The 144,179-nt window shown below is 33.4% G+C and overlaps 5 protein-coding genes, 1 long non-coding RNA gene and 4 pseudogenes across 8 annotated transcripts; 3 read left to right on the top strand and 7 right to left on the bottom strand.

Moving 5' to 3' along the window:
* The first annotated feature begins 6,302 nt into the window (after window positions 1-6,302).
* LOC140670426 (uncharacterized) lies at window positions 6,303-7,588 on the top strand. Of its 3 annotated transcripts, XM_072901014.1 has the most exons (6): window positions 6,304-6,553; window positions 6,642-6,730; window positions 6,793-6,907; window positions 6,989-7,072; window positions 7,203-7,278; window positions 7,364-7,588. In XM_072901014.1, the coding sequence occupies exons 1-5, from the start codon at window positions 6,359-6,361 to the stop codon at window positions 7,254-7,256; spliced, it is 537 nt and encodes a 178-aa protein (XP_072757115.1). In that variant the 5' UTR covers window positions 6,304-6,358; the 3' UTR covers window positions 7,257-7,278; window positions 7,364-7,588. The 3 variants fall into 3 exon arrangements, with proteins under 3 accessions (XP_072757116.1, XP_072757114.1, XP_072757115.1); XM_072901015.1 differs by having other exon boundaries at window positions 6,303-6,553; window positions 7,203-7,588; XM_072901013.1 differs by having other exon boundaries at window positions 6,303-6,553; window positions 6,989-7,278.
* Window positions 7,589-7,594: 6 nt separating this feature from the next.
* Window positions 7,595-9,069, top strand: LOC140670427 (uncharacterized). The gene is made up of 3 exons (XR_012047554.1): window positions 7,595-7,680; window positions 7,835-8,156; window positions 8,235-9,069. It is a non-coding gene; the product is annotated as an uncharacterized lncRNA (long non-coding RNA).
* Window positions 9,070-47,020: 37,951 nt separating this feature from the next.
* On the bottom strand, window positions 47,021-97,968 carry LOC140670709 (cytochrome c oxidase subunit 1-like; annotated as a pseudogene).
* Window positions 97,969-98,043: 75 nt separating this feature from the next.
* Window positions 98,044-98,394, bottom strand: LOC140670708 (uncharacterized). Its single transcript, XM_072901421.1, has one exon. It carries the CDS (start codon window positions 98,392-98,394, stop codon window positions 98,044-98,046), a length of 351 nt encoding a protein of 116 aa, XP_072757522.1.
* A 74-nt stretch (window positions 98,395-98,468) lies between these two features.
* On the bottom strand, window positions 98,469-100,014 carry LOC140670707 (uncharacterized). Its single transcript, XM_072901420.1, has 3 exons — window positions 99,632-100,014; window positions 98,993-99,329; window positions 98,469-98,918 (listed from the first exon to the last, which is right to left on the bottom strand). The coding sequence occupies exons 1-3, from the start codon at window positions 100,012-100,014 to the stop codon at window positions 98,469-98,471; spliced, it is 1,170 nt and encodes a 389-aa protein (XP_072757521.1).
* Window positions 100,015-117,106: 17,092 nt separating this feature from the next.
* LOC140670435 (NADH-ubiquinone oxidoreductase chain 5-like) lies at window positions 117,107-118,423 on the top strand (annotated as a pseudogene).
* Window positions 118,424-119,656: 1,233 nt separating this feature from the next.
* Window positions 119,657-120,457, bottom strand: LOC140670706 (cytochrome c oxidase subunit 3-like; annotated as a pseudogene).
* A 2,585-nt stretch (window positions 120,458-123,042) lies between these two features.
* LOC140670705 (cytochrome c oxidase subunit 1-like) lies at window positions 123,043-123,833 on the bottom strand (annotated as a pseudogene).
* A 3,958-nt stretch (window positions 123,834-127,791) lies between these two features.
* LOC140670704 (uncharacterized) lies at window positions 127,792-128,142 on the bottom strand. Its single transcript, XM_072901418.1, has one exon. The coding sequence runs from the start codon at window positions 128,140-128,142 to the stop codon at window positions 127,792-127,794; it is 351 nt and encodes a 116-aa protein (XP_072757519.1).
* A 74-nt stretch (window positions 128,143-128,216) lies between these two features.
* LOC140670703 (uncharacterized) lies at window positions 128,217-129,762 on the bottom strand. Its single transcript, XM_072901417.1, has 3 exons — window positions 129,380-129,762; window positions 128,741-129,077; window positions 128,217-128,666 (listed from the first exon to the last, which is right to left on the bottom strand). Exons 1-3 carry the CDS (start codon window positions 129,760-129,762, stop codon window positions 128,217-128,219), a joined length of 1,170 nt encoding a protein of 389 aa, XP_072757518.1.
* Between the last annotated feature and the right edge of the window lie 14,417 nt (window positions 129,763-144,179).

The raw sequence follows: 144,179 nt of genomic DNA, 5'->3' as shown, positions 1-144,179 counted from the left end.
TAACCTAACCTAACCTAACCTAACCTAACCTAACCTAACCTAACCTAACCTAACCTAACCTAACCTAACCTAACCTAACCTAACCTAACCTAACCTAACCTAACCTAACCTAACCTAACCTAACCTAACCTAACCTAACCTAACCTAACCTAACCTAACCTAACCTAACCTAACCTAACCTAACCTAACCTAACCTAACCTAACCTAACCTAACCTAACCTAACCTAACCTAACCTAACCTAACCTAACCTAACCTAACCTAACCTAACCTAACCTAACCTAACCTAACCTAACCTAACCTAACCTAACCTAACCTAACCTAACCTAACCTAACCTAACCTAACCTAACCTAACCTAACCTAACCTAACCTAACCTAACCTAACCTAACCTAACCTAACCTAACCTAACCTAACCTAACCTAACCTAACCTAACCTAACCTAACCTAACCTAACCTAACCTAACCTAACCTAACCTAACCTAACCTAACCTAACCTAACCTAACCTAACCTAACCTAACCTAACCTAACCTAACCTAACCTAACCTAACCTAACCTAACCTAACCTAACCTAACCTAACCTAACCTAACCTAACCTAACCTAACCTAACCTAACCTAACCTAACCTAACCTAACCTAACCTAACCTAACCTAACCTAACCTAACCTAACCTAACCTAACCTAACCTAACCTAACCTAACCTAACCTAACCTAACCTAACCTAACCTAACCTAACCTAACCTAACCTAACCTAACCTAACCTAACCTAACCTAACCTAACCTAACCTAACCTAACCTAACCTAACCTAACCTAACCTAACCTAACCTAACCTAACCTAACCTAACCTAACCTAACCTAACCTAACCTAACCTAACCTAACCTAACCTAACCTAACCTAACCTAACCTAACCTAACCTAACCTAACCTAACCTAACCTAACCTAACCTAACCTAACCTAACCTAACCTAACCTAACCTAACCTAACCTAACCTAACCTAACCTAACCTAACCTAACCTAACCTAACCTAACCTAACCTAACCTAACCTAACCTAACCTAACCTAACCTAACCTAACCTAACCTAACCTAACCTAACCTAACCTAACCTAACCTAACCTAACCTAACCTAACCTAACCTAACCTAACCTAACCTAACCTAACCTAACCTAACCTAACCTAACCTAACCTAACCTAACCTAACCTAACCTAACCTAACCTAACCTAACCTAACCTAACCTAACCTAACCTAACCTAACCTAACCTAACCTAACCTAACCTAACCTAACCTAACCTAACCTAACCTAACCTAACCTAACCTAACCTAACCTAACCTAACCTAACCTAACCTAACCTAACCTAACCTAACCTAACCTAACCTAACCTAACCTAACCTAACCTAACCTAACCTAACCTAACCTAACCTAACCTAACCTAACCTAACCTAACCTAACCTAACCTAACCTAACCTAACCTAACCTAACCTAACCTAACCTAACCTAACCTAACCTAACCTAACCTAACCTAACCTAACCTAACCTAACCTAACCTAACCTAACCTAACCTAACCTAACCTAACCTAACCTAACCTAACCTAACCTAACCTAACCTAACCTAACCTAACCTAACCTAACCTAACCTAACCTAACCTAACCTAACCTAACCTAACCTAACCTAACCTAACCTAACCTAACCTAACCTAACCTAACCTAACCTAACCTAACCTAACCTAACCTAACCTAACCTAACCTAACCTAACCTAACCTAACCTAACCTAACCTAACCTAACCTAACCTAACCTAACCTAACCTAACCTAACCTAACCTAACCTAACCTAACCTAACCTAACCTAACCTAACCTAACCTAACCTAACCTAACCTAACCTAACCTAGCCTGGCCTGACCTAGCCTGGCCTGACCTAGCCTGGCCTGACCTAGCCTGGCCTGACCTAGCCTGGCCTGACCTAGCCTGGCCTGACCTAGCCTGGCCTGACCTAGCCTGGCCTGACCTAGCCTGGCCTGACCTAGCCTGGCCTGACCTAGCCTGGCCTGACCTAGCCTGGCCTGACCTAGCCTGGCCTGACCTAGCCTGGCCTGACCTAGCCTGGCCTGACCTAGCCTGGCCTGACCTAGCCTGGCCTGACCTAGCCTGGCCTGACCTAGCCTGGCCTGACCTAGCCTGGCCTGACCTAGCCTGGCCTGACCTAGCCTGGCCTGACCTAGCCTGGCCTGACCTAGCCTGGCCTGACCTAGCCTGGCCTGACCTAGCCTGGCCTGACCTAGCCTGGCCTGACCTAGCCTGGCCTGACCTAGCCTGGCCTGACCTAGCCTGGCCTGACCTAGCCTGGCCTGACCTAGCCTGGCCTGACCTAGCCTGGCCTGACCTAGCCTGGCCTGACCTAGCCTGGCCTGACCTAGCCTGGCCTGACCTAGCCTGGCCTGACCTAGCCTGGCCTGACCTAGCCTGGCCTGACCTAGCCTGGCCTGACCTAGCCTGGCCTGACCTAGCCTGGCCTGACCTAGCCTGGCCTGACCTAGCCTGGCCTGACCTAGCCTGGCCTGACCTAGCCTGGCCTGACCTAGCCTGGCCTGACCTAGCCTGGCCTGACCTAGCCTGGCCTGACCTAGCCTGGCCTGACCTAGCCTGGCCTGACCTAGCCTGGCCTGACCTAGCCTGGCCTGACCTAGCCTGGCCTGACCTAGCCTGGCCTGACCTAGCCTGGCCTGACCTAGCCTGGCCTGACCTAGCCTGGCCTGACCTAGCCTGGCCTGACCTAGCCTGGCCTGACCTAGCCTGGCCTGACCTAGCCTGGCCTGACCTAGCCTGGCCTGACCTAGCCTGGCCTGACCTAGCCTGGCCTGACCTAGCCTGGCCTGACCTAGCCTGGCCTGACCTAGCCTGGCCTGACCTAGCCTGGCCTGACCTAGCCTGGCCTGACCTAGCCTGGCCTGACCTAGCCTGGCCTGACCTAGCCTGGCCTGACCTAGCCTGGCCTGACCTAGCCTGGCCTGACCTAGCCTGGCCTGACCTAGCCTGGCCTGACCTAGCCTGGCCTGACCTAGCCTGGCCTGACCTAGCCTGGCCTGACCTAGCCTGGCCTGACCTAGCCTGGCCTGACCTAGCCTGGCCTGACCTAGCCTGGCCTGACCTAGCCTGGCCTGACCTAGCCTGGCCTGACCTAGCCTGGCCTGACCTAGCCTGGCCTGACCTAGCCTGGCCTGACCTAGCCTGGCCTGACCTAGCCTGGCCTGACCTAGCCTGGCCTGACCTAGCCTGGCCTGACCTAGCCTGGCCTGACCTAGCCTGGCCTGACCTAGCCTGGCCTGACCTAGCCTGGCCTTTTTTTTTTTTTTTTTTTTTTTTACCAAGCGGAGGGAGGAGAGAATGCATTTAGGCACACCCCCGGGTCCTCCCGGGGGTAGTGTTGGACTCACCCGGCCTGTCGGCGCAAGCGCCCGGCCAGTCCTACCAACTAAACTCTCCCCCCCGTGGGCGGGTGTTGAGACCCGCCCACTGCAGGTAAGTCCTGCTGTTTTCTCCATGTGTCCGGGTTACGGGTACGCGTGAGCACTCTTCCGCGACCCGGACGGAGGCTAGGCTTGTGCAGCCGTCACGATGTTAGTGATTCTCGGTTGTAGTTTTCGGCATCGGCGTCCTGATCGGAAGGCACTCCCTCGGGGGTCGGGGAAGTGACGAGAAGGGGACCTGGGTTGGCATGGAGATCTTTTTCATCCGATCCATCCGTGTTTGGACTCATATGAGCGATAATGTAGATCATCGAGTCCTCTGGTTGTAGGTAAGGGCATAGATCCAAGAGGGTCCAAAAGATCCCAGCCTGGTCCCACCATTTCTCTAGGTTATTTTTTAAGTCACACTAGTTACACTACGTTACTCTTTGTAGAGCATAACTACTGTTTGTACTTAGCTAATTAACAACTACTACTACTATTTGCGGAGCTATTAGGGGTAGCTGCCTCCTTGTACAACTGTCTTACGGTGCAATTAAAACCTCCCATCCTGTGTTTGCTAGGTAGACCTTTTTCTTTACACAGCGTACAACTGATTTCTTTGTCGCACATTTTAGCTACATGGTTGGCTTCACCACATTTGTAGCAACAACCTGTCCGATCAATCGATGCCTTGCACCCGCTACCTATATGGCCAAATTGCCAGCATCTGTAACACTGTATAGGTCGCTCGACGAGTTCAACGTTCGCAAAGGACCACCCTATCTTAATTTTGCCTATCCTAACTAATCTATCTCCTATATCGTACGGGCAATTTGCGTGTGCCGCAAATTTGCCACCTCTCGCTTGCCATACACCACTGACTCTTAGGTCATCCTTTGAGCATCCACCACTATTTGCCAATGCCGATGCAACGTCAACAGCACTAGTGGCTATGTCGAGGCCCGAAATCAGCAGTTCCGCACCAATCTGTGGTCTAGTGACCACCGCAGCTTCTCCAAGAACGCGCTTTATCTCCTCCTTGAGGCAGTCCGCCTTGTTCTTGTTATCCGTGCCAAGAATCTCGATAATAAATGCTCCACTAGCTGTATTCCTGGCGTTGGTCTTTTCTAGTCCAAGTTCCTGGATCTTTGGATCTTTACGTGCGCTACGCATTGCCTCGGCATATGACATCTTATTCGTGTCGACCCTAATAAGTACTGCAGCCTTATTGGCTAAGCGTACCTTCCTCTTGCGTTGTGACGATTTTTCGTGTTCGAACTTTTCCTGAGGATCATTTCCTTGAGGGCTGGCCAAAGTTTCCCTTCTTCCTAGAGGTTCTTTCCTTTCCAGAACTTTTTTCGGCGTCACCTTGGTAGTCCTCTTAGGTGTCATCCATTTCTCTTCCATCCTTTCCTTGCCTTCCTCTAGGGTAATTTCATTACCGTCTTCCTTGTTTCCGAGGGGCTGCTGCGTCAAATCCAGTACAATACCAGAATCCAGCTCCTGTTTCTTTTTTACAGGGACCTCCTCGTTAGCAGGAGTCGCTACTCTCTTCGGGGGTTCTCGTTGAAGACTCGAAACAACGTCCTTCAGGCCTTCAATTTCATTCTTCAGAGATTTAATCTCTTCCTCATGCTTATTTCTTGCATATTTCTGTTCTTCCATTATAGTCCCAATATACCCGGTAAGCTCAGCCACTTCGCTCTTAATGCCCAATACAACATCTTTGTTATTGCATCCGGCGGCGTTGGCTGTCTTAAATTCTTCTAGATTACGTAACTTTTCATTTAGGTCCTTATTTTCCTTGAGAAGAATCTCTCTCTCCTGGGATATCTTCTCGAGTTGGGCTCTGCGCTTCTTTTCTCTGATGGTAAGACTTTTCCCTTCCTCTTCGTACATATTTCCAAGTGTACTAAACATATCGATTGCTCCGTAACACCTGGCAAATATCTTCTTTTGGTCTTGAACGCCTATGTCCTTGCGCCTCTCCAAAAAGTCGTAAACCTCCTCTATCCATTTCTTACCTGCGAGTATCAGGACATCATAATGATAATCACCGAGATCCTCAAATGTCACAGTCTTAAGTTTCTTGCTGTTTCTGTCGAATTTGAGACCAATAAACTCGCCTTTTTCGGTCTCATCCTCACACAACACTTCAGTTTCTTCATCATCTGAAGGGATGTCCTCTACATAGTAGGAGAGAACTTCCTTGTAGGTTACCTTCGCCATTATGTCTTACAAATAAGTCAACTGGTCGATACAACTCAAACTCGTTCAAAGCCTTAAACCATACTAATAATTTAGGCACCTATCTAATTAATTATACTACATGCGCAATGACCGGTAAAAGAGGGAAGAAATATAAGGCCCTTGCACCTGGTGTGCGCCCCTAATGATCGTCTATGTCAATTGCGCACCACAAATGTTCAGTTTTCGTAAAAACGCGAAACTAACCATACCATGACCCTTATTTAGAGTTCCTGATCACAAGTATGCTGACGCGCATGCAAATTCCTTACCTCAAAATTACTGCGCATAGATAGTCGGATTCTGGATCCAGGGATAACTGGGGGAGTTCCATGGGACTCCAAAAATCCGACTGCGCATCCAAGGAAAGTCCCCCAGCGTTATTGCGCAACCTCTGAATTTTACACCAATGGTATGCGGCTTCAAGGTCGCTACGCAATGGTGAACACTAACTTCTATCTAATTTCCTAATCCAAGTTCAAAGTCTCAAGATATTACGAAACATTATTTTCCCATCTAGTTACTTCTGAACGCACTCATGCTAGCTCGCCTTAACCGTTAGCGCATCGCGAACTTACTATCGCGACTGTCGAGGCGAGATATTTTGACCGCGACTATATCACTCACCCAAGATGGCCGACGGCGTTACGATCGCGTCGCTTCCACATGTCAATCGACATAATCCGTTATTTATTTCGAGTTAGAATGTTCTTGCGTATCGAGTCCATCAGGGCGACCTCCGGAAGTCATCCGCACCCGCGAGCGCCCGACAGCACCCGACAAAACACCAAGTGCCAGCTGTCTCACGAAGCTTTATTAATCATCGCGATGTCAGCGACGTGCACCGTTGCACCCGTCATGGCAAGTATCACAGTCTAAAGTAAGTATCACTGAATATCTATACAAGATACAGAGCTTATAGCGTCTATGTTATTATTCACCATATTAGTTGATTCCTTCTTCAGGAGTACCGAGGACATCAACCACCGGAGAGGATCATTTATCTATCTACTCGTCAACAGTGTCGAGTACACAATGGTAAATATATAATTGATTATTTAATATAACATATCTCTGTCTAATTTTGTATGCGTTTACAGGTGTTTGCTATCGTCCACTGTTGTGACGCAGGGAGCATGCATCAGATGCACCAGAAGGCGCATCGACAATAACGGAGAATTGTCAACAACAGTATTATCCGGTTTTATTCAATTTGTACGTAATTACAACAATTTACGCAATACAATATTTCCAATGTATCTTCATAAATAACCCACGACTAACGGTTATTTACAGATCACTACTTTTCTGCCCAGCACCGGAGAGAATGACAAGATCATCGACTCATCAACGGTGACAGATTATGGCGTTATCACTACCGTAAGTATTCGTCTGTTAATTATTATTGTATATTGTTTGTTTAATGTTGAATTTACCACACACAATACACCGCCCTATATCCAATTTGATGCTTCTGTTCATTTCATTGTCCTGTATTCAATGAATGAAGCCGAACATAACCATCTCAGCTGTCATCGAAAGGGACCTTAACCTCGGAGGCTAAGTATCTCTTGTCAACCAATATTGTATGTACTAGTACATATTATTCCTAATTGATATCATATGTATTATATTAATACTAATAGTATTCTTCTTTATTTTTATTTACAGGTATCCAGCAAAATCATTGAAGGAATATACTCATCGTCAACAATTATTTCATCTACTTTATTGCAGAGGATTATTGTGTGAGGCTGGCCATTACAAGGAACAGGCATTTGCCAGAATTATGCTCCCAACCTATGACCCGTCACAACAAGAATGTACAACCTCAAGATACGTGTTACTCCTTAATCGTATATTTAGCCTCTGCTATTCGCTGTTATAATAATTAATATTGTCTATTCTATTTCAGGAGATATAATGTACGATGGTTTTATTGTTACAAACAATCCGGCCTGCTTTTGCCACTAATTAAAGAAAGAGCGGTGAGTATTATTAATGATGTTATAGTATCTTAACTTATAATCATCTATTATTACATAACTGTTATATTAACTATAATCTAACACTGTTGTCTATAATTATTATCGTCTATTATTGTCGTGTGTTATACTAATGTCTTTTCCCACAATTTTCCAGGATATCAGCCCGTGAAGCCGGCGGAAGAGGAGGATGCACTAGAAGGAAGCCGCCGCCGCGATGAGCCAAACGTGCGATCATTGAGAAGGGCTCCGGGCGCCCGTCGGATCTACGTGCAGTTCCCTGAGAGAACGGACGAGACCGAGCACGCCCGATCATCCAGAAGGCAAGTCCCTCCGACGATTTTGATCGACGCGTCACCCACGGTCGGACGCTTTTGGCCGAGTCTGGAATCAGTCCTTCACTACATCCAGATTCTCCTCCCGCAGGGTGTTTAGCAGCTTCAGGCCGAAAATCATGCGGATGGTAGTGACAACAAAAGGTCATTAAAGACACGTAACACTACTCAATGAAAGTCAAAAGTGACAGGTTTTATAACCTCAACTCTGTGATTTTCTAGGTTACTATTGGCGTCGGAAAGAAACAACATTCAAGAATTTCAGACCGCAGCAAACGAAGAAAATATTTTATAAATAAATTTTAACTAATCTGTTTTTTATTTATATCCTCTAGTTAACAAAATGAAAGCACAAGGGCCATTGCACCGCGGCCAGGGCCATTGCATCTCGGCACACAATATACAAACTAACCACTTGTACACGTTTTCTTTATGTTACCCGTATCCTATCCCTCTCTTTTTATATTTTTACTAAGAGTTCACTATTTTATAAACAATAGTCCTATTTTTATCAAAACCTTTTAACAAATCATGCATTGTAGTTCATGTTTATTGTGGAAGGTCTGTGGTATAATAATATTGTATTCCGCCGCTATATAAATGTTTTCACCATTCACACTGCTTGTCCTCATGTATCGTTAGCCTTCATTGGCCCTCCATTTTAATAGTTCTGTTTAGCCGTCCGTATTTCGTTGGTCCTTAGTGTCACTGTATTCACTAGTATCACAAGTCTTATTGGTTCCCAAGGTAGATATTCAAAGATGGCGACGTATAAAATTGAACGCACGTCAATAACTGCCACTTCATCTTACTTCTTACATTCTCTGTCTTATGTTCAGTACATCCCATATTGTCACTAGATGTAACTGTTCTGTTCTCTGTTGCACCTTCAAGCACCCTGTCTCACATTCCCCTATGCTCACTCCTGATAAAAATCACCACACTATCTCACATACGGACCCCACGTCATTGAGAGCAGGAGATACGTCACCATGACGTCACCGTGGTGCTCGTTTATCAAATTAACACCAATTGAGCAATAAACAATTATCTTGCAGCAAAACACGCACTATTATTTATTTCTTGTGTCTATATTTCTCACTGGTGTCTATAGATTACCAAGTTAATGTCAATTAACAGCCCCTTACCGCAACGCAAGCGGTCGACGTGGACGTGACGTCATGCGTCATCCACATACGCGGCAACCACTTTTCCACGTAAAACACACAAAAGAGACACTTTCCGCGTACAACACCGCGTCACCTCGTTTTCTAATACTCTTCTGTAGTTGTAGAGTAATTTTTCTGAATGAAAGTCCATAATAGACCTCTTTTCTCTTAATTACGGCCCGCGTGGCCGCGGCGACACGTCATCATGAAGAAACAATTTTCGTTAATTTTATTTAATTAACTATCACTGCACTATTAAAAAGTATATATTTGCGAGCTATTTATTGCCGCGGACAACCTCAAACACAATTCAAAGCGCGAGATGCACTTATTATCGTCTCTAATAGGCCGTCTTGGCGGAGCGACTTCCGACACGTCTGCTCTTGACGCCAGACACCACCGAACTCCAACCTAACCTAACCTAACCTTTTTTTTTTTTTTTTTTTTTTTACCATGCGGAGGGAGGAGAGAATGCGTTTAGGCACACCCCCGGGTCCTCCCGGGGGTAGTGTTGGACTCACCCGGCCCGTCGGCACAAGCGCCCGGCCGGTCCTACCAACTAAACTCTCCCCCCCGGGGGCGGGTGTTGAGACCCGCCCACTGCAGGTAAGTCCTGCTATCTTCTCCATGTGTCCGGGCCACGGGTACGCGCGAGCATTCTTCCGCGACCCGGACGGAAGCTAGGCTTATCCAGCCATCTCTGTGTTAGATACTTCTGTTTGATAATCCTGTTCTTCGACTGGAGGCCTTCCCTCGGGGACCGGGGATAACTTATTGGGGACCTGGGATGGCATGGGAGGTTCTATGTTCCAGTCCTTGGTATTATAACCCAGCGAACATATGGTTCTGCAGGTCCTTTATTTGTGAGGCGATGGTGCGTGAAGTTGGAAGCTGAAGTTTCCGTCAAGCCTTCGTCTCTTCCTATATCATGAACCTGCTAGAATAAAAACTAAGAATCTAGGGCACCGTTAATATTATTATTTTGTTACTATACTCTTATAGGTAATATACACTCTGCTATTCATTCCATTCTAAGAATTTTTTTACTCTGTGGGCATCAGAAATGTCCTGTACTTTAAATGATTTAGAGTACTGCTGATGCCCATTGATTAACTTAACTCCAATTCTATTTTTAATTTTTTTTAATTCTAGCATTATCTTCGTTTAAATATTGGTAAGATGAATGGAAATTTTCCCATTAGTCTATTTCACTGTCCAGTTGGGCCATCTCCTCTTGAGTATCAGGCGGAAATGTGAGATACGGATCTGGCAGGATTCCCTCACGAGCACGTTCCTCCTCCTCCTTGATACACATCACGCTATTGGCGAAGGAAGAGACCGCGTTCCAGTCTCTCTCACCCCTCAGCATAGCATGCACAATCCCCCGAAGGGACAAATCAGGACCAACAATTTCCACAAGTTCTCTCCTGTTTATTTCCCAACGGGAACATATACGCCAGGTGTGATCCGCCGTGTCTAAGACTGCTCCACCACAACTGGTACACCTAGGATTATCTAACTTCCTTATCTTATACAGGAACGCGGAAAAACAGCCGTGACCAGTAAGAAGTTGCGTTAGATGGAAAGAGACCCGGCCGTGGCCTCTGTCCAACCAACAGTCGAATTCGGGTATCACCGCTTCGATGGTTATCCGCCCCCAATTTCCCCTCCGACTGAGGTGGTCCAGCCATTCTTCTCTGAGCGTGAGCATCTCCTCCGTTCTAATGGCTCTGGTTCTTTGTGCTGTTAATTGTTTTTTTCTGCGCAACCTGGAGCTTTCGTCGTATATTCTACGTCTCGCGTCCGCCAGAAGAATTAACGGGGGAAGCCTAGCCAGTAGAAGAGCCGCGTCCAATGCTACCGTTTTATAGGCCGATATTACCCGGATCGCGATGCGTTTCCACGCTCGATTTAAATTCCTCTGGTGTTCTTTCGATCTTCTAAGAGCGCTACACCATATCGGAGCACCGTACATACCCACCGAGGACAACACGTTCGCGTAGAGTTTGCGCTTATTTTCGTTTGGGCCCCTGAGGTTGGGCATCAATCTCCCCAACGCGCGCGACATTTTGGAGAGTTTTTGTTCGATGTAGGTGAAATGGGGATGAAAGTTTAGCCTACTATCGATCATTACCCCTAAATATTTCATATGTTCTTGAATGGGTATATTCTCTCTTCCTATCCTAACCGATGGTAGTTTGTTAGGTTTCCCCCCTCGGGGGTAAAAGACCACCGCCTCGGTCTTATGTATCGCCACTGTCAGGCCCAACGCACGGATCCGACCAACCGTAATTTCCAGTTGGTGATTCGCCCGATCGACTGCCTCCGGTAAGGAATCCGCTTCCGCTAGAATGTGCGTGTCGTCCGCAAAACATATGATGAGACGTCCCTCCTCATCGCTTGGCTTCAAAACAGAGTCGAACCCAATGTTCCAGAGTGTGGGCCCGAGAACCGATCCCTGGGGAACTCCCGCGGTCATTGGGACAATTTCGGTACCTCTTTCAGTCAAGAACTCAATAATTCTATCGGATAAATATCCGTCAATTATTCGCCGGATGTATCTTGAATATCGCTTTTTAATAAGAGCTCTTTTTATTACATGCCAAGGGATGGAGTTAAAAGCGTTTGTAATATCTAAACTAACGGCTATAACATAGCCGTTTCTTCCTGTTACCGATTTAATTGTCGTTTTTACCAGGTTAAGAGCGTCTGTTGTTGATCTTCCTTGCCTGAATCCGTACTGGTGTTTGGCTAATGCAGCAAATCCATTCGTCTCCTCCTCTTTCCTCATTCGGTTAATTATAAGGCGTTCGAATGCCTTTCCCAAGTCGTCAAGGAGGCAGATTGGTCGAGTTTTGGGGATGCTTCCAGGGGAGGATTCACCCTTAGGAATTAGCACTAATTTGGCTTTCTTCCAAATTCTAGGGAAGATGCCCTCTCTCAAACAATGTGTAAAGACTGATCGAATGCTTCTCACAAACTCGTCCGGACACTTTTTGAGGATTTTCGCGGGGACACCGTCGGGGCCCGGCGCAGAGCTCCTTACTGCCCTTTTTCTTAATATTTCATCTACCTCGCGGAAAGATACCTCATAGAATCTGTCCACGACCCCAGCGCTATCGTGCGTAGTGGGAGGTGTGGTTGGAGTGATGGCGCGCGGAAACAGACCGTTTACCATTTCAATCACTTCTTGATGTTTGATTAGTTCCGAAATGGAGGGTCCCACTTTTCTCAGTTTGTTCAGAACAAGCTTATAAGGAATGCCCCAAGGATCCTTGTCGATTGCATCAATCAGTTCCTGCCATGACCTTTCCTTGGCTCTTATAATCGCGTTTCGTAGTTCTCGTTTTTTCTTACGATATTCCAATTGGGCGCGCCTCAACAATCTATCGTGATCTGGGGCTTTATTTCTTCTGCGTAGTAGACGTTGCCAGGTTCTCCTAGATCTGGTGGTCCTGGTCCGTAGTTCCGCTACTTGATCGTTCCACCAGTAAACCCTGTCTCTTCCGCGTCGGCCGGTGTACCGAGGGGCACTTGCGTCGCAAGCATCCACGAGAGAGCGGGAGAGCCATTCGGCTGCTGTTTCCGGTCCATTCCCATCTTCCGGAGGTTCGTCTGCAGCGCTCCAGATCAGTGCTGCTTGAAATCTGTCGTCGTCCAATTTATCCCATTTCCATCTGTTATTTCTCTTCTCTTCAGGGTTCTGGTTGCGTACAGGTTGCTGGTGAATCGTAAAAAAGACATATTGATGATCCGAGAGTGACTCTATTTCTGAGCACACCCTCCAATTCTCTACTCGCCCCAGAAGTCCCGGTGTGACCCAAGTCAGATCTATAATGGATACACCCTGTGGGCGTACACACGTTGGTTCCGCCCCATTGTTCAGGATTCTTAGATCTAACTCAGCTGCAAGATCTTCTAATAAACCACCGCGATAGTTGGTGTAGAGAGAACCCCATAAGGGGGACTTAGCGTTGAAGTCCCCGCAGATGACCACTCTATTACCAAGTTGTCTAATGATAGCAGCGATTTCTTCCATTATCTTATTGGAGACTTCCCGATTGGAATTAGGAGATATATAACAAGATAGCAAATATAAGTCTCCCACGGAGACCACTACAAGTTGTTCCTTCCTGCTGACCAACCTACAGGAACCGAAAGATTTATCAGGCCGCCAAAGAATCGCGGAACGACCGTCCATACTCACAAACCAATTAGGTGGGTTCAGGTTTCGAGCCGGTTCAGATATGGCGCATATAGTCACGCCCATCTCAATCATGTGTTGTATTAATATATCGTAGGCCCGTCTGCTGTTGTTCAGATTGCACTGTAGCACTTTCATCAAGGTTTGGGAGCTTTGTTGCCAGTAGCAAGTTTCTTAGCGCCACACATGTAGTTCCCTGTACGGTGACAATAATCTAATCCCTTTTGTTTACAAGGGAAACAACATGCAGGGTTCGGACAGTCAGTCACTTGATGTCCCCGTTCACCACACTTGAAACAACATCCCATTCTGTCATTAGTCGATCTACAATTAACCCTGGTGTGGCCAAATTCCCAGCACCTGTAGCATTGCATGGGTTTTGCCTCCAGAAGTTCAATTCGCGCTGTCGTCCATCCGATTCGGGTCCTTGTAGTTTTGGCTATTCTAATGGCCGTGGATAGAGAGCATTGTACCCAGGTCATAAATAATCCGATCTTCATAGGCCTAATTTCTCCGATTTTAAGATCAGGGACTTTGCAGTCTCCTAGCTCCGCTAATCTCTTTAGGATATCGTCCTTGTGGAGTGACCCATCGAATCCGCTCACTCTAATATCGCCCTTCACAACTGGTCTTGTGATTTTAGCTTCCATACCTATCACCTCAATTAGCTTGGCTTTAAGGTCCTCTGCCTTGTTCTTATTGTCTGGACCCGCTATTTCTATGATCCAGTTGCCATTAATGGACTGACGAATTCTTGATTTCTCGATTCCGAGCTCTTCCATCGAAATGTTTTGCCTTGCTTTCCTTATTGCATCAGCATATGAAAAGTCAGGATTATTCCCCTGGATTACTATTGCCGAAGTCGTAGGGGCTCTCCGTTTAGGTTTTAGCTTTTCCAGCTCTTGAGTTCTCTTAGGAGGTTCAGAAGCTTCTTTCGTCTTAGGTGTTTCTTCCGAGTTCGTTCTTCTATTCCTGATAGGGTTCCTTCTATTTTTCCTTACTTTTGTCCATCCAGGCGAGTCGTTATTGGTGGGAGAAGCTCTTTCCATAAGGTGATCTTCTCGCATATCGGTACCTCTATGTGAGTCGATTATATCCTTCGGAGGTTTCAGCTGGATATTACTGATAATCCTAGGAGCCGCTGGTCTGTTTCTCGGTACCCTTTGTGGCTTGGGGGCCACGAAGTAATGTTCAGATTGCGAGGCACGTTCCTTGTTGGATACCTTTTTTTCTTCTTCCATAGCAGGAACGAGGGCTGGGAATTTCCTATTATATTCCGTTTCCTTGGGGTCCATAGGGATTGTTCTTATTTCCTTTATTGGGGAAGTACCCCTATCCGCCTGAATGACTTTTTTATAGGTCTGCTCTCTTGTGATTGTAGCCTGGAGGCTCTCCATGACTCTCTGCATGTCTGAGATGTCCTTTTTAAGACGGGCTATCTCCCTTTTATGATTTGCTACTGCAGTCGTCAACTCTAAATTTTTGCGTTTCAGGGTCGCTGGATCTCCTCTATCCTCCTCTCTTTCCGCTAACAAGGTAATTACTTCGCCAATTGTGAGCAGACGTTCTTTCATAAGTCTCTGGCAGGGACCATTCAAATTCCCGCATTCCTTCCTAATTATTTCGAGATCGTCGACCCATTTTTTCGCGTCGATTTTCAATTGCAAGGAAGAATGATCCTTGAGAACCTCCAAATCTAAGGGTACTTGTCTCATCCTCTCCTTAATGGTTTTTCCACCACCACTACCGTCACCGCGTCTGTTTTTCCTCCCTGTACTGATTCCAGGGTCAGTGCCCTCAGAGTCTGCGTAATGTGCAAGGCTAGACATAGAGTCTCGAGGACCCGTCAGGTCGATGACGTCACTTCTAGTTGTACGTTTCTTCTTTATTTCTTCCTCCTCTTCATCGTCAGATTCATCACTGATTATTGCTCGAGTCTTCCTTTTAGGTCTGCTTGGTACAGATTCTCTATTAGATGTGACATCCGTGTCACTGTCCAGGTCCTTAAAGAGATTTCTCTTAACATCATCAAAAGCAACCGGAGAGGGACCAGGTGATGGAGTTTCTTTTCCCCTCAGGAAACTCGTTCCTGGTGTAGAAAATACTTCGTCTGTTGGCGGTGGTAAGCCCTCAATCTCTTTGCAGACTAATGTGCTCATAGCTTCCTGGGTAGGTAAATCCTGCTCCTCCGTTAGTGTATCTTCCATAATTTGTTCTGTGGTTATAAAAGATATCTCCTCCTCCTCATTTTGTTTTTGTTTTGGTAATTTAATATTTAGCATACTTGTCCCACGAGTGATGTCGGAAATACGGTCGGCCTGGGCAGAGCCGCTTGCCCAGGTAAGCCTTTCTACACTGGGAGGGTCGGCCGGTACCCCCAGGAGTCGTTTGAGACTGCGCCTATTATGCTCGCCGCAGCCACGAGCCCCCGAGCACGCCCTCACACTACGGGCTACGAGCTAATCTTAACTAGGTTAAAATGCATGCAATTTAGGTAAGTATAATAACTATTAGGGTGCGAGTATCGCGATCAATAAAATATAAGGTAAGTATAATAATTCTTTAAAGTACGAGTATCGAATCAACAATATAACCAACACTTATAAAACAAATCTATCTATAAGGTATGTGTAAAACTGAATGGGGTACGAGTATCGCGATCAATAATATAAATGTATATAGAATAAGTATACTATCTATCTGTAAGGTAAGTATAATATTGTAATAACTAATATACAAAATAAGTATTGTAATTAGTAAAGTAACTATAATGTAAAATAAGTATAATATTGCAATCAGTAAGTAGCATAATTAATGTACGAATAAATGTTGTAATCAGCAATTAAATAAATAGCTATTATAAAGCTATAATAAAATCTAACTCATAGATAGTTATTCTTATTTACATTAGCGTTGATAAGGATTAATTATCTTAACGCACATCTGTTCCTGGTAGTCATAAGATACTGTACAGTATTTTTTTAGGTTGTAACCAGCTGAGGAGGTAAGGGGGAACGTCAGAAACATGGACCACCCGACGCGCATCCCCTCTTGTCAGTCAAAAGTTACTGCGCAGGGATATCCGTTTTTTATCCCCTGCAGGGGGTGGGGGACTTTCCAAGGATAACAAAACACCCGGCGCGCATCCCCCTAAATTTCTGTAAAGCTACTGCGCAGCTATTAAAAGTTGCACAGATGCTCTCTAAATTCTAGTTCTCCTCCAATTGGAGAACACCACTATTAAGTTCGTTTTGGTGTACGGCTTCTGGTTTGCTCAATAATAAGAGTGTCAGATCCTATATGCAAATCGCCATTCTATGTGTCATACTAGTGACTTCCCCTATGTGCCACGCGCCGCATGCGAACCCGCTCGTATTGTGAACGCGCCCGCTTGATTCAGCTAAGATGGCCGCCAAGACCGCGTGTAATACTTCGCGGTGTTAGTGTGCTATTCCGAGATATTTATTAAGATTTTCGTGTAATTATGTATGAGCTAGTGAGTGACCGCATATCATCGGGAACCTTCATCCGCGTGTTGTGCCTTGGTCTTCATATTGATCGTAAAATCTATTGCGTCGAACCGTATTCGCTTCGATGTGTAAGATATTCTGTCAATGTTATTCGTATCATCATCAATATTCTACGTTGTTTTTTAGATATGTCGATGAGAAGGATGCGACCGAGACGACGCCGTAGTCAGGAACAACAGGCAATCAGTAATCTTCGTGTCACTGCTACAAGGATAGTTTCTTTCCGCTAACTTTACTTAATTATTTATAAAATAATTATCATTATCATTTCATTTTCTGCACTCATTGTGATTAATAATACTTGTTCACAGGTGGACTATAGATGAGAACGTCTCATTCTTTAGGAAAATTACCACATTATATGAGACGTGTAGCGCAGGGTTGTTATTTATGCTCCCCTACCTTGTGTTGCGAGTCATGGACACTCGTTACGCCAAATCAGAATACCAGGGCTGAAAATGAACATCGTTGGGAAGAGCATGCTCTAACGCAGGTCTCACTCATTCACACCTGTCACTGGAGGGTGTCTAACCTCACAGGTAAGAACTTCCGCATCACTTATTTAACATTTTTAATTATTAATATGTATAGTTGTTGTTTTTCTCACTTAATGCTATATTAACGTCTCTATATATTATTAGTTAATTAGAGGGATTCTTTAGCGTCCTAAGTTTCACTCCATCTGTGGTTACTAATTATTTCAGGTTCGTCTATTGTTTTCTAATAAACGCCTATATTAGTTTCAGTTACAATAACCCTCAGCAGTCATTCTCATCATAACATACAGCCAGTATTTGATGTGTTTATCAGACATCGCCTAAGAAAATGGTTATGTACTTCAAAATATTGCTAATTACGTCAATACTTATCTCAGGTGAATGTTTCCTCTGAATTACAAAACCACTAAATAATACTAAGGTAATTATGTATAATTAGTTATTGCTTCCTTCGTTTTTTCCTTTTCTCTTTTATTTTGCTAACAAAAACTTAATGTATATGATTGCTTTCTAACCTACAACTGTCACTAGATAATATACTATTGCAATTACCGCTCTAAATTATCACAACCAGGCACTTAACCCCAGTTATATACATATATATATATATTAAGTTAATTAATTTAACTTAACTTAACTATGTGTAACGAATATAATTAGATGTATTCTTGTTGTAGAAAACCACTAAAGAACACTAAGTATACTAAGTATATTTGTATTTATGTTCATATTTATCTATTACTTTGTGCAATTTACTATTTAGTGCATGGACTAATGCAGTCTATTGTAACTTTTATGCAACTATATTATATATACGCGCATCCCTTATAATTTCTTATATTTTCTCGGTTTCAAGGTTGACAGGAGGAAGGAGATGTTCACAAAAGAAATAGTTGCCGCGATGACAGAGTATCCGGCCCTTGAAGAATCTTCGCGTGCTCATCGGATCATCATACAATTTCCAGGAGAAATGGAGGAGACCGGACGCAGGCGATCGCCCAAAAGGTAAGGTCTTTTGACGATTACAGGTCGTTCTGTCATACACAGTCGGCTGATGTTTGCCGATTTTAATTAAACTAGTTAGATCCTCTAATCACACCAATTCCCTCCTTCCGTAGGACAGGCAACCTCGCCGCAAAAACAGCGCTGCTATCTATCAGTCATTAAGTATCAAAGGTACAACATATAGTACTATTACAAGAAGAGTGGCAGATTCCCTAACCTAAATTCAAAATTATTTTTAGGTGGCTATTATAACTCTCCAAAGAACTCTGCTGATGCTTACATCACAAGGATATTTTCATTATTTATAAATAAAAATTATATATACGTTTGTTTTCATTAATTTTCCACGAGCTAACACAATGTATTTACATGGGTCATGGCACAGAGGCCCGATGCAATCATTTTTATTAACCACTGCACAATAACCTATGATCATCTATTCTTAACAATAAATAATATCCATTATAATATTGTCCACTGTAATATTGTTAACCTTTAGTTAATTTTAAAATCCTTAGATTACTAATCCATTTTATTTATTTGTACCATTAAGACATTCATCTTCTACCGTTGTTATGTCCGCCATTATGTGAACACGTTATAAAGGTGGTGTTATTTATTCATGATTACTCCTTGTGTCACCTCTTCCTCATTGGTTATCATCTGTTGCCAACTTAGATGGTGACGTAACGCATGATAACTAAGAGCACGCAATGCGTTACCACTACACCACACTTAATTTGAGTACTGTTCTCTAACATCACAACACTATTGTGCACTTATTGTTTAATTAACATTGTATACTAACTTAACTCAGTATATATCGTCACATTATATTTATAATATTATTATTCCTAAGCATCAATTTATATTGTTCACTATTGTCAATGTGTGTACCCTTCAATTTACATTTGCATCATATTCACATTCATATGAGATTAAATTTTTCCTGCTCATGTATACTAGAATCCATATAGAGCCATGCTCACCTAACCAGTTAGTGTATTAAAATAACACAGTCATTAATTAATTGTACCACTAAACACTGGCTATTTGCATCGGTGACTTGCACCTCATCCAGCATGTAGGAACTGGAACTACGTCACGAAGTGACGTCATCGCTTCATTCGCACGTCATTTTACACCAAATGCGCTAGCAAAATAAATGTTTTAAGCACAGGGCACCCACAATCATCTCTTCTTGCCTGATAATGTCCCCGTTATTGGCCGCGAGCACCAGCTAAACTCAAAACAACGGTACTTCACTGTTAAATGCGGTTGACGTGGACATGACGTAGGCAGTCTTCCACGTACGCGGCCGTCACTTTTCCGTGTAAAATTCACAGAACAGAACACTTTTCACGTACCAGACCGCGTCTCCTCGTTTTTAGTATTCCCCCGTGAGTTATAAAATAGTTTTTACTGTCTGGGAGCCGAGGATAAGCCATCTTTAGTCTTGATAGCAACCAGCGTGGCCGCAACGACACGTCACCATGAAGAGGCAGTTTTTCATTAATTTTAATTAATTAATTATCACCACCTTGACAAAAAATATATATTTATACACTACTCGTTGCCGCGAACAGCATCAAACACAATTCAAGGCGCGAAGTGCGCTTTTAACCGTCTATAGTAAGGTGCTTTGCCGGAGCGATGTCAGACACGTCCGTACTCAACGGCAGGCACCACCAAACTCCCAACCTAACCTAACCTAACCTAACCTAACCTAACCTCACTGGGACAACAGTACCGTCAACATCTAGTCGAGAGATGGGGGAGGCTCCCCAGGTCGAAAAAGAAGACCGCCTCGGTCTTGCTGAAGGCCACCCTCAGGCCAATCCGGCTTATGGCCCTCACGAGGCTTGCCACCTTTTTGTTAGCCCTGTTTAGGACTTCCCCCCAGTTGTTCTTCTCGGCTACCAGCAGGGTATCGTTGGCATATCCGATGACCCGGCAATCGAAGAGGAGAGCGGTATGGAGGACCCCGTTGTACCCGAGGTTCCACATCAGCGAGCCCAGCACCGAGCCTTGTGGGACCCCGCAGTACACGCGACGGGTGTGACCCTGGCCGTCTTGGTCTTTGTATTCGAGCCTACGGTGACCGAAGTAGGCCTGAATACCCCTCACGAGGTATTCGGGGACGCGGTGGGTGTTAAGCGCGTCCCCGATTGCCTTCCACGGGAGGGTGTTAAAGGCGTTGGACACGTCCAAAGCGACGGCCAACGCTACCCTCCCGCGTTCCACAGCTGACTCCGTGAGGGCCCTGACGCGCAGTACGGCGTTCACCGTGGACCTGCTTTCACGAAAGCCGTATTGTTCCTCGTGAAAGAAAGGGACCTCATCGCGCGCCAGATGCTGGACGAGTCGGCAAACGAGAATCCTCTCGTATATTTTGCCGACCTTGTCCAGCAGGCAAATTGGCCATTACGATGACGGGTCACCCTTCTTCTTACCGCCCTTGTGGAGAAGAACCAACTTGGCCCTTCCCCACGTTGGGGGGAATTCCTCCTCCGCGAAGCATCTATTGAAGATGCCTCGTAGCCACCCGGATAGGTTTGTCTCCTCCAAGACGAGCTTTCAAACGCGCCCTGGGATGCCGTCCGGGCCAGGGGCCTTGTTGTTCTTAACCCCTCGGACGGCATCCTTCAACTCCTCCTCGGTGATTTCGAGATCCCTGGACCAGGCCTCGGCAGCGCCGCTGTTCCAGTTGAGACCTCGAGGATCGGGTTTCGGCGGGAACAAGGTCCCGACTATTTGGTCCAGGGATTTCGAGAGGAGGGTTTTCGTCACGAGGGGCGCCCAATGACGAAGTTTATTTGTCACTATCTTATACGGGCGCCCCCACGGGTCGGCGTCTAGGGACGCGATCAATTCGTCCCACGATCTCGCCCTGGAAGAGCGAATAGTGACACTCAGCGCCACTCAAGCGGACCGGTAGTCGCTGAGTGCCTCGGCTTTCCAGGCTTCGTCACCACGGCGCTGGGCGCGTTTGTGGAGTCTTTTGGCCTCGACAAGGAGCGGCGAAGAGACGCGATCTCCTCCGTCCACCAGTACGCAGCCCGGCGCTAGTGGGGCCTGCTCTTGGGCATGGAGAAGTCGCACGCCTGTGTGATCGAGTCTACCAGGCGCGCGACATTTTCCACCAGGCTCCCCACTCTCTTCTCTGGCGGATGGTGTTTTTAAATGATGGCCTGGACGGCCGCCGTCAACCTATCCGGGTCTAACTTTTTTAGGTTCCATCGTGGCGGTGGCGCACCGCCGGTCGGACTCTCGGGCTAAAGGGTGGTGCAACCGAACTCGATATATCGGTGGTCCGATAGAGTCTTTTGGTCGATCACCCCCCCATGACCAATTTAGGCGTGCCGCGGAGGGGGTTATCATAGTAAAATCCACTATGAACGCCCCTTGCAGCAGCCGGTCGCACGTAGGCTCGTTGCCGGTGTTTAGTAGGCATAGCCCGAGAGCCCCCATCCAGTCCAGTAAAACCTCTCCCTTGGGGGTAGTGAGCCGGTCTCCCAGGCTTGCGCTCTGGCGTTAAAGTCACCGGCCACCACCACATCCTGGGAGAGAATGCTGCGTATGCAGTGCTCCAACTCCTCCAAGTGCAGTTCAAATTGGGAGAAGCCTTAACTAGGCGGTGCGTAACACGCCACTACCGCGATGGATCTCTATTTCACAGCCACATACCCCTTTCCTGACTTAAGTAAGGAGCAGGGGGGATTGTGGTTGTCCGTACCGCGTATGCCCGCAACCGTGCCAGAGCCGTCCACCCTCCAATTAGGATGGTTTGAAAAGGATCGGTACGGCTCCGACACGATCGCCAGTCCTATACCACGCTCGGCGATAGTCTGCAGAAGTAAATATTGCGCTCGCCAAGCGTGGTTAATATTAGCCTGTAGTAATTTACAGGCCCTCATTGACGTCGGTAGAAAGAGCCACCGTCGTTTCAGGCCCCGCACCACGTGGCCGTGGAAGGGGGGCTCCATCCTCGTTCGATGGCGCATTACCTACGGGCTCAATTGCGCCCGGGGTAAGGGTGTCTTCTTTTTCGTTACCTCGCTTAGGACCTAAGCGTGGCATCCTTTGAGGCTTGGGGGAGTCGGAGCAAAGCACTTTGCTTCCCGCACCATCCTCGTTTCCTTACCTGACCGAGTCCGTGCGCCGCTTGCGACACTCCGATGTGTCCATCGGCGCGGGCGCAGACTCGACTGGGACTGTTTGCTTTGCTTGTGGGATTTCTCCCACAACGACCTCCATCAGGGACGGACTTGGGTTCTTCTTATCGATTCCCTCCTTCACCCCTCCTGCCGACGGGGTGGGTTTTTTGGAGGAAGGAATCGATTTGGCCTTCTTCTTGTTGAGTTTTTTCGGGGGGTGGCAATTCAAGCCCCCCATCCTGTGCCCCGCGGGTGCCCCAAGGTCAGCACAGAGTGCGCAGTGCACTTTCGGCTCGGAGCAGGAGTTGGCCTTGTGGCTTTCTTTGCCGCAGCGGAAGCACAGGTTGGCACAAGATCGGTCGTTGCCGCATTGCTGCTGCACATGCCCCTCCTCCATGCACTTAAAGCATCGGAGGGGGAGCCGCGGCAACAGCTCGATGGGTAGCTTGTACCACGATATCGGTACTTTTCCCATCTGTATCAGTTTGTTTGCCGCGTCTATTGGGCACTGCACCAACACCGTATTGAGGCCGGTGCGGGGAGCCTTTACGAACGCTCCCACTTTGACGTCCGAGAACCCGCATTTACCCTCCCCGGAGATTGCAATCCATTACCCGGCAACAATCTTCGCCCGGGTAATGGAGTCCTCCAGCCCCCGAATGCGGAGGTCGGCCATTTTCTGGGGGCACGTGACTCGCACCCCTTCGTTGTCCTCCGTCACCTCTTTTACACGTTTGGCGAGTTGCCCCGCCTTGCGTGCCTTGTCCTCGCCGGAAATCTCCTGAATTAAGGCTCCTGTGAGACCTTTCTTTATCTTGAGGCTTCCTTCCTTGATTCCCAATTGATCAAGTTTTACCTCCTTCCTGATGGCGGCCATGTTCTCGCCATATTTCCCTTCTGGGCAGGTTATCATAACCGTCGAGGTTTTGGGAACCTTCCTCTTACCGGGTTTCTCTTCCCCCGCTACCTGCCCCTGCTTTCGCTTACCCTGTTCACTGGGCGGTGACCGGGCCGCAGCAACGGGTACAGTTTTGGAGGGGAGGGGAATCTGTCCTACCTTTCTTTTTCTTTTACGTCCGACCACCACGCTCCACAGAGTTTCAGTGGTCAGAGAGGGGCCATATGTCCCGGGTCTGTCGACTTCTTGTCGAAGGGCCCCGGGCCTAATGGTTCTCCGTCAGAGGGTGGAGCCCCAGAGGGTTCCGCATCTTGGCGAGATTTCCTTTCAGGTTTCTCATCGGCTGCGGGTACCGGCAGGGAGGGGGGGGAAGATATCTTGGTGTTAGCACAAACCTGGCTTACTCCTTTTTTCTTTCCCTTTTTAGCCACTTTGTTCCTCTGGCTGTTTTTGGGAACAATATCCTGCGTTTTGGGCTGAGTTGGCGAGGGGATCTCAGCCTCGGCCTTCTTCCCCATTGGCGGCTGGGTATGTGCGTTCAGGGGAGCAGCTTGGACCGCCTCTCCCTGCCCGTTCGTTGCTTCAAAGAATCGCAGCATCCTTTCCCTCAAGTCAACGCCGATTTGTAGGTGTTGATTGAGGGCTTCGTACAGAATTGCGAACTCATCCTGGCGAGTGATTGGAGGGAAAGGTCGAGAGGATCCACTCAAGAGGGGTCCCTGTGCTTCCGTTACGCTCGCAGCTTGCGGTTCTACCTCCATGCAGGGGTCACCAATTAGTCTTGGGGACACGCATGCTGGAGATAGTCTGCCCTTCCTCGAGGCGGTCTTCTTTGGGGAGACTTTTTTGGGTGTCCTTAGCCTGAGAGATTGCCCCTCTTCGCTGTCGGAATCTGACTCTTGGTCAGATTCTATGCGATTCCGTTCTCTTGTGATCTTGCACCCTTTCTTCTCACTTTTTGTGGCATTTCCCTCCTTGGTTAGGTGAGCACTGAGTTGATTCGTTAGCACTTTTACCTGATCGGCGAGTTCCGCTATCTGCTTTTTGAGCTCGCTTGTCTCCTTTTTTTTCGGCTTTGAGGAGCTCCAATTAGAAGTTCCTCCGCTTCATCGCTGTTCGGAGAGGACTGTGTAGTCCTATCGTGAAGAACTGCTGTGGCAGCCATAATGGATGCCACAGCCTTCTTCATTCTCCCTCTAGCGGACCTTTGATGTTCTTGGAGACCTGCAAGCTCTTAAAAATGGTCACGCAGTTTGCTATCGTATCCGACACCACAGTCCGTTAAAAACCATTTAAAGTTTTGTAGTCAAACTGTTCTTTCGAAATACTCCGTAATGAGGTAAATAGTAAGAAACTTTGAGCTCTGGCTGTGACTCTGGAATCCGTGTCATATGACCTAGTTGTTTATACTCTCGTAGAAATTGGTAGTAAGCTGTTGCGTATTTTGGTTCATTCGTGAACTTTTTAGATAAACTATTGATGATCCAAAGTGCCCTTGAACGAGAATCTTCTAAGTTTTCTTTCGATAGTTTAACAGAAAGTCGAACTATATATCTTCTTGATTGATCACGTGAATGAGTTGTCTTAAAATGGTGTTCATTCTTGTTCGTCAGATGATAAAGATAATGTTGAAGTTTGAGATTTTTTCAAATTGCCAGAATCGCTGTAATAAATCGTGAAGCTCTCTATCGACTACAATATGATATACCTGCTTTGATGTAGATAGATTATTAACGGATCCTGATATGATCCAACCAAACTTAGTGAGCTACGCGATTGGTAATTTTGTGTCTCCCTTTATTAACCCATTCTCGATGATCTGATGATTTCGGCTTCTAATATTATATCAATAGGTTCTAGGGTTCGATAATTGTCATCAGCTAGTTTAATTCCGCTCAGAAGTGTAGCCAAGAAGTTTGCTCGAAGTTCGTTGACTTCGGGAGAGGGGCGGTAAGTTTTGCCAGAATATGAGCTGAAAGTGAGAACTCAAAATGATCGTGTCGACACTTTAATGTAAGATGTGTTGAGCTTTTGGTCCTGTTAGACTAGTGACAACCAACTCCGAATAAAGAGATAGAGGAATGGATTCTGGGAAGAATCAAAAAACATCTGAATTAAACGTTCCGAGACGAGAGATATTTCAGAGCCTTGATCAATTAGTGCCCGGGTCTTGACACTTTCCCCATTTGAGGAGGTGACAAGTACTTGTGCATTTGCGAGAAAAATCCCTGAGCTTACATGCCTTCCTTGAGATGATGCATAATAAAGTACGTTAGTGTATGCTAAGGTAGATGGGTTTGAATGAGAATTCGCTGAAGTTGAGTTGGAGGAAGGAGTGTTCGATTTGTCTTTTGTATAAATCGTGGTATGATGTTTGTGCCCACATTTCAGGCAACGCTTGGTAATCCGGCAGGCCGCTGCTCGATGAGATCCTAGGCAATTATAACACAAATTGTGTTTTTTGATATACGTAGCGGAACGGATTTAGCGTTGTATCATGAACAGTGATGTAATGATTCGCTAAGCATAATATAAACGAGTTTGGCTTATTGATAAATGAGTCTCTTTAGCCTTTTTTTGGAAGTGAGACTTGAAAGTATTTGGCGTTGAAGTCCCAAATTTTCCAGTTCGTGATTTCTCAAAAGCTTGGAGTGATAAGAGTCCGGTTATTAGGCCCTCACTAAATTGTTTACGTGTAGGAGGCTCCTTTGATGAGCCTAAATGATGCTCCTGTTACGTCCTGAGCGTTCGAGAGTGAGGTGCGGTTACGGTGGTTGGTGTTCGCGGATCGCGGTAGCCGAGCGGTAAACTTGTCACGATCAGCGTAGCGGTGCACCGGAAACTAGAGGTCGGGACGTAATGGATAATAGGGAGGATGTGAAGTGAGTAGACAATGAGTACAGATTGTTTACGTATACTAATTTTTATGTATTTATCATTATTTTATATTAAACATATATGTACAGTTATATTATATTTTTCAAGACGATTAGACAACTAATTCATGGACGGTTATCGGGAGGCGAATTGATAGGTGCTTCAGCGGACGACAAGATGCATACTCGCCCGAAGAAAGCCTGGGAGGAAATGATCCTCGGTTGCGTAATCCCGAAGTCTATCAACGGCGGGGGCACGGGCCACGGACGGTATTCGATGGGTGGTAAGAGCCTATGTGAGGAAGCGGCGACCCCGCTACTGGATGCCGGTGGAGTGACGGCGTCGTGTAACGGGTCAGGGGTTGACGATGTCACGTGCAGTGACCCACTGTTATCGTCTACCTCGGTGTCAATAACAGGGTTGCTCTCTATTTAGTTTTTGGGTAATCTGTCTAAGTCGGCTATACCCAGGGCTTCGCCGAGAGCAGGATCAATGTGTACTAGGAACTAATAATTCGGAGGATTTTTTTACTGATCTGGGATGATGATAATAGAGGCTTGATTTAAAAACTCTTTTATGATATTGTCTAAATTGTAAATAATATTTTCTTTATTTTCTTCTATAAATTGGATTAGAGTTTCTAATATGACTTCAGGGTCAACGAAAGGATTTTGTTGAAATTCAGAATCAGTTGTCTGAGGTCTCATTTATTTTATTTTATTTGACAAGAAAAATTAAGAAAGTTGAAAATAAAAAGGTTAAATTTATGACATATGTATTTGAAAATGATTAAAACGGTAAGCAAACGCGTTGAATCTCGTTATTGTATATTTGATATAGTCTGGTGGTCAGAATGCAATTCACTCGGCACTAACGAGAGGCTGAGGAAGTTCTAGGAACTCCATGACACCATGACCATTATCGCGTATGCAATGAACGTGACGCACAATGACACTCGAGTTAATCAAAGAGAAAATAAAAATGTAAAATTATATCTGCAATAGCTTTAAATTTATTCAATTTAAAGTTGGAATGATTGGAAAATTTCAGTTTTGGAATTATAAATGGATTGTGATTAATTTGACAAATTTTCAATTATATTAAAATTGAGATAGGGATTAAGGTGGTTTGTGATAGTAATGGTGAGGGATTAAGTACTTACTGTTGTTGTATAGTAGAATTCACCGTCGGAGCAATTCCAAATATATACTGGTTTTGAAAGGTTAATTCACGACTTTTATAATGTAAGAGCAAATTTCTCAGTAATTAATGACTGCTTTAATATAAAGAACAAAGTTAAATTGAGAAATTTAAATGATTTGGATTTATATTAAATGTAGATATCTCTTTCTTTAGGAGAAAGTCAACTGTTGCACTATGATTTTATTTCTCATAAATATCGTTGATGCATCTATTCACGTAATAAGAAAGAATCATTAAAATTTTTATTGCTTTTATGTAGATATATATATATGTTACTAAAAGTATTGTTCTTTGCAGGTTCAGCACTGTGTGGTGAGGTGACATATAAAGAAATGTACAACTGGAATATGGTGGGTGGAGGCCAGCGATATAATTTATTGTTGTCAAAAATCACTGTCTCCGATGGAAAATAGGAAGAAGAGATTAAGCAAAGGATGCTCCTTTAATTTTATTATCAAGTTAAGTATAACGAGTAGTTAACTCTCTTACATTGATAGATTGATTATTTATCTCATCTAAATTTGCAAATTTCTTGGTATAGTATTTTAACTTTATAATTCTTAAGAGTGGTATCAGAGTGTGAGTCAATTTGTAATTTTAAGAGTCAATAGTCTGAGCTGTAAGTTATTCAAAAGAATGAGATATATATATATATATATATCTTGTATGTATGTCTAGTTAACTGTATAAAAGATTTTTATTTCGGAGCTTAAGGGTGGAACAGTTTATTGCATTAGTCATAAGAGCATATGTCTAGATTGTAATTAAAATTGTTTTGCAAAATTAAAGTGGTTAGAGTGATATGATGTCATATAAGTGTCAAACACGATGTGTTATAAATAGTAGTTCAATTCAGAATTCTTTTCCTTTTTATTATGTTTTGTTAGAATATGAGTGCGTTTTCTTTTTATTAAAATAGTAATATTCTTCTTCATTGATCATATGCGTATGAGTGTATGTATTTAAAATAGTGATTTACCTTTATTAATGTTTCTAGTTTCGCTGATTTTCCTGGGCCTTTTCCTCGTACTCTGGACGTCGTGGATCTCCCTCAGGGATGTCAGTGGTAGAGGTTGAGGCAGGATGCAGCTCGATTTCAACCAAAGGTCCGGGCCAGCCAATAAATTCAAAGGTTCTTCGCGAGATGGGAGCTTCTACTGAGTCAGATGCAGGAAGCTGATCGAAAAGTTCTACGACAATTCTTTGATTGTCCGGTACGTCAATTGAATTGTCTTTTCCTACTTGGCTGAGACCATTATCACTGTTCGAAATTTGTCTCTGTCGGCGTAAAGCGGCACGTAGTTGTCTATGTCGTTTACCGGCGCGACGAGAACCAGGCATTTACTATAAATTATAACCAAAATTTTATTCTAATTTAAAAAGTTATTCAATTCAGGTTGACAATCTGGATCAAGCGACATTCAAGCAGCTCATCGACTAAGTCTCAGCTCTGCTCGAACTAACACGAGGGGCACGTCACTCTGCTCTATCCCAGGCACGGGACTCGCTAACGCTCAAGATCCAGACGTACGTTAAATATTTAATCGATATTAAATTAATTATAGTAAACACTGGTTGAAGGTGAAGGAACACTGTATTAAAATAATGTACTTGAGAATATTTCGAAATAAGCAACTATGTATTTTAAAAGCTTGAAGATTTTACAAAGGTTGCAAGTAATGATTACAAATGTTCACAATTCAAATGAAAAAGGTACAACCGCACTGTACCAGAAATTGGAGATTAGTTAACAATAAAGTAATAATTCTAAATTATAATGTAGAGTGAGTCTAAGCTCTAAATTATAATATAAGACGAGTCGCGAAGACGAGAAAGTAAAGTATTATTAAAGATCTACTTTGACGACACAAAGTAGCTGACGAAAATTAAGTTAAAATTGATTTTAGGACGCAGTGAATGTATAAAGACACAGAGACTTTTCACGACTTCGGACTAACGTTTCGGAGAGATGTTGAAGTGACTTATGAAGTTAGGAAGGCGACTTTTTAAGTTGAATGTTGGCGACTGTTTTAGATGACTGGTGGTGAAAGACTGATTCCGTCCGCAAACTCGACTGACGTTCTGCGCTCCGTCCCCACTTTCGGGTCACCTCCTTCTAGGCGTCCGGTGGATCCAAGACTTCCCGGGTTGGCTTAATCATCCGGTGGAGATGGATTCTTGCTCTTGGTGAGGGAACTCTCCGCCTTCGAAGACGTCAGAAGCGGTGAGCTCTTCTTAATCTTAAGTTGATATTCAGCGGCGAATATCAAAAGGCACGTTGTTATAATATTTAGTTTCGTCGAGTCGCTGCGTCGAGAGATAGGCATAATATTCGATTTCACTGGTCTCTGCGTTGACATAATATTTAGTCAAGCTGAGTCTCTGCGTCAATAGATAAGAATAATATTCGGTTTCATCGAGTCTCTGCGTCAAGAGATAAGAATAATATTCGATTTCACTAAGTCTTTCTCGCCGTCGCCTATTGCGTCATCGTGCGAATGAAAGGCTCTTTGTATTATAATAATTTCGCACTCTTATATTATAAATTTTTTTTTTTTTTTTTACAGCAAGAGAGACTTATTAATTTAACTATAGCAAGAGTTAATGTTCATTATCGAAATTATTATGTCTCATACTAATATTTCTTTTCTTTTCACTTATTAATTTATGCTTTTATGTTTAAATTTCCTTTAATTTTCTCTCTTGTTGTATCACATATTTCATCTTAACTTATCCGCTTTTATAATAGTATCTATATGGAAGATGCATTTTAATACTGTTATTTCAATTTATAATTCCTTTCTATCGTGATTCCTTATGGTTTCACTTTAGCGTAGGAGACTAACTCTCCTTTACATATATATATATATGAATATATATATATATAGACATATATAATACGTGTCATGCGTTATTTTTGTAATATTACTTTTTCATCAATTACACCAAAAGAAAGTCTTCCATTTAGATTTACATGTTGATATACAAATGCAGCTTAATAATATTAATAAATTAATTTATTTGGCGTATATATATGGTTCTCAATGCCAGTATGCATATGCCTTCCAAAATGTACTTTACTGAATAATATTTCTTTTTCTTTATTTTTTTTCTTTTCATTATACTTATGAAATGTAGGATTTATAAAGCGATTGTTAGTATGATTTAACTCTAATATAATTGGTTTGCAAGTGTTTCTGTTACAATCGCGTAATTGAATTTCAACGATTCTGATGTTACAGTAATATTTTATTTTTATATATTCTAGCAAAGAGAATTTTAACTTTTATTTGGAAAATTAATATAGTAGTTTAATGATTACAAATATTTTTTCTTATTTTTTTCTGATAAGGTCAGTATTATTTTGTTATTACTTCTAAGTAAGCAATGTCCAATTTAATAGCTATATAATACTATGCTTGATTAAATATTTTATTAAGTTCAAGTTGAGATATATATGTATATCTCATACCTTGTGTTCATATCTCCAGCGGTACGTTTATATTTTGAAAATTTAGTTTGAAATTTTTGGCGGGACGTCACAACGACTCCGATGTGTGGTTTCCCGGTGGAGGGTAAGTGAAGTACCCGACGGATGCTGGGCTCTGATTATCCGGTAGAGACGCAGCTGTTCGGACCGTCAGATAGGAGCCGCCTTGGTATAGTGACCGGATGAGACGCTTCAATTGATGAGCACGCCCTGCTCGACGTGACCGACCCATGACGCAGCTAAGAAGGTAGGCGAGATCATAATCAACGCCATAATTGAATACGCGGAGAGGTATAGACTGGGGTTAGCAATAGTAACGCGAAAAGGGAAAAAGAGAAAGAGAAAAAAAAAAGGAAAAAAAAAACATACGCGTTAAAGTAAATTGCTAAACGAGTTGACTTGACCTTATCTGACAGGTTGCGGGGACAGGGTGAGCCGCCTTAATGAGTTTATTTTAATTTAATATTTATTCTATATTTTAGATCAAGAAGAGCGATTGGAGGAATTGTGAGAGACGCCCTGAGATAGGCGCGGTTCGTGGACTGAGAGGAGGCAGATTGCCCTGACAGAGGCGCGCTGCACGCTAGGAGGCGGAATGCCCTGAAAGAGGCGCTCCTCGGAGAAGAGAGTCATTCGCCCTGAGAGAGGCGTGCGACGTAGATAGGGGTAATCCGGCTCTGAAGGAGGCGCACTACGAAGGATGAAGGCAGAGCCGCCCTGGAAGAGGCGCACTGCTAGAAGGGACGTAGAATCGCTCTGAAAGAGGCACACTACGTAGGAAGGATGTAGGTCGCCCTGGAGGAGGCGCCCTACGGTGTAGGTAAGAATGGTTATCGCTCTCTGTCTAATGACATTCCCTATGAAGACGTCCGAATAAAATATTAATCTCTTCGATTATAAGTTACAGATATCTGAGGCTCTGGGTATGTCAAGGCGGATGTCGCGGACCTTGCCACTGGTGAGCGGATAAGGAAAAAGAAAAGAAAAAAAAAGAGAGAAAGAAAAAAAAATAAAAGAAGAAGCTATAAGGAATACAAGAACGCCCTGGAGGAGGCGCGCGTCGCCGCAGGATGAAAGAGAGAGCCCGACGTAGGCTTGAAGGAAGGATGACCTCGTCAGATAAGTAGCACTAATTTGCTCGATAATTTCAATATTAAAATTAGAATAGAAAGCTTATCTTTATATTTACAGGTATGGACTCGAGAGGTTAACGGAGAGAAGAATTGACACCGAAAAGATGACCGACGCCCGGAATGGACAGGGGCCGCGAACTGACACAAGTATGTATATTTCGAGTAATTACACGTAGACAATATGATTAATGATTACACGAATATATCTTAATAATTACGACTACGTACTCACTTCACTAAATTGTTATGTGTTACAGGAACCACTGGGGAACACACTGTCACGCGGGTGTACACGAAAATGTGGATCTACAATATTAGTATTACAACATTAGTTAATAGAACTTTCCTTTGACTATGATTTCGCGCGCAGACTGGTTCCGGACGCGTAAATGATATTATAGATAGACGGCATTAATAATTGCCTGGAGAGGAAAAGATATAACACTTATATAGTTGATAGGAATAATTTACTGCGAGTGAAAATTAAGATAAAATGTCTTTAAGAGTGATAGATAGAAATCGATATGTATTGTGAGCGCCGTGGAAATCGAAAAAGAGAAAGGAAGTATAATAGTGACAGTGGATACAATTAATCAAGAATAATATTATACGACGGTAAACGTAAGAAACTGAAGGCTAATTAATAGTGTTCGCGATATGCTAGTCTCGAAGTCTCTCTGAGTTAATGATTTCGTGTGAATAATACCGAGTAATGAACTAGAAAACACTGATTCGAAGATATAATATTAATTACACCGTGCGAAAATTTGCGAGAGCGTATGTATGATCGAATGTTATAAGGATAACCGATTATTAAGTCGTATGAATGACTGTCTGTACGTACAATGAATTTACTGGGTACTGTATGAATCGAGTATTGACTGCTGATCGAAAACTGATTATGCGAAAACTGAATGGTCGAAACGAACCGTACAACAGATTTTACTGTCGGGCGAAAGCCGAATACTCAATATGATCCGAACTGTCTAATGATCTGAACTGTCTGGGCGAGAACTGAATACTCTGTATCTTGAGCACACAGTGCTCCCGTTTATATACCCGTCGCTGAGGGCTCCCACCTTCTGAATTATAGCGCGCACAACGTGGTCCGATCCTGGTCATGCTTGTTTGTCACGGGTATCACGCGCCGAGCAATAGTAAGCGGTCACGGTGTTTGTCTGAAATTTTCACGTGATCCGGCGGTTCCTGAATGTTCTAGAAGCTTCGAGACTAGCATTATAATATAATATCTATATCGTTATTTCTAGATATACCGCAATTATTACTAGCGTTACGATAACTTATCTGATTAATTACTTATTACCGCATTGTATTATAGCGTTGTACTTAAATAATCGTAGAGATACGAGAGCATTTCGCTAATTAACTTATTAATTAACAATTATCTATGATGTCGCATAATGTTATTCGTGGGTTACAAGGTGTAAATTAGTCTACAGACGTTAAACTCGCTATTATATAACTATATGTATGTATGTATATCATTATAACTAGTAGTAAAAGTTTATATATATATATAAGTAATAATGGTATAAACGCACATGTAATATGCCTTGATATATTTATAATGAATGGATGAGGAGTGTGTAAGTGTGTACAAATGCATAAATTTAAGACAAGTTTACATTGTGAGAGGTTGAGTGTGTAATTTAAATGATACGCATGGAATATGTATGAATTAGCTATAAGATCCGAGACTATTGCGTTACCATGTATATAAATTATTTATAGAGTGTGTGTATTTGCGTGTTACTGGGTGGATAATATGTCTATAATAGTCAGGTACTGATTAAACATTGTGTAGACGATAAGTTTATAACGCGCGTAATTTTGTACCACCGGGTATATTAGGTAACTATTGTTATATAATTTTATGGTGTGTTTGTTAAGGAGCGTGTATCTATGTAATTATTTCTGGGTGTTCATTATGCGTTTATACTTGGTTTAAGTAGTGTATAATGTGTGTATTATCGTATCACCGTATATATAGTTATGGTCATTTTGTTTATTATACATATGTATATTGTAATTATCATTCATCCTCAATAAAATGATAAAGAAGTTTTGGGATTATTATCACGTTCAAGTTATTTCAGACACCTTATATAAGTAAGAGTTAATTAAGTAATTGTATATATTTGAGTGTGACTATTTAACTTTAGTTATCTTCCAGAGCTTTATTCGTTTTAAACTCTTTATGGGATATTTATATTGTTTTCACTATAATATGTATATATATATATATACATTCATCTTGTGTAGTTCATTTTAATTATTATTGGTTTTACTTGATCACTTAAATATTGTCTGAGCCTCGAGGAGTTCTTGTCAGGTCATTATAATTTGCCTTTGAACATCTGTGGATTATGATTTCTGCAGCGAGTCGCATATATATATATATATATGTATATGTGACTGCACCAAGTTATCTCCATGGTTGATATATGAAATAATTATAAATGATAGCTGACCGGATTTTTATTGGCAAACCAAATTGGATTCATGGTAAGGAATTATTATGCAGATGATGTGTTTGATCGAATCTTTTATTATTGTTAAAATTTGAATTTACTGAAATCACTGCGCTACGGTGGAATATGAGTAAAATTGACAAGAAATTGAATTATTATATTTGGGTGACAGAATCGTTAGACATGTACGTTATTGTGGTATTAATTCGGCTTTGAGATATAAAACTGCATTTAATAGTGAAGGCATAATTATATATTGGAGGTGCGGATTAAAATAAATAAATTATTAAAGTTGAAAATATGAGGTGTTCCTGAAATAAAATGGGTCTATAACAATGTGCGCTTAACTTTTTATGGCGGGGCTGTGGCCTATAAGTTGCTACCTTTTTTGGTTCTTCATTAGTCAAGACGCCAGAAAATATTTAATTAAGGTCACTGGGAGGGTTTTTTATGTGATGTTTAAATCGTTAAAAATTGGGTGCTTTCGATGTTGCGACAACTTTTGATATATTGAGAAAAGTGATTTAGACTGTGCATAGGAAGTTGCAATTGCACATACGAGTTACTTGGCTTGCTCAGTTTTAATAATTAATGAAAGTTCATATACAGGGTGTCCCGAAAGTACCGATCGGAGTTTATTATATGAAGCTTATGGAATTTAACCAAATGAATCGGTCGGTTGTTAAACACTATTTTATACTGATGTTTGGATAATATGACAATGTTAGTTTATATACCGGGTGTCAATTTATTAAGATGAACATGTATCGGGAGTTGTATTTCCGCTTATTCGCAGTTACGATCTCTTTCCTTGCGTGATTTTTACTTGTTATATAGATTTACTTTATATTTTTGTTATACCGGTGGTTAATTCTCGATGCGTGTGTCTATGGTGATGTGTACGTGTATGTTTGTGTTTAGTAAGAGTGATGACGATGAGGTGAAGTGAACATTGGTTTATATTATCGCTATTACTTAATTTACGTTATTCTATTGACACGTACTTAATATTATGTTTCCCTTTTATTTTTCAGGTACTGCAACTAGTGACAAAACTAAATGGGTAATTAAAATAAAATTAAGATGTTCGATCGACTTGGTGGGTCCTTTCTCTTCCCTTTTTCAGGTGCTGAGGAGGCGGACCAGAAGGTGATATACCGGGTGGCCGGAAAATAGGTAAGAATTTGTATTGGACAACTAATTAATTATTCTCCTTCATTTTTAGGTAGGTGATAGGGGAGAACCAGTGATGGGGATAAAACAAGAAAAAAGAAGAAAAAGAAGAGAAAGAGAAAAAAAGGATGTTCTAGCCGGAAACATAATAAAAGGTATTTATCGGCTTAATCTATTTTTGATAACAATTATATATATATATATATATATATATATATATAAAAAGAAAAAAGAAAATAAAAGAATTTTATAGGTGCTTAACGCTTACTATGTCTACCTAACAGGTGACGTATGGAGTCAACGGACGGCGACTGGTGTCAAGCGGAGGCGCTGGACGTGACACTCCCAATCATTAACAGATTCTGAGTCTAGACATTGCAAGAAACACAAAAAAATCATCCCAGTGATGAATCGGTCGTTTTAATGTTTCAAGAGTACGATGAATTTGCATTATGTTGGTATACAGTTATTTCATCTTACTGGCCGATTCCTCCGTCATCCACTTGAGAGTTAACAAAGAATATAGTACAGAGTTCACTAGAAGTCGTAGAATGATATCAACACTTCCCAAGCCTTTTGAAAATTGTCCGCTGTGAGAGTTGTATTTTTTAAAAGATGTGAAGCAGATCCAACTAGACTTGTCTTCAAATATTGAAGTTTCTCCACTGACATAAAGTTGGATTGGCTAAAATCAGAAAACTAAAAAGATCCTTGAAAGAAAGCCAGTCAGAAGGAGAACCATTGAATTTCAGGATGTCAATGCGAAGTAATCGCGCATGATGAAAGAACACAGGGATATTTGACTGTTGAGATGATGCAGGTGTCACGTGCTGTGACCCACTGTTATCGTCTACCTAGGTGTCAATAACAGGGTTGCTCTCTATTTAGTTTTTGGGTAATTTGTCTAAATCGGCTATACCCAGGGCTTTGCCGAGAGCAAGATCAATGTGTACTAGGAACTAATAAATCAGAAGATTTTTTTACTGATCTGGAATGATGATAATAGAGGCTTGATTTAAAAACTCTTTTATGATATCGTCTAAATTGTAAATAATATTTTCTTTATTTTCTTCTATAAATTGGATTAATGTTTCTAATATGACTTCAGGGTCAACGAAGGGATTTTGTTGTAATTCAGAATCAGTTGTCTGAGGCCCCATTTATTTTATTTTATTTGACAAGGAAAATTAAGAAAGTTGAAAATAAAGCGATTAAATTTATGACATATGTATTAGAAAATGATTAAGAATATTAAGCAAACGCGTTGAATCTCGTTATTGTATATTTGATATAGTCTGGTGGTCAGAATACAATTCATTCGGCACTTACGAGAGGCTGAAAAAGTTCTAGGAACTCCATGACACCGTGACTATTATTGCGTATGCAATGAACGCGACGCACAATGACACTCGAGTCAATTAAAGAGAAAATAAAATCTAAAATTATATCTACAATAGTTTTAAATTTATTCAATTTAAAGTTGAAATGATTGAGGAATTTCGATTTTTTTGAAATTATAAATAGATTGTGATTAATTTGACAAATTTTCAATTACATTAAAATTGAGATAGGGATTAAGGTGGTTTGTGATAAGAATGGTGGGGGATTAAGTACTTACTATTGTTGTATAGTAGAATTCACCGTCGGAGCAATTCCAAATATATACTGATTTTGAAAGTTTTAATCTACGATTTGTATAATGTAAAAGCAAATTTCCCAGTAATTAATGACTGCTTTAATATGAAGAACAAAATTGAATTGAGAGATAGTTAATTCTTTTACATTGATAGATCGATTATTTTATTTTATTCTAAATTTGCAATTTTCTTGGTATAGTATTTTAACTTTATAATTCTTAAGAATGGTATTAAAATGTGAGTCAATTTGTAATTTTAAGAGTCAATAGTCTGAACTGTGAGTTATTAAAAAGAGATATATGTATGTCTAGTTAACTGTATAAAAGATTTTTATTTCGGAGCTTGAAGGTGGAACAGTTTATTGCATTAATCGTAAAAGCATATATCTAGATTGTAATTATAATTGTTTTGCAAAATTGAAGATGTTAAAGTAATATGATGTCATATAAATGTCAAACACGATGTGTTATAATAGTAGTTTAATTCGGAATTCTTTTCTTTTTTTTTTATTATATTTTGTTGGAATATGAGTGCGTTTTCTTTTTATTAAAATAGTAATATTCTTCTTGATTGATCATATGCGTATGTGTGTAGGTATTTAAAATAGTGATTTACCTTTATTAATGTCTCTAGTTTTGCTGATTTTCCTGGGCCTTTTTCTCGTACTTTGGACGTCATGGATCTCCCTCAGGGATGTCAGTGGTAGAGGTTGAGGCAGGATGCAGCTTGATTTCAACCAAAGGTTCGGGCCAGCCAATAAATTCGAAGGTTCTTCGCGAGATGAGAACTTCAATCGAGTCAGATGCAGGAAGCTGATCGAAAAGTTCTACGACAATTCTTCGATTGTCCGGTACGTTAATTGGATTGTCTTTTTCAACTTGACTGAGACCGTTATCACTGTTCGAAATTTGTCTCTGTCGGCGTAAAGCGGCACGTAATTGTCTATGTCGTTTACCGGCGCGACGAGAACCAGGCATTTACTATAAATTATAACCAAAATTTTATTCTAATTTAAAAAGTTATTCATTTCAGTTTGACAATCTGGATCAAGCGACATTCAAGCAGCTCATCGACTAAGTCTCAGCTCTGCTCGAACTAACACGAGGGGCACGTCACTGCTCTATCCCAGGCACGGGTCTCGCTAACGCTCAAGATCCAGACGTACGTTAAATATTTAATCGATATTAAATTAATTATAGTAAATACTGGTTGGGGGTGAGGGAACACTGTATTAAAATAATTAACTTGTGAATATTCTGAAATAAGCGACTATGTATTTTAAAAGCTTAAAGATTTTACAGAGGTTGCAAATAATGATTACAAATGTTGTTCAAATAAAAAAGGTACAACCGCACTGTACCAGAAATTGGAAATTAATTAACAATAAAGTAGTAATTCTAAATTATAATGTAGAGTGAGTCTAAGCTCTAAATTATAATATAAGACGAGTCGCGAAGACGAGAAAGTAAAGTATTATTAAAGATCTACCTTAACGACACAAAGTAGCTGACAAAGATTAAGTTAAAATTGATTTTAGGACGCAGTGAATGTATAAAGACACAGAGACTTTTCACGACTTCGGACTAACGTTTCGGAGAGATGTTGAAGTGACTTATTAAGATGAAGTTACGAAAGCGACTTTTTAGGTTGATGGGTTGTTGACGACTGTTTTAGACGACCGGTAGTGAAAGACTGACTCCATCCGCAAGCTCGACTGACGTTCTGCGCTCCGTCCCCACTTTCGGGTCACCTCCCTCTAGGCGTCCGGTGGATCCAAGACTTCCCGGGTTGGCTTATTCATCCGGTGGAGATGGATTCTTGCTCTTGGTGAGGGAACTCTCCGCCTTCGAAGACATCAGAAGCGGTGAGCTCTTCTTAATCTTAAGTTGATATTCAGCGGCGAATATCAAAAGACACGTTGTTATAATATTTCGTTTCGTCGCTGCGTCGAGAGATAAGAATAATATTCGGTTTCATCGGGTCTCTGCGTCAAGAGATAAGAATAATATTTGATTTCACTAAGTCTTTCTCGCCGTCGCCTATTGCGTCATCATGCGGATGAAAGGCTCTTTGTATTATAATAATTTCGCACTCTTATATTATAATTCTTTTTACAGCAAGAGAGACTTATTAATTTAACTATAGCAAGAGTTAATGTTCATTCTCAAAATTATTATGTCTCATAATTAATATTTCTTTTCTTTTCACTTTTTAATTTATGCTTTTATATTTAAATTTCTTTTAATTTTCTCTCTTGTTGTATTACATATTTTGTAATGACATATCCGTTTTTATTATAGTATCCATATGGAAAATTTAATTAATGCAATTTGTTACTGTTATTTTAATTTATAATTCCTTTCTATCATGATTCCTTATGGTTTTGCTTTAGCATAGGAGACTAGCTCTTCTTTACATATATATATATGAATATATATATATAGACATATATGTATAATACGTGTCATGCGTTATTTTTTTAGAATATTACTTTTTCATCAATTACACTAAGAGAAAGTCTTCCATTTAGATTTACATGTTGATATATAGAATCAGCTTATTAATCTTATTAAATATATTAATTTATATGGATTGGCATATATATATATATGGTTCTCAATGCCAGTGTGCGTATGCTTTCCGAAATGTACTTTACTGAATAATATTTCTTTTTCTTTATTTTTCTTTTCATTATAGTTATGAAAGTGTAAGATTTATAAAGTGATTGTTAATATGATTTAACTCTAATATAATTAGTTTGCAAGTGTTTCTGTAACAATCGCGTAATTAAATTTCGATGATTATTTTATTTCCATATATTTTAGTAGAGAATTTTATCTTTTATTTGAAAAGTTAATATATAGTAGTTTAATGATTACAAATATTTTTCTTATTTTTCTGATAAGGTCAGTTTTATTTCGTTAATTCTTCTATGTAAGCGATGTCCAATTTAATAGCTATATAATACTATGCTTGATTAAATATTTTATTAAATTCAAGTTGAGATATATATGTATATCTCATACTTTGTGTTCATATCTCTAGCTGTACGTTTATATTTTGGAAAATTTAGTTTGAACTTTTTTGGCGGGACGTCACATGGGCCTCTTCCGAGCCGCTCGGACGTTTTCCAAGGACGGGGTCGGGGAGGCGGAAGAGGGCCGGCGCGGGCCGCACGGGCATAGCCCAACGGCGCCGGGTCGGTTCGGCCGTCGGAGCCGCTCGGACGTATTCGGAGGCAGGGTTCGATGGCGGGATGGAGCCCGACGGTGCATCGCGACCGTTTTCCTTCCGAAGCGGTGCACCGTCGGGGCACCCCTCTGACGGGAGGTAACTTCCGTCAAGGGCGCGTGCAAGCTGGTCGTCATGGCGGGAAGACTGGGCCGGCGAGCGGCGACCCAGTCCCAACCGTCCATGGGGCCTCCCGGGTGGCACCACTCGCTGCGGTATCCCGGAAGTCGGAGGCCGGGAACCCTCGAAAGCCTATGGAGGCGTCAAAACCTCCATGGGTGAGTAAGGGGCCGGGGACCAGTGCCGGGGATGTATATCCCCCGGCCCGTGTCGTATGTCACTCCCCCGGGGGAACTTGGGGCCCTGTCGTGGAGTGTTGCCGGTCATGTTTCGGGACACTCTGCGGCAGATGAGGGTACACCCTAGGTGATGGAGCTGCAGCGGGGAGTGGGATTATTCAGAATAATGAATTCCCAAAAAATAAATAAGAAGACCAAGGTGGAAACCACCGCAGAATTGTCTGCGGACGGAGCGACTGGGGAGACCTTTAAGGTGCCCGAAATACCCGAAAGCTCTGAGGGGAAGGATATGCCTTCGTACTCAGAGCCATCGACATCTGGCGGCAAACCTACCATCACGGCTATCCAGGATGGTACGGCAGCGAGAGAGGCGTTGGAAAGGAGATACCTCCAATTTCCAATGGCCAGAAAGACGAGCAAATGCCCTCATAACGCGAGGCATATATGCCATAGCTGCTAAGCGAGCGGGAAAAAGAGGAAACATACCGATACAGGTATAACTCCTGCACCTAGTGGCGAGGACTTGGCGTTCCCAGCGGGATCACGCGCCAGTAGCGTGGCGAGTACGAAGCTGGATCACACGCTGGGTCGTACTATGCTAGCTCGGAGAACGAGCAGTCGGACGTCAGCTCCGCCAAGAGAGGTAAAGGAAGGCACATCACTACGAGTGAAGGAACCAGAGAGAAAAGGGAGGCAAGGGCCAGAGCAAAAGAAGAGGCCAGAGAGAGAGGGGACACGGATTGGGCCCTAGGTGCCTCAATGCCCGAAGGACAGGCCTGGAAGAGATGCCGGGACAACCAGAGGGTAGCGAGGGAGATGTTCTTCCACTCTCCGACACCGGCTGTGGTGTCGGATACGATATTGCAACTTGCATTGCGTGACCATTTTTAAGAGCCTGCAGGTCTCCAAGAACATTAAAGATCCGCTAGAAGGAGAAATGAAAAAGGCTGTGGCGTCCATTATGGCTGCCACAGCAGTCCTTCATGATAGGACTACACAGTCCTCTCCGAACAGCGATGAAGCGGAGGAACTTTGGCACCAATTGGAACTCCTCAAAGCCGAAAAAGAAAAGGATACGAGAGAGCTCAAGAAGCAAATGGAGGAACTCGTTGACCAGGTAAAATTGCTGACGAACCAACTCAGTACTCGCCTGATCAAAGAGGGAAGCATCACAAAAAGTGAAAAGAAGAAGGGGTGTAGGAACTTTAGAGGACGGAATCGCATAGAATCTGATCAAGATTCAGATTCCGACAGCGAAGAGGGGCAGTCTCTCAGGCTGAGGACACCCCAAAAAGTCTCCCCAAAGAAGACCGCCTCGAGGAAGGGCAGACTATCTCCAGCATGCGTGTCCCCAAGCCTAATTGGTGCCCTGCATGGAGGTAAAACCGCAGGCGAGTATAACAGAGGCACAGGGACCTCTTTTAAAGGGATCCCCTCGACCCCTTCCTCTAATCACTCGCCCTCCAGTCCAAAATGAGTTCGCAATCTTGTACGAAGCCCTCAATCAACACCTACAAATCGGTGTTGACTTGAGGGAAAGGATGCTGCGATTCTTCGAAGCAACGAACAGGCAGGGGGAGGCGGTCCAATCTGCTCCCCTGAACGCACATACCCAGCCGCCAATGGGGAAGGAGGCCGAGGCTGAGATCCCCTCGCCAACTCAGCCCAAGACGCAGGATATTGTTCCCAAAAGCAGCCAGAGGAAAAAAGCGGCTAAGAAGGAAAAGAAGAAGGGAGAAAGCCAGGTTCGTGCTAACACCAAGATCTCTCCCCTCCCTTCCCTGCCGGTACACGCAGCCGATGAGAAACCTGAAAGGAAATCTCGCCAAGATGGGGAACCCTCTGAAACTCCACCCTCTGACGGAGGACCATTAGGCCCGGGGCCCTTCAACAAGAAGTCGACAGACCCCGGGACATATGGCCCCTCTGCGACCACTGAAACTCCGTGGAGCGTGGTGGTCGGACGCAAGGGAAAGAAAAAAGTAGGACAGACTCCCCTCCCCCCCAAAACTGTACCTGTTGCTGTGGCCCGGTCACTGCCCAGTGAACAGAATAAACGAAAGCGGGGGCAGGTAACGGCGGGAGAGAAACCCGGTAAAATGAAGGTTCCCAAAACCTCAGCGGTCATGATAATCTGCCCAGAAGAGAAATATGGCGAGAACATGGCCGCCATCAGAAAGGAGGTAAAACTATAGACCAATTGGGAATCAAGGAAGGAAGCCTCAAGATAAGGAAAGGTCTCACCGGAGCCTTAATCCTGGAGATTTCCGGCGAGGACAAGGCACGCAAGGCGGGGCAACTCGCCGAACGTGTAAGAGAGGTGATTGTGGACAACAAAGGGGTGCGAGTCACATGCCTCCAGAAAATGGCCGACCTCCGCATTCGGAGGCTGGAGGACTCCATTACACGAGCGGAGATTGTTGCCGCAATTTCCGGGGAGGATAAATGCGGGTTCTCGGACGTCAAAGTGGGAGCGTTCGTGAAGGCCCCCCGCACCGGCCTCAATACGTTGTTAGTGCAATGTCCAATAGACGCGGCCAACAAACTAATACAGATGGGAAAGGTACCGATATCGTGGTACACGTTACCCATCGAGCTGTTGCCGCAGCTTCCTTTCCGATGCTTTAAGTGCATGGAGGAGGGGCATGTGCAGCAGCAATGCGGCAACGACCGATCCTGTGCCAACCTGTGCTTCCGCTGCGGCAAAGAGGGCCATAAGGCCAACTCCTGCTCAGAACAAAGAGTGCACTGCGCACTCTGTGCTGACCTTGGGGCACAGGATGGGGGGCATGAATTGCCACCCCCCGAAAAAACTCAACAGGAAGAAGGCCAAATCGATTGCTCCCTCCAAAAAACCCACCCCGTTGGCGGGAGGGGTGAAGGGGGGAATCGATAAGGAAAACCCAAGTCCGTTTTTGATGGAGGTCGTTGTGGGAGAAATCCCACAAGCGAATCAAACGGTCCCAACCGAGTCTGCGCCCGCGCCGATGGACACATCGGAGTGTCGCAAGCGGCGCGCGGACTCGATCAGGAAAGGAAACGAGGAGGGTGCGGGGGGCAAAGAGCTATGCTCCGACTCCCCCAAGCCCCAAAGGAAGCCACGCTTAGGTAAAACTAAGCGAGGCAACGAGAAAGAAGACACCCCTACCCCGGGCGCAATTGAGAACGTGAGTAATGCAGCATCGGACACTGATGGAGCTCCCCTTCCACGGCCCGGAGGCGGGGGGACTGAAACAACGGGGGCCCATTATACCGGCGTGAATGAGGACTTGTAAATTCCTGCAAGCAAATATTAACCATGCTCGGCGGGCGCAGGATTTACTTCTGCAGACTATTGCCGAGCGTGGTATAGGACTGGCGATCGTGTCGGAGCCGTACCGACCTCCATCAAAACACCCTAACTGGAGGGTGGACGGCTCTGGCACGGTCGCGGTCATACGCGGGTCGGACAACCACAACCCCCCCTGTTCCTTACTTAAGTCAGGAAGGGGGTATGTGGCGGTGAAATGGGGTTTCAACGCGGTGGTGGCATGTTACGCACCGCTTAGTTGGGGCCTTTCTCAATTTGAATTGTATCTGGGGGAGTTGGAGCACTGTATACGCAGCATTCTCCCCCAGGAGGTGGTGGTGGCCGGTGACTTTAACGTCAGAGCGCAAGCCTGGGGAGATCGGCTCACCACCCCCAAGGGAGAGGTCCTATTGGACTGGATGGGGGCTTTCGGGCTATGCCTACTAAACACCGGCAACAAGCCTACGTGCGACCGGCTGCTGCGGGGGGCGTCCATAGTGGATCTCACTATGATAACCCCCTCCGCGGCACGCCTAAATTGGTCATGGGGGGTGGTCGACCAAGAGACTCTGTCGGACCACCGATATATCGAGTTTGGTTGTACCACCCTCCAGCTCGGGAGCCCGACCGGCGGTGCGCCATCGCCGCGATGGAATCTAAAAAAGTTAAACCCGGATAGGTTGACGGCGGACGTCCAGGCCATTCTTTGGCAACACCATCCGCCAGAGGAGGGAGTGGGGAGCCTGGTGGAGGATGTCGCGCGCCTGGTAGACTCGATCACTCAGGCGTGCGACTTCTCCATGCCCAAGAGCAGGCCCCACTCGCGCCGGGCTGCGTACTGGTGGACGGAGGAGATCCTCCTCCGTCGCGGCCAGAAGACTCCTCAAACGCGCCTAGCGCCGTGACGAGGCCTGGAAAGTCGAGGCACTCAGCGACTATCGGTCCGCTTGAGTGGCGCTGAGTGTCGCCATTCGCTTTTCCAGGGCGAGATCATGGGACGAGCTGATCGCGTCCCTTGACGCCGACCCGTGGGGGCGCCCATACAAGATAGTGACGAATAAACTACGTCACTAGGCGCCCCCCGTGACGGTAACCCTCCCCTCGGGATCCCTGGGCCAAATAGTCGGGACCCTGTTCCCGACTAACCCCGATCCTCGAGGTCTCGACTGGGGCAGCGCGAACACTGGCGCTGCCGAGGCCTGGTCCAGGGATCTCGAAATCACCGAGGAGGAGTTGAAGGATGCCGTTCGAGGGGTTAAGAACAACAAGACCTCTGGCCTGGACGGCATTCCAGGGCGCGTTTGGAAGCTCGTCCTGGAGGAGCCAAACCTATCCGGGTGGCTACGAGGTATTTTTAATACATGCCTCGCGGAGGAGGAATTCCCCCCAATGTGGGGAAGAGCCAAGTTGGTTCTTCTCCACAAGGGCAGTAAGAAGGAGGGTGACCCGTCATTGTACCGGCCAATTTGCCTGGACGAGGTCGGTAAAATATACGAGAGGATTCTCGTTCGCCGACTCATCCAGCATCTGGCGCGCGATGAGGTCTTCCCTTCACGAGGAACAATATGGCTTCCGTGAGGGCAGGTCCACGGTGGACGTCGTACTGCGCGTCAGGACCCTCACGGAGTCAGCTGTGGAAACGCGGGAGGGTGGCGTTGGCTGTCGCTTTGGACGTGTCCAACGTTTTTAACACCCTCCCGTGGAAGGCAATCGGGGACGCGCTTAACACCCACAGCGTCCCCGAATACCTCGTGAGAGGTATTCGAGCCTACTTCGGTCACCGTAGGCTCGAATACAGGGACCAAGACGGCCGGGGTCACACCCGTCGCGTGTACTGCGGGGTTCCACAGGGCTCGGTGTTGGGCCCGCTGTTGTGGAACCTCAGGTACGATGGGGTCCTCCATACCGCCCTCCCTCTCGACTGCCGGGTCATCGGGTATGCCGACGATACCCTGCTGGTAGCCGAGGGGGACAACTGGGGGGAAGCCCTAAACAGGGCTAACAAAGGGGTGGCAGGCCTCGTGAGGGCCTGCCGGATTGGCCTGAGGGTGGCCCCCAGCAAGACCGAGGCGGTACTTCTACGACCGCTTGGCCGCTGGGGAGCCTCCCCTCATCTCCCGACTAGATGTGGACGGTACTGTTGTCCCAGTGAGGTCCCAGATTAAATACCTGGGGCTCCACATCGACGGCCGATGAAGCTTTGCGGGTCACTTTGACCGCCTGGTCCCGAGAGCGGAGAAGGCGGCGGCAGCGATTAGCCGCTTGCTGCTGAATTTTGGAGGGCCGGACGGTCGAGTGCGCCGCGTCTACGCGCACACCGTCCTTAGCATACTGATGTATGCAGCACCGGTGTGGGCGGGCGAGGCGATGGCCACTAGACGCATACAGGACGCGATGCGTCGCGTCCAGCGCAGGTTGGCCATTCGTCTCGTCCGATGCTATAGGACGCGGCGGCCACCATCCTGGCCGGACTACCCCCTTTGCATATGGTTGCCGATTCATACAGACGTCTGTATGACTGGAAATCCGCGGCGCGCAGGGGAGGAGTTACCAAAGTCCCGGCCAGGATACTGGGCACCTGGAAGCTCCAGGAGAAAAAATCTCTCGAGCAGCGATGGATCGCGTCGCTGCACGAGCGCCCCCCAACATCCGGGGAGAGGACGATATCGGCCGTCCTGCCCTGTCTGGCAGAGTGGCTGGACAAGGCATGGGGCAACAGTACATTCAGGATGACACAGGTGCTCTCCGGACATAGGCTCTGTTTGAAACATAGGCTCGGGTATCAACATCTAGCCCAATAGTAAATATATGATGAGCCCAAATAATAAAGCCTAAAAATCCAATTGCTATAAGAGCATAAATTATTCCTAAGGCACCAAAGGTTTCTTTTTTTCTTCTCTCATTTATGATAATATGGGAAATTAGCCCAAATCCTGGGAGAATAAGAATATAAACTTTGGGGTGACCAAAGAATCAAAATAAATGTTGATAAAGAATAGGATCACCCCCTCCTGACGGATCAAAAAATGAAGTATTTAAATTTCGGTCTGTTAAAAGTATTGTGATTGCTCCGGCTAAAATTGGGAGGGATAAAAGTAAGAGAATTGCTGTAATGAGAATTGATCAAACTAGAAAAGGTATTTTATCAGTTGCGAGATTTTTATGACGTATATTTAAGATTGTAGAAATAAAATTAATAGCCCCTAGAATAGAAGATATTCCGGCAATATGAAGAGAAAAAATTGTTAAATCTACTGAAGGACCATTGTGAAATGCATTAGAGGCTAAAGGGGGATAAATTGTTCATCCAGTCCCAGTTCCATCATTAATAAAATTACTTAATAAAAGTAGAGAGAGTGAGGGGGTAGAAGTCAAAAACTTATATTATTTATTCGAGGGTAGGCTATATCAGGTGAACCAAGTATTAGAGGGAAAAGAAAATTTCCAAATCCCCCAATTATAAATGGCATAACTATAAAGAAAATTATAATAAATGCGTGTCTAATAACTATTGAATTATAAATTTGATCATTATTAATTAGTGCATTAGATGATCCTAATTTTAAACGAATAATTATTCTTATAGAAGATCCGATTATCCCAGCCCAAATTGCAAATGAAAAATATAGAATGCCAATATCTTTGTGATTAGTTGAATAAAGTCACTTATTCATAGTATATTTTTATTGATAATAAAATTATTTACTAAGTTTAAGTGAGATAATAATAGATATCATATCTGATTTAAGTAATAAATTGTAAATTTATTTAAGAAAATTTTAATTTTCTGATATTACATTAAATGTGTTATAAAAATATAAATTTTTTTATATATTTTATAGTTTAACTAATAAAAATATTAAATTGCAAATTTAAAGAAATTTTTAATAAAAAATTAAAATATTAAAATTTTTAAGATTTAAAAATTTTTAAAAATTTTATTGTGTAAACTTTGAAAATTTAAAGTTTATAAATTTAACTTAAAATCTTAATATTTAAAATTTATTGATTAAGTGGGGTGAAAAGTATAAATCTAATTTTAAAAAATTGTATACAAACTAAATTGAAATTATAATTAATGAAAAGATTAAGCTTAAAATCATGAAAAAAATAAATAATCTATATGAGTGAAAAAATTTATATATGTATATTGGTTTATTAAAAAGCTTAATTATAATTAAATAAAAACATATTATTAGATTTATTAAATTAATATAAACATAAATTAAAATGAAAGAATTTAAAATCATTAAAATAAAAATAAAATAAAAATTTGAATTTAATAAAAAAATATAGATTATAGTTCATTTAAAAATAAAAAACGTTAGTGGGGGAATTCTGGCTAAATTAAAAATTAATAATAAACAAATTAAATTAAAATTAATTGAAGGAAAGTTATTACTTAAAGAAAATCTAAATGAAATTTTAAAATATATAAAAATTATAATAATAATTAATGGGATAAGTGTATAGAATATTAAATATGAAAATCAGATTAGGGTTTTAAAATAAATTAAAATTAATATTCATCCGGTTAATTGAAGAAAACATTTGGTTAATTGAAGAAAATCTTAATAAAATTTTAAAATTTATTGAATTAATTATTTTAAAGGCAGAAATAAATGCAGTTAAATGATGTTAAAATTATAAAATATAATAAAAAAATTGGAGGGTTAATAAGTGAAATTATGTATAAAGGAATAATTTTTTGAATTGTTAAAAAAATAAATAATGAATATCAATCTAAAAAAATAGCTACAGAAGGGATTCATGAATGAAATGGGGGGATCCCTAATTTAATTATAATAGAGATAAAAAAAATGATTATAATAAAATTTATTTGTATATATATAAAATTATTAATAATTAAAGTTAACATTATTATTAAGGAAGCTAAAGCTTGAATGAGATAATATAAAAAAATAATTTTTTTATTTTTTAATTTAATTGATAAAAAACAAATGAATAAAAAATTATTAATTTCCATAATAATACAAATTATTAATAAATCGTATAAAAATAAAGAAATAAAAGAAAAATAAATTAAATAAGACATTAAAAAAAATTTTATGAATAAATTATGATGCATATAAATAAAATTAATTTTTTAGTTGTATTAAACTTTGAATAAATGTTGAATATTAATATTATATTTTAATGTATTATAAAGCATAAAAATTTTTGAAATTTTTTGAGATAGTTTAAATCTATTAAATATAAAAAAATTTAAATGAAAACATATATAAATTATGTATGATTTATTCTATCAAAATAATCCTTTTATCAGGCATATCATTAATAAATAAATTTTTAGTTATTAATAAAATTTAAATAGCAAAAATAATTAATTAAATAAGAGAAAGATAAAATTTCTATATTTAGGGTATGAACCTAAAAGCTTAGAGAATTAGCTTACTTACTTTAATTAAATAAATATAAATTAGTATAATATTTTTGAAAATTGACTATTAATCATTAGTTAAAATTAAATATGATAAGTAAATTTAATTTAAAAAAAGGTTATAAGTAAATTTAAATAAATAATTTAAATTAAATTTGTATTAGTAAAAATAATAAAAGAATTTATTAAAATTAAAGTAGTTATAAAGATTAATTAATAAATTAAATAATAAAATATTATAAATAAAATTATTATAAAAATTGATTTTTTAAAAATAATTAGTTATTATAGAATTAAAAAAGTATAATTAGTTAAAATAAAATTCAGAGGGAGAGAGTAATTTTATTTAAATTTAATAATTGACTATTTTAATTATATGTATTTATAAAAAAAAAATATATTATTAAAATTAAAATTAAAAAACTTATCTATAAATAAAATAATTAATAATAATTAAAAATCTTATTTATATAAATTTAAGGAGAGTATTTTATAGAAAGTAAAAAAAATTATAAATTTAAGTTTTTATTTATATATACATTAATATTATTTAATAATTATTATTTAATGTTAATAAAATATTTTAATTATTTTTATAAATATATAATTAATTATATACATTTAAAATATTTAATTAACATTAATTATTTAATATTAATTAATTAAAACTTATTAATCATTATTTTTAATTTAAAATATTAAAAACCTAAAATATAGAAAAAAAAAATTATTTATTAATAAAATATTTTAATATATTTAAATAATTATTAATAATTAATAATAATGATAATATTATAAAAAAGGGGCGGGGAATATTATTTAATTTTTTTTTTATGTATATTATAAATTAAATTTTATATTCATATTAAATTTAAATTTAAATTATTTTTATAATTTGTTTTTAATAATTAATAAATATAATTACAAAATTAATTTTTTTTTTTAATTTATTTTATAATTTAAAGTATAAATAAAATTTTAAAAAATTATATAAAATTTAAATAATTTAATAATATATAAATTAGTATTTATAATAATTAATTAAATAAAAATTTATAATAGAAAATTATAATTTATTATTAATAAATAAAGTGCCAGCAATTGCGGTTTATACTTTAAATAAAAATAAATTTAAATAATTATATATAAATATAAAATATATAAATAAATAAATATATTTAACTAATTTATTTTTTTATGGTGAAATATGAATAGATATTAAAAGTTAAATAATTTTATTTAAATTAATAATAAAATTAAAAAAATTTATATAATAAATTAGGATTAGATACCCTATTATTTAAATGAAAATAAAATATAATTAAATATTAAATGTTAATCATTAAAAATAAAAAATTTGGCGGTATTTTATGATTTAGAGGAACTTGTTGATTAATTTGATAATCCACGAATAGAATTACTTAATTTAATTTTTATATATTGTTGTTGAAAAATTATATTAAAAGATTAATAATTTAAAAATTTAATTATAATTATAATTCAAATCAAAATGTAGAATAGTTAAGATTTAAATGAGTTACATTTAATTTAATTAATTGAAATAAATTTTTAAAGTTTTATAAATATTGAATTTAATTGTAAAGTTAAAAAAATATTTAAATTGAATTTTAATTAAAATATGTACAAATTGCCCGTCATTTTCATTAATAAAAATTTATGGAAAAAGTCGTAACAAAGTAAATATATTGGAAAATGTATTTAGAATAAAAAAAAATTTTAGTTTAAATAAAAATTTTTCATTTACATTGAAAAGATTAATTAAAAATTATTAAAATTTTATTATAATTAATAAATAAATTATTAATAATAAATAAATATAAGAAAAAATATTATAAATTATTAAATAAAATTATATTAAAAAAAAAAAAGGTTTTAGTAAAAAATTTTAAAATAATTATTTTAATTTTAATGATAATGTAATGTAAATGAAAATAAAAAAATTTTTAAAAGTAATTTTAGTTAAATGTACCTTTTGTATCAGGGTTTATTAAAAAAAATTATTGATAAATAAATTTCTCGAAAGAAAAAGAGTTAAATAAATAAATAAAATTTAATATAAAAAAATTATTTTTAATATTTATTTAGAGAAGATACTTTAATCAATTTTTTTGATATCTAATTTTTTTTTTTATATAAATTTAATTTAGATATAAATTTAAATATGTAAATTTTTATTAAAGTTTAAAATAATTTTTATTTACAATAAATATATTGATTTATATTAAAAATTTATGGGATAATCTATAAATTAATTTTAAAATTTAAAAAATTTATTAATATTATTTATAAAAATTTTATAAAAATGGTTTTAAAATTTAAAATTTTTTGAAAAAATTTAATAATTTATTTATTTTAGCATAGTTTAATTATAATTTTAAAATTAAAATAAATTTAATAAATTAAAAAAATATTTTTATTAATTTAAATTAAAAATAATAACAAACAAATTAAATTAAAATTAATTGAAGGAAAGTTATTACTTAAAGAAAATCTAAATGAAATTTTAAAATATATAAAAATTATAATAATAATTAATGGGATAAGTGTATAGAATATTAAATATGAAAATCAGATTAGGGTTTTAAAATAAATTAAAATTAATATTTATCCGGTTAATCGAAGAAAACATTTGGTTAATTGAAGAAAATCTTAATAAAATTTTAAAATTTATTGAATTAATTATTTTAAAGGCGGAGATAAATGCAGATGTTAAAATTATAAAATATAATAAAAAAATTGGAGGGTTAATAAGTGAAATTATGTATAAAGGAATAATTTTTTGAATTGTTAAAAAAATAAATAATGAATATCAATCTAAAAAAATAGCTACAGAAGAAATTCATGAATGAAATGGGGGGATCCCTAATTTAATTATAATAGAGATAAAAAAATTGATTATAATAAAATTTATTTGTATATATATAAAATTATTAATAATTAAAGTTAACATTATTATTAAGGAAGCTAAAGCTTGAATGAGATAATATAAAAAAATAATTTTTTTATTTTTTAATTTAATTGATAAAAAACAAATGAATAAAAAATTATTAATTTCCATAATAATACAAATTATTAATAAATCGTATAAAAATAAAGAAATAAAAGAAAAATAAATTAAATAAGACATTAAAAAAAATTTTATGATTAAATTATGATGCATATAAATAAAATTAATTTTTTAGTTGTATTAAACTTTGAATAAATATTGAATATTAATATTATATTTTAATGTATTATGAAGCATAAAAATTTTTGAAATTTTTTGAGATAGTTTAAATCTATTAAATATAAAAAAATTAATTTAAATGAAAACATATATAAATTATGTATGATTTATTCCAGTGCTCGGAGTTAGTTGCCCTTTTCGGGCCGATTTCCGAGGCTACGCCTCCTATTCCCCCACTAGCGCTCGAGGCTCGACGGCTGCCGAATCGCTTCAGGCGCGTCCCTATAAGAAATGTGTTGGGATCCGTATGTTACGCACACAAATCGTTAGTTTTTTTTGCTAAATAATTTTTATTTTTATAAATAATTATAAATAAAATTATGTTAATAAATAATAAATATAATAATAAATAATATATACAATAAAAAATATATAATAATAAATTATAAGTAAAAATATTAAAAATATTATTAATGTTATGTAAAGCTATTATATATATTTATATATATACGTACACATATACATATACATATTCGCATGCATATTAATAATAGAATTTTTAATATCTTTATTAATAATTTATTTTATTTATTATATTTTTTTTATTATATATTATTATATTATTTGTTATTATTATATTTATTATTTGTTAATATACTTTTATTTATTATTTATAATTTATAAAAATAATTATTTAGCAAGAAAAATTTTAATGATTTGTAACGTAACATACGGACCTCAATATATTTCTTATAGTTACACACCTGAAGTATAGCGTTCGGCGGCTCGGCCGTCGAGCCTCAAGCGCTAGTGGGGGAATAGGAGGTGGCGCCTCGGAAATTGGCCCAAAAAGGGCAACTAACTCCGAGCACTGATTTATTCTATCAAAATAATCCTTTTATCAGGCATATCATTAAATAAATTTTTAGTTATTAATAAAATTTAAATAGCAAAAATAATTAATTAAATAAGAGAAAGATAAAATTTCTATATTATGAACCTAAAAGCTTAGAGAATTAGCTTACTTACTTTAATTAAATAAATATAAATTAGTATAATATTTTTGAAAATTGACTTTTAATCATTAGTTAAAATTAAATATGATAAGTAAATTTAATTTAAAAAAAGGTTATAAGTAAATTTAAATAAATAATTTAAATTAAATTTGTATTAGTAAAAATAATAAAAGAATTTATTAAAATTAAAGTAGTTATAAAGATTAATTAATAAATTAAATAATAAAATATTATAAATAAAATTATTATAAAAATTGATTTTTTAAAAATAATTAGTTATTATAGAATTAAAAAAGTATAATTAGTTAAAATAAAATTCAGATGGAGAGAGTAATTTTATTTAAATTTAATAATTGACTATTTTAATTATATGTATTTATAAAAAAAAAATATATTATTAAAATTAAAATTAAAAAACTTATCTATAAATAAAATAATTAATAATAATTAAAAATCTTATTTATATAAATTTAAGGAGAGTATTTTATAGAAAGTAAAAAAAATTAAAAATTTAAGTTTTTATTTATATATACATTAATATTATTTAATAATTATTATTTAATGTTAATAAAATATTTTAATTATTTTTATAAATATATAATTAATTATATATATTTAAAATATTTAATTAACATTAATTATTTAATATTAATTAATTAAAACTTATTAATCATTATTTTTAATTTAAAATATTAAAAACCTAAAATATAGAAAAAAAAAATTATTTATTAATAAAATATTTTAATATATTTAAATAATTATTGATAATCAATAATAATAATAATAATATAAAAAAAGGGGGGGGGGGAATATTATTTAATTTTTTTTTTATGTATATTATAAATTAAATTTTATATTCATATTAAATTTAAATTTAAATTATTTTTATAATTTGTTTTTAATAATTAATAAATATAATTACAAAATTAATTTTTTTTTTAAATTTATTTTATAATTTAAAGTATAAATAAAATTTTAAAAAATTATATAAAATTTAAATAATTTAATAATATATAAATTAGTATTTATAATAATTAATTAAATAAAAATTTATAATAGAAAATTATAATTTATTATTAATAAATAAAGTGCCAGCAATTGCGGTTTATACTTTAAATAAAAATAAATTTAAATAATTATATATAAATATAAAATATATAAATAAATAAATATATTTAACTAATTTATTTTTTTATGGTGAAATATGAATAGATATTAAAAGTTAAATAATTTTATTTAAATTAATAATAAAATTAAAAAAATTTATATAATAAATTAGGATTAGATACCCTATTATTTAAATGAAAATAAAATATAATTAAATATTAAATGTTAATCATTAAAAATAAAAAATTTGGCGGTATTTTATGATTTAGAGGAACTTGTTGATTAATTTGATAATCCACGAATAGAATTACTTAATTTAATTTTTATATATTGTTGTTGAAAAATTATATTAAAAGATTAATAATTTAAAAATTTAATTATAATTATAATTCAAATCAAAATGTAGAATAGTTAAGATTTAAATGAGTTACATTTAATTTAATTAATTGAAATAAATTTTTAAAGTTTTATAAATATTGAATTTAATTGTAAAGTTAAAAAAATATTTAAATTGAATTTTAATTAAAATATGTACAAATTGCCCGTCATTTTCATTAATAAAAATTTATGGAAAAAGTCGTAACAAAGTAAATATATTGGAAAATGTATTTAGAATAAAAAAAAATTTTAGTTTAAATAAAAATTTTTCATTTACATTGAAAAGATTAATTAAAAATTATTAAAATTTTATTATAATTAATAAATAAATTATTAATAATAAATAAATATAAGAAAAAATATTATAAATTATTAAATAAAATTATATTAAAAAAAAAAAAGTTTTAGTAAAAAATTTTAAAATAATTATTTTAATTTTAATGATAATGTAATGTAAATGAAAATAAAAAAATTTTTAAAAGTAATTTTAGTTAAATGTACCTTTTGTATCAGGGTTTATTAAAAAAAATTATTGATAAATAAATTTCTCGAAAGAAAAAGAGTTAAATAAATAAATAAAATTTAATATAAAAAAATTATTTTTAATATTTATTTAGAGAAGATACTTTAATCAATTTTTTTGATATCTAATTTTTTTTTTATATAAATTTAATTTAGATATAAATTTAAATATGTAAATTTTTATTAAAGTTTAAAATAATTTTTATTTACAATAAATATATTGATTTATATTAAAAATTTATGGGATAATCTATAAATTAATTTTAAAATTTAAAAAATTTATTAATATTATTTATAAAAATTTTATAAAAATGGTTTTAAAATTTAAAATTTTTTGAAAAAATTTAATAATTTATTTATTTTAGCATAGTTTAATTATAATTTTAAAATTAAAATAAATTTAATAAATTAAAAAAATATTTTTATTAATTTAAATTAAAAATAATAACAAACAAATTAAATTAAAATTAATTGAAGGAAAGTTATTACTTAAAGAAAATCTAAATGAAATTTTAAAATATATAAAAATTATAATAATAATTAATGGGATAAGTGTATAGAATATTAAATATGAAAATCAGATAAGGGTTTTAAAATAAATTAAAATTAATATTTATCCGGTTAATCGAAGAAAACATTTGGTTAATTGAAGAAAATCTTAATAAAATTTTAAAATTTATTGAATTAATTATTTTAAAGGCGGAGATAAATGCAGATGTTAAAATTATAAAATATAGTAAAAAAATTGGAGGGTTAATAAGTGAAATTATGTATAAAGGAATAATTTTTTGAATTGTTAAAAAAATAAATAATGAATATCAATCTAAAAAAATAGCTACAGAAGGGATTCATGAATGAAATGGGGGGATCCCTAATTTAATTATAATAGAGATAAAAAAATTGATTATAATAAAATTTATTTGTATATATATAAAATTATTAATAATTAAAGTTAACATTATTAATAAGGAAGCTAAAGCTTGAATGAGATAATATAAAAAAATAATTTTTTTATTTTTTAATTTAATTGATAAAAAACAAATGAATGAAAAATTATTAATTTCCATAATAATACAAATTATTAATAAATCGTATAAAAATAAAGAAATAAAAGAAAAATAAATTAAATAAGACATTAAAAAAAATTTTATGAATAAATTATGATGCATATAAATAAAATTAATTTTTTAGTTGTATTAAACCTTGAATAAATATTGAATATTAATGTTATATTTTAATGTATTATGAAGCATAAAAATTTTTGAAATTTTTTGAGTAAGTTTAAATCTATTAAATATCAAAAAATTAATTTAAATGAAAACATATATAAATTATGTATGATTTATTCTATCAAAATAATCCTTTTATCAGGCATATCATTAAATAAATTTTTAGTTATTAATAAAATTTAAATAGCAAAAATAATTAATTAAATAAGAGAAAGATAAAATTTCTATATTTAGGGTATGAACCTAAAAGCTTAGAGAATTAGCTTACTTACTTTAATTAAATAAATATAAATTAGTATAATATTTTTGAAAATTGACTATTAATCATTAGTTAAAATTAAATATGATAAGTAAATTTAATTTAAAAAAAGGTTATAAGTAAATTTAAATAAATAATTTAAATTAAATTTGTATTAGTAAAAATAATAAAAGAATTTATTAAAATTAAAGTAGTTATAAAGATTAATTAATAAATTAAATAATAAAATATTATAAATAAAATTATTATAAAAATTGATTTTTTAAAAATAATTAGTTATTATAAAATTAAAAAAGTATAATTAGTTAAAATAAAATTCAGAGGGAGAGAGTAATTTTATTTAAATTTAATAATTGACTATTTTAATTATATGTATTTATAAAAAAAAATATATTATTAAAATTAAAATTAAAAAACTTATCTATAAATAAAATAATTAATAATAATTAAAAATCTTATATATATAAATTTAAGGAGAGTATTTTATAGAAAGTAAAAAAAATTAAAAATTTAAGTTTTTATTTATATATACATTAATATTATTTAATAATTATTATTTAATGTTAATAAAATATTTTAATTATTTTTATAAATATATAATTAATTATATATATTTAAAATATTTAATTAATATTAATTATTTAATATTAATTAATTAAAACTTATTAATCATTATTTTTAATTTAAAATATTAAAAACCTACAATATAGAAAAAAAAATTATTTATTAATAAAATATTTTAATATATTTAAATAATTATTAATAATTAATAATAATGATAATAATATAAAAAAGGGGGGTGGGGGAATATTATTTAATTTTTTTTTATGTATATTATAAATTAAATTTTATATTCATATTAAATTTAAATTTAAATTATTTTTATAATTTGTTTTTAATAATTAATAAATATAATTACAAAATTAATTTTTTTTTTAAATTTATTTTATAATTTAAAGTATAAATAAAATTTTAAAAAATTATATAAAATTTAAATAATTTAATAATATATAAATTAGTATTTATAATAATTAATTAAATAAAAATTTATAATAGAAAATTATAATTTATTATTAATAAATAAAGTGCCAGCAATTGCGGTTTATACTTTAAATAAAAATAAATTTAAATAATTATATATAAATATAAAATATATAAATAAATAAATATATTTAACTAATTTATTTTTTTATGGTGAAATATGAATAGATATTAAAAGTTAAATAATTTTATTTAAATTAATAATAAAATTAAAAAAATTTATATAATAAATTAGGATTAGATACCCTATTATTAAAATGAAAATAAAATATAATTAAATATTAAATGTTAATCATTAAAAATAAAAAATTTGGCGGTATTTTATGATTTAGAGGAACTTGTTGATTAATTTGATAATCCACGAATAGAATTACTTAATTTAATTTTTATATATTGTTGTTGAAAAATTATATTAAAAGATTAATAATTTAAAAATTTAATTATAATTATAATTCAAATCAAAATGTAGAATAGTTAAGATTTAAATGAGTTACATTTAATTTAATTAATTGAAATAAATTTTTAAAGTTTTATAAATATTGAATTTAATTGTAAAGTTAAAAAAATATTTAAATTGAATTTTAATTAAAATATGTACAAATTGCCCGTCATTTTCATTAATAAAAATTTATGGAAAAAGTCGTAACAAAGTAAATATATTGGAAAATGTATTTAGAATAAAAAAAAATTTTAGTTTAAATAAAAATTTTTCATTTACATTGAAAAGATTAATTAAAAATTATTAAAATTTTATTATAATTAATAAATAAATTATTAATAATAAATAAATATAAGAAAAAATATTATAAATTATTAAATAAAATTATATTAAAAAAAAAAAAGGTTTTAGTAAAAAATTTTAAAATAATTATTTTAATTTTAATGATAATGTAATGTAAATGAAAATAAAAAAATTTTTAAAAGTAATTTTAGTTAAATGTACCTTTTGTATCAGGGTTTATTAAAAAAAATTATTGATAAATAAATTTCTCGAAAGAAAAAGAGTTAAATAAATAAATAAAATTTAATATAAAAAAATTATTTTTAATATTTATTTAGAGAAGATACTTTAATCAATTTTTTTGATATCTAATTTTTTTTTTTATATAAATTTAATTTAGATATAAATTTAAATATGTAAATTTTTATTAAAGTTTAAAATAATTTTTATTTACAATAAATATATTGATTTATATTAAAAATTTATGGGATAATCTATAAATTAATTTTAAAATTTAAAAAATTTATTAATATTATTTATAAAAATTTTATAAAAATGGTTTTAAAATTTAAAATTTTTTGAAAAAATTTAATAATTTATTTATTTTAGCATAGTTTAATTATAATTTTAAAATTAAAATAAATTTAATAAATTAAAAAAATATTTTTATTAATTTAAATTAAAAATAATAACAAACAAATTAAATTAAAATTAATTGAAGGAAAGTTATTACTTAAAGAAAATCTAAATGAAATTTTAAAATATATAAAAATTATAATAATAATTAATGGGATAAGTGTATAGAATATTAAATATGAAAATCAGATAAGGGTTTTAAAATAAATTAAAATTAATATTTATCCGGTTAATCGAAGAAAACATTTGGTTAATTGAAGAAAATCTTAATAAAATTTTAAAATTTATTGAATTAATTATTTTAAAGGCGGAGATAAATGCAGATGTTAAAATTATAAAATATAGTAAAAAAATTGGAGGGTTAATAAGTGAAATTATGTATAAAGGAATAATTTTTTGAATTGTTAAAAAAATAAATAATGAATATCAATCTAAAAAAATAGCTACAGAAGGGATTCATGAATGAAATGGGGGGATCCCTAATTTAATTATAATAGAGATAAAAAAATTGATTATAATAAAATTTATTTGTATATATATAAAATTATTAATAATTAAAGTTAACATTATTAATAAGGAAGCTAAAGCTTGAATGAGATAATATAAAAAAATAATTTTTTTATTTTTTAATTTAATTGATAAAAAACAAATGAATGAAAAATTATTAATTTCCATAATAATACAAATTATTAATAAATCGTATAAAAATAAAGAAATAAAAGAAAAATAAATTAAATAAGACATTAAAAAAAATTTTATGAATAAATTATGATGCATATAAATAAAATTAATTTTTTAGTTGTATTAAACCTTGAATAAATATTGAATATTAATGTTATATTTTAATGTATTATGAAGCATAAAAATTTTTGAAATTTTTTGAGTAAGTTTAAATCTATTAAATATCAAAAAATTAATTTAAATGAAAACATATATAAATTATGTATGATTTATTCTATCAAAATAATCCTTTTATCAGGCATATCATTAAATAAATTTTTAGTTATTAATAAAATTTAAATAGCAAAAATAATTAATTAAATAAGAGAAAGATAAAATTTCTATATTTAGGGTATGAACCTAAAAGCTTAGAGAATTAGCTTACTTACTTTAATTAAATAAATATAAATTAGTATAATATTTTTGAAAATTGACTATTAATCATTAGTTAAAATTAAATATGATAAGTAAATTTAATTTAAAAAAAGGTTATAAGTAAATTTAAATAAATAATTTAAATTAAATTTGTATTAGTAAAAATAATAAAAGAATTTATTAAAATTAAAGTAGTTATAAAGATTAATTAATAAATTAAATAATAAAATATTATAAATAAAATTATTATAAAAATTGATTTTTTAAAAATAATTAGTTATTATAGAATTAAAAAAGTATAATTAGTTAAAATAAAATTCAGAGGGAGAGACTAATTTTATTTAAATTTAATAATTGACTATTTTAATTATATGTATTTATAAAAAAAAATATATTATTAAAATTAAAATTAAAAAACTTATCTATAAATAAAATAATTAATAATAATTAAAAATCTTATATATATAAATTTAAGGAGAGTATTTTATAGAAAGTAAAAAAAATTAAAAATTTAAGTTTTTATTTATATATACATTAATATTATTTAATAATTATTATTTAATGTTAATAAAATATTTTAATTATTTTTATAAATATATAATTAATTATATATATTTAAAATATTTAATTAACATTAATTATTTAATATTAATTAATTAAAACTTATTAATCATTATTTTTAATTTAAAATATTAAAAACCTACAATATAGAAAAAAAAATTATTTATTAATAAAATATTTTAATATATTTAAATAATTATTAATAATTAATAATAATGATAATAATATAAAAAAGGGGGGTGGGGGAATATTATTTTATTTTTTTTTATGTATATTATAAATTAAATTTTATATTCATATTAAATTTAAATTTAAATTATTTTTATAATTTGTTTTTAATAATTAATAAATATAATTACAAAATTAATTTTTTTTTTAAATTTATTTTATAATTTAAAGTATAAATAAAATTTTAAAAAATTATATAAAATTTAAATAATTTAATAATATATAAATTAGTATTTATAATAATTAATTAAATAAAAATTTATAATAGAAAATTATAATTTATTATTAATAAATAAAGTGCCAGCAATTGCGGTTTATACTTTAAATAAAAATAAATTTAAATAATTATATATAAATATAAAATATATAAATAAATAAATATATTTAACTAATTTATTTTTTTATGGTGAAATATGAATAGATATTAAAAGTTAAATAATTTTATTTAAATTAATAATAAAATTAAAAAAATTTATATAATAAATTAGGATTAGATACCCTATTATTAAAATGAAAATAAAATATAATTAAATATTAAATGTTAATCATTAAAAATAAAAAATTTGGCGGTATTTTATGATTTAGAGGAACTTGTTGATTAATTTGATAATCCACGAATAGAATTACTTAATTTAATTTTTATATATTGTTGTTGAAAAATTATATTAAAAGATTAATAATTTAAAAATTTAATTATAATTATAATTCAAATCAAAATGTAGAATAGTTAAGATTTAAATGAGTTACATTTAATTTAATTAATTGAAATAAATTTTTAAAGTTTTATAAATATTGAATTTAATTGTAAAGTTAAAAAAATATTTAAATTGAATTTTAATTAAAATATGTACAAATTGCCCGTCATTTTCATTAATAAAAATTTATGGAAAAAGTCGTAACAAAGTAAATATATTGGAAAATGTATTTAGAATAAAAAAAAATTTTAGTTTAAATAAAAATTTTTCATTTACATTGAAAAGATTAATTAAAAATTATTAAAATTTTATTATAATTAATAAATAAATTATTAATAATAAATAAATATAAGAAAAAATATTATAAATTATTAAATAAAATTATATTAAAAAAAAAAAAGGTTTTAGTAAAAAATTTTAAAATAATTATTTTAATTTTAATGATAATGTAATGTAAATGAAAATAAAAAAATTTTTAAAAGTAATTTTAGTTAAATGTATTTTTTGTATCAGGGTTTATTAAAAAAAATTATTGATAAATAAATTTCTCGAAAGAAAAAGAGTTAAATAAATAAATAAAATTTAATATAAAAAAATTATTTTTAATATTTATTTAGAGAAGATACTTTAATCAATTTTTTTGATATCTAATTTTTTTTTTTATATAAATTTAATTTAGATATAAATTTAAATATGTAAATTTTTATTAAAGTTTAAAATAATTTTTATTTACAATAAATATATTGATTTATATTAAAAATTTATGGGATAATCTATAAATTAATTTTAAAATTTAAAAAATTTATTAATATTATTTATAAAAATTTTATAAAAATGGTTTTAAAATTTAAAATTTTTTGAAAAAATTTAATAATTTATTTATTTTAGCATAGTTTAATTATAATTTTAAAATTAAAATAAATTTAAAAAATAAATTAAAAAAATATTTTTATTAATTTAAATTAAAAATAATAACAAACAAATTAAATTAAAATTAATTGAAGGAAAGTTATTACTTAAAGAAAATCTAAATGAAATTTTAAAATATATAAAATATATAAAAATTATAATAATAATTAATGGGATAAGTGTATAGAATATTAAATATGAAAATCAGATTAGGGTTTTAAAATAAATTAAAATTAATATTTATCCGGTTAATCGAAGAAAACATTTGGTTAATTGAAGAAAATCTTAATAAAATTTTAAAATTTATTGAATTAATTATTTTAAAGGCGGAGATAAATGCAGATGTTAAAATTATAAAATATAGTAAAAAAATTGGAGGGTTAATAAGTGAAATTATGTATAAAGGAATAATTTTTTGAATTGTTAAAAAAATAAATAATGAATATCAATCTAAAAAAATAGCTACAGAAAGGATTCATGAATGAAATGGGGGGGATCCCTAATTTAATTATAATAGAGATAAAAAAATTGATTATAATAAAATTTATTTGTATATATATAAAATTATTAATAATTAAAGTTAACATTATTATTAAGGAAGCTAAAGCTTGAATGAGATAATATAAAAAAATAATTTTTTTATTTTTTAATTTAATTGATAAAAAACAAATGAATAAAAAATTATTAATTTCCATAATAATACAAATTATTAATAAATCGTATAAAAATAAAGAAATAAAAGAAAAATAAATTAAATAAGACATTAAAAAAAATTTTATGAATAAATTATGATGCATATAAATAAAATTAATTTTTTAGTTGTATTAAACTTTGAATAAATATTGAATATTAATATTATATTTTAATGTATTATGAAGCATAAAAATTTTTGAAATTTTTTGAGATAGTTTAAATCTATTAAATATCAAAAAATTAATTTAAATGAAAACATATATAAATTATGTATGATTTATTCTATCAAAATAATCCTTTTATCAGGCATATCATTAAATAAATTTTTAGTTATTAATAAAATTTAAATAGCAAAAATAATTAATTAAATAAGAGAAAGATAAAATTTCTATATTTAGGGTATGAACCTAAAAGCTTAGAGAATTAGCTTACTTACTTTAATTAAATAAATATAAATTAGTATAATATTTTTGAAAATTGACTATTAATCATTAGTTAAAATTAAATATGATAAGTAAATTTAATTTAAAAAAAGGTTATAAGTAAATTTAAATAAATAATTTAAATTAAATTTGTATTAGTAAAAATAATAAAAGAATTTATTAAAATTAAAGTAGTTATAAAGATTAATTAATAAATTAAATAATAAAATATTATAAATAAAATTATTATAAAAATTGATTTTTTAAAAATAATTAGTTATTATAGAATTAAAAAAGTATAATTAGTTAAAATAAAATTCAGAGGGAGAGAGTAATTTTATTTAAATTTAATAATTGACTATTTTAATTATATGTATTTATAAAAATAAAATATATTATTAAAATTAAAATTAAAAAACTTATCTATAAATAAAATAATTAATAATAATTAAAAATCTTATTTATATAAATTTAAGGAGAGTATTTTATAGAAAGTAAAAAAAATTAAAAATTTAAGTTTTTATTTATATATACATTAATATTATTTAATAATTATTATTTAATGTTAATAAAATATTTTAATTATTTTTATAAATATATAATTAATTATATATATTTAAAATATTTAATTAACATTAATTATTTAATATTAATTAATTAAAACTTATTAATCATTATTTTTAATTTAAAATATTAAAAACCTAAAATATAGAAAAAAAAAATTATTTATTAATAAAATATTTTAATATATTTAAATAATTATTGATAATCAATAATAATGATAATAATATAAAAAAAGGGGGGGGGGAATATTATTTAATTTTTTTTTTTATGTATATTATAAATTAAATTTTATATTCATATTAAATTTAAATTTAAATTATTTTTATAATTTGTTTTTAATAATTAATAAATATAATTACAAAATTAATTTTTTTTTAAATTTATTTTATAATTTAAAGTATAAATAAAATTTTAAAAAATTATATAAAATTTAAATAATTTAATAATATATAAATTAGTATTTATAATAATTAATTAAATAAAAATTTATAATAGAAAATTATAATTTATTATTAATAAATAAAGTGCCAGCAATTGCGGTTTATACTTTAAATAAAAATAAATTTAAATAATTATATATAAATATAAAATATATAAATAAATAAATATATTTAACTAATTTATTTTTTTATGGTGAAATATGAATAGATATTAAAAGTTAAATAATTTTATTTAAATTAATAATAAAATTAAAAAAATTTATATAATAAATTAGGATTAGATACCCTATTATTTAAATGAAAATAAAATATAATTAAATATTAAATGTTAATCATTAAAAATAAAAAATTTGGCGGTATTTTATGATTTAGAGGAACTTGTTGATTAATTTGATAATCCACGAATAGAATTACTTAATTTAATTTTTATATATTGTTGTTGAAAAATTATATTAAAAGATTAATAATTTAAAAATTTAATTATAATTATAATTCAAATCAAAATGTAGAATAGTTAAGATTTAAATGAGTTACATTTAATTTAATTAATTGAAATAAATTTTTAAAGTTTTATAAATATTGAATTTAATTGTAAAGTTAAAAAAATATTTAAATTGAATTTTAATTAAAATATGTACAAATTGCCCGTCATTTTCATTAATAAAAATTTATGGAAAAAGTCGTAACAAAGTAAATATATTGGAAAATGTATTTAGAATAAAAAAAAATTTTAGTTTAAATAAAAATTTTTCATTTACATTGAAAAGATTAATTAAAAATTATTAAAATTTTATTATAATTAATAAATAAATTATTAATAATAAATAAATATAAGAAAAAATATTATAAATTATTAAATAAAATTATATTAAAAAAAAAAAAGTTTTATTAAAAATTTTTAAATAATTATTTTAATTTTAATGATAATGTAATGTAAATGAAAATAAAAAAATTTTTAAAAGTAATTTTAGTTAAATGTACCTTTTGTATCAGGGTTTATTAAAAAAAATTATTGATAAATAAATTTCTCGAAAGAAAAAGAGTTAAATAAATAAATAAAATTTAATATAAAAAAATTATTTTTAATATTTATTTAGAGAAGATACTTTAATCAATTTTTTTGATATCTAATTTTTTTTTTATATAAATTTAATTTAGATATAAATTTAAATATGTAAATTTTTATTAAAGTTTAAAATAATTTTTATTTACAATAAATATATTGATTTATATTAAAAATTTATGGGATAATCTATAAATTAATTTTAAAATTTAAAAAATTTATTAATATTATTTATAAAAATTTTATAAAAATGGTTTTAAAATTTAAAATTTTTTGAAAAAATTTAATAATTTATTTATTTTAGCATAGTTTAATTATAATTTTAAAATTAAAATAAATTTAATAAATTAAAAAAATATTTTTATTAATTTAAATTAAAAATAATAACAAACAAATTAAATTAAAATTAATTGAAGGAAAGTTATTACTTAAAGAAAATCTAAATGAAATTTTAAAATATATAAAAATTATAATAATAATTAATGGGATAAGTGTATAGAATATTAAATATGAAAATCAGATAAGGGTTTTAAAATAAATTAAAATTAATATTTATCCGGTTAATCGAAGAAAACATTTGGTTAATTGAAGAAAATCTTAATAAAATTTTAAAATTTATTGAATTAATTATTTTAAAGGCGGAGATAAATGCAGATGTTAAAATTATAAAATATAGTAAAAAAATTGGAGGGTTAATAAGTGAAATTATGTATAAAGGAATAATTTTTTGAATTGTTAAAAAAATAAATAATGAATATCAATCTAAAAAAATAGCTACAGAAGGGATTCATGAATGAAATGGGGGGATCCCTAATTTAATTATAATAGAGATAAAAAAATTGATTATAATAAAATTTATTTGTATATATATAAAATTATTAATAATTAAAGTTAACATTATTAATAAGGAAGCTAAAGCTTGAATGAGATAATATAAAAAAATAATTTTTTTATTTTTTAATTTAATTGATAAAAAACAAATGAATGAAAAATTATTAATTTCCATAATAATACAAATTATTAATAAATCGTATAAAAATAAAGAAATAAAAGAAAAATAAATTAAATAAGACATTAAAAAAAATTTTATGAATAAATTATGATGCATATAAATAAAATTAATTTTTTAGTTGTATTAAACCTTGAATAAATATTGAATATTAATGTTATATTTTAATGTATTATGAAGCATAAAAATTTTTGAAATTTTTTGAGTAAGTTTAAATCTATTAAATATCAAAAAATTAATTTAAATGAAAACATATATAAATTATGTATGATTTATTCTATCAAAATAATCCTTTTATCAGGCATATCATTAAATAAATTTTTAGTTATTAATAAAATTTAAATAGCAAAAATAATTAATTAAATAAGAGAAAGATAAAATTTCTATATTTAGGGTATGAACCTAAAAGCTTAGAGAATTAGCTTACTTACTTTAATTAAATAAATATAAATTAGTATAATATTTTTGAAAATTGACTATTAATCATTAGTTAAAATTAAATATGATAAGTAAATTTAATTTAAAAAAAGGTTATAAGTAAATTTAAATAAATAATTTAAATTAAATTTGTATTAGTAAAAATAATAAAAGAATTTATTAAAATTAAAGTAGTTATAAAGATTAATTAATAAATTAAATAATAAAATATTATAAATAAAATTATTATAAAAATTGATTTTTTAAAAATAATTAGTTATTATAAAATTAAAAAAGTATAATTAGTTAAAATAAAATTCAGAGGGAGAGAGTAATTTTATTTAAATTTAATAATTGACTATTTTAATTATATGTATTTATAAAAAAAAATATATTATTAAAATTAAAATTAAAAAACTTATCTATAAATAAAATAATTAATAATAATTAAAAATCTTATATATATAAATTTAAGGAGAGTATTTTATAGAAAGTAAAAAAAATTAAAAATTTAAGTTTTTATTTATATATACATTAATATTATTTAATAATTATTATTTAATGTTAATAAAATATTTTAATTATTTTTATAAATATATAATTTATTATATATATTTAAAATATTTAATTAACATTAATTATTTAATATTAATTAATTAAAACTTATTAATCATTATTTTTAATTTAAAATATTAAAAACCTAAAATATAGAAAAAAAAAATTATTTATTAATAAAATATTTTAATATATTTAAATAATTATTGATAATCAATAATAATGATAATAATATAAAAAAAGGGGGGGGGAATATTATTTAATTTTTTTTTTTTATGTATATTATAAATTAAATTTTATATTCATATTAAATTTAAATTTAAATTATTTTTATAATTTGTTTTTAATAATTAATAAATATAATTACAAAATTAATTTTTTTTTTAAATTTATTTTATAATTTAAAGTATAAATAAAATTTTAAAAAATTATATAAAATTTAAATAATTTAATAATATATAAATTAGTATTTATAATAATTAAGTAAATAAAAATTTATAATAGAAAATTATAATTTATTATTAATAAATAAAGTGCCAGCAATTGCGGTTTATACTTTAAATAAAAATAAATTTAAATAATTATATATAAATATAAAATATATAAATAAATAAATATATTTAACTAATTTATTTTTTTATGGTGAAATATGAATAGATATTAAAAGTTAAATAATTTTATTTAAATTAATAATAAAATTAAAAAAATTTATATAATAAATTAGGATTAGATACCCTATTATTTAAATGAAAATAAAATATAATTAAATATTAAATGTTAATCATTAAAAATAAAAAATTTGGCGGTATTTTATGATTTAGAGGAACTTGTTGATTAATTTGATAATCCACGAATAGAATTACTTAATTTAATTTTTATATATTGTTGTTGAAAAATTATATTAAAAGATTAATAATTTAAAAATTTAATTATAATTATAATTCAAATCAAAATGTAGAATAGTTAAGATTTAAATGAGTTACATTTAATTTAATTAATTGAAATAAATTTTTAAAGTTTTATAAATATTGAATTTAATTGTAAAGTTAAAAAAATATTTAAATTGAATTTTAATTAAAATATGTACAAATTGCCCGTCATTTTCATTAATAAAAATTTATGGAAAAAGTCGTAACAAAGTAAATATATTGGAAAATGTATTTAGAATAAAAAAAAATTTTAGTTTAAATAAAAATTTTTCATTTACATTGAAAAGATTAATTAAAAATTATTAAAATTTTATTATAATTAATAAATAAATTATTAATAATAAATAAATATAAGAAAAAATATTATAAATTATTAAATAAAATTATATTAAAAAAAAAAAAGTTTTAGTAAAAAATTTTAAAATAATTATTTTAATTTTAATGATAATGTAATGTAAATGAAAATAAAAAAATTTTTAAAAGTAATTTTAGTTAAATGTACCTTTTGTATCAGGGTTTATTAAAAAAAATTATTGATAAATAAATTTCTCGAAAGAAAAAGAGTTAAATAAATAAATAAAATTTAATATAAAAAAATTATTTTTAATATTTATTTAGAGAAGATACTTTAATCAATTTTTTTGATATCTAATTTTTTTTTTATATAAATTTAATTTAGATATAAATTTAAATATGTAAATTTTTATTAAAGTTTAAAATAATTTTTATTTACAATAAATATATTGATTTATATTAAAAATTTATGGGATAATCTATAAATTAATTTTAAAATTTAAAAAATTTATTAATATTATTTATAAAAATTTTATAAAAATGGTTTTAAAATTTAAAATTTTTTGAAAAAATTTAATAATTTATTTATTTTAGCATAGTTTAATTATAATTTTAAAATTAAAATAAATTTAATAAATTAAAAAAATATTTTTATTAATTTAAATTAAAAATAATAACAAACAAATTAAATTAAAATTAATTGAAGGAAAGTTATTACTTAAAGAAAATCTAAATGAAATTTTAAAATATATAAAAATTATAATAATAATTAATGGGATAAGTGTATAGAATATTAAATATGAAAATCAGATAAGGGTTTTAAAATAAATTAAAATTAATATTTATCCGGTTAATCGAAGAAAACATTTGGTTAATTGAAGAAAATCTTAATAAAATTTTAAAATTTATTGAATTAATTATTTTAAAGGCGGAGATAAATGCAGATGTTAAAATTATAAAATATAGTAAAAAAATTGGAGGGTTAATAAGTGAAATTATGTATAAAGGAATAATTTTTTGAATTGTTAAAAAAATAAATAATGAATATCAATCTAAAAAAATAGCTACAGAAGGGATTCATGAATGAAATGGGGGGATCCCTAATTTAATTATAATAGAGATAAAAAAATTGATTATAATAAAATTTATTTGTATATATATAAAATTATTAATAATTAAAGTTAACATTATTAATAAGGAAGCTAAAGCTTGAATGAGATAATATAAAAAAATAATTTTTTTATTTTTTAATTTAATTGATAAAAAACAAATGAATGAAAAATTATTAATTTCCATAATAATACAAATTATTAATAAATCGTATAAAAATAAAGAAATAAAAGAAAAATAAATTAAATAAGACATTAAAAAAAATTTTATGAATAAATTATGATGCATATAAATAAAATTAATTTTTTAGTTGTATTAAACCTTGAATAAATATTGAATATTAATGTTATATTTTAATGTATTATGAAGCATAAAAATTTTTGAAATTTTTTGAGTAAGTTTAAATCTATTAAATATCAAAAAATTAATTTAAATGAAAACATATATAAATTATGTATGATTTATTCTATCAAAATAATCCTTTTATCAGGCATATCATTAAATAAATTTTTAGTTATTAATAAAATTTAAATAGCAAAAATAATTAATTAAATAAGAGAAAGATAAAATTTCTATATTTAGGGTATGAACCTAAAAGCTTAGAGAATTAGCTTACTTACTTTAATTAAATAAATATAAATTAGTATAATATTTTTGAAAATTGACTATTAATCATTAGTTAAAATTAAATATGATAAGTAAATTTAATTTAAAAAAAGGTTATAAGTAAATTTAAATAAATAATTTAAATTAAATTTGTATTAGTAAAAATAATAAAAGAATTTATTAAAATTAAAGTAGTTATAAAGATTAATTAATAAATTAAATAATAAAATATTATAAATAAAATTATTATAAAAATTGATTTTTTAAAAATAATTAGTTATTATAAAATTAAAAAAGTATAATTAGTTAAAATAAAATTCAGAGGGAGAGAGTAATTTTATTTAAATTTAATAATTGACTATTTTAATTATATGTATTTATAAAAAAAAATATATTATTAAAATTAAAATTAAAAAACTTATCTATAAATAAAATAATTAATAATAATTAAAAATCTTATATATATAAATTTAAGGAGAGTATTTTATAGAAAGTAAAAAAAATTAAAAATTTAAGTTTTTATTTATATATACATTAATATTATTTAATAATTATTATTTAATGTTAATAAAATATTTTAATTATTTTTATAAATATATAATTAATTATATATATTTAAAATATTTAATTAACATTAATTATTTAATATTAATTAATTAAAACTTATTAATCATTATTTTTAATTTAAAATATTAAAAACCTACAATATAGAAAAAAAAATTATTTATTAATAAAATATTTTAATATATTTAAATAATTATTAATAATTAATAATAATGATAATAATATAAAAAAGGGGGGTGGGGGAATATTATTTAATTTTTTTTTATGTATATTATAAATTAAATTTTATATTCATATTAAATTTAAATTTAAATTATTTTTATAATTTGTTTTTAATAATTAATAAATATAATTACAAAATTAATTTTTTTTTAAAATTTATTTTATAATTTAAAGTATAAATAAAATTTTAAAAAATTATATAAAATTTAAATAATTTAATAATATATAAATTAGTATTTATAATAATTAATTAAATAAAAATTTATAATAGAAAATTATAATTTATTATTAATAAATAAAGTGCCAGCAATTGCGGTTTATACTTTAAATAAAAATAAATTTAAATAATTATATATAAATATAAAATATATAAATAAATAAATATATTTAACTAATTTATTTTTTTATGGTGAAATATGAATAGATATTAAAAGTTAAATAATTTTATTTAAATTAATAATAAAATTAAAAAAATTTATATAATAAATTAGGATTAGATACCCTATTATTTAAATGAAAATAAAATATAATTAAATATTAAATGTTAATCATTAAAAATAAAAAATTTGGCGGTATTTTATGATTTAGAGGAACTTGTTGATTAATTTGATAATCCACGAATAGAATTACTTAATTTAATTTTTATATATTGTTGTTGAAAAATTATATTAAAAGATTAATAATTTAAAAATTTAATTATAATTATAATTCAAATCAAAATGTAGAATAGTTAAGATTTAAATGAGTTACATTTAATTTAATTAATTGAAATAAATTTTTAAAGTTTTATAAATATTGAATTTAATTGTAAAGTTAAAAAAATATTTAAATTGAATTTTAATTAAAATATGTACAAATTGCCCGTCATTTTCATTAATAAAAATTTATGGAAAAAGTCGAAACAAAGTAAATATATTGGAAAATGTATTTAGAATAAAAAAAAATTTTAGTTTAAATAAAAATTTTTCATTTACATTGAAAAGATTAATTAAAAATTATTAAAATTTTATTATAATTAATAAATAAATTATTAATAATAAATAAATATAAGAAAAAATATTATAAATTATTAAATAAAATTATATTAAAAAAAAAAAGGTTTTAGTAAAAAATTTTAAAATAATTATTTTAATTTTAATGATAATGTAATGTAAATGAAATTAAAAAATTTTTAAAAGTAATTTTAGTTAAATGTACCTTTTGTATCAGGGTTTATTAAAAAAAATTATTGATAAATAAATTTCTCGAAAGAAAAAGAGTTAAATAAATAAATAAAATTTAATATAAAAAAATTATTTTTAATATTTATTTAGAGAAGATACTTTAATCAATTTTTTTGATATCTAATTTTTTTTTTATATAAATTTAATTTAGATATAAATTTAAATATGTAAATTTTTATTAAAGTTTAAAATAATTTTTATTTACAATAAATATATTGATTTATATTAAAAATTTATGGGATAATCTATAAATTAATTTTAAAATTTAAAAAATTTATTAATATTATTTATAAAAATTTTATAAAAATGGTTAAAATTTAAAATTTTTTGAAAAAATTTAATAATTTATTTATTTTAGCATAGTTTAATTATAATTTTAAAATTAAAATAAATTTAATAAATTAAAAAAATATTTTTATTAATTTAAATTAAAAATAATAACAAACAAATTAAATTAAAATTAATTGAAGGAAAGTTATTACTTAAAGAAAATCTAAATGAAATTTTAAAATATATAAAAATTATAATAATAATTAATGGGATAAGTGTATAGAATATTAAATATGAAAATCAGATTAGGGTTTTAAAATAAATTAAAATTAATATTTATCCGGTTAATCGAAGAAAACATTTGGTTAATTGAAGAAAATCTTAATAAAATTTTAAAATTTATTGAATTAATTATTTTAAAGGCGGAGATAAATGCAGATGTTAAAATTATAAAATATAGTAAAAAAATTGGAGGGTTAATAAGTGAAATTATGTATAAAGGAATAATTTTTTGAATTGTTAAAAAAATAAATAATGAATATCAATCTAAAAAAATAGCTACAGAAAGGATTCATGAATGAAATGGGGGGGATCCCTAATTTAATTATAATAGAGATAAAAAAATTGATTATAATAAAATTTATTTGTATATATATAAAATTATTAATAATTAAAGTTAACATTATTATTAAGGAAGCTAAAGCTTGAATGAGATAATATAAAAAAATAATTTTTTTATTTTTTAATTTAATTGATAAAAAACAAATGAATAAAAAATTATTAATTTCCATAATAATACAAATTATTAATAAATCGTATAAAAATAAAGAAATAAAAGAAAAATAAATTAAATAAGACATTAAAAAAAATTTTATGAATAAATTATGATGCATATAAATAAAATTAATTTTTTAGTTGTATTAAACTTTGAATAAATATTGAATATTAATATTATATTTTAATGTATTATGAAGCATAAAAATTTTTGAAATTTTTTGAGATAGTTTAAATCTATTAAATATCAAAAAATTAATTTAAATGAAAACATATATAAATTATGTATGATTTATTCTATCAAAATAATCCTTTTATCAGGCATATCATTAAATAAATTTTTAGTTATTAATAAAATTTAAATAGCAAAAATAATTAATTAAATAAAAGAAAGATAAAATTTCTATATTTAGGGTATGAACCTAAAAGCTTAGAGAATTAGCTTACTTACTTTAATTAAATAAATATAAATTAGTATAATATTTTTGAAAATTGACTATTAATCATTAGTTAAAATTAAATATGATAAGTAAATTTAATTTAAAAAAAGGTTATAAGTAAATTTAAATAAATAATTTAAATTAAATTTGTATTAGTAAAAATAATAAAAGAATTTATTAAAATTAAAGTAGTTATAAAGATTAATTAATAAATTAAATAATAAAATATTATAAATAAAATTATTATAAAAATTGATTTTTTAAAAATAATTAGTTATTATAGAATTAAAAAAGTATAATTAGTTAAAATAAAATTCAGAGGGAGAGAGTAATTTTATTTAAATTTAATAATTGACTATTTTAATTATATGTATTTATAAAAATAAAATATATTATTAAAATTAAAATTAAAAAACTTATCTATAAATAAAATAATTAATAATAATTAAAAATCTTATTTATATAAATTTAAGGAGAGTATTTTATAGAAAGTAAAAAAAATTAAAAATTTAAGTTTTTATTTATATATACATTAATATTATTTAATAATTATTATTTAATGTTAATAAAATATTTTAATTATTTTTATAAATATATAATTAATTATATATATTTAAAATATTTAATTAACATTAATTATTTAATATTAATTAATTAAAACTTATTAATCATTATTTTTAATTTAAAATATTAAAAACCTAAAATATAGAAAAAAAAAATTATTTATTAATAAAATATTTTAATATATTTAAATAATTATTGATAATCAATAATAATAATAATAATATAAAAAAAGGGGGGGGGAATATTATTTAATTTTTTTTTTTTATGTATATTATAAATTAAATTTTATATTCATATTAAATTTAAATTTAAATTATTTTTATAATTTGTTTTTAATAATTAATAAATATAATTACAAAATTAATTTTTTTTTTAAATTTATTTTATAATTTAAAGTATAAATAAAATTTTAAAAAATTATATAAAATTTAAATAATTTAATAATATATAAATTAGTATTTATAATAATTAATTAAATAAAAATTTATAATAGAAAATTATAATTTATTATTAATAAATAAAGTGCCAGCAATTGCGGTTTATACTTTAAATAAAAATAAATTTAAATAATTATATATAAATATAAAATATATAAATAAATAAATATATTTAACTAATTTATTTTTTTATGGTGAAATATGAATAGATATTAAAAGTTAAATAATTTTATTTAAATTAATAATAAAATTAAAAAAATTTATATAATAAATTAGGATTAGATACCCTATTATTTAAATGAAAATAAAATATAATTAAATATTAAATGTTAATCATTAAAAATAAAAAATTTGGCGGTATTTTATGATTTAGAGGAACTTGTTGATTAATTTGATAATCCACGAATAGAATTACTTAATTTAATTTTTATATATTGTTGTTGAAAAATTATATTAAAAGATTAATAATTTAAAAATTTAATTATAATTATAATTCAAATCAAAATGTAGAATAGTTAAGATTTAAATGAGTTACATTTAATTTAATTAATTGAAATAAATTTTTAAAGTTTTATAAATATTGAATTTAATTGTAAAGTTAAAAAAATATTTAAATTGAATTTTAATTAAAATATGTACAAATTGCCCGTCATTTTCATTAATAAAAATTTATGGAAAAAGTCGTAACAAAGTAAATATATTGGAAAATGTATTTAGAATAAAAAAAAATTTTAGTTTAAATAAAAATTTTTCATTTACATTGAAAAGATTAATTAAAAATTATTAAAATTTTATTATAATTAATAAATAAATTATTAATAATAAATAAATATAAGAAAAAATATTATAAATTATTAAATAAAATTATATTAAAAAAAAAAAGGTTTTAGTAAAAAATTTTAAAATAATTATTTTAATTTTAATGATAATGTAATGTAAATGAAATTAAAAAATTTTTAAAAGTAATTTTAGTTAAATGTACCTTTTGTATCAGGGTTTATTAAAAAAAATTATTGATAAATAAATTTCTCGAAAGAAAAAGAGTTAAATAAATAAATAAAATTTAATATAAAAAAATTATTTTTAATATTTATTTAGAGAAGATACTTTAATCAATTTTTTTGATATCTAATTTTTTTTTTTATATAAATTTAATTTAGATATAAATTTAAATATGTAAATTTTTATTAAAGTTTAAAATAATTTTTATTTACAATAAATATATTGATTTATATTAAAAATTTATGGGATAATCTATAAATTAATTTTAAAATTTAAAAAATTTATTAATATTATTTATAAAAATTTTATAAAAATGGTTAAAATTTAAAATTTTTTGAAAAAATTTAATAATTTATTTATTTTAGCATAGTTTAATTATAATTTTAAAATTAAAATAAATTTAATAAATTAAAAAAATATTTTTATTAATTTAAATTAAAAATAATAACAAACAAATTAAATTAAAATTAATTGAAGGAAAGTTATTACTTAAAGAAAATCTAAATGAAATTTTAAAATATATAAAAATTATAATAATAATTAATGGGATAAGTGTATAGAATATTAAATATGAAAATCAGATTAGGGTTTTAAAATAAATTAAAATTAATATTTATCCGGTTAATCGAAGAAAACATTTGGTTAATTGAAGAAAATCTTAATAAAATTTTAAAATTTATTGAATTAATTATTTTAAAGGCGGAGATAAATGCAGATGTTAAAATTATAAAATATAGTAAAAAAATTGGAGGGTTAATAAGTGAAATTATGTATAAAGGAATAATTTTTTGAATTGTTAAAAAAATAAATAATGAATATCAATCTAAAAAAATAGCTACAGAAAGGATTCATGAATGAAATGGGGGGGATCCCTAATTTAATTATAATAGAGATAAAAAAATTGATTATAATAAAATTTATTTGTATATATATAAAATTATTAATAATTAAAGTTAACATTATTATTAAGGAAGCTAAAGCTTGAATGAGATAATATAAAAAAATAATTTTTTTATTTTTTAATTTAATTGATAAAAAACAAATGAATAAAAAATTATTAATTTCCATAATAATACAAATTATTAATAAATCGTATAAAAATAAAGAAATAAAAGAAAAATAAATTAAATAAGACATTAAAAAAAATTTTATGAATAAATTATGATGCATATAAATAAAATTAATTTTTTAGTTGTATTAAACTTTGAATAAATATTGAATATTAATATTATATTTTAATGTATTATGAAGCATAAAAATTTTTGAAATTTTTTGAGATAGTTTAAATCTATTAAATATCAAAAAATTAATTTAAATGAAAACATATATAAATTATGTATGATTTATTCTATCAAAATAATCCTTTTATCAGGCATATCATTAAATAAATTTTTAGTTATTAATAAAATTTAAATAGCAAAAATAATTAATTAAATAAAAGAAAGATAAAATTTCTATATTTAGGGTATGAACCTAAAAGCTTAGAGAATTAGCTTACTTACTTTAATTAAATAAATATAAATTAGTATAATATTTTTGAAAATTGACTATTAATCATTAGTTAAAATTAAATATGATAAGTAAATTTAATTTAAAAAAAGGTTATAAGTAAATTTAAATAAATAATTTAAATTAAATTTGTATTAGTAAAAATAATAAAAGAATTTATTAAAATTAAAGTAGTTATAAAGATTAATTAATAAATTAAATAATAAAATATTATAAATAAAATTATTATAAAAATTGATTTTTTAAAAATAATTAGTTATTATAGAATTAAAAAAGTATAATTAGTTAAAATAAAATTCAGAGGGAGAGAGTAATTTTATTTAAATTTAATAATTGACTATTTTAATTATATGTATTTATAAAAATAAAATATATTATTAAAATTAAAATTAAAAAACTTATCTATAAATAAAATAATTAATAATAATTAAAAATCTTATTTATATAAATTTAAGGAGAGTATTTTATAGAAAGTAAAAAAAATTAAAAATTTAAGTTTTTATTTATATATACATTAATATTATTTAATAATTATTATTTAATGTTAATAAAATATTTTAATTATTTTTATAAATATATAATTAATTATATATATTTAAAATATTTAATTAACATTAATTATTTAATATTAATTAATTAAAACTTATTAATCATTATTTTTAATTTAAAATATTAAAAACCTAAAATATAGAAAAAAAAAATTATTTATTAATAAAATATTTTAATATATTTAAATAATTATTGATAATCAATAATAATAATAATAATATAAAAAAAGGGGGGGGGAATATTATTTAATTTTTTTTTTTATGTATATTATAAATTAAATTTTATATTCATATTAAATTTAAATTTAAATTATTTTTATAATTTGTTTTTAATAATTAATAAATATAATTACAAAATTAATTTTTTTTTTAAATTTATTTTATAATTTAAAGTATAAATAAAATTTTAAAAAATTATATAAAATTTAAATAATTTAATAATATATAAATTAGTATTTATAATAATTAATTAAATAAAAATTTATAATAGAAAATTATAATTTATTATTAATAAATAAAGTGCCAGCAATTGCGGTTTATACTTTAAATAAAAATAAATTTAAATAATTATATATAAATATAAAATATATAAATAAATAAATATATTTAACTAATTTATTTTTTTATGGTGAAATATGAATAGATATTAAAAGTTAAATAATTTTATTTAAATTAATAATAAAATTAAAAAAATTTATATAATAAATTAGGATTAGATACCCTATTATTTAAATGAAAATAAAATATAATTAAATATTAAATGTTAATCATTAAAAATAAAAAATTTGGCGGTATTTTATGATTTAGAGGAACTTGTTGATTAATTTGATAATCCACGAATAGAATTACTTAATTTAATTTTTATATATTGTTGTTGAAAAATTATATTAAAAGATTAATAATTTAAAAATTTAATTATAATTATAATTCAAATCAAAATGTAGAATAGTTAAGATTTAAATGAGTTACATTTAATTTAATTAATTGAAATAAATTTTTAAAGTTTTATAAATATTGAATTTAATTGTAAAGTTAAAAAAATATTTAAATTGAATTTTAATTAAAATATGTACAAATTGCCCGTCATTTTCATTAATAAAAATTTATGGAAAAAGTCGTAACAAAGTAAATATATTGGAAAATGTATTTAGAATAAAAAAAAATTTTAGTTTAAATAAAAATTTTTCATTTACATTGAAAAGATTAATTAAAAATTATTAAAATTTTATTATAATTAATAAATAAATTATTAATAATAAATAAATATAAGAAAAAATATTATAAATTATTAAATAAAATTATATTAAAAAAAAAAAAGGTTTTAGTAAAAAATTTTAAAATAATTATTTTAATTTTAATGATAATGTAATGTAAATGAAATTAAAAAATTTTTAAAAGTAATTTTAGTTAAATGTACCTTTTGTATCAGGGTTTATTAAAAAAAATTATTGATAAATAAATTTCTCGAAAGAAAAAGAGTTAAATAAATAAATAAAATTTAATATAAAAAAATTATTTTTAATATTTATTTAGAGAAGATACTTTAATCAATTTTTTTGATATCTAATTTTTTTTTTTATATAAATTTAATTTAGATATAACTTTAAATATGTAAATTTTTATTAAAGTTTAAAATAATTTTTATTTACAATAAATATATTGATTTATATTAAAAATTTATGGGATAATCTATAAATTAATTTTAAAATTTAAAAAATTTATTAATATTATTTATAAAAATTTTATAAAAATGGTTTTAAAATTTAAAATTTTTTGAAAAAATTTAATAATTTATTTATTTTAGCATAGTTTAATTATAATTTTAAAATTAAAATAAATTTAATAAATTAAAAAAATATTTTTATTAATTTAAATTAAAAATAATAACAAACAAATTAAATTAAAATTAATTGAAGGAAAGTTATTACTTAAAGAAAATCTAAATGAAATTTTAAAATATATAAAAATTATAATAATAATTAATGGGATAAGTGTATAGAATATTAAATATGAAAATCAGATTAGGGTTTTAAAATAAATTAAAATTAATATTTATCCGGTTAATCGAAGAAAACATTTGGTTAATTGAAGAAAATCTTAATAAAATTTTAAAATTTATTGAATTAATTATTTTAAAGGCGGAGATAAATGCAGATGTTAAAATTATAAAATATAGTAAAAAAATTGGAGGGTTAATAAGTGAAATTATGTATAAAGGAATAATTTTTTGAATTGTTAAAAAAATAAATAATGAATATCAATCTAAAAAAATAGCTACAGAAGGGATTCATGAATGAAATGGGGGGATCCCTAATTTAATTATAATAGAGATAAAAAAATTGATTATAATAAAATTTATTTGTATATATATAAAATTATTAATAATTAAAGTTAACATTATTATTAAGGAAGCTAAAGCTTGAATGAGATAATATAAAAAAATAATTTTTTTATTTTTTAATTTAATTGATAAAAAATAAATGAATAAAAAATTATTAATTTCCATAATAATACAAATTATTAATAAATCGTACAAAAATAAAGAAATAAAAGAAAAATAAATTAAATAAGACATTAAAAAAAATTTTATGAATAAATTATGATGCATATAAATAAAATTAATTTTTTAGTTGTATTAAACTTTGAATAAATATTGAATATTAATATTATATTTTAATGTATTATAAAGCATAAAAATTTTTGAAATTTTTTGAGATAGTTTAAATCTATTAAATATAAAAAAATTAATTTAAATGAAAACATATATAAATTATGTATGATTTATTCTATCAAAATAATCCTTTTATCAGGCATATCATTAAATAAATTTTTAGTTATTAATAAAATTTAAATAGCAAAAATAATTAATTAAATAAGAGAAAGATAAAATTTCTATATTATGAACCTAAAAGCTTAGAGAATTAGCTTACTTACTTTAATTAAATAAATATAAATTAGTATAATATTTTTGAAAATTGACTATTAATCATTAGTTAAAATTAAATATGATAAGTAAATTTAATTTAAAAAAAGGTTATAAGTAAATTTAAATAAATAATTTAAATTAAATTTGTATTAGTAAAAATAATAAAAGAATTTATTAAAATTAAAGTAGTTATAAAGATTAATTAATAAATTAAATAATAAAATATTATAAATAAAATTATTATAAAAATTGATTTTTTAAAAATAATTAGTTATTATAGAATTAAAAAAGTATAATTAGTTAAAATAAAATTCAGAGGGAGAGAGTAATTTTATTTAAATTTAATAATTGACTATTTTAATTATATGTATTTATAAAAAAAAAATATATTATTAAAATTAAAATTAAAAAACTTATCTATAAATAAAATAATTAATAATAATTAAAAATCTTATTTATATAAATTTAAGGAGAGTATTTTATAGAAAGTAAAAAAAATTAAAAATTTAAGTTTTTATTTATATATACATTAATATTATTTAATAATTATTATTTAATGTTAATAAAATATTTTAATTATTTTTATAAATATATAATTAATTATATATATTTAAAATATTTAATTAACATTAATTATTTAATATTAATTAATTAAAACTTATTAATCATTATTTTTAATTTAAAATATTAAAAAAAACTTAAAATATAGAAAAAAAAAATTATTTATTAATAAAATATTTTAATATATTTAAATAATTATTAATAATTAATAATAATGATAATAATATAAAAAAAGGGGGGGGGGAATATTATTTAATTTTTTTTTTATGTATATTATAAATTAAATTTTATATTCATATTAAATTTAAATTTAAATTATTTTTATAATTTGTTTTTAATAATTAATAAATATAATTACAAAATTAATTTTTTTTTTAAATTTATTTTATAATTTAAAGTATAAATAAAATTTTAAAAAATTATATAAAATTTAAATAATTTAATAATATATAAATTAGTATTTATAATAATTAATTAAATAAAAATTTATAATAGAAAATTATAATTTATTATTAATAAATAAAGTGCCAGCAATTGCGGTTTATACTTTAAATAAAAATAAATTTAAATAATTATATATAAATATAAAATATATAAATAAATAAATATATTTAACTAATTTATTTTTTTATGGTGAAATATGAATAGATATTAAAAGTTAAATAATTTTATTTAAATTAATAATAAAATTAAAAAAATTTATATAATAAATTAGGATTAGATACCCTATTATTTAAATGAAAATAAAATATAATTAAATATTAAATGTTAATCATTAAAAATAAAAAATTTGGCGGTATTTTATGATTTAGAGGAACTTGTTGATTAATTTGATAATCCACGAATAGAATTACTTAATTTAATTTTTATATATTGTTGTTGAAAAATTATATTAAAAGATTAATAATTTAAAAATTTAATTATAATTATAATTCAAATCAAAATGTAGAATAGTTAAGATTTAAATGAGTTACATTTAATTTAATTAATTGAAATAAATTTTTAAAGTTTTATAAATATTGAATTTAATTGTAAAGTTAAAAAAATATTTAAATTGAATTTTAATTAAAATATGTACAAATTGCCCGTCATTTTCATTAATAAAAATTTATGGAAAAAGTCGTAACAAAGTAAATATATTGGAAAATGTATTTAGAATAAAAAAAAATTTTAGTTTAAATAAAAATTTTTCATTTACATTGAAAAGATTAATTAAAAATTATTAAAATTTTATTATAATTAATAAATAAATTATTAATAATAAATAAATATAAGAAAAAATATTATAAAATATTAAATAAAATTATATTAAAAAAAAAAAAAGTTTTAGTAAAAAATTTTAAAATAATTATTTTAATTTTAATGATAATGTAATGTAAATGAAAATAAAAAAATTTTTTAAAGTAATTTTAGTTAAATGTACCTTTTGTATCAGGGTTTATTAAAAAAAATTATTGATAAATAAATTTCTCGAAAGAAAAAGAGTTAAATAAATAAATAAAATTTAATATAAAAAAATTATTTTTAATATTTATTTAGAGAAGATACTTTAATCAATTTTTTTGATATCTAATTTTTTTTTTATATAAATTTAATTTAGATATAAATTTAAATATGTAAATTTTTATTAAAGTTTAAAATAATTTTTATTTACAATAAATATATTGATTTATATTAAAAATTTATGGGATAATCTATAAATTAATTTTAAAATTTAAAAAATTTATTAATATTATTTATAAAAATTTTATAAAAATGGTTTTAAAATTTAAAATTTTTTGAAAAAATTTAATAATTTATTTATTTTAGCATAGTTTAATTATAATTTTAAAATTAAAATAAATTTAATAAATTAAAAAAATATTTTTATTAATTTAAATTAAAAATAATAACAAACAAATTAAATTAAAATTAATTGAAGGAAAGTTATTACTTAAAGAAAATCTAAATGAAATTTTAAAATATATAAATATTATAATAATAATTAATGGGATAAGTGTATAGAATATTAAATATGAAAATCAGATTAGGGTTTTAAAATAAATTAAAATTAATATTTATCCGGTTAATCGAAGAAAACATTTGGTTAATTGAAGAAAATCTTAATAAAATTTTAAAATTTATTGAATTAATTATTTTAAAGGCGGAGATAAATGCAGATGTTAAAATTATAAAATATAGTAAAAAAATTGGAGGGTTAATAAGTGAAATTATGTATAAAGGAATAATTTTTTGAATTGTTAAAAAAATAAATAATGAATATCAATCTAAAAAAATAGCTACAGAAGGGATTCATGAATGAAATGGGGGGATCCCTAATTTAATTATAATAGAGATAAAAAAATTGATTATAATAAAATTTATTTGTATATATATAAAATTATTAATAATTAAAGTTAACATTATTATTAAGGAAGCTAAAGCTTGAATGAGATAATATAAAAAAATAATTTTTTTATTTTTTAATTTAATTGATAAAAAACAAATGAATAAAAAATTATTAATTTTCATAATAATACAAATTATTAATAAATTGTATAAAAATAAAGAAATAAAAGAAAAATAAATTAAATAAGACATTAAAAAAAATTTTATGAATAAATTATGATGCATATAAATAAAATTAATTTTTTAGTTGTATTAAACTTTGAATAAATGTTGAATATTAATATTATATTTTAATGTATTATGAAGCATAAAAATTTTTGAAATTTTTTGAGATAGTTTAAATCTATTAAATATAAAAAAATTAATTTAAATGAAAACATATATAAATTATGTATGATTTATTCTATCAAAATAATCCTTTTATCAGGCATATCATTAAATAAATTTTTAGTTATTAATAAAATTTAAATAGTAAAAATAATTAATTAAATAAGAGAAAGATAAAATTTCTATATTATGAACCTAAAAGCTTAGAGAATTAGCTTACTTACTTTAATTAAATAAATATAAATTAGTATAATATTTTTGAAAATTGACTATTAATCATTAGTTAAAATTAAATATGATAAGTAAATTTAATTTAAAAAAAGGTTATAAGTAAATTTAAATAAATAATTTAAATTAAATTTGTATTAGTAAAAATAATAAAAGAATTTATTAAAATTAAAGTAGTTATAAAGATTAATTAATAAATTAAATAATAAAATATTATAAATAAAATTATTATAAAAATTGATTTTTTAAAAATAATTAGTTATTATAGAATTAAAAAAGTATAATTAGTTAAAATAAAATTCAGAGGGAGAGAGTAATTTTATTTAAATTTAATAATTGACTATTTTAATTATATGTATTTATAAAAAAAAAATATATTATTAAAATTAAAATTAAAAAACTTATCTATAAATAAAATAATTAATAATAATTAAAAATCTTATTTATATAAATTTAAGGAGAGTATTTTATAGAAAGTAAAAAAAATTAAAAATTTAAGTTTTTATTTATATATACATTAATATTATTTAATAATTATTATTTAATGTTAATAAAATATTTTAATTATTTTTATAAATATATAATTAATTATATATATTTAAAATATTTAATTAACATTAATTATTTAATATTAATTAATTAAAACTTATTAATCATTATTTTTAATTTAAAATATTAAAAACCTAAAATATAGAAAAAAAAAATTATTTATTAATAAAATATTTTAATATATTTAAATAATTATTAATAATTAATAATAATGATAATAATATAAAAAAGGGAGGGGGGAATATTATTTAATTTTTATTTTTATGTATATTATAAATTAAATTTTATATTCATATTAAATTTAAATTTAAATTATTTTTATAATTTGTTTTTAATAATTAATAAATATAATTACAAAATTAATTTTTTTTTTAAATTTATTTTATAATTTAAAGTATAAATAAAATTTTAAAAAATTATATAAAATTTAAATAATTTAATAATATATAAATTAGTATTTATAATAATTAATTAAATAAAAATTTATAATAGAAAATTATAATTTATTATTAATAAATAAAGTGCCAGCAATTGCGGTTTATACTTTAAATAAAAATAAATTTAAATAATTATATATAAATATAAAATATATAAATAAATAAATATATTTAACTAATTTATTTTTTTATGGTGAAATATGAATAGATATTAAAAGTTAAATAATTTTATTTAAATTAATAATAAAATTAAAAAAATTTATATAATAAATTAGGATTAGATACCCTATTATTTAAATGAAAATAAAATATAATTAAATATTAAATGTTAATCATTAAAAATAAAAAATTTGGCGGTATTTTATGATTTAGAGGAACTTGTTGATTAATTTGATATTCCACGAATAGAATTACTTAATTTAATTTTTATATATTGTTGTTGAAAAATTATATTAAAAGATTAATAATTTAAAAATTTAATTATAATTATAATTCAAATCAAAATGTAGAATAGTTAAGATTTAAATGAGTTACATTTAATTTAATTAATTGAAATAAATTTTTAAAGTTTTATAAATTTTGAATTTAATTGTAAAGTTAAAAAAATATTTAAATTGAATTTTAATTAAAATATGTACAAATTGCCCGTCATTTTCATTAATAAAAATTTATGGAAAAAGTCGTAACAAAGTAAATATATTGGAAAATGTATTTAGAATAAAAAAAAATTTTAGTTTAAATAAAAATTTTTCATTTACATTGAAAAGATTAATTAAAAATTATTAAAATTTTATTATAATTAATAAATAAATTATTAATAATAAATAAATATAAGAAAAAATATTATAAATTATTAAATAAAATTATATTAAAAAAAAAAAAAAGTTTTAGTAAAAAATTTTAAATTAATTATTTTAATTTTAATGATAATGTAATGTAAATGAAAATAAAAAAATTTTTAAAAGTAATTTTAGTTAAATGTACCTTTTGTATCTGGGTTTATTAAAAAAAATTATTGATAAATAAATTTCTCGAAAGAAAAAGAGTTAAATAAATAAATAAAATTTAATATAAAAAAATTATTTTTAATATTTATTTAGAGAAGATACTTTAATCAATTTTTTTGATATCTAATTTTTTTTTTATATAAATTTAATTTAGATATAAATTTAAATATGTAAATTTTTATTAAAGTTTAAAATAATTTTTATTTACAATAAATATATTGATTTATATTAAAAATTTATGGGATAATCTATAAATTAATTTTAAAATTTAAAAAATTTATTAATATTATTTATAAACATTTTATAAAAATGGTTTTAAAATTTAAAATTTTTTGAAAAAATTTAATAATTTATTTATTTTAGCATAGTTTAATTATAATTTTAAAATTAAAATAAATTTAATAAATTAAAAAAATATTTTTATTAATTTAAATTAAAAATAATAACAAACAAATTAAATTAAAATTAATTGAAGGAAAGTTATTACTTAAAGAAAATCTAAATGAAATTTTAAAATATATAAAAATTATAATAATAATTAATGGGATAAGTGTATAGAATATTAAATATGAAAATCAGATTAGGGTTTTAAAATAAATTAAAATTAATATTTATCCGGTTAATCGAAGAAAACATTTGGTTAATTGAAGAAAATCTTAATAAAATTTTAAAATTTATTGAATTAATTATTTTAAGGGCGGAGATAAATGCAGATGTTAAAATTATAAAATATAGTAAAAAAATTGGAGGGTTAATAAGTGAAATTATGTATAAAGGAATAATTTTGTGAATTGTTAAAAAAATAAATAATGAATATCAATCTAAAAAAATAGCTACAGAAAGGATTCATGAATGAAATGGGGGGATCCCTAATTTAATTATAATAGAGATAAAAAAATTGATTATAATAAAATTTATTTGTATATATATAAAATTATTAATAATTAAAGTTAACATTATTATTAAGGAAGCTAAAGCTTGAATGAGATAATATAAAAAAATAATTTTTTTATTTTTTAATTTAATTGATAAAAAACAAATGAATAAAAAATTATTAATTTCCATAATAATACAAATTATTAATAAATCGTATAAAAATAAAGAAATAAAAGAAAAATAAATTAAATAAGACATTAAAAAAAATTTTATGAATAAATTATGATGCATATAAATAAAATTAATTTTTTAGTTGTATTAAACTTTGAATAAATATTGAATATTAATATTATATTTTAATGTATTATGAAGCATAAAAATTTTTGAAATTTTTTGAGTAAGTTTAAATCTATTAAATATCAAAAAATTAATTTAAATGAAAACATATATAAATTATGTATGATTTATTCTATCAAAATAATCCTTTTATCAGGCATATCATTAAATAAATTTTTAGTTATTAATAAAATTTAAATAGCAAAAATAATTAATTAAATAAGAGAAAGATAAAATTTCTATATTTAGGGTATGAACCTAAAAGCTTAGAGAATTAGCTTACTTACTTTAATTAAATAAATATAAATTAGTATAATATTTTTGAAAATTGACTATTAATCATTAGTTAAAATTAAATATGATAAGTAAATTTAATTTAAAAAAAGGTTATAAGTAAATTTAAATAAATAATTTAAATTAAATTTGTATTAGTAAAAATAATAAAAGAATTTATTAAAATTAAAGTAGTTATAAAGATTAATTAATAAATTAAATAATAAAATATTATAAATAAAATTATTATAAAAATTGATTTTTTAAAAATAATTAGTTATTATAGAATTAAAAAAGTATAATTAGTTAAAATAAAATTCAGAGGGAGAGAGTAATTTTATTTAAATTTAATAATTGACTATTTTAATTATATGTATTTATAAAAATAAAATATATTATTAAAATTAAAATTAAAAAACTTATCTATAAATAAAATAATTAATAATAATTAAAAATCTTATTTATATAAATTTAAGGAGAGTATTTTATAGAAAGTAAAAAAAGGTAAAAATTTAAGTTTTTATTTATATATACATTAATATTATTTAATAATTATTATTTAATGTTAATAAAATATTTTAATTATTTTTATAAATATATAATTAATTATATATATTTAAAATATTTAATTAACATTAATTATTTAATATTAATTAATTAAAACTTATTAATCATTATTTTTAATTTAAAATATTAAAAACCTAAAATATAGAAAAAAAAAATTATTTATTAATAAAATATTTTAATATATTTAAATAATTATTGATAATCAATAATAATGATAATAATATAAAAAAAGGGGGGGGGAAGATTATTTAATTTTTTTTTTTTATGTATATTATAAATTAAATTTTATATTCATATTAAATTTAAATTTAAATTATTTTTATAATTTGTTTTTAATAATTAATAAATATAATTACAAAATTAATTTTTTTTTTAAATTTATTTTATAATTTAAAGTATAAATAAAATTTTAAAAAATTATATAAAATTTAAATAATTTAATAATATATAAATTAGTATTTATAATAATTAATTAAATAAAAATTTATAATAGAAAATTATAATTTATTATTAATAAATAAAGTGCCAGCAATTGCGGTTTATACTTTAAATAAAAATAAATTTAAATAATTATATATAAATATAAAATATATAAATAAATAAATATATTTAACTAATTTATTTTTTTATGGTGAAATATGAATAGATATTAAAAGTTAAATAATTTTATTTAAATTAATAATAAAATTAAAAAAATTTATATAATAAATTAGGATTAGATACCCTATTATTTAAATGAAAATAAAATATAATTAAATATTAAATGTTAATCATTAAAAATAAAAAATTTGGCGGTATTTTATGATTTAGAGGAACTTGTTGATTAATTTGATAATCCACGAATAGAATTACTTAATTTAATTTTTATATATTGTTGTTGAAAAATTATATTAAAAGATTAATAATTTAAAAATTTAATTATAATTATAATTCAAATCAAAATGTAGAATAGTTAAGATTTAAATGAGTTACATTTAATTTAATTAATTGAAATAAATTTTTAAAGTTTTATAAATATTGAATTTAATTGTAAAGTTAAAAAAATATTTAAATTGAATTTTAATTAAAATATGTACAAATTGCCCGTCATTTTCATTAATAAAAATTTATGGAAAAAGTCGTAACAAAGTAAATATATTGGAAAATGTATTTAGAATAAAAAAAAATTTTAGTTTAAATAAAAATTTTTCATTTACATTGAAAAGATTAATTAAAAATTATTAAAATTTTATTATAATTAATAAATAAATTATTAATAATAAATAAATATAAGAAAAAATATTATAAATTATTAAATAAAATTATATTAAAAAAAAAAAAAGGTTTTAGTAAAAAATTTTAAAATAATTATTTTAATTTTAATGATAATGTAATGTAAATGAAATTAAAAAATTTTTAAAAGTAATTTTAGTTAAATGTACCTTTTGTATCAGGGTTTATTAAAAAAAATTATTGATAAATAAATTTCTCGAAAGAGAAAGAGTTAAATAAATAAATAAAATTTAATATAAAAAAATTATTTTTAATATTTATTTAGAGAAGATACTTTAATCAATTTTTTTGATATCTAATTTTTTTTTTTATATAAATTTAATTTAGATATAAATTTAAATATGTAAATTTTTATTAAAGTTTAAAATAATTTTTATTTACAATAAATATATTGATTTATATTAAAAATTTATGGGATAATCTATAAATTAATTTTAAAATTTAAAAAATTTATTAATATTATTTATAAAAATTTTATAAAAATGGTTTTAAAATTTAAAATTTTTTGAAAAAATTTAATAATTTATTTATTTTAGCATAGTTTAATTATAATTTTAAAATTAAAATAAATTTAATAAATTAAAAAAATATTTTTATTAATTTAAATTAAAAATAATAACAAACAAATTAAATTAAAATTAATTGAAGGAAAGTTATTACTTAAAGAAAATCTAAATGAAATTTTAAAATATATAAAAATTATAATAATAATTAATGGGATAAGTGTATAGAATATTAAATATGAAAATCAGATTAGGGTTTTAAAATAAATTAAAATTAATATTTATCCGGTTAATCGAAGAAAACATTTGGTTAATTGAAGAAAATCTTAATAAAATTTTAAAATTTATTGAATTAATTATTTTAAAGGCGGAGATAAATGCAGATGTTAAAATTATAAAATATAGTAAAAAAATTGGAGGGTTAATAAGTGAAATTATGTATAAAGGAATAATTTTTTGAATTGTTAAAAAAATAAATAATGAATATCAATCTAAAAAAATAGCTACAGAAGGGATTCATGAATGAAATGGGGGGATCCCTAATTTAATTATAATAGAGATAAAAAAATTGATTATAATAAAATTTATTTGTATATATATAAAATTATTAATAATTAAAGTTAACATTATTATTAAGGAAGCTAAAGCTTGAATGAGATAATATAAAAAAATAATTTTTTTATTTTTTAATTTAATTGATAAAAAACAAATGAATAAAAAATTATTAATTTCCATAATAATACAAATTATTAATAAATCGTATAAAAATAAAGAAATAAAAGAAAAATAAATTAAATAAGACATTAAAAAAAATTTTATGAATAAATTATGATGCATATAAATAAAATTAATTTTTTAGTTGTATTAAACTTTGAATAAATATTGAATATTAATATTATATTTTAATGTATTATAAAGCATAAAAATTTTTGAAATTTTTTGAGATAGTTTAAATCTATTAAATATAAAAAAATTAATTTAAATGAAAACATATATAAATTATGTATGATTTATTCTATCAAAATAATCCTTTTATCAGGCATATCATTAAATAAATTTTTAGTTATTAATAAAATTTAAATAGCAAAAATAATTAATTAAATAAGAGAAAGATAAAATTTCTATATTATGAACCTAAAAGCTTAGAGAATTAGCTTACTTACTTTAATTAAATAAATATAAATTAGTATAATATTTTTGAAAATTGACTATTAATCATTAGTTAAAATTAAATATGATAAGTAAATTTAATTTAAAAAAAGGTTATAAGTAAATTTAAATAAATAATTTAAATTAAATTTGTATTAGTAAAAATAATAAAAGAATTTATTAAAATTAAAGTAGTTATAAAGATTAATTAATAAATTAAATAATAAAATATTATAAATAAAATTATTATAAAAATTGATTTTTTAAAAATAATTAGTTATTATAGAATTAAAAAAGTATAATTAGTTAAAATAAAATTCAGAGGGAGAGAGTAATTTTATTTAAATTTAATAATTAACTATTTTAATTATATGTATTTATAAAAAAAAAATATATTATTAAAATTAAAATTAAAAAACTTATCTATAAATAAAATAATTAATAATAATTAAAAATCTTATTTACATAAATTTAAGGAGAGTATTTTATAGAAAGTAAAAAAAATTAAAAATTTAAGTTTTTATTTATATATACATTAATATTATTTAATAATTATTATTTAATGTTAATAAAATATTTTAATTATTTTTATAAATATATAATTAATTATATATATTTAAAATATTTAATTAACATTAATTATTTAATATTAATTAATTAAAACTTATTAATCATTATTTTTAATTTAAAATATTAAAAACCTAAAATATAGAAAAAAAAAATTATTTATTAATAAAATATTTTAATATATTTAAATAATTATTAATAATTAATAATAATGATAATAATATAAAAAAGGGAGGGGGGAATATTATTTAATTTTTATTTTTATGTATATTATAAATTAAATTTTATATTCATATTAAATTTAAATTTAAATTATTTTTATAATTTGTTTTTAATAATTAATAAATATAATTACAAAATTAATTTTTTTTTAAATTTATTTTATAATTTAAAGTATAAATAAAATTTTAAAAAATTATATAAAATTTAAATAATTTAATAATATATAAATTAGTATTTATAATAATTAATTAAATAAAAATTTATAATAGAAAATTATAATTTATTATTAATAAATAAAGTGCCAGCAATTGCGGTTTATACTTTAAATAAAAATAAATTTAAATAATTATATATAAATATAAAATATATAAATAAATAAATATATTTAACTAATTTATTTTTTTATGGTGAAATATGAATAGATATTAAAAGTTAAATAATTTTATTTAAATTAATAATAAAATTAAAAAAATTTATATAATAAATTAGGATTAGATACCCTATTATTTAAATGAAAATAAAATATAATTAAATATTAAATGTTAATCATTAAAAATAAAAAATTTGGCGGTATTTTATGATTTAGAGGAACTTGTTGATTAATTTGATATTCCACGAATAGAATTACTTAATTTAATTTTTATATATTGTTGTTGAAAAATTATATTAAAAGATTAATAATTTAAAAATTTAATTATAATTAAATTCAAATCAAAATGTAGAATAGTTAAGATTTAAATGAGTTACATTTAATTTAATTAATTGAAATAAATTTTTAAAGTTTTATAAATATTGAATTTAATTGTAAAGTTAAAAAAATATTTAAATTGAATTTTAATTAAAATATGTACAAATTGCCCGTCATTTTCATTAATAAAAATTTATGGAAAAAGTCGTAACAAAGTAAATATATTGGAAAATGTATTTAGAATAAAAAAAAATTTTAGTTTAAATAAAAATTTTTCATTTACATTGAAAAGATTAATTAAAAATTATTAAAATTTTATTATAATTAATAAATAAATTATTAATAATAAATAAATATAAGAAAAAATATTATAAATTATTAAATAAAATTATATTAAAAAAAAAAAAAGTTTTAGTAAAAAATTTTAAAATAATTATTTTAATTTTAATGATAATGTAATGTAAATGAAAATAAAAAAATTTTTAAAAGTAATTTTAGTTAAATGTACCTTTTGTATCTGGGTTTATTAAAAAAAATTATTGATAAATAAATTTCTCGAAAGAAAAAGAGTTAAATAAATAAATAAAATTTAATATAAAAAAATTATTTTTAATATTTATTTAGAGAAGATACTTTAATCAATTTTTTTGATATCTAATTTTTTTTTTATATAAATTTAATTTAGATATAAATTTAAATATGTAAATTTTTATTAAAGTTTAAAATAATTTTTATTTACAATAAATATATTGATTTATATTAAAAATTTATGGGATAATCTATAAATTAATTTTAAAATTTAAAAAATTTATTAATATTATTTATAAAAATTTTATAAAAATGGTTTTAAAATTTAAAATTTTTTGAAAAAATTTAATAATTTATTTATTTTAGCATAGTTTAATTATAATTTTAAAATTAAAATAAATTTAATAAATTAAAAAAATATTTTTATTAATTTAAATTAAAAATAATAACAAACAAATTAAATTAAAATTAATTGAAGGAAAGTTATTACTTAAAGAAAATCTAAATGAAATTTTAAAATATATAAAAATTATAATAATAATTAATGGGATAAGTGTATAGAATATTAAATATGAAAATCAGATTAGGGTTTTAAAATAAATTAAAATTAATATTTATCCGGTTAATCGAAGAAAACATTTGGTTAATTGAAGAAAATCTTAATAAAATTTTAAAATTTATTGAATTAATTATTTTAAGGGCGGAGATAAATGCAGATGTTAAAATTATAAAATATAGTAAAAAAATTGGAGGGTTAATAAGTGAAATTATGTATAAAGGAATAATTTTGTGAATTGTTAAAAAAATAAATAATGAATATCAATCTAAAAAAATAGCTACAGAAAGAAATTCATGAATGAAATGGGGGGATCCCTAATTTAATTATAATAGAGATAAAAAAATTGATTATAATAAAATTTATTTGTATATATATAAAATTATTAATAATTAAAGTTAACATTATTATTAAGGAAGCTAAAGCTTGAATGAGATAATATAAAAAAATAATTTTTTTATTTTTTAATTTAATTGATAAAAAACAAATGAATAAAAAATTATTAATTTCCATAATAATACAAATTATTAATAAATCGTATAAAAATAAAGAAATAAAAGAAAAATAAATTAAATAAGACATTAAAAAAAATTTTATGAATAAATTATGATGCATATAAATAAAATTAATTTTTTAGTTGTATTAAACTTTGAATAAATATTGAATATTAATATTATATTTTAATGTATTATGAAGCATAAAAATTTTTGAAATTTTTTGAGATAGTTTAAATCTATTAAATATAAAAAAATTAATTTAAATGAAAACATATATAAATTATGTATGATTTATTCTATCAAAATAATCCTTTTATCAGGCATATCATTAATAAATAAATTTTTAGTTATTAATAAAATTTAAATAGCAAAAAATAATTAATTAAATAAGAGAAAGATAAAATTTCTATATTTAGGGTATGAACCTAAAAGCTTAGAGAATTAGCTTACTTACTTTAATTAAATAAATATAAATTAGTATAATATTTTTGAAAATTGACTATTAATCATTAGTTAAAATTAAATATGATAAGTAAATTTAATTTAAAAAAAGGTTATAAGTAAATTTAAATAAATAATTTAAATTAAATTTGTATTAGTAAAAATAATAAAAGAATTTATTAAAATTAAAGTAGTTATAAAGATTAATTAATAAATTAAATAATAAAATATTATAAATAAAATTATTATAAAAATTGATTTTTTAAAAATAATTAGTTATTATAGAATTAAAAAAGTATAATTAGTTAAAATAAAATTCAGAGGGAGAAAGTAATTTTATTTAAATTTAATAATTGACTATTTTAATTATATGTATTTATAAAAAAAAAATATATTATTAAAATTAAAATTAAAAAACTTATCTATAAATAAAATAATTAATAATAATTAAAAATCTTATTTATATAAATTTAAGGAGAGTATTTTATAGAAAGTAAAAAAAAATTAAAAATTTAAGTTTTTATTTATATATACATTAATATTATTTAATAATTATTATTTAATGTTAATAAAAATATTTTAATTATTTTTATAAATATATAATTAATTATATATATTTAAAATATTTAATTAACATTAATTATTTAATATTAATTAATTAAAACTTATTAATCATTATTTTTAATTTAAAATATTAAAAACCTAAAATATAGAAAAAAAAAATTATTTATTAATAAAATATTTTAATATATTTAAATAATTATTAATAATTAATAATAATGATAATAATATAAAAAAGGGGGGGGGAATATTATTTAATTTTTTTTTTTATGTATATTATAAATTAAATTTTATATTCATATTAAATTTAAATTTAAATTATTTTCATAATTTGTTTTTAATAATTAATAAATATAATTACAAAATTAATTTTTTTTTAAATTTATTTTATAATTTAAAGTATAAATAAAATTTTAAAAAATTATATAAAATTTAAATAATTTAATAATATATAAATTAGTATTTATAATAATTAATTAAATAAAAATTTATAATAGAAAATTATAATTTATTATTAATAAATAAAGTGCCAGCAATTGCGGTTTATACTTTAAATAAAAATAAATTTAAATAATTATATATAAATATAAAATATATAAATAAATAAATATATTTAACTAATTTATTTTTTTATGGTGAAATATGAATAGATATTAAAAGTTAAATAATTTTATTTAAATTAATAATAAAATTAAAAAAATTTATATAATAAATTAGGATTAGATACCCTATTATTTAAATGAAAATAAAATATAATTAAATATTAAATGTTAATCATTAAAAATAAAAAATTTGGCGGTATTTTATGATTTAGAGGAACTTGTTGATTAATTTGATAATCCACGAATAGAATTACTTAATTTAATTTTTATATATTGTTGTTGAAAAATTATATTAAAAGATTAATAATTTAAAAATTTAATTATAATTATAATTCAAATCAAAATGTAGAATAGTTAAGATTTAAATGAGTTACATTTAATTTAATAAGGGGGATGGGCTAATAAGGGGGAGGGGAGCACTTGGTGGAGACATCCAATCCCCAACCATGCCCCCCTCTAATGTCATCTTCTCCTTTGAGGAGAGGGCGACTGGATTGTCCCCCCTCAATTGCTCGTCAAGGCCTTAGCTTCATTGTCAGTGGGGGTAGCCGATGCAAGGAGGGACCCAAGCTCCCATCGGAGTCACTCTCCTTCTCCTGTTTCTCCTCGCTGCTGTCATCTACAACAGCCGCTGCAGCGGCCGCAATCGCCGCTTCTGCCGCCGCCTCTTCTTGTCGGCGTATGCGCTCGGCCGCCTCCTTCTGCGTCATAACTTGTTCGCAGAAGAAGGCAATCGCCTTCCAGGATCTCTCATCACCCAACATCTTCGTAACCATGGTTGGCAACGAGAGGTCGTTGCCAACCACTGAACAGAGATCACGGCGCAGCGTGTCCCACGCCGGACACTTCTCCAGCGTGTGCCGCGCCGTGTCTCTCACCTCCTTACAATGGTGGCAGGCCGTGGTACCTTCCTTGCCGATTCGATACAGGTACTCACCAAAGCACCCATGCCCGGTGAGCACCTGTGTCATCCTAAAGGATACCTCACCTCGGGCCCTGTCTAACCATTCTTGTAGACAGGGCCGGACGGCCTCAACGCGGGTTCTTTAACCCGCAGTCTTCGGGTCAGATAGGTGGGCACTCCATCTCTCCACCATAGACCGCTGGGCGTGGATCCGGATGGTCTTCTTGACCCTGGCTGGTAGAGGGCCATGACCCCTCCTGAGCCCCCTTTCCCAATTATACCGCTCCGCGTACATTGCGGTCAGGAACTCCAAGGGGGGCGAACCCGCCAGGACCGTGGCCGCCGCATGGGACACCGTGCGGTAGGCCCTTATCACCCTCACGGCCATGCTGCGCTGTATGCGTCGGAACTTGTCCTTTGCATAACGCATGGCCACGAGATCCGTCGCCCATATTGGGCATTCATACAGGGCCACCGCATTTACGGTGCCCATGTATATACGGCGGACTCAACCATCCAGTCCCCCAAGGTTTGGCAGGAGCCTACCCAACGCCGTGGAGAAGCGCTTCACCTTGGGGCAAGGACATTGAAGTGGTGTCCAAACTTCCACTCGCCGTCCAGTAGGAGACCGAGATATTTAAGCCGGTTCCCCACCGAGATAGAAGTATCTCCCACCCGGATATGAGTCCTTGGCGGTTTCCCAGAGGATTTACTGTGAAAGTAAAGAGCCTCGGTTTTTTGAGCCGCCACTCTAAGACCCATACCAGTGATGCTTTGTACCACAACTGCCACCGCTGTCTCGGCCTTGGCTGCTGTATCCCCCAGCTGCTCCCCGCGGCCACCACTAATGTGTCGTCTGCATAGCAGATGGCGTGGCAGCCACGAGGGAGAGGAAGGCAAAGGACTCGGTTGTATGTGAGATTCCACAGTAGGGGTCCTAAGACTGACCCCTGCGGAACCCCGCATCGAATTTCCCGTCGGCATTGGAGTCCGTCTTGTGTGACGAACTCCAGGCTCCTATCCCGGAAATATTGTCTGATGATCTCCACAAGGTAGGGAGGGACCCTGTATTGCAACAAGGCATCCATTACTCTATCCCAGGGCAGGGTGTTGAAGGCGTTTGCGATATCTAGTAATACCGCAAGTGCCACCCCGCCCCCTTCCACGGCTTCTTCCGTAAGGGACGTAACACGACTAATCGCATCCACAGTCGAACGTCCCTCGCGGAAGCCATATTGCTCCTCGTGGAGACCACCCTCTCGGGATATATGTCGAACAAGTCGTTTTGCAATGATCCTCTCAAAGATCTTGCTGACCTCGTCCAGCAGGCATATTGGTCTATATGCCGACGGGGTTCCTTCTTCCTTGCCTTCCTTGGGGAGCAGGACCAATTTAGCCTGCTTCCATTGCTGGGGGAAAGCGCCATGTCTGAGGCATTTATTAAATATGTACCTCAGATGTTCTCCCAGAAAGTCCAGTGCCCAGACTCATATCTTTCCAAGCACGCCGTCAGGGCCAGGAGCTTTTCTTGATCCTATTCTTTTGACGGCGCGCTGAAGTTCGTTGCTGGATATCTCCTCGTCCTCCTCTAGTTCATAAGGTCCCCCCAGGCCGGGACCCCAGTTGAGTGTGGACTCCTAAACCACTAGCGGGAAGAGGGTGTCCACAACATTCCTGAGGACGGGAGTATCCAGGGATTCCGTGACGGGGGGCGTGTCCAGTTCCTATACTTATTCAGAACTATTCTGTATGGACGCCCCCATGGGTCCGTGTTGAGGGATGACAGTAGCTCATCCCAACAACTGGCCCTGGACTTCCTGATAGTGGCGCTAAGGGCGCATCTTGCGGCCCTATAGGCAGCCAAGGCCTCCTCTCGGATCTCCGGGTTTCTTCTTCTGGGAATACGAAAGAGGGTGCGTCGCGCCTGGACAGAGGAGCGCCTTAATTGCGCTATTTCCTCCGTCCACCAATAGACGGCGTGACGTGGGCGGAGGACCCTGGCGCGTGGCATGGCTGCGTCGCAGACTTCGCGCATAACGCCCCGCAACCATTCCACATCCAGGTTAATGTCCCGCCTTTCCTCTCCCTCCGGGATACCCCACAAAATGGTCATTAAGGCCTCTTCTAGTTTCTTGGGGTCCAGCTTTGTGAGGGTCCACCTACCTGTGTCCCCGCCTCGAGGTGGGTGATGTACCCAGTAATGCACGGCGTCCAGGACAAATTCAATGTATTAGTGGTCCGAAAAGGTTTCCCCTCTCGAGTCACCCACCACGCGCCATCCTCGCACCATCCTCTTTGCCCCCTTGGAGCCGATCGTTATATCCACGATCGACTCCTCTTGGGGCCAGACACATGTGCTCACTCGGCCTTCGTTAATAACGTGAAGGCCGAGCGAATTCACCCACCTCACCAGGGTAGTTCCCCTGGTGTCCTGCCTCGACTCACCCAGTGCCGGAGACTTGACGTTAAAGTCTCCAGCTATTATGAGTGGATCGGCAGGGAGTATGTTTCTGACAACATCCCCCACCTGTTCAAGGAGTGAGTCAAACTGGGCAGGACTTCAACTAGGGGGGACATAGCAACTAATTATTGTTGTGGACCCCCACTTTGCTGCAACATATCCGTTCCCCTTTCCAATACATTTGAGAGGGGGGGTGTTATTTGTTGCAGCACCGACCTCGATTGCCGCCGTGCTTCTTGCATTCCCCAGCCACGTAAGCTTTGCTGAGATCTTATAGGGCTCAGCAACAATGGCCAGCCCGATGCCACGCTCAGCCAGGCTCTGATAAAAGAGATTCTGTGCCTGACTGGCGTGGTTTAGGTTAGCTTGGAGGAACCTGACCGCCATTTATTTTGGGTGATCAAGCTCCTCCGGCTTTGCCTCTATCTGCGTACCCTCCCCATCATCTTTCGGCAGAGGGGTATCCTCGGGCTTTTTTTTAGAGCCTTTCCTTGGTACCCTCTGCTCGAGGGGTTCCCCCTCTTATCACCCCCTCTTTATCCGCGAGGACCTCTCGCATTCGGCTCGCCAACGCATCCGCCTTTTTTTTGTTGTCCGGACCCCCAACCTCAAATAGTTGGACACCGGTAACTGCCTTTCTGGCCTTCAGGCCATTAATTTCGAGACTGGCGAGATCTATACTGTCCATCGCCAGTCTCAGATTCTCCTTGTATTGGCCGGATGGGCATGTAAGCACCATCGCAGTTGTACGGGGGACTCTCCTACGTCCATTTTCCCTCCCCTCTTTTTTGGTTGGGAGGGAGGATTGGACGTCGCAGGCTTAGGTTGAGGGCCCTGTGGTTTATTGCCTGGCTCCTTTGCCTTCGCCTTAACATTCGTGGTTGCCGGAGCCCGATTGTCACCTTTTTTGGTGGTTTTTTTGCGAGCTTTACGCTCTACCACCTCCGACCATGTCTCCTTTTTCCCTGTGAGCGGGGGAGGCGAAAGTGTTGTCTTTTCGGTGGGTTTCGCCTTACCCTTGAGGGCTTGTGTCTGCCCTTCGACAGGGCCTTGTCGGCCCCTTTTGGGTTTGGAGAAGGCAGCTTTTCCTTTTTTTTTGGGAGGCGGCTGGGGTCCCGCTTTCAGTGGATCTTGCCCTCCGCGGGCCTTTTCCCCTTTCCTCCTCCTCTTTCCACCCTCTCGCGGTCCCTCCGTTTTTGCGTCAGGGGCCGTGGGAGCGGGTCCCACGTGATTCTGCTCTTGTCTTCCCCGGGGATTAGAGGCCTTAGCCTCCTCTCCAGCGGTAGACGGGACAGGAAGCGGAGCCGGAACAAGCTTTTTTGGAGCAACCACCGCTCCAGAGAGCCTTAGCGTCTCCATCTGCTTCGCGATGGGATCCAGGAGTGCTAGAACTGCATCCTTTTGGTCCATCAGCTCATTATATTTTGCCCTCAGCTCCTCGGGCAGATTCGGAGGGAAGGCCTTCGATGGCCGCGGTACCCCTTTGATCGTCGATCCCGCCTGTCTTACGGGACCTGTCCTTGCCGGGGGGACTGCTGTGTCCATCTTCATATCCTCCCTTATATCCTTTTCCCCCTGTATAGGAAGGGGAGAGGGGGCAGTCCCTCCCGCTAAACAAGGAGAGGTGGGATTCCGATAATCCTCCTCATCCGACCTCACCACCAGCCTCTTCCTTCTTGTGTTCTTGGGTAATGTCCCTAGATGAGGAAGAGTATGGGGCGGGTAAAAATACAAGGGGAGGAAGAGGAGCTTTCTAGTTCGCACCTCCCTTTTCAACTCCGCATTTTCCTCCCGGAGCTTTGTCAGTTCCTTACGGAATTCTTTAAGCTCAGGGTTCTCTCCCTCCCTGATTTGTCTGGCCATAACTGTTGTAGCTGCTCTCAGCAGGACTACAGTGTCTTTGACCTTCCTGACCAGAAACCCTTTCATTCCGTTGGAGCAGTCCGCCACCTTATATAGGATGGTGGAATGCTCCATGAGTTGCGCCGCAATTACCTCGGTGGATTCCAGCAAGAGCAACTCTTCCATCTCCTTTTCATCGTTGAGGAGACGTTTCCACCTCGCTGATTTAGAAGGATCCGGAAGCAGCGACTCTGCCGCCCTTCTATCTCTCTTCTCTTCTTTTCTGCGTCTTTGAGCTTCCTTCTTTTTTTGGCGCCTTCCGACATGTTTGCCGATGACCGGTTGATGGCCTTTGCCCCGTTTCTCCTTTTGCTCCTCGACTATATTTTCTGCCACCGAACTGGTGACAGAAATATTGTCATTCTCCTCTGCGATCTTATCGCGGATCTCCTCGCCATCTATGGAGTCTGCCTCCATATTCTCATCATGAGCGGAAGTCCTCTCCTTCTTGAGCCAGGAATGGTTGTATCCCAGCACACGTGCAGAAAAATCTTCCGCAGCTGGCCTGACCTCGTTGTCCTTCGCACTCATCAACGGGGATGGAGGGGGGTCATGCCTCATCCCACTCGTGCTTGGAAGTGGGTTCTCCATCGTCCCTTCGGTTTCCTTCCGACGGGTGAGGGGGAGTTGGAAGTTAACATCTTCAATCCTAGTGATGCGCAACTTCTCCATCCTAACCACGTGTTCTCTGTTTGTTGCAGAGGCTAACCTCGCACTGCTCCTGTAGGGAACCTGACGTGGACGCGTTGGCCTAAGCGTCATCCTAACCGAAGAGGAATCTTCGGATATATCGCCCGAACGCAACGGACAGGTGGACCGCGACCAGATTCTTTCCCCAGCGTTTTTTCCCTCCTCGTTGTTATTATTTTTTTTATTTATAATATTATTTATTGATGGGTCCATTTGAAAATAATCCCACTTTCCCCTTGCAGCTCTCCATTTATTTATTTAGGGGATCTCTCTATCGATCCTTTTCGGTCATTTCTTTGAACATCGATTTCAATGTTTAAAACATTTTTTTCGTTCCGCGGCCCTCTTATGACTGGTCGGGCAATTATTGCTTTATCTTTATAGGAGGTAAAGACGTGGAGCCGACAGTGCGTAGCGGCGTTATTTGTTTCTTTCTTAAGATTATGCAGCTGTATTTGTCGATTTATTCATTTAGAGGATCTCACTATCGGTCCTTTTCGGTCGTTTCTTTTGACATCGTTTTTAAATAATGTTTTAAAATATTTTTCGTCGCGCGATCCTTTTTATGATTAGTCGGGCGATTATTGCTTCATTTTCGGGAGGAAAAACGTGAAGCCGACAGTGCGTAGCGGCATTATTTGTTTCTTTCTTAAGATTATGCAGCTGTGTTTGTCTGTTTCGTTGTTTAGAGGATTTCGTTATTGATCTCTTCCGGTATTTGTTTAGATATCGTTTTTAATGGGTCTAAACATTATTTAATGGTAATGGTTCTCTTCTATTGCGCGACCCGTTTTTTGTGACCGATCGGACGATTATTGTTTATTTCGTGGAGGGGGGGGGGGGAAACGTGGAGCCGACAGAACGTAACATATTTATTATTTATATTTATAGTCAAATATACATGATAATACCCACCCACTGTGCGAAACGTTATTCTTCAGCGCAAACATCCGTACTGTCGGCGTATATGTTTTCATTTAGCAAAAATTTTATCTCACGCTTTGTCGTATAGATTTGTAACCGAATATTTGTATCGATTTCATCGTACGACAACCACTTACGGCGCTCGAGAAAGCACGTGGGGACGCGATTTTTAATAATTTTTAGCAGCCTTACATTGACGCTTGCAAAATTACGCCAGAAATACTCCCCTCCTCATTACGGTTTGCGATATTACAAATTGCTCGCAGTACTTTGAATAGTTTAGTATCGCATCAGTTGTCCGTACATAAGGTTGTGCTAAAAAATGTGCTCCACAAAAGAAACCAACAAGATGAATTTTTACATTCCGATTGAGAACGGTGAAATTTAATAAAAAAATGTAAGTTTTATTTATTTTCTAAATATTATTTTTTAATATATATTTTAATATTTTATATAGCGTTTCATCTCATCGTGCGGTTTGCATACTTGGTTATACCTTAACCCCGACATCTTACAAATATTTGGAGATTGGAATAAGCGTTGGAGCTATGTCTTATGTGGAATTGATACTTGGTGATAACCGAGGCAATCGAGTAGTATTGCCTATCGTACTCTGGCACTTATTGATGCAGAAACGTACAGACATTGAACGATATGTACAATTGACTGAAAGTCAGCCATTATAGATCTGCGATCTATCTATCCAAATGATTAAATTAAACGGATCGAGGATTGTTAAATTAACATTATCTAATAAGTCTTTGTATATGCAACCTTAAACATTATTACATTTATTCAATTTTGAAAATTATATCGATCATATGCATTCATGGTTGTGTCAAAATACACATCTCGTGAATAAAAAGTTTAAACAATTTTGTAACGTTTTGCAACGTAACAATATTATTAATGTAAATGATGCTGTGAAAGCGATTCGCGAGGTTAGGTTAGGTTAGGTTCCTCCCCCCGGTGCAAACAGTTGCACCCCCGCCCACACCCTTTCCCGACCAGGATGCAATTCGCATCCTTATTAGAGAGGAAGTGGCTCGGGCTCTCCATGAGAAGCCGAGTTACACTGGAGAGAAAGATCCCAATAGGGTTCCCAAGGTGGGAGAGAAAAGGGAGACAAAGGAGAAAAAGGGACAGGAGCAGGAGTGGAGAGAGGTAAAGAAAAAAAGGAAGTCGGGGAAGGGTAACGGAGAGGTCCGACCCAGTAACACTGAGGGCGGAAAAGATGGGAAGGAGAGGAGAGGGGGTGGCGATAAGATCAAAAAAGATCTACAAGACAGCCCTCTGAGATGTTTCAGGTGCCTCACAATGGAGCATCTGAGCACCTCCTGCCGCTCTGGAGTGGACCGTGGTAACAGGTGTTACACCTGTTAACCGGTGTGGTACACCTGTAACACCACTCCATGGTGGGATGCAGATCGGCCCCCAGGTGCCCCTTATGTGGGGACCTGGGGGTCGACGACGGTCATACTCTGGGTGGGGAGAACTATGTTCCGTCCCCCCTCGAGCGGAGAATAGGGGGAGGTGGAACACACCTCTCCCTCTGTCATCCCCCAATAAAGGGGGATGACGGTCAAGTGGGGGAGTAGGAAGGGGTAAGACATAGTCTTTTCCCCTCTCCCCCACGGGGCAGTGAACTCGGGGGGTCTTTTACCCTCCTCGCCCCAAAACGGCTTTCAATCAGGCCATTAGCGGGGGCGGTGAGAGTCATATTCTCACCTCTCCCAGGGGTCAAGGGGAAGTGGGTGCGGGAACACCCACTCCCCATTGCACCTTGGCCCCAGGGAAGGCGGCGGGGTTGCGTGGTGGTCCCGCAACGCCGCCGTTAATGCGTCACTGAAGTTTCTCTCAGTGACGCATTAAAAGGCAGGAATCTCTTCCGACCATCTGGGGGAGAAAGGCGGGGGTGGGTCCTGGTTGAATGCTAACGCGACACCAGAGCCCACCCGCCAACCGCCGAGAGGACCACCGTCTGGTTTTAGCGGGTATACCCCGTTAAATAGGGGAAGTACCACATACCCCCGGGGAGTTCCCGCCTCTCGGGGGATGCGTAACGCATTTTCAGACGAAAAAAAAAAAAAAAAAAGGTTAGGTTAAGTTCCTCCTCGTCGTGCGCCACCTTGTCGTGGTGAGAAGGCTTAACCCTGAAACCCCATGGAACACCCACACGGCTCCGGCCAAGTTGGGATAACTTCCGAGGTGGAAGGGGAACTAAGAGCGCACCGTACCCTTAGTAAGGGTACAAGGGGAGCCCAGCGATTCCCTTAAGGACTGCGCCCACCCCCTTGGGGGTGGTTTAAAGCGCGAACCCAATCGCTGGTAGGGGTAGGCGGCCCTAAGTGCAATCGCCCGGTGGTACGGCACCGTTGGGGGAGGACTGCTCCTCGCCCGTGACACACTGCTGGGTGCTCCTGGCACATAAGGGTTTCCGCGCGTGTGGGTGTTCCCGCCGTGCGGCGTCCCTCGGGGGGATGTGGGTGCTGGTATGGGCTGGCGTCCCACAATCGTGGGGCTCCATCTCGCGTGCAGGCGGCTCAGTGGGTTCTACCCCTGAGTGCGCGCCGCGAGGAGAGCGGACGGGCCGATGGATCTCCGGAACTCCCGGACCCATCGGGCCGGGCCTCTTCCGAGCCGCTCGAACGTTTTCCGAGGACGGGGTCGGGGAGGCGGAGGAAGGCCGGCGCGGGCCGCACGGGCATAGCCCAACGGCGCCGGGTCGGCCCGGCCGTCGGAGCCGCTCGGACGTATTCCGAGGCAGGGTTCGACGGCGGGATGGAGCCCGACGGTGCATCGCGACCGTTTCCCTTCCGAAGCGGTGCATCGTCGGGGCCCTTTGGCGGGAGGTAACTTCCGTCAAGGACGCGTGCAAGCTGGTCGCCATGACGGGTAAGACTGGGCCGGGGAGCGGCGACCCAGTCCCAACCGTCCATGGGGCCCCCCGGGTGGCACCACCCGCTGCGGTATCCCGGAGGTCGGAGGCCGGGAACTCCCGAAAGCCCATGGAGGCGTCAAAACCTCCATGGGTGAGTAAGAGGCCGGGGACCAGTGCCGGGGATGTATGTCCCCCGGCCCGTGTTGTATGTCACCCCCCCGGGGGAACTTGGGGCCCTGTCGTGGAGTGTTGCCGGTCATGTTTCGGGACACTCTGCGGCAGGTGAGGGTACACCCTGGGTGACGGAGCCGCAGCGGGGAGCGGGAATTAACGAAGAAATGAAGTCATTATCAAAAACAAATATGGAGACGGGCGTAAAGAGAAACACTGCGAGTCTCGCGGGAAGAAAAGGAAGGAGAGCCTCGGTCGGGGCGACCGCTAGTGTCCTGTGGTCAGGGGAACTAGGTTACTGACCGACCTGGAAAAAGCGACTCTAGACCCGGTCTTGAGAAAGATGAGGGCGAGACCGCTTAAAAAGGAGAGAAGCGAGAGCAAGAAAGAAAGGACCGGTGAGGTTATCGAGGTGGAGGATGATTCCGACGTTGACGGTTCGGAATCGGCCGGCTCGACGAACTCACAGAGCGATACCGGGTCCTTCCTCTTTGAAAAGAGGAAACAAGGTCGTCCGATAACCACGGGCGAATATGAGGTGAAAAAGACTATGGACCGGATCAAACAGGTTCAGGAAGAACTGGCTCTGTTCCAATGGGTCTATGACAGGTCTGCTCTACCAGGGGAAAGGAATAAAGCCTGGAAAAAGCTAAAATCGCAAAAGGAAATTGAGGAGGAATTGAAAAATTCTCCGGCAGCTGATGTCTGCGCAGAGATTCTCACCGCAACACAGGCGGTGGAGAAGGTGGCGAAGGTCTCCAAGAATCTCAAAGGAGACCTCGTCTGGCTTCTTAAGGAAGCCGTGCTGGTGACCTCTGCGGGGGCGGTTACCCTAGCCAGTAGGGGAAGCATGTCCTCCGATAAAGTAAGGAGGCAATTGGAGAAGAGTAAGGCTCAGTTTGGGGCCCTCATTGAGGAAAATACCAAACTGAGAAGGGACGTCGAAGAACTGAAGGGAGCGAGCGGTTCCCTTCAGCGCCAGATGGAGGAGTTGACGCGGAGAGAGACCGCGCTTAAAGAGGAGAATGCACTCCTAAGGAAAAGAGTGGAAGAAGGAACGCCTATCAGGAGGAAAGAACCTTCCCTGGAGGTGGCTCCAAGTACCCCTACCCCTGCCCCTCGTACGAGGAGCAGAAAGGGTACGGGAGTAATTAATTATGCGGAAGAAGGCTCCAGCGAAGAGATGGAGACCGAACCGCTCCTGGGGAAAGGGGCCCCAGAAACCGATTCGGTGGTTCCTAAATCCATGGGGACAAACACATCCCCCGCGGGATCATACAAAGGAGGGAAGTTCCTAAATATAAAAGGAAAGGTGGGACCTGACAAAAGGGAAGGGAAAAATAAAAGAAAAAACAGAAAAAAGGGGGCGGCAAGGAAATTGGAGGTACCGCAACCCCAAGGTAAAGAACCGCCAATCTCCCTCTCGCTCATGGAGGAGGAAGAGATTAGAATCAGGGCCAACCCCGAGGTGGGCTGGAATGTGGAGGAGGTCGTGTCCGAGGCCCTTAAAGTTATCAAAGGGCGGAAGTATCTCAAGGAGGGAGACCCGATGGTAGAGGTTAGGTACGCCGAAAACCTCGCCTCGGGATCGACCTTTATGGGAGAAAATCAGGGCCCTTTCAGAGGGCAAAAAGAAAGAGGAGCGGGAATTAAAGCCGCCATAATTAAAGGCGGAGGAGGACCCGTCCCAAAACCGTCGCGGGCAGCCGACAAGGAGCGACTCACATATGCGGCGGCACTGGAAAAGAAAAGGAAGCTGAGGAGCGGGAAGGAGACCGCATCCCCGGCACCCCCGACAGCCAAGGTAAAGGGAAAGGAGAAGGGGGAGAAGAAGAGACCACCACCACCTGGACCCCCTGATGGGGGTAAGAAGAGAGCTGGTGCCCCCAGGCCGATAAGGGTCCCCCGCACTGCGGCGGTTGTTTTTACGTGCCCGGAGGGACAGTACAGCGAAATGGTCCGCCGTGCGAGGGGTCAGATCGACCTGACTGAGCTCAACATCACGGAGCTCAGGAACAGGAGGGACCTTACAGGGGCGATTATATATGAAGTGGGAGGTGAGGGAGCCAGCCAAAAGGCTATGGCTTTTGCCTCCAAACTTAGAAAGGCATTGGAGGGGGCGGAGGGAGTTAGGGTATCCCTCCCTATCAAGACCGCGGAGCTCCTGTTTCGGGACCTGGACGATGCAGTCCAGGCCTCGGAGGTAAGGGACGCAATCGCGGAAGTCGGTGGATGTGCCCACGGGGACATCAAAGTGGGGGCGATAAGAAGAGCCCCCAATGGGATGGGCTCGGCGTGGGCCAAATGCCCTGCAGCTGCCGCCAATCTGGTGGCGAAAGCCGGCAGAATAAGGGTTGGGTGGGCCCACGCCAGGGTTGAATTGCTGGAAGAGAGGCCCCTCCAATGCTTTAAATGCCTGGGTAGGGGACACGTACAGTCGAAATGCACGGCAACCGTGGAACGAAGATTCGGTTGCTTCCAATGCGGGGAGGAGGAACACCGAGCGGCGGACTGCAGGGCGGCGCCTAGATGTCCCATATGCGCGGATAGAGGGAAGCCGGCAAGACATAGGGCGGGGAGTGCGGCCTGCCCCATTGCGCAGGGTGGTCGCATAACTGGGCGAACTACCGGGGCCCTTAGGGGGGAAACACGCAGGCCCGTAGAGGAAAGCACTGGCCGGAAACCTTCCTCTATAAAGGGGAAAGGATCCTCTATAAGGGAAAAAGGACACGACGCGGCAAAGAGTACAGTGAATGCGGGAACTCCCACACCCCGCGGCGCGTCGACCCCTAGGTCGCAACCGAAGAGGAAGAGAGAGGGAGAATTGGAGAAAAAAGCCAAAGACCTCAACAATTCCTGCTCCTCACCCCCCAACAAGCAGCTGAAAGAGGGGGGGAGGAAATGGAGGGGAATGAGGAAACGGAGGATGTCCCCACCACCATAGAAAGGGAGAATACCCTGGAAGGAGTACCCGCCGGTCAGCGGGTGGTGGGCGGTCTGGGATGGTGGGCGAGACCGAGGCAAAGATGGGAAACAAAGGGGAGGACGAGGATACAAATCTCCTCCCCCTAGACTACCCCCCTGAAGGAGAAGGTACAGGATGGGAAAGGGGTCCCGAAAGCCCCTCTTCATTAAAGGGATCGGAGGCAGGCCCGAGTCATAATTCAAATAATAAATAAATGGCGGCTCGGGTCTTGCAAGCAAATCTCAACCACGCCCGTCAGGCGCAAAACTTGTTTGTGCACACTCTGGCGGAGCGTGGTTGTGGTTTGGGCATTGCTGCGGAGCCGTACCGGATCCCCGAGCACCCTTCGTGGGTGGGGGACGAGTTGGGCTCCGTAGCGATTACATGGAGGGCGGATGCTCCGGCCTCACTTCCTGCCAAACTGGTGGCCAAGGGCAAAGGGTAAGTGGCGGTCAGATGGGGACCCGTTTTGGTCGTCGGGGTCTACCTGCCGCCTAGTCTGGACCTCTCAGGATTTGCTGAGAGGTTGGACTCCCTTACCGCTATCATCAGCGGGATGGGAGTGGGGCGGGTGGTGGTCTCGGGGGACTTTAACGCAAAATCGATGACGTGAGGTTCCCCGAGGACGGACCGCCGAGGTGTCGCGGTCGAGGAGTGGGCCGCGACACTGGATTTAAGGCTGCTGAACGAGGGAGGAATAAGCACCTGCATACGGGAAAGGGGCGAGTCGGTGGTGGACCTTACCTGGGCCTCCCTAGCGACCCTCAACAGGGTGCTAGGGTGGAGGGTGGCCACGGAGATCGAGACTTTGTCTGATCATAGGTACATAGTCTACGGCCTCATGGTCACACCCGAGCAGGTGCTCCAGTCGACGGCTGAGAGAGACGACCTCTCCTAGGCGCTGGAGCACAAAGAAAATGATCGAGGACGCCTTTATGGCCTCGATCCTCTCGATCACGTGGTTGGGGAGAGGAGAACCGGGAGAGGCCAACAGGGACATAGAGCAGGAAGTCGAGTGGATCCGGGGCGCCATGTCTGATGCATGTGACGCGTCAATGCCCCGGATCAAGGCTGGTCCGCAAGGCCGTAGAGCGGCGTACTGGTGGACCGGGGAGATCGCGAAATTGCGGCGGTCATCGGTCCATCAAAGGAGGAAATACGCCCGGGCCAAGAAGAAGGATAGGCCGGTAGAGGAAGTTAGAGGCCTTTACCAGGCGTACAAAGTGGCCAGGGACGCCCTACGCCTGGAAATAAAAAAAGCGAAAGCTAGGGCGTGGGACGAGCTCCTCTCGCACTTGGAAGAGAACCCTTGGGGACGGCCATACCAAATGGTGCTCAGGAAGCTTTGCAATAGAGGGCCACCGGCTACGGAGACCCTTTCCCCGGAAGCCCTGGACCGGGTGGTCGGAGGGCTCTTTCCACAGTCTGAGGAGGAGGATACCCCCTCCCCCATCTTTGCGAAAGGAGGACCAGAATGGTCAGAGGAGCTGGCGTTCTCGGGAGAAGAAATGGAGAGGTGCAGGCGGAGACTCTGCGGCATCAAGGCCCCCGGACCCGATGGACTCCCTAGGAAGGCGTGGGCTGGAGCCTTTAAGGTGATGGGTGGGCATCTTGCACACCTACACACGAAGTGCCTCAGACTGGGAATCTTCCCCGAGAGGTGGAAGAGGGCCAATTTGGTCCTCTTGCAAAAGGAAGGCAAGGATATGGAGACCCTCTCGTCGTTCAGGCCCATATGTTTGCTCGACGAGGCTGGCAAAATCCTGGAGAAGATAGTCGCCAATCGCCTCGTCGAGCACCTGGAAAGCATCGGGCCGAACTTGGATGACCGGCAGTACGGCTTCCGCGGTGGAAGATCAACCGTGGACGCAGTACTGAGGGTGCGCGCCTTTGCGGAAGCCGCGGTGCGGGAGGGCAGGGTGGCGATCGGCGTGTCTCTTGACATCTCGAACGCCTTTAACACCCTGCCCTGGAGATGTATCCAAAGAGCCATGGCCCGCTTCGGCGTGCCGGGATACCTCCGCCGGATCATCCAATCGTACCTCAGCGACCGCTCCCTACATTACACCAACAGGGACGCGGTAGAGGTTACGAGACGAGTGGGATGTGGAGTCCCACAGGGGTCGGTCCTCGGGCCACTCCTGTGGAACCTGGCCTTCGACGGGGTGGTAAGGACGGCCATCCCCCCCGGCTGCACGGTCGTCTGCTACGCGGACGATACGATCGTGTTAGCCGAGGGGGAAAACAGAAGGGAGGCCTCGGCCCTGGCCACGGTAGCGACGGCGTGTATTACGCGGGCTATCAAGGAGTTGGGCCTGAGGGTGGCGCCCCAGAAGACGGAGGCAATCATTTTCCGGCCAGGTGCTAGAAGTGTGCCGCCGAGCCTTCGGGTTATGGTGGAGGGGGTGGAGACGAAAGTGGGAAATACCCTTAAATATCTGGGGTTACTGCTGGACGGTGGGTGGCGCTTCGCCGCGCACTTTGCCCAGTTAGTTCCCCGCCTGGAGAAAGCAGCTGCCGCGCTGGGCCATCTATTCCCGAACCTGGGAGGCCCTGACGGTCGAGTCAGGCGGCTGTATGGATGGACGGTTCACGCTATGATGCTGTACGGGACACCCGTATGGGCCGAGGATATCAGCGGCAACCGGAGGACCCTGGGCACGGGGTCCAAAGGAAAATGGCATTACGGGTGGTACGTGTTTACCGTACAGTGTCATTCGAAGCGGCGACTGCTTTGGCGGGGATTCCTCCCGTGGAGCTTCTCGCGAAGATGTACACCGATGTGTACCGACGCATGCGAGGGCTCCGGGAGGCGGGGCGGAACATCGTCCCCCGGGCGAAGATTGCGGAGAGGCGGCAGCACCATAGAAAGATGCTGGAACGGTGGAAGCAGCAGTTGCTCTCTCCGTCTGGCAGAGCTGCGGGGCGTAGGGTGGCTGAGGCCATAGGGCCTCACTTTGAGGCCTGAGTGGAAAAAAGGAAGGGGGGAATGACCTTCCGTATGACTCAGGTGTTCACGGGGCACGGCTGCTTCGGCGAATATCTGGACCGTATTGGGTAGGAGACTACGGGCAAGTGCCACCACTGCACCGACCCCCTGGACTCAGCGCAGCACACCCTGGAGGTGTGTCCTGCGTGGGTGGAAAGCCGGGCGGAATTGTCCACGGCCGTGGGAGAGGATCTCTCCCTCGTAGCCATAGTGAAGGCTATGGTAGAAGGGGAGGATAAATGGAGGGCGGTGGCCTCTTTCTGTGGAGTAGTCTTCAGCACAAAGAAAGAGGCGGAGCGAGAAAGAGAGAGAGAAGGACGAGAGAGACGCCGGGGGAGGGAAGATAAGACCCCTCCTCCCTCTCCCGGGAATTCGGGCGAGAACCCCCAACAGCAGACCCCCACCCTTGGAAGCCGACCCCCACTAGTAAGTGGGCGGTCGGACCAGGGGGCCGGAGCAGGCAGTGGGGTGGACAAGGAAGTAGGACGAAAATGACGATAAAGGGGGGGACACGATTATCCCCCCCCATTACGTCTCTGGTGTGGGAGAGACGCAGAGCCGGAAGTGGGGTAGGAAACGGACATTCCACCTCCGTCTACTGCAATCTGGGAAGGAGAAGACCCCGGTTGGTATCCCGGGGTCGTAATAGGGAAGGGACGCTCCTGCGAGTGCTCGTTGGACCCAGGTCCAAGCGTGTGTGTGTACGAGACGGGCAGGAGGAGGGAAAGTGCCGATGGCGAGGCCCTCCTTTCTGCATAAACCGTCTGGGAAGGATACCCAGGGGGGGTTTTAGTGGGTATTCCGGTGCTTCCTCTATAGCGCCGGCGAGTCCCACATACCCCGGCCAACCAATACCAGGCCGGGGATGCGTAAAGGCATTTCCCCCTCGTAACAAAAAAAAAAAAAAAGGTTAGGTTAGGTTAGGTTAGGTTAGGTTAGGTTACCTCCCTACTCCTTCCCGATGATGCGTCACCTTGACATGGTGGGGAGGCTCTGTCCTGAAGCCCGGGAAACCGGAGTGGAGAGATAGCTAAAAGCGCATCTTTAGCCGGATTTCCTCTTGGACCCGGGCTCGGGCAGGATGCATAGCACCGGCATGCATACCTGGGTGTCGGACGCGTACGAATCGGTTCCTGCTACAGACGCGACGGTCGCGGCGGAAATGATGGTGAACGCCACATAGTACGCCGGGGGCGAAAGCCCTTAAGCCGGAGCGTGGCTGGGCGGGGGTTGAGGAGTAACAAAGACACTACGCGAGGGCCTTAGCGTGCCCGCCTGAAGAGTGTCCTCCCTTCCGGAGGAGTCCTTTTCAGAAGAGCCGATCGGATGGAGAGGCAACCGATGCTGATCGGGCTCCCCGGGTGCCGATCCTGAAGTGAGGCTTACGCGTCGCAAATCCCAACAAGACGGGAAGCGAGCGGTCGGGGCGCGGCTTCTTGGAGGGAGGCGGATCTACGGGTGCCGACGAGCCTCCTGGGACGGTCGCGCTTCCGGGCCATCTCGGTGTCGGGGGATCCTCCGGCTCTTCGGGGACGGCGGGTTTGGCCGGCATCGCTTTGGTCGTTGTAGGGTAGTCGCCACCCTACGATGCAGGGTTCGGGTAGGACCTCGACCTGTTGGCTTGACAGCAGGGCGAGGTGTCAGGGGGTCGCTCATCTCTGATTCGGGTCTTGGTGGTGGGTGATGGAGGGATTTTCGGCTGGATCCGAGTCCCAAAGTCACCAAACACCGCAACAGGGGTCCTCTTTCCTCTGTATAGGAAACTCGAAAGACGGATCGGTTGACAGGACGCCCGATGTAGGTTGAAGGACCGCAGTCCCGATGCTATACACGGTACGCACAGGGGTCCGCCTTCCCCCTCGTATAAAAACGCGGAGGCGGGGACACGGGTCAGGAAGCCCGATGTGGGTTGAAGGACACTACCGTCCCGATGCTACACACGGTTCGAGCTGGGGTGCGCTTACCCCCTGTACAAAACACGGAGACGTTCGGGGCAGGATGTTGATCGACAATGCGATAACATCCTGTGAAATGGCTGGTGCCTGACCGGGGGAAACCGGTTCGCGTTGATTGGGGCGTCGTTGCACCGAAGACCCCTCCGAGCCAAGTGCCGTTGGGGCTAGTACGTGTCTCGACTCCTTCCCTGGGAACTCGTCCAAGGGGAAGGGCTCTGCTGGATCGGGAACTGGAAGCGGGAACCTGTTAGTAGTGGAACCCAGAAGGGGTTCTGCGAAACCAGGGCCCTGCGGAAGCTTCTCGTCAAGGTGGGGACCCATGAAGCGCGGCCGGACCGCCAATACAGGAGTCCGCCTAGTGGTGATTTGTCTTGGCCACTATAATAACCGAAAGACGCACGCGAATGGCTACCCTTCGAGGGTGGACACCGGAGGCAAGAGTGTGAGCCAGGGGTGTCACCCGGGGGATGCCAAAGAGGTGTCTGGTCCGGGCGAGTTTAGGGCTAAAAGGGATGTCGCCCCGGTCTGGTCAAACGGCACGGCCCGCACGACCGTGTACGCGGCCGGACCACTATGGTATAATTAAATTATTCTATTATTTATTTTTTTTGAATTAATATGATAAAATTTTTATTTTTTTTTTATATTTATAATTTTATTAATAAAAAATAAAAAAATTATATTTTTTTATAATTCATGTTTTATTTTTAGATTTTTATTTTTATTTAAATTTATATTTAAAGATGATATTTGAATTAGGGTGAGAATATTTATAGGGTTTGATTTTTATTCATTTTTTTTATTAGCTTTAAGGTTTTGAATTTTAGCTTTAATAAAAATAGTTATTCAGTTGGAGGAGAGGAGTGGTAGGCTAATTAAAATAAATTATGAGAAAAAATTGTTAATATTTGAAATTATATTATTAATTTTAATTATTTATTTTTCTTCTATAAATTTAATATTATTTTATTTAATGTTTGTGAGTTAAGATTAATTCCTATGTTTATTGTCATTATTTATTGAGGGTTAAATTTTGAACGAACCTCTGCATCTTATTATTTATTAATATATACAATATTTATTTCTTTGCCTTTATTAATTTATTTATTTGAAATTTATAAGCATAATATAACATTTGATTTTAATTTATTGATAAAAAATATAATAATTAATATAGGATTTTGAGATTATTTAGTTTATTTTATAGCATTTTTTATTAAGCTACCAATTTTTATTTTTCATGTTTGGTTGCCTAAGGCCCATGTTGAAGCGCCTGTTTATGGGTCAATAATTTTAGCTGCTGTTTTATTGAAATTAGGGGGGTATGGTTTATTACGTTTTATTATAATATTTATTTTTCAAAGGAATAAGTATAGGTATGTAATTTTTAGAGTTGGGATTGTAGGAAGGTTGTTTATTGGTATTTTATGTTTAGTTGAAATTGATATAAAAAGTTTGGTGGTTTATTCTTCTGTTGTACATATAAATGTAATAATATGTTCAATATTAACAATAATAAAATTAGGATTTATTAGTGCTTATATTTTAATAATTTCTCATGGCCTATGTTCATCAGGTTTATTTTTTATAGTGAATTTATATTATGAGCGATCAGGGAGTCGGTTGATTTTTTTTAATAAAGGAATATTAAATATTTTTCCGTCTTTAAGAATTTGATGATTTTTATTATGTGCTGCTAACTTTTCTTTTCCTTTTTCTTTAAATTTTTTTAGAGAGATTTTTATAATTAGAGTTTTAATTAGATGAGAGATATCTGTTATTATTTATATAATAATGATTTGTTTTTTTAGGAGTGCTTATTCATTATATTTATATTCATATATTCAGCATGGATTTAATTATTTTGAAGAAAAATTTTCAACAATTTATTTATATAAAAGATTATATGATTATTTTGATTCATTTAATTCCTTTAATTTTAATAATTTTAAATTTAAGTTTAATACATTAATTTTTTTAAATAGAATTTAGTTTTGTTATATTAGTCAATATAGATAATATTAATTATTAATAAATAAGTAATGTTTATTATTTATTTATTTTATTATAATGTCATTATTTAAGTAGTTTAAAATAAAATATTAATTTGTGAAATTAGTGATATAAAAAAAATTTATCTTAGATTATTATAAATTTATTCATTTTTTATAATAATTATTTTTATGTTATTTTTTTTTATAAGATTATATTTAAATTTAATAAATTTAAGATATATAATGGAATGATTATTTTTTAATTTTAATTCAATTAATGTAGAATTTTATATTTTATTTGATTGAGTCTCATTGTTCATTGGGGTAGTTATATTAATTTCTTCAATAATTATATTACATAGAATAATTTATATAGGCGATGACATATTTATTGATCGGTTTATTAAGTTAGTAATTATATTTGTTTTATCAATAATTTTAATGATTATTAGCCCTAATTTAATTAGAATTTTATTTGGGTGAGATGGGTTAGAATTAACTTCTTATTGTTTAGTGATTTATTATCAGAATTATTTATCATATAATTCTGGGATAGTGACAGTCTTATGCAATCGAGTGGGAGATATTGGGTTATTAATAAGAATTGGATTAATATTTACATTTTGAAGTTGGAATTTAAGTTTTATGGAAAATTATAAGTTAATTTTAAGAATAATTGTTTTAGCAGCAGCTACAAAAAGTGCTCAGATTCCTTTTTCTGTTTCATTACCAATAGCTATGGCCGCCCCGACCCCAGTATCAGCCTTGGTTCATTCATCAACTTTGGTTACTGCAGGGGTTTATCTAATAATTCGTTTTAATAAATATTTAATGAATAGGGGCATTGAGAAAATTATATTATATATTTCAATTTTTACTATATTTATAGCTGGGTTGATGGCAAATTTTGAAAATGATTTAAAAAAAATTATTGCTTTATCTACTTTAAGTCAATTAGGGTTAATGATAATAATTTTAAGTTTAAGATTTAATTTTTTAGCCTTTTTTCATCTATTGACTCATGCAATTTTTAAGTCATTATTATTTATGTGTGCAGGAGTTATAATTCATTTAATGAATAATAATCAGGATATTCGATTATGTGGTAATTTAAATGAGTTTATTCCATTTACTATAATAAGATTTTATATTTCTAGATTAGCATTAATAGGAATTCCTTTTTTAGCCGGATTTTATTCTAAAGATTTAATTATAGAAATTATCTATTTAAATAATATTAATATTTTTTTATTAATAATAATTACTTTATCAATTTCTCTTACTGTGTCATATTCTTTACGATTGATTTATTATATTTATTTTGGCTCATTTAAAAATTCAAGATTTTATTATTATAAAGAAGATAAATTAATGAATTTATCGATGTTTGTTTTATTAATCTTAAGGTTAATTAGAGGATCTATATTAATGTGAATATTTTTTTTTGATAATTACTTTTTATATATGAATGTAAATGTAAAAATAACTACAATGTTATTATTATTTGTGGGAGTATTATTAAGGTTGATTATGTCTATAAAAAATTTAATTAATATATTAATATTTAGTTATTTTTTTAGATCTATATGATTTATAAATTATATATATATATGAATTTATAGTCCTATTATAATTTGTAGATTAAACACCTATAGGATAGATAAGATATGGATTGAATTTATGGGAAAGAAAATTATTTATAGGATAATAAATAGATTAGTAATTAAGATAAAATTATTTAAAATTTATATATTTATTTTTAATTTCAGTATTAATTTTATTAATTATTTTTTTTATTAGTTAATTAATTTTTAAAGTAATTTATATTTAAATAGCTTAAATTTCGTAAAGCATAATATTGAAGATATTAAGATAATAAGATTTTATTTTTAAATAATTTATTTATAAATAAAGAAAAATTTATTATTTTTATAATGAAAATATAAGGTTTTTATTAATTAAACTATATAAATGAATAAAAAAGAAAAATTAACTAGAATTTTTTTATAGATTCAATATAATTATTAACAATAATTTACCTCTTTTTTGGTTTTAGTTAATAATTTTTAATTAGATATTTATTAAATTTATGAAATAAAATGAAACCTTTCATTGAATGTTGAGTTAGAAGCTCAAAAATATTATTATTTCAAAAAATAAATTTTATTCGATGTGGTTCTTTTAGATTAATTGAAATTAATCAAATTTTTAGGTCGAAATTAAATGTAAATATTTACTTTAAAAGAAAATTAAGATTTAAATATTAAGATATTTAATTTTTAATTGCAATTTAAATGTTATTTATGTTTAACTAAAATCCTGAATAAAATTTATCAAGAATAAAAAATAAATTTATAAATGTAAAAAAATTATAAATTTTAATTAGTTTTTCAGTCAATTGATTTTTCTAAATATTCAATGATTAGGCCAGAAATTAGAATGAAAATGAACAATAATGAGGAAAAAATAATAATTTTATTTATAAAATATATGTAAATTAATGGGATTAAGAGAGTAATTTCAATGTCAAAAATTAAAAAGATTAAACTAATTAAAAAAAATTGAATTCTAAATGGGAGACGAGAATTAGATAGAGGATCAAATCCACATTCAAATGGTGAGATTTTTTCTCGATTTGCTAATGATTTAGATGAGATAAGTAAATTAATTAATAAAATTAGAGTTGATAGAATAATAAAAAATGTAATTATATAAATAAAAGTTAAAATTATTTATATTAAAATTTTTTTAATTTTTTTAATTGGAAATTAAATGTAATATGAATATACTATATAAATTTATAAAATAATAAATTAATTTAAATTAAGTAATATTTTAGTATCTTCATCAATAAATAGAAATATATAAAAATAATCAAACAACATCTACAAAATGTCAGTATCAGGCTGCTGCCTCAAAACCAAAATGGTGAGATTTTCTGAAATGAAGAAAATTTATGCGAAGCAAACAAATTGAAAGAAATAGCGTCCCAATAATTACATGAATTCCGTGAAAGCCTGTAGCTAGAAAAAAGGTTGACCCATAAATAGAGTCAGCAATTGAAAAAGGTGACTCGAAATATTCAATTATTTGAAGGGAGGTAAAATAAATCCCAAGTATAATTGTTAATAAGAGGCTTTGATATCTTTCATTAAAGTTTTTATTTAAGATAGAATGATGCGTTCAAGTTACTGTTATCCCAGAGGATAAAAGAATAATAGTATTTATTAGAGGGATATCAAATGGATTGAATGGTTTAATGCCTAAGGGGGGTCATAATTGACCAATTTCTATGGAAGGGGCTAAAGCAGAATGAAAATAAGCTCAGAAAAAGGAAATAAAAAAGAAAATTTCTGAAATAATAAATAAAATTATCCCTAAGCGAAGGCCAATATATACATTAATTGTATGAGATCCTTGAAATGTTGATTCTCGTGTTACATCTCGTCATCATTGATATATGCATAATAATGTGCAAGGAATAGAAATTATAATTAGATAATTTAATTTATGAAATCATATAATTATTGAAATTAAGTTATTAAATAATCTGAAAGAAATAATAATAGGCCAAGGTCTAATTGATACTAAATGAAATGAATGATTTTGATGTAATTTTGTCATAATGATAATACTATAAAATTTGATTATAATTATTTATTATTTATTTATTTGAAATAGTAAAAATTAATTAAATTTCTCTTCTATATAATGTAGAAAGAATGGAAAACACATAGGCCTGAATAATTGATACAGATAATTCAAGAATAAATAATAAAAGTTGAGAGGAGATTATAATTAAAAAAATTAAGAAATTATTAATAATTTGCCCAGAAAGATCCTAATAATGATAAAAGTAAATGTCCTGCAATTATATTTGCTGTCAGACGAATTGCCAACGTGAGAGGCCGGATAATCAGACTGATTGATTCAATAATGACTATAAATGGTATTAGAATGAAGGGAGTTCCTTGAGGGGTAAGATGAGAAAAGAAATCATTAGTGTAATTTAAAATTCTAAATAACATTATAGAAATTCACAGGGATAAAGATAAAGAAAGACAAAAACTTAAGTGACTAGAAGATGTAAAGATATAGGGGAATAAGCCTATGAAATTATTTACAATAATAAATAAAAATAAACTAATAAAAATAATTAAATTAGAATAGGAATAATTAATTAAAATTTTAAATTCTTTTATTAGAAAATTTAATAAAAAATTAAAAAATATATGTAAACGAGAGGGGATAAGTCAATATTGATATGAAAAAATAAGAAAAATAATTAAAGTTCTTAATCAATTTAGAGAAAAATTAATTCTAGTTGAGGGGTCAAAAATAGAAAATAAATTTATTATCATTTTCAAATTCATTTTTTAGGATTTGTTAAAATTATATTATTATAATAATTAATTTTTAAGTTGATAGGATAAAAATAAATAATGCTTAAAATCATAAAAAGTGAAAATATAGATAAAATTAACATTATTGCTCATATTATCGGTATTATGTGTGGTATAAAAGAATATTTTTGTGGGGGTGAAAATATTTTTAAATTGACAATTTAATGTTTTTTAATATTAAACTAATTCTTTACATTAAAAATAGGGTGTTAGATCTATTATAATTTGACTTAAAAAGTCAAAACTTACTTTCAGTCATTTAATGAATGTAAAAATTATATTTTATATTTATTAATTATTCAATTAAAATAAAAAAAATTAGTTAAAAGGTAAGAAGTCAGTCTTTGAAGTTAGGAAAGTTTGTTGATTCAATAACAATGAGTATAAATGTATGATTTATACCACAAATTTCAGAACATTGGCCAAAAAAAAGACCTGGTCGGTTTATAATTAACATTGATTGATTTAGTCGTCCGGGTGTAGAATCTATTTTAATTCCTAAAGATGGGACTGTTCAAGCGTGAATTACATCTATAGATGTAGTTAAAACACGAATGGGATAATTATATGGAAGAATACAACGATTATTTACGTCTAATAGACGAAATTCATTGGGGTTTAATTCATTAGTAGGAATTATAAATAAATCAAATTCAATATTTAAAAAATCTGAAAGTTCATACCTTCAATATCATTGATGTCCCATAGATTTCAGGGTAATTTTATTATTAAATATCTCATCAGTTAAATATAAAATTTTAATTGATGGGATGGCAATAAAAATTAAAATAAATATTGGAAAAATAGTTCAAATTAATTCAATAGTGTGGCCTTGAAGTATAAATCGGTCAGTAAATTTATTATTAATTATTGAAATTATAATAAAAAGAATTAATAAAGTAATGAAAATTAAAATTATTATAGTAAAATCATGAAAAAAAATTATTATATCATATGTAGGTGAATTAGAATTTTGAAGGGAAATTATTCAAGTATTTATTTTTAATAAAAGAATTTATCTTTATATATAGAGTTTAAATCTATTGCACTAATCTGCCATATTAAAATTTTTTAAAGTTGATAATTTTTAATTAAATTGAAGGAATTTCATTATATCTGTGATTAACAGGTGGTAATTTTCTTAGTCATTCTAATGAAGGATTAAGATAGAATATATTTAAGACAAGACGTTTAGATGATAGGGATTCTCAAATTAAATATATTAAAAAAATTAATCTGATGATAGAAATTAATGAACCAATTGAAGAAATAATATTTCATGAGAGGTAGGTGTCTGGATAATCTGAGTATCGTCGAGGTATGCCTCTCAGCCCTAAAAAATGTTGTGGGAAGAATGTTAAATTTACACCAACAAATATTGAGATAAATTGAATATTTAAAAAGTAATTATTTAAAGAATATCCTGTAATAAGAGGGAATCAATGAATAAATCTTGCAATAATGGCAAATACAGCTCCTATAGAAAGAACATAATGAAAGTAGGCAACAACATAATATGTATCATGAAGAATAATATCAATTGAGGAATTGGATAGTATAATTCCAGTTAATCCCCCCATTGTGAATAAAAAAATAAATCCTATAGCCCATCAAAGAGAGGAATTATAATTAATTTTTGTACCATGAAGTGTTGTAATTCAACTGAAGATTTTAATTCCTGTTGGAATTGCAATAATTATTGTTGCTGAAGTGAAATAGGCTCGGGTATCAACATCTAGCCCAATAGTAAATATATGATGAGCCCAAACAATAAAGCCTAAAAATCCAATTGCTATAAGAGCATAGATTATTCCTAAGGCACCAAAGGTTTCTTTTTTTCCTCTCTCATTTATGATAATATGGGAAATTAGCCCAAATCCTGGGAGAATAAGAATATAAACTTCGGGGTGACCAAAGAATCAAAATAAATGTTGATAAAGAATAGGATCACCCCCTCCTGACGGATCAAAAAATGAAGTATTTAAATTTCGGTCTGTTAAAAGTATTGTGATTGCTCCGGCTAAAATTGGGAGGGATAAAAGTAAGAGAATTGCTGTAATGAGAATTGATCAAACTAGAAGGGGTATTTTATCAATTGCGAGATTTTTATGATGTATATTTAAGATTGTAGAAATAAAATTAATAGCCCCTAGAATAGAAGATATTCCGGCAATATGAAGAGAAAAAATTGTTAAATCTACTGAAGGACCATTGTGAAATGTATTAGAGGCTAAAGGGGGATAAATTGTTCATCCAGTCCCAGTTCCATCATTAATAAAATTACTTAATAAAAGTAGAGAGAGTGAGGGGGGTAGAAGTCAAAAACTTATATTATTTATTCGAGGGTAGGCTATATCAGGTGAACCAAGTATTAGAGGGACAAGAAAATTTCCAAATCCCCCAATTATAAATGGCATAACTATAAAGAAAATTATAATAAATGCGTGTCTAGTAACTATTGAATTATAAATTTGATCATTATTAATTAGTGCATTAGATGATCCTAATTTTAAACGAATAATTATTCTTATAGAAGATCCGATTATCCCAGCCCAAATTGCAAATAAAAAATATAGAATGCCAATATCTTTGTGATTAGTTGAATAAAGTCACTTATTCATAGTATATTTTTATTGATAATAAAATTATTTACTAAGTTTAAGTGAGATAATAATAGATATCATGTCTGATTTAAGTAATAAATTGTAAATTTATTTAAGAAAATTTTAATTTTCTGATATTACATTAAATGTGTTATAAAAATAAAAATTTTTTATATATTTTATAGTTTAACTAATAAGAATATTAAATTGCAAATTTAAAGAAATTTTTAATAAAAAATTAAAATATTAGAATTTTTAAAATTTAAAAATTTTTAAAAATTTTATTGTGTAAACTTTGAAGGTTTAAAGTTTATAAATTTAACTTAAAATCTTAATATTTAAAATTTATTGATTAAGTGGGGTGAAAATTATATATCTAATTTTAAAAAATTGTATACAAACTAAATTGAAATTATAATTAATGAAAAGATTAAGCTTAAAATCATGAAAAAAATAAATAATCTATATGAGTAAGAAAATTTATATATGTATATTGGTTTATTAAAAAGCTTAATTTTAATTGAATAAAAATATATTATTAGATTTATTAAATTAATATAAACATAAATTAAAATGAAAGAATTTAAAATCATTAAAATAAAAATAAAGTAAAAATTTGAATTTAATAAAAAAATATAGACTATAGTTCATTTAAAAATAAAAAACGTTAGTGGGGGAATTCTGGCTAAATTAAAAATTAATAACAAACAAATTAAATTAAAATTAATTGAAGGAAAGTTATTACTTAAAGAAAATCTAAATGAAATTTTAAAATATATAAAAATTATAATAATAATTAATGGGATAAGTGTATAGAATATTAAATATGAAAATCAGATTAGGGTTTTAAAATAAATTAAAATTAATATTCATCCGGTTAATTGAAAAAAACATTAGGTTAATTGAAGAAAATCTTAATAAAATTTTAAAATTTATTGAATTAATTATTTTAAAGGCGGAGATAAATGCAGATGTTAAAATTATAAAATATAGTAAAAAAATTGGAGAGTTAATAAGTGAAATTATGTATAAAGGAATAATTTTTTGAATTGTTAAAAAAATAAATAATGAATATCAATCTAAAAAAATAGCAACAGAAGGGATTCATGAATGAAATGGGGGGATCCCTAATTTAATTATAATAGAGATAAAAAAATTGATTATAATAAAATTTATTTGTATATATATAAAATTATTAATAATTAAAGTTAACATTATTATTAAGGAAGCTAAAGCTTGAATGAGATAATATAAAAAAATAATTTTTTTATTTTTTAATTTAATTGATAAAAAACAAATGAATAAAAAATTATTAATTTCCATAATAAATCAAATTATTAATAAATCGTATAAAAATAAAGAAATAAAAGAAAAATAAATTAAATAAGACAATAAAAAAAATTTTATGAATAAATTATGATGCATATAAATAAAATTAATTTTTTAGTTGTATTAAACTTTGAATAAATATTGAATATTAATATTATATTTTAATGTATTATGAAGCATAAAAATTTTTGAAATTTTTTGAGATAGTTTAAATCTATTAAATATAAAAAAATTAATTTAAATGAAAACATATATAAATTATGTATGATTTATTCTATCAAAATAATCCTTTTATCAGGCATATCATTAAATAAATTTTTAGTTATTAATAAAATTTAAATAGCAAAAATAATTAATTAAATAAGAGAAAGATAAAATTTCTATATTTAGGGTATGAACCTAAAAGCTTAGAGAATTAGCTTTCTTACTTTAATTAAATAAATATAAATTAGTATAATATTTTTGAAAATTGACTATTAATCATTAGTTAAAATTAAATATGATAAGTAAATTTAATTTAAAAAAAGGTTATAAGTAAATTTAAATAAATAATTTAAATTAAATTTGTATTAGTAAAAATAATAAAAGAATTTATTAAAATTAAAGTAGTTATAAAGATTAATTAATAAATTAAATAATAAAATATTATAAATAAAATTATTATAAAAATTGATTTTTTTAAAATAATTAGGTATTATAGAATTAAAAAAGAATAATTAGTTAAAATAAAATTCAGAGGGAGAGAGTAATTTTATTTAAATTTAATAATTGACTATTTTAATTATATGTATTTATAAAAAAAAATATATTATTAAAATTAAAATTAAAAAACTTATCTATAAATAAAATAATTAATAATAATTAAAAATCTTATTTATATAAATTTAAGGAGAGTATTTTATAGAAAGTAAAAAAAATTAAAAATTTAAGTTTTTATTTATATATACATTAATATTATTTAATAATTATTATTTAATGTTAATAAAATATTTTAATTATTTTTATAAATATATAATTAATTATATATATTTAAAATATTTAATTAACATTAATTATTTAATATTAATTAATTAAAACTTATTAATCATTATTTTTAATTTAAAATATTAAAAACCTAAAATATAGAAAAAAAAAATTATTTATTAATAAAATATTTTAATATATTTAAATAATTATTAATAATTAATAATAATGATAATAATATAAAAAAGGGGGGGGGGAATATTATTTAATTTTTTTTTTTATGTATATTATAAATTAAATTTTATATTCATATTAAATTTAAATTTAAATTATTTTCATAATTTGTTTTTAATAATTAATAAATATAATTACAAAATTAATTTTTTTTTTTAATTTATTTTATAATTTAAAGTATAAATAAAATTTTAAAAAATTATATAAAATTTAAATAATTTAATAATATATAAATTAGTATTTATAATAATTAATTAAATAAAAATTTATAATAGAAAATTATAATTTATTATTAATAAATAAAGTGCCAGCAATTGCGGTTTATACTTTAAATAAAAATAAATTTAAATAATTATATATAAATATAAAATATATAAATAAATAAATATATTTAACTAATTTATTTTTTTATGGTGAAATATGAATAGATATTAAAAGTTAAATAATTTTATTTAAATTAATAATAAAATTAAAAAAATTTATATAATAAATTAGGATTAGATACCCTATTATTTAAATGAAAATAAAATATAATTAAATATTAAATGTTAATCATTAAAAATAAAAAATTTGGCGGTATTTTATGATTTAGAGGAACTTGTTGATTAATTTGATAATCCACGAATAGAATTACTTAATTTAATTTTTATATATTGTTGTTGAAAAATTATATTAAAAGATTAATAATTTAAAAATTTAATTATAATTATAATTCAAATCAAAATGTAGAATAGTTAAGATTTAAATGAGTTACATTTAATTTAATAAGGGGGATGGGCTAATAAGGGGGAGGGGAGCACTTGGTGGAGACATCCAATCCCCAACCATGCCCCCCTCTAATGTCATCTTCTCCTTTGAGGAGAGGGCGACTGGATTGTCCCCCCTCAATTGCTCGTCAAGGCCTTAGCTTCATTGTCAGTGGGGGTAGCCGATGCAAGGAGGGACCCAAGCTCCCATCGGAGTCACTCTCCTTCTCCTGTTTCTCCTCGCTGCTGTCATCTACAACAGCCGCTGCAGCGGCCGCAATCGCCGCTTCTGCCGCCGCCTCTTCTTGTCGGCGTATGCGCTCGGCCGCCTCCTTCTGCGTCATAACTTGTTCGCAGAAGAAGGCAATCGCCTTCCAGGATCTCTCATCACCCAACATCTTCGTAACCATGGTTGGCAACGAGAGGTCGTTGCCAACCACTGAACAGAGATCACGGCGCAGCGTGTCCCACGCCGGACACTTCTCCAGCGTGTGCCGCGCCGTGTCTCTCACCTCCTTACAATGGTGGCAGGCCGTGGTACCTTCCTTGCCGATTCGATACAGGTACTCACCAAAGCACCCATGCCCGGTGAGCACCTGTGTCATCCTAAAGGATACCTCACCTCGGGCCCTGTCTAACCATTCTTGTAGACAGGGCCGGACGGCCTCAACGCGGGTTCTTTAACCCGCAGTCTTCGGGTCAGATAGGTGGGCACTCCATCTCTCCACCATAGACCGCTGGGCGTGGATCCGGATGGTCTTCTTGACCCTGGCTGGTAGAGGGCCATGACCCCTCCTGAGCCCCCTTTCCCAATTATACCGCTCCGCGTACATTGCGGTCAGGAACTCCAAGGGGGGCGAACCCGCCAGGACCGTGGCCGCCGCATGGGACACCGTGCGGTAGGCCCTTATCACCCTCACGGCCATGCTGCGCTGTATGCGTCGGAACTTGTCCTTTGCATAACGCATGGCCACGAGATCCGTCGCCCATATTGGGCATTCATACAGGGCCACCGCATTTACGGTGCCCATGTATATACGGCGGACTCAACCATCCAGTCCCCCAAGGTTTGGCAGGAGCCTACCCAACGCCGTGGAGAAGCGCTTCACCTTGGGGCAAGGACATTGAAGTGGTGTCCAAACTTCCACTCGCCGTCCAGTAGGAGACCGAGATATTTAAGCCGGTTCCCCACCGAGATAGAAGTATCTCCCACCCGGATATGAGTCCTTGGCGGTTTCCCAGAGGATTTACTGTGAAAGTAAAGAGCCTCGGTTTTTTGAGCCGCCACTCTAAGACCCATACCAGTGATGCTTTGTACCACAACTGCCACCGCTGTCTCGGCCTTGGCTGCTGTATCCCCCAGCTGCTCCCCGCGGCCACCACTAATGTGTCGTCTGCATAGCAGATGGCGTGGCAGCCACGAGGGAGAGGAAGGCAAAGGACTCGGTTGTATGTGAGATTCCACAGTAGGGGTCCTAAGACTGACCCCTGCGGAACCCCGCATCGAATTTCCCGTCGGCATTGGAGTCCGTCTTGTGTGACGAACTCCAGGCTCCTATCCCGGAAATATTGTCTGATGATCTCCACAAGGTAGGGAGGGACCCTGTATTGCAACAAGGCATCCATTACTCTATCCCAGGGCAGGGTGTTGAAGGCGTTTGCGATATCTAGTAATACCGCAAGTGCCACCCCGCCCCCTTCCACGGCTTCTTCCGTAAGGGACGTAACACGACTAATCGCATCCACAGTCGAACGTCCCTCGCGGAAGCCATATTGCTCCTCGTGGAGACCACCCTCTCGGGATATATGTCGAACAAGTCGTTTTGCAATGATCCTCTCAAAGATCTTGCTGACCTCGTCCAGCAGGCATATTGGTCTATATGCCGACGGGGTTCCTTCTTCCTTGCCTTCCTTGGGGAGCAGGACCAATTTAGCCTGCTTCCATTGCTGGGGGAAAGCGCCATGTCTGAGGCATTTATTAAATATGTACCTCAGATGTTCTCCCAGAAAGTCCAGTGCCCAGACTCATATCTTTCCAAGCACGCCGTCAGGGCCAGGAGCTTTTCTTGATCCTATTCTTTTGACGGCGCGCTGAAGTTCGTTGCTGGATATCTCCTCGTCCTCCTCTAGTTCATAAGGTCCCCCCAGGCCGGGACCCCAGTTGAGTGTGGACTCCTAAACCACTAGCGGGAAGAGGGTGTCCACAACATTCCTGAGGACGGGAGTATCCAGGGATTCCGTGACGGGGGGCGTGTCCAGTTCCTATACTTATTCAGAACTATTCTGTATGGACGCCCCCATGGGTCCGTGTTGAGGGATGACAGTAGCTCATCCCAACAACTGGCCCTGGACTTCCTGATAGTGGCGCTAAGGGCGCATCTTGCGGCCCTATAGGCAGCCAAGGCCTCCTCTCGGATCTCCGGGTTTCTTCTTCTGGGAATACGAAAGAGGGTGCGTCGCGCCTGGACAGAGGAGCGCCTTAATTGCGCTATTTCCTCCGTCCACCAATAGACGGCGTGACGTGGGCGGAGGACCCTGGCGCGTGGCATGGCTGCGTCGCAGACTTCGCGCATAACGCCCCGCAACCATTCCACATCCAGGTTAATGTCCCGCCTTTCCTCTCCCTCCGGGATACCCCACAAAATGGTCATTAAGGCCTCTTCTAGTTTCTTGGGGTCCAGCTTTGTGAGGGTCCACCTACCTGTGTCCCCGCCTCGAGGTGGGTGATGTACCCAGTAATGCACGGCGTCCAGGACAAATTCAATGTATTAGTGGTCCGAAAAGGTTTCCCCTCTCGAGTCACCCACCACGCGCCATCCTCGCACCATCCTCTTTGCCCCCTTGGAGCCGATCGTTATATCCACGATCGACTCCTCTTGGGGCCAGACACATGTGCTCACTCGGCCTTCGTTAATAACGTGAAGGCCGAGCGAATTCACCCACCTCACCAGGGTAGTTCCCCTGGTGTCCTGCCTCGACTCACCCAGTGCCGGAGACTTGACGTTAAAGTCTCCAGCTATTATGAGTGGATCGGCAGGGAGTATGTTTCTGACAACATCCCCCACCTGTTCAAGGAGTGAGTCAAACTGGGCAGGACTTCAACTAGGGGGGACATAGCAACTAATTATTGTTGTGGACCCCCACTTTGCTGCAACATATCCGTTCCCCTTTCCAATACATTTGAGAGGGGGGGGGGGTGTTATTTGTTGCAGCACCGACCTCGATTGCCGCCGTGCTTCTTGCATTCCCCAGCCACGTAAGCTTTGCTGAGATCTTATAGGGCTTAGCAACAATGGCCAGCCCGATGCCACGCTCAGCCAGGCTCTGATAAAAGAGATTCTGTGCCTGACTGGCGTGGTTTAGGTTAGCTTGGAGGAACCTGACCGCCATTTATTTTGGGTGATCAAGCTCCTCCGGCTTTGCCTCTATCTGCGTACCCTCCCCATCATCTTTCGGCAGAGGGGTATCCTCGGGCTTTTTTTTAGAGCCTTTCCTTGGTACCCTCTGCTCGAGGGGTTCCCCCTCTTATCACCCCCTCTTTATCCGCGAGGACCTCTCGCATTCGGCTCGCCAACGCATCCGCCTTTTTTTTGTTGTCCGGACCCCCAACCTCAAATAGTTGGACACCGGTAACTGCCTTTCTGGCCTTCAGGCCATTAATTTCGAGACTGGCGAGATCTATACTGTCCCATCGCCAGTCTCAGATTCTCCTTGTATTGGCCGGATGGGCATGTAAGCACCATCGCAGTTGTACGGGGGACTCTCCTACGTCCATTTTCCCTCCCCTCTTTTTTGGTTGGGAGGGAGGATTGGACGTCGCAGGCTTAGGTTGAGGGCCCTGTGGTTTATTGCCTGGCTCCTTTGCCTTCGCCTTAACATTCGTGGTTGCCGGAGCCCGATTGTCACCTTTTTTGGTGGTTTTTTTGCGAGCTTTACGCTCTACCACCTCCGACCATGTCTCCTTTTTCCCTGTGAGCGGGGGAGGCGAAAGTGTTGTCTTTTCGGTGGGTTTCGCCTTACCCTTGAGGGCTTGTGTCTGCCCTTCGACAGGGCCTTGTCGGCCCCTTTTGGGTTTGGAGAAGGCAGCTTTTCCTTTTTTTTTGGGAGGCGGCTGGGGTCCCGCTTTCAGTGGATCTTGCCCTCCGCGGGCCTTTTCCCCTTTCCTCCTCCTCTTTCCACCCTCTCGCGGTCCCTCCGTTTTTGCGTCAGGGGCCGTGGGAGCGGGTCCCACGTGATTCTGCTCTTGTCTTCCCCGGGGATTAGAGGCCTTAGCCTCCTCTCCAGCGGTAGACGGGACAGGAAGCGGAGCCGGAACAAGCTTTTTTGGAGCAACCACCGCTCCAGAGAGCCTTAGCGTCTCCATCTGCTTCGCGATGGGATCCAGGAGTGCTAGAACTGCATCCTTTTGGTCCATCAGCTCATTATATTTTGCCCTCAGCTCCTCGGGCAGATTCGGAGGGAAGGCCTTCGATGGCCGCGGTACCCCTTTGATCGTCGATCCCGCCTGTCTTACGGGACCTGTCCTTGCCGGGGGGACTGCTGTGTCCATCTTCATATCCTCCCTTATATCCTTTTCCCCCTGTATAGGAAGGGGAGAGGGGGCAGTCCCTCCCGCTAAACAAGGAGAGGTGGGATTCCGATAATCCTCCTCATCCGACCTCACCACCAGCCTCTTCCTTCTTGTGTTCTTGGGTAATGTCCCTAGATGAGGAAGAGTATGGGGCGGGTAAAAATACAAGGGGAGGAAGAGGAGCTTTCTAGTTCGCACCTCCCTTTTCAACTCCGCATTTTCCTCCCGGAGCTTTGTCAGTTCCTTACGGAATTCTTTAAGCTCAGGGTTCTCTCCCTCCCTGATTTGTCTGGCCATAACTGTTGTAGCTGCTCTCAGCAGGACTACAGTGTCTTTGACCTTCCTGACCAGAGACCCTTTCATTCCGTTGGAGCAGTCCGCCACCTTATATAGGATGGTGGAATGCTCCATGAGTTGCGCCGCAATTACCTCGGTGGATTCCAGCAAGAGCAACTCTTCCATCTCCTTTTCATCGTTGAGGAGACGTTTCCACCTCGCTGATTTAGAAGGATCCGGAAGCAGCGACTCTGCCGCCCTTCTATCTCTCTTCTCTTCTTTTCTGCGTCTTTGAGCTTCCTTCTTTTTTTGGCGCCTTCCGACATGTTTGCCGATGACCGGTTGATGGCCTTTGCCCCGTTTCTCCTTTTGCTCCTCGACTATATTTTCTGCCACCGAACTGGTGACAGAAATATTGTCATTCTCCTCTGCGATCTTATCGCGGATCTCCTCGCCATCTATGGAGTCTGCCTCCATATTCTCATCATGAGCGGAAGTCCTCTCCTTCTTGAGCCAGGAATGGTTGTATCCCAGCACACGTGCAGAAAAATCTTCCGCAGCTGGCCTGACCTCGTTGTCCTTCGCACTCATCAACGGGGATGGAGGGGGGTCATGCCTCATCCCACTCGTGCTTGGAAGTGGGTTCTCCATCGTCCCTTCGGTTTCCTTCCGACGGGTGAGGGGGAGTTGGAAGTTAACATCTTCAATCCTAGTGATGCGCAACTTCTCCATCCTAACCACGTGTTCTCTGTTTGTTGCAGAGGCTAACCTCGCACTGCTCCTGTAGGGAACCTGACGTGGACGCGTTGGCCTAAGCGTCATCCTAACCGAAGAGGAATCTTCGGATATATCGCCCGAACGCAACGGACAGGTGGACCGCGACCAGATTCTTTCCCCAGCGTTTTTTCCCTCCTCGTTGTTATTATTTTTTTTATTTATAATATTATTTATTGATGGGTCCATTTGAAAATAATCCCACTTTCCCCTTGCAGCTCTCCATTTATTTATTTAGGGGATCTCTCTATCGATCCTTTTCGGTCATTTCTTTGAACATCGATTTCAATGTTTAAAACATTTTTTTCGTTCCGCGGCCCTCTTATGACTGGTCGGGCAATTATTGCTTTATCTTTATAGGAGGTAAAGACGTGGAGCCGACAGTGCGTAGCGGCGTTATTTGTTTCTTTCTTAAGATTATGCAGCTGTATTTGTCGATTTATTCATTTAGAGGATCTCACTATCGGTCCTTTTCGGTCGTTTCTTTTGACATCGTTTTTAAATAATGTTTTAAAATATTTTTCGTCGCGCGATCCTTTTTATGATTAGTCGGGCGATTATTGCTTCATTTTCGGGAGGAAAAACGTGAAGCCGACAGTGCGTAGCGGCATTATTTGTTTCTTTCTTAAGATTATGCAGCTGTGTTTGTCTGTTTCGTTGTTTAGAGGATTTCGTTATTGATCTCTTCCGGTATTTGTTTAGATATCGTTTTTAATGGGTCTAAACATTATTTAATGGTAATGGTTCTCTTCTATTGCGCGACCCGTTTTTTGTGACCGATCGGACGATTATTGTTTATTTCGTGGAGGGGGGGGGGGGAAACGTGGAGCCGACAGAACGTAACATATTTATTATTTATATTTATAGTCAAATATACATGATAATACCCACCCACTGTGCGAAACGTTATTCTTCAGCGCAAACATCCGTACTGTCGGCGTATATGTTTTCATTTAGCAAAAATTTTATCTCACGCTTTGTCGTATAGATTTGTAACCGAATATTTGTATCGATTTCATCGTACGACAACCACTTACGGCGCTCGAGAAAGCACGTGGGGACGCGATTTTTAATAATTTTTAGCAGCCTTACATTGACGCTTGCAAAATTACGCCAGAAATACTCCCCTCCTCATTACGGTTTGCGATATTACAAATTGCTCGCAGTACTTTGAATAGTTTAGTATCGCATCAGTTGTCCGTACATAAGGTTGTGCTAAAAAATGTGCTCCACAAAAGAAACCAACAAGATGAATTTTTACATTCCGATTGAGAACGGTGAAATTTAATAAAAAAATGTAAGTTTTATTTATTTTCTAAATATTATTTTTTAATATATATTTTAATATTTTATATAGCGTTTCATCTCATCGTGCGGTTTGCATACTTGGTTATACCTTAACCCCGACATCTTACAAATATTTGGAGATTGGAATAAGCGTTGGAGCTATGTCTTATGTGGAATTGATACTTGGTGATAACCGAGGCAATCGAGTAGTATTGCCTATCGTACTCTGGCACTTATTGATGCAGAAACGTACAGACATTGAACGATATGTACAATTGACTGAAAGTCAGCCATTATAGATCTGCGATCTATCTATCCAAATGATTAAATTAAACGGATCGAGGATTGTTAAATTAACATTATCTAATAAGTCTTTGTATATGCAACCTTAAACATTATTACATTTATTCAATTTTGAAAATTATATCGATCATATGCATTCATGGTTGTGTCAAAATACACATCTCGTGAATAAAAAGTTTAAACAATTTTGTAACGTTTTGCAACGTAACAATATTATTAATGTAAATGATGCTGTGAAAGCGATTCGCGAGGTTAGGTTAGGTTAGGTTCCTCCCCCCGGTGCAAACAGTTGCACCCCCGCCCACACCCTTTCCCGACCAGGATGCAATTCGCATCCTTATTAGAGAGGAAGTGGCTCGGGCTCTCCATGAGAAGCCGAGTTACACTGGAGAGAAAGATCCCAATAGGGTTCCCAAGGTGGGAGAGAAAAGGGAGACAAAGGAGAAAAAGGGACAGGAGCAGGAGTGGAGAGAGGTAAAGAAAAAAAGGAAGTCGGGGAAGGGTAACGGAGAGGTCCGACCCAGTAACACTGAGGGCGGAAAAGATGGGAAGGAGAGGAGAGGGGGTGGCGATAAGATCAAAAAAGATCTACAAGACAGCCCTCTGAGATGTTTCAGGTGCCTCACAATGGAGCATCTGAGCACCTCCTGCCGCTCTGGAGTGGACCGTGGTAACAGGTGTTACACCTGTTAACCGGTGTGGTACACCTGTAACACCACTCCATGGTGGGATGCAGATCGGCCCCCAGGTGCCCCTTATGTGGGGACCTGGGGGTCGACGACGGTCATACTCTGGGTGGGGAGAACTATGTTCCGTCCCCCCTCGAGCGGAGAATAGGGGGAGGTGGAACACACCTCTCCCTCTGTCATCCCCCAATAAAGGGGGATGACGGTCAAGTGGGGGAGTAGGAAGGGGTAAGACATAGTCTTTTCCCCTCTCCCCCACGGGGCAGTGAACTCGGGGGGTCTTTTACCCTCCTCGCCCCAAAACGGCTTTCAATCAGGCCATTAGCGGGGGCGGTGAGAGTCATATTCTCACCTCTCCCAGGGGTCAAGGGGAAGTGGGTGCGGGAACACCCACTCCCCATTGCACCTTGGCCCCAGGGAAGGCGGCGGGGTTGCGTGGTGGTCCCGCAACGCCGCCGTTAATGCGTCACTGAAGTTTCTCTCAGTGACGCATTAAAAGGCAGGAATCTCTTCCGACCATCTGGGGGAGAAAGGCGGGGGTGGGTCCTGGTTGAATGCTAACGCGACACCAGAGCCCACCCGCCAACCGCCGAGAGGACCACCGTCTGGTTTTAGCGGGTATACCCCGTTAAATAGGGGAAGTACCACATACCCCCGGGGAGTTCCCGCCTCTCGGGGGATGCGTAACGCATTTTCAGACGAAAAAAAAAAAAAAAAAAAGGTTAGGTTAAGTTCCTCCTCGTCGTGCGCCACCTTGTCGTGGTGAGAAGGCTTAACCCTGAAACCCCATGGAACACCCACACGGCTCCGGCCAAGTTGGGATAACTTCCGAGGTGGAAGGGGAACTAAGAGCGCACCGTACCCTTAGTAAGGGTACAAGGGGAGCCCAGCGATTCCCTTAAGGACTGCGCCCACCCCCTTGGGGGTGGTTTAAAGCGCGAACCCAATCGCTGGTAGGGGTAGGCGGCCCTAAGTGCAATCGCCCGGTGGTACGGCACCGTTGGGGGAGGACTGCTCCTCGCCCGTGACACACTGCTGGGTGCTCCTGGCACATAAGGGTTTCCGCGCGTGTGGGTGTTCCCGCCGTGCGGCGTCCCTCGGGGGGATGTGGGTGCTGGTATGGGCTGGCGTCCCACAATCGTGGGGCTCCATCTCGCGTGCAGGCGGCTCAGTGGGTTCTACCCCTGAGTGCGCGCCGCGAGGAGAGCGGACGGGCCGATGGATCTCCGGAACTCCCGGACCCATCGGGCCGGGCCTCTTCCGAGCCGCTCGAACGTTTTCCGAGGACGGGGTCGGGGAGGCGGAGGAAGGCCGGCGCGGGCCGCACGGGCATAGCCCAACGGCGCCGGGTCGGCCCGGCCGTCGGAGCCGCTCGGACGTATTCCGAGGCAGGGTTCGACGGCGGGATGGAGCCCGACGGTGCATCGCGACCGTTTCCCTTCCGAAGCGGTGCATCGTCGGGGCCCTTTGGCGGGAGGTAACTTCCGTCAAGGACGCGTGCAAGCTGGTCGCCATGACGGGTAAGACTGGGCCGGGGAGCGGCGACCCAGTCCCAACCGTCCATGGGGCCCCCCGGGTGGCACCACCCGCTGCGGTATCCCGGAGGTCGGAGGCCGGGAACTCCCGAAAGCCCATGGAGGCGTCAAAACCTCCATGGGTGAGTAAGAGGCCGGGGACCAGTGCCGGGGATGTATGTCCCCCGGCCCGTGTTGTATGTCATCCCCCCGGGGGAACTTGGGGCCCTGTCGTGGAGTGTTGCCGGTCATGTTTCGGGACACTCTGCGGCAGGTGAGGGTACACCCTGGGTGACGGAGCCGCAGCGGGGAGCGGGAATTAACGAAGAAATGAAGTCATTATCAAAAACAAATATGGAGACGGGCGTAAAGAGAAACACTGCGAGTCTCGCGGGAAGAAAAGGAAGGAGAGCCTCGGTCGGGGCGACCGCTAGTGTCCTGTGGTCAGGGGAACTAGGTTACTGACCGACCTGGAAAAAGCGACTCTAGACCCGGTCTTGAGAAAGATGAGGGCGAGACCGCTTAAAAAGGAGAGAAGCGAGAGCAAGAAAGAAAGGACCGGTGAGGTTATCGAGGTGGAGGATGATTCCGACGTTGACGGTTCGGAATCGGCCGGCTCGACGAACTCACAGAGCGATACCGGGTCCTTCCTCTTTGAAAAGAGGAAACAAGGTCGTCCGATAACCACGGGCGAATATGAGGTGAAAAAGACTATGGACCGGATCAAACAGGTTCAGGAAGAACTGGCTCTGTTCCAATGGGTCTATGACAGGTCTGCTCTACCAGGGGAAAGGAATAAAGCCTGGAAAAAGCTAAAATCGCAAAAGGAAATTGAGGAGGAATTGAAAAATTCTCCGGCAGCTGATGTCTGCGCAGAGATTCTCACCGCAACACAGGCGGTGGAGAAGGTGGCGAAGGTCTCCAAGAATCTCAAAGGAGACCTCGTCTGGCTTCTTAAGGAAGCCGTGCTGGTGACCTCTGCGGGGGCGGTTACCCTAGCCAGTAGGGGAAGCATGTCCTCCGATAAAGTAAGGAGGCAATTGGAGAAGAGTAAGGCTCAGTTTGGGGCCCTCATTGAGGAAAATACCAAACTGAGAAGGGACGTCGAAGAACTGAAGGGAGCGAGCGGTTCCCTTCAGCGCCAGATGGAGGAGTTGACGCGGAGAGAGACCGCGCTTAAAGAGGAGAATGCACTCCTAAGGAAAAGAGTGGAAGAAGGAACGCCTATCAGGAGGAAAGAACCTTCCCTGGAGGTGGCTCCAAGTACCCCTACCCCTGCCCCTCGTACGAGGAGCAGAAAGGGTACGGGAGTAATTAATTATGCGGAAGAAGGCTCCAGCGAAGAGATGGAGACCGAACCGCTCCTGGGGAAAGGGGCCCCAGAAACCGATTCGGTGGTTCCTAAATCCATGGGGACAAACACATCCCCCGCGGGATCATACAAAGGAGGGAAGTTCCTAAATATAAAAGGAAAGGTGGGACCTGACAAAAGGGAAGGGAAAAATAAAAGAAAAAACAGAAAAAAGGGGGCGGCAAGGAAATTGGAGGTACCGCAACCCCAAGGTAAAGAACCGCCAATCTCCCTCTCGCTCATGGAGGAGGAAGAGATTAGAATCAGGGCCAACCCCGAGGTGGGCTGGAATGTGGAGGAGGTCGTGTCCGAGGCCCTTAAAGTTATCAAAGGGCGGAAGTATCTCAAGGAGGGAGACCCGATGGTAGAGGTTAGGTACGCCGAAAACCTCGCCTCGGGATCGACCTTTATGGGAGAAAATCAGGGCCCTTTCAGAGGGCAAAAAGAAAGAGGAGCGGGAATTAAAGCCGCCATAATTAAAGGCGGAGGAGGACCCGTCCCAAAACCGTCGCGGGCAGCCGACAAGGAGCGACTCACATATGCGGCGGCACTGGAAAAGAAAAGGAAGCTGAGGAGCGGGAAGGAGACCGCATCCCCGGCACCCCCGACAGCCAAGGTAAAGGGAAAGGAGAAGGGGGAGAAGAAGAGACCACCACCACCTGGACCCCCTGATGGGGGTAAGAAGAGAGCTGGTGCCCCCAGGCCGATAAGGGTCCCCCGCACTGCGGCGGTTGTTTTTACGTGCCCGGAGGGACAGTACAGCGAAATGGTCCGCCGTGCGAGGGGTCAGATCGACCTGACTGAGCTCAACATCACGGAGCTCAGGAACAGGAGGGACCTTACAGGGGCGATTATATATGAAGTGGGAGGTGAGGGAGCCAGCCAAAAGGCTATGGCTTTTGCCTCCAAACTTAGAAAGGCATTGGAGGGGGCGGAGGGAGTTAGGGTATCCCTCCCTATCAAGACCGCGGAGCTCCTGTTTCGGGACCTGGACGATGCAGTCCAGGCCTCGGAGGTAAGGGACGCAATCGCGGAAGTCGGTGGATGTGCCCACGGGGACATCAAAGTGGGGGCGATAAGAAGAGCCCCCAATGGGATGGGCTCGGCGTGGGCCAAATGCCCTGCAGCTGCCGCCAATCTGGTGGCGAAAGCCGGCAGAATAAGGGTTGGGTGGGCCCACGCCAGGGTTGAATTGCTGGAAGAGAGGCCCCTCCAATGCTTTAAATGCCTGGGTAGGGGACACGTACAGTCGAAATGCACGGCAACCGTGGAACGAAGATTCGGTTGCTTCCAATGCGGGGAGGAGGAACACCGAGCGGCGGACTGCAGGGCGGCGCCTAGATGTCCCATATGCGCGGATAGAGGGAAGCCGGCAAGACATAGGGCGGGGAGTGCGGCCTGCCCCATTGCGCAGGGTGGTCGCATAACTGGGCGAACTACCGGGGCCCTTAGGGGGGAAACACGCAGGCCCGTAGAGGAAAGCACTGGCCGGAAACCTTCCTCTATAAAGGGGAAAGGATCCTCTATAAGGGAAAAAGGACACGACGCGGCAAAGAGTACAGTGAATGCGGGAACTCCCACACCCCGCGGCGCGTCGACCCCTAGGTCGCAACCGAAGAGGAAGAGAGAGGGAGAATTGGAGAAAAAAGCCAAAGACCTCAACAATTCCTGCTCCTCACCCCCCAACAAGCAGCTGAAAGAGGGGGGGAGGAAATGGAGGGGAATGAGGAAACGGAGGATGTCCCCACCACCATAGAAAGGGAGAATACCCTGGAAGGAGTACCCGCCGGTCAGCGGGTGGTGGGCGGTCTGGGATGGTGGGCGAGACCGAGGCAAAGATGGGAAACAAAGGGGAGGACGAGGATACAAATCTCCTCCCCCTAGACTACCCCCCTGAAGGAGAAGGTACAGGATGGGAAAGGGGTCCCGAAAGCCCCTCTTCATTAAAGGGATCGGAGGCAGGCCCGAGTCATAATTCAAATAATAAATAAATGGCGGCTCGGGTCTTGCAAGCAAATCTCAACCACGCCCGTCAGGCGCAAAACTTGTTTGTGCACACTCTGGCGGAGCGTGGTTGTGGTTTGGGCATTGCTGCGGAGCCGTACCGGATCCCCGAGCACCCTTCGTGGGTGGGGGACGAGTTGGGCTCCGTAGCGATTACATGGAGGGCGGATGCTCCGGCCTCACTTCCTGCCAAACTGGTGGCCAAGGGCAAAGGGTAAGTGGCGGTCAGATGGGGACCCGTTTTGGTCGTCGGGGTCTACCTGCCGCCTAGTCTGGACCTCTCAGGATTTGCTGAGAGGTTGGACTCCCTTACCGCTATCATCAGCGGGATGGGAGTGGGGCGGGTGGTGGTCTCGGGGGACTTTAACGCAAAATCGATGACGTGAGGTTCCCCGAGGACGGACCGCCGAGGTGTCGCGGTCGAGGAGTGGGCCGCGACACTGGATTTAAGGCTGCTGAACGAGGGAGGAATAAGCACCTGCATACGGGAAAGGGGCGAGTCGGTGGTGGACCTTACCTGGGCCTCCCTAGCGACCCTCAACAGGGTGCTAGGGTGGAGGGTGGCCACGGAGATCGAGACTTTGTCTGATCATAGGTACATAGTCTACGGCCTCATGGTCACACCCGAGCAGGTGCTCCAGTCGACGGCTGAGAGAGACGACCTCTCCTAGGCGCTGGAGCACAAAGAAAATGATCGAGGACGCCTTTATGGCCTCGATCCTCTCGATCACGTGGTTGGGGAGAGGAGAACCGGGAGAGGCCAACAGGGACATAGAGCAGGAAGTCGAGTGGATCCGAGGCGCCATGTCTGATGCATGTGACGCGTCAATGCCCCGGATCAAGGCTGGTCCGCAAGGCCGTAGAGCGGCGTACTGGTGGACCGGGGAGATCGCGAAATTGCGGCGGTCATCGGTCCATCAAAGGAGGAAATACGCCCGGGCCAAGAAGAAGGATAGGCCGGTAGAGGAAGTTAGAGGCCTTTACCAGGCGTACAAAGTGGCCAGGGACGCCCTACGCCTGGAAATAAAAAAAGCGAAAGCTAGGGCGTGGGACGAGCTCCTCTCGCACTTGGAAGAGAACCCTTGGGGACGGCCATACCAAATGGTGCTCAGGAAGCTTTGCAATAGAGGGCCACCGGCTACGGAGACCCTTTCCCCGGAAGCCCTGGACCGGGTGGTCGGAGGGCTCTTTCCACAGTCTGAGGAGGAGGATACCCCCTCCCCCATCTTTGCGAAAGGAGGACCAGAATGGTCAGAGGAGCTGGCGTTCTCGGGAGAAGAAATGGAGAGGTGCAGGCGGAGACTCTGCGGCATCAAGGCCCCCGGACCCGATGGACTCCCTAGGAAGGCGTGGGCTGGAGCCTTTGAGGTGATGGGTGGGCATCTTGCACACCTACACACGAAGTGCCTCAGACTGGGAATCTTCCCCGAGAGGTGGAAGAGGGCCAATTTGGTCCTCTTGCAAAAGGAAGGCAAGGATATGGAGACCCTCTCGTCGTTCAGGCCCATATGTTTGCTCGACGAGGCTGGCAAAATCCTGGAGAAGATAGTCGCCAATCGCCTCGTCGAGCACCTGGAAAGCATCGGGCCGAACTTGGATGACCGGCAGTACGGCTTCCGCGGTGGAAGATCAACCGTGGACGCAGTACTGAGGGTGCGCGCCTTTGCGGAAGCCGCGGTGCGGGAGGGCAGGGTGGCGATCGGCGTGTCTCTTGACATCTCGAACGCCTTTAACACCCTGCCCTGGAGATGTATCCAAAGAGCCATGGCCCGCTTCGGCGTGCCGGGATACCTCCGCCGGATCATCCAATCGTACCTCAGCGACCGCTCCCTACATTACACCAACAGGGACGCGGTAGAGGTTACGAGACGAGTGGGATGTGGAGTCCCACAGGGGTCGGTCCTCGGGCCACTCCTGTGGAACCTGGCCTTCGACGGGGTGGTAAGGACGGCCATCCCCCCCGGCTGCACGGTCGTCTGCTACGCGGACGATACGATCGTGTTAGCCGAGGGGGAAAACAGAAGGGAGGCCTCGGCCCTGGCCACGGTAGCGACGGCGTGTATTACGCGGGCTATCAAGGAGTTGGGCCTGAGGGTGGCGCCCCAGAAGACGGAGGCAATCATTTTCCGGCCAGGTGCTAGAAGTGTGCCGCCGAGCCTTCGGGTTATGGTGGAGGGGGTGGAGACGAAAGTGGGAAATACCCTTAAATATCTGGGGTTACTGCTGGACGGTGGGTGGCGCTTCGCCGCGCACTTTGCCCAGTTAGTTCCCCGCCTGGAGAAAGCAGCTGCCGCGCTGGGCCATCTATTCCCGAACCTGGGAGGCCCTGACGGTCGAGTCAGGCGGCTGTATGGATGGACGGTTCACGCTATGATGCTGTACGGGACACCCGTATGGGCCGAGGATATCAGCGGCAACCGGAGGACCCTGGGCACGGGGTCCAAAGGAAAATGGCATTACGGGTGGTACGTGTTTACCGTACAGTGTCATTCGAAGCGGCGACTGCTTTGGCGGGGATTCCTCCCGTGGAGCTTCTCGCGAAGATGTACACCGATGTGTACCGACGCATGCGAGGGCTCCGGGAGGCGGGGCGGAACATCGTCCCCTGGGCGAAGATTGCGGAGAGGCGGCAGCACCATAGAAAGATGCTGGAACGGTGGAAGCAGCAGTTGCTCTCTCCGTCTGGCAGAGCTGCGGGGCGTAGGGTGGCTGAGGCCATAGGGCCTCACTTTGAGGCCTGAGTGGAAAAAAGGAAGGGGGGAATGACCTTCCGTATGACTCAGGTGTTCACGGGGCACGGCTGCTTCGGCGAATATCTGGACCGTATTGGGTAGGAGACTACGGGCAAGTGCCACCACTGCACCGACCCCCTGGACTCAGCGCAGCACACCCTGGAGGTGTGTCCTGCGTGGGTGGAAAGCCGGGCGGAATTGTCCACGGCCGTGGGAGAGGATCTCTCCCTCGTAGCCATAGTGAAGGCTATGGTAGAAGGGGAGGATAAATGGAGGGCGGTGGCCTCTTTCTGTGGAGTAGTCTTCAGCACAAAGAAAGAGGCGGAGCGAGAAAGAGAGAGAGAAGGACGAGAGAGACGCCGGGGGAGGGAAGATAAGACCCCTCCTCCCTCTCCCGGGAATTCGGGCGAGAACCCCCAACAGCAGACCCCCACCCTTGGAAGCCGACCCCCACTAGTAAGTGGGCGGTCGGACCAGGGGGCCGGAGCAGGCAGTGGGGTGGACAAGGAAGTAGGACGAAAATGACGATAAAGGGGGGGACACGATTATCCCCCCCCATTACGTCTCTGGTGTGGGAGAGACGCAGAGCCGGAAGTGGGGTAGGAAACGGACATTCCACCTCCGTCTACTGCAATCTGGGAAGGAGAAGACCCCGGTTGGTATCCCGGGGTCGTAATAGGGAAGGGACGCTCCTGCGAGTGCTCGTTGGACCCAGGTCCAAGCGTGTGTGTGTGTACGAGACGGGCAGGAGGAGGGAAAGTGCCGATGGCGAGGCCCTCCTTTCTGCATAAACCGTCTGGGAAGGATACCCAGGGGGGGTTTTAGTGGGTATTCCGGTGCTTCCTCTATAGCGCCGGCGAGTCCCACATACCCCGGCCAACCAATACCAGGCCGGGGATGCGTAAAGGCATTTCCCCCTCGTAACAAAAAAAAAAAAAAAGGTTAGGTTAGGTTAGGTTAGGTTAGGTTAGGTTACCTCCCTACTCCTTCCCGATGATGCGTCACCTTGACATGGTGGGGAGGCTCTGTCCTGAAGCCCGGGAAACCGGAGTGGAGAGATAGCTAAAAGCGCATCTTTAGCCGGATTTCCTCTTGGACCCGGGCTCGGGCAGGATGCATAGCACCGGCATGCATACCTGGGTGTCGGACGCGTACGAATCGGTTCCTGCTACAGACGCGACGGTCGCGGCGGAAATGATGGTGAACGCCACATAGTACGCCGGGGGCGAAAGCCCTTAAGCCGGAGCGTGGCTGGGCGGGGGTTGAGGAGTAACAAAGACACTACGCGAGGGCCTTAGCGTGCCCGCCTGAAGAGTGTCCTCCCTTCCGGAGGAGTCCTTTTCAGAAGAGCCGATCGGATGGAGAGGCAACCGATGCTGATCGGGCTCCCCGGGTGCCGATCCTGAAGTGAGGCTTACGCGTCGCAAATCCCAACAAGACGGGAAGCGAGCGGTCGGGGCGCGGCTTCTTGGAGGGAGGCGGATCTACGGGTGCCGACGAGCCTCCTGGGACGGTCGCGCTTCCGGGCCATCTCGGTGTCGGGGGATCCTCCGGCTCTTCGGGGACGGCGG

Source organism: Anoplolepis gracilipes, chromosome 10 (genome assembly GCF_047496725.1).
Source record: "Anoplolepis gracilipes chromosome 10, ASM4749672v1, whole genome shotgun sequence".
In the NCBI taxonomy this organism is placed as follows: domain Eukaryota; kingdom Metazoa; phylum Arthropoda; class Insecta; order Hymenoptera; family Formicidae; genus Anoplolepis; species Anoplolepis gracilipes.
This window is presented reverse-complemented; position numbering and strand designations above follow the sequence as displayed.

Excerpts from the sequence above, each read along its gene's own strand:
- LOC140670426 (XM_072901013.1), top strand. The coding sequence starts at position 6,359 with ATGTCAATCGACATAATCCGTTATTTATTTCGAGTTAGAATGTTCTTG. Across the intron at positions 6,554-6,641 it reads GCACCGTTGCACCCGTCATG|TTGATTCCTTCTTCAGGAGT; the intron begins GCAAGTATCACA and ends TCACCATATTAG. Across the intron at positions 6,731-6,792 it reads ACAGTGTCGAGTACACAATG|GTGTTTGCTATCGTCCACTG; the intron begins GTAAATATATAA and ends ATGCGTTTACAG.
- LOC140670708 (XM_072901421.1), bottom strand. The coding sequence starts at position 98,394 with ATGGGCACCGTAAATGCGGTGGCCCTGTATGAATGCCCAATATGGGCG.
- LOC140670707 (XM_072901420.1), bottom strand. The coding sequence starts at position 100,014 with ATGACCATTTTGTGGGGTATCCCGGAGGGAGAGGAAAGGCGGGACATT. Across the intron at positions 99,330-99,631 it reads TACAGAATAGTTCTGAATAA|ACATGGCGCTTTCCCCCAGC; the intron begins GTATAGGAACTG and ends TAAATGCCTCAG. Across the intron at positions 98,919-98,992 it reads ACACCCTGCCCTGGGATAGA|GAGCCTGGAGTTCGTCACAC; the intron begins GTAATGGATGCC and ends TTTCCGGGATAG.
- LOC140670704 (XM_072901418.1), bottom strand. The coding sequence starts at position 128,142 with ATGGGCACCGTAAATGCGGTGGCCCTGTATGAATGCCCAATATGGGCG.
- LOC140670703 (XM_072901417.1), bottom strand. The coding sequence starts at position 129,762 with ATGACCATTTTGTGGGGTATCCCGGAGGGAGAGGAAAGGCGGGACATT. Across the intron at positions 129,078-129,379 it reads TACAGAATAGTTCTGAATAA|ACATGGCGCTTTCCCCCAGC; the intron begins GTATAGGAACTG and ends TAAATGCCTCAG. Across the intron at positions 128,667-128,740 it reads ACACCCTGCCCTGGGATAGA|GAGCCTGGAGTTCGTCACAC; the intron begins GTAATGGATGCC and ends TTTCCGGGATAG.